Source organism: Salmo salar, chromosome 11, assembly GCF_965601325.2.
Source record: "Salmo salar chromosome 11, fSalSal1, whole genome shotgun sequence".
NCBI lineage: Eukaryota > Metazoa > Chordata > Actinopteri > Salmoniformes > Salmonidae > Salmo > Salmo salar.
In genome coordinates, this window is record NC_138301.1 from 2,220,651 (window position 1) to 2,363,483 (window position 142,833).

The 142,833-nt window shown below is 43.1% G+C and overlaps 3 protein-coding genes, 1 long non-coding RNA gene and 1 other non-coding gene across 11 annotated transcripts; 4 read left to right on the forward strand and 1 right to left on the reverse strand.

The window, feature by feature from the left end:
• Nucleotides 1-1,778: 1,778 nt before the first annotated feature.
• LOC106561879 (lactoylglutathione lyase) lies at nt 1,779-44,664 on the forward strand. Its single transcript, XM_014126156.3, has 6 exons — nt 1,779-2,239; nt 22,161-22,243; nt 22,755-22,895; nt 29,824-29,891; nt 30,310-30,399; nt 44,222-44,664. Exons 1-6 carry the CDS (start codon nt 2,171-2,173, stop codon nt 44,311-44,313), a joined length of 543 nt encoding a protein of 180 aa, XP_013981631.1. The 5' UTR covers nt 1,779-2,170; the 3' UTR covers nt 44,314-44,664.
• Nucleotides 44,665-53,997: 9,333 nt separating this feature from the next.
• LOC106562029 (uncharacterized) lies at nt 53,998-59,622 on the forward strand. Of its 2 annotated transcripts, XR_001318955.3 has the most exons (4): nt 53,998-57,894; nt 58,131-58,250; nt 58,608-58,706; nt 58,915-59,622. It is a non-coding gene; the product is annotated as an uncharacterized LOC106562029 (long non-coding RNA). The 2 variants fall into 2 exon arrangements; XR_001318953.3 differs by having other exon boundaries at nt 58,608-59,622.
• A 5,982-nt stretch (nt 59,623-65,604) lies between these two features.
• trnaa-ugc (transfer RNA alanine (anticodon UGC)) lies at nt 65,605-65,680 on the forward strand. Its single transcript has one exon. It is a non-coding gene; the product is annotated as a tRNA-Ala (tRNA).
• A 1,159-nt stretch (nt 65,681-66,839) lies between these two features.
• On the forward strand, nt 66,840-85,882 carry LOC106561880 (BTB/POZ domain-containing protein 9). Of its 5 annotated transcripts, none has more exons than XM_014126157.3 (11): nt 66,840-67,030; nt 72,415-72,627; nt 76,250-76,613; nt 76,903-77,173; nt 81,402-81,621; nt 81,951-82,070; nt 82,330-82,439; nt 83,128-83,317; nt 83,475-83,582; nt 84,644-84,749; nt 85,561-85,882. In XM_014126157.3, exons 2-11 carry the CDS (start codon nt 72,443-72,445, stop codon nt 85,732-85,734), a joined length of 1,848 nt encoding a protein of 615 aa, XP_013981632.1. In that variant the 5' UTR covers nt 66,840-67,030; nt 72,415-72,442; the 3' UTR covers nt 85,735-85,882. The 5 variants fall into 5 exon arrangements, with proteins under 5 accessions (XP_013981632.1, XP_013981634.1, XP_082813752.1 ...); XM_014126159.3 differs by lacking the exon at nt 66,840-67,030 and adding an exon at nt 67,560-67,819; XM_082957626.1 differs by lacking the exon at nt 66,840-67,030 and adding an exon at nt 68,683-68,752.
• On the reverse strand, nt 84,558-96,844 carry LOC145858965 (uncharacterized). Of its 2 annotated transcripts, none has more exons than XM_082957630.1 (2): nt 96,065-96,844; nt 84,558-92,989 (listed from the first exon to the last, which is right to left on the reverse strand). In XM_082957630.1, the coding sequence occupies exon 2, from the start codon at nt 92,942-92,944 to the stop codon at nt 92,195-92,197; it is 750 nt and encodes a 249-aa protein (XP_082813756.1). In that variant the 5' UTR covers nt 92,945-92,989; nt 96,065-96,844; the 3' UTR covers nt 84,558-92,194. The 2 variants fall into 2 exon arrangements, with proteins under 2 accessions (XP_082813756.1, XP_082813755.1); XM_082957629.1 differs by having other exon boundaries at nt 84,558-95,081.
• Nucleotides 96,845-142,833: the final 45,989 nt, after the last annotated feature.

Here is a 142,833-nt window from a genome sequence, read left to right on the forward strand (position 1 = left end):
AATATGTACTTCTTCAACTGAATTGTTTGTAAACAATGTAATTTTTTGTAATTGGTATGCTGACTGCAGGAATGTCCACCAGAGCTGTTGCCGGAGAATTTAATGTCCCATTATCGTGCCATTCTTCCGCTGCTATCACCTCATGTTTCAGCATGATAATTCACAGCCCCATGTTGCAAGGATCTGTACACAATTTCTGGAAGCTGAAAATGTCCCTGTTCTTCCATGGCCTGCATACTCACCAGACATGTCACCCATTGAGCACGTGTTGGATGCTCTGGATTGATGTGTACAACAGCGTGTTCCAGTTCCCGCCAATTTCCAGCAACTTCGCACAGCCATTGAAGGAGTGGGACAACATTCCACAGGCCACAATCAACAGCCTGATCAACTCTATGGGAAGGAGATGTTGCACTGCATGAGGCAAATGGTGGTCACACCAGATACTGACTGGTTTTATGATCCCCGCCCTTACCCTTGTTTTTAACGGTATCTGTGACCAACAGATATATCTGTATTCCCAGTCGTGAAATCCATAGATATGGGCCTAATTTATTTATTTTGACTGATTTCCTTATGAACTGTAACTCAGTAAAATCTTTGAAATTGTTGCATGTTGTGTTTATATTTTTGTTCAATGTATGTAAATGCATTATTTATACATTCTGTCTGTATATTCTGTGTATTGTCTGTCTTTTACGTTTATTGTGTACATTCTGTTAATTGTGTATATTCTATTTATTGTTGCAGCAACATTTGACCATGTCAAATTCCTGGTACATGCAAATGTACTTGGTGAATAAAGGTGTTTATGATTCTAAATATTATTTCCATTATACCCATTTTCACCAGATTTGACCTTTGATCATTGAAAATGCCCTTAAAAATCTAAATTTAACTGACAGCAGATCTATTATGGATGACAGCCTGTAACAAAAATAAATTCAAGCACTCCTTTCAGGCTGGTCTACTATTATACTGGGTTATATTCGCTGCTCTGGCACCCCAATGCTCTGGCACCCCAATGGTGGAACAAGCTCCCTCACGACGCCAGGACAGCGGAGTCAATCACCACCTTCCGGAGACACCTGAAACCCCACCTCTTCAAGGAATACCTGGGATAGGATAAAGTAATCCTTCTAACCCCCCCTTAAAAGATTTAGATGCACTATTGTAAAGTGGTTGTTCCACTGGATATTATAAGGTGAATGCACCAATTTGTAAGTCGCTCTGGATAAGAGCGTCTGCTAAATGTCTTAAATGTAAATGTAAAATGTAACTATTTTAGCTTGTGCATGCACTAAACTAGTAGGCTAAATGGTATTTAGTTGTACTATGCCTTCATCTTGTGGCAACATTAATAAACTAACTTCCAGCTGTCTTCATTATTCCATATATCACGGAAAAGTTACTGCATATTAATGAAAGGTTTTAATTATTTTATGAGCCGTGTTAATAAAGCAAAGTACAAATTAAACAAACATTTGCATATGTATTGAACTTCGGCGCTTTAAATTTCTGTACAGTTTTACATAATACGACGTGGCCAAAGATATGTATAACTAACCCAAGATAGTTCATCTGTGTAGTTTACAGTGGGAGCAAATTAAGCAGAGTGGGCAGAACAAGCAAGGACGTGGGCAAAGCCATGCACGAGCTAGAGATCCTATTGGCGAGTTGTAGCATATATTTGCATATTTCCGTTAGTGAACGCCTCTTCTGAAGTGCGCGTGTGCACAAACTCAATTCGACCTCGCACTCTTTCTAAACAACACCATTTTTTAAAACTTTGGCAAAGCGTCAAGTCTATAAAACTTAGTCCACTGTGTTCGTAATATATTATAGTTATGGGAACATAAAAATGTATTGAGATCAGATGTTTCATAGATGAGAGAATTTGCAGAATGTCGGCCCAGTCTCACTGAGTTCCATCCTCTCCCACTACCCGCGACTGGACTTTCTCTCACTACTCCCATATATGGTGGTGAGAACACGTTCTAAACGGTTGCTTAGCTGTTGAGCCCTGACTGACGTAGCTGGACGCTCCCAGTCGAGCAGTTTTTGGAGGTGGCTCTTTATTTCCTCACTTCAGTGGCCGTGCCTTGCTGCTCACCGCACACACTAACAACCTAGCACTCCTCGGTCTTCTAGAGGTAGATATCCAAGCAAAATGACCGACCAAGGGTTATCAGACGAGGCCGCGGCAGCAGCTTGCAAAGATGGAAACCCACTTACGAAGGTGAGTAGCTATATCTAGTAGCCCACACTTGAATTCTGCCCAAATGCAACTCGCAATACTAAAGTTAGGCACATAGGCCGGTTATGCAGTTTCATAGTTTTACAACTGGGCTCACGCGCAGGTGAACGTCTTCTGCCAGATGCAACGTTTTCGAAAGTGAAATTACTCTTGCTGTTTGCGTGTTATTTATAGACTTAGTGCATTCTACTGATACACCGTCCGCAGTGCTACTGACTATGAAACTCTATACTTCGAAGTGACATTTGGACTTTGGAAGGGTACATCCGACCATGTATGTTTGTTGTGCCTCTGCCAGCACTGCTAGTGTATGCAACTGCAAAACAGGAACTCAGAGTAGATTTTTTTTTTGCATACTCTCCTATAGAAATTGACACACACACTTATAGATAGGCTTTACATTTACTTACTTTACTATATTTCTGTTATGTAATGATGCTGTTTTAGTATTTTTGTTTATTTGCCAGCCAGACCTAGGTCTGTGATAAGCAAGTCCGTGTTGAGCGCTTGTGTAGGCCAGAGCGTCCCTGTATTACTGATACTTGACTATATATGATGCTATTACAAAATCGTATCTACAGTGTTTGTAGTTGCAACAGTTTTTTTTTAAATAACTTAAATGCTTCGTTCTCATGCACATTTCCGGCCATTAAGGAACGACGTGCTACCTTTTTGTAGCATTTCTAAGTAATATAACACCAGATCGGTTGCTCAGCAACAACACAGCTGCTTGCACCACGCTGCCACCCATAAGAATTGTATGCGAACAAGCCTAGGCTATTGTGTATATAGCTAACTGTGGTCAATCAATAAATGCAAACAGGTATTTTGATTAGCTAGCTAACGTTAGCGTGCTTGGACAAAGTACAGCAGCTAGCCTCTGACTGTAACTAGCTAAAACCAGTCAGCTGAAAGCTAACCTAACTAACGAACAGGCAAGTAGTTAGCTAGCTAGCCAATAAATGTGTCTTTTTTTAAAAATTATCTAGCAAAGGTAACGTTATACCAGTCGGATGAGAGCTGACATTCCCTGTGGCTCAGTTGGTAGAGCATGGTGTTTGCAACGCCAGGGTTGTGGGTTCGATTCCCACGGGGGCCAGTAGGGAGAAAAAAGAAGAAAAAAAATGTATGGATAAGAGCGTCTGCTAAATGACTAAAAATGTAAATTGGCTAGATGTCGGCCCAGGCAGCATCCCTAGACGTGTCCTCAGAGCATGCGCAGACCAGCTGTTTCCTGACATATTCAATCTCTCCCTATCCCAGTCTGCTGTCCCCATTTGCTTCAATATGTCCACCAAAGGTAACTGAATTAAATGACTATCGCCCCATAGGACTCATTTGTCATCATGATGTGCCTTTGAGGCTCCACCTTACCTGACACCCTAGACCCACTGCAATTTGCATACCCCCCCAATAGATGATGCCTGCACACTGCCCTATCCCATCTGGACAAGAGGAATACCAATGTAAGAATGCTTTTCATTCACTATAACTCATCAACCCCGTCCTGTGCAACTAGGTCCTGGACTTCCTGACGGGCCGCTCCCACACCTCCACTTCGCTGATCCTCAACGCAGGGGCCCCACACGGGTGCGTGCTCAGCTCCCTCCTGTACTCCCTTTTCACCCATGACTGCGTGGCCACACATGCCTCCAACTCAATCAAGTTTGCAGACGACACAACAGTAGGCCTGATTACCAACAATTACGAGACAGTATACAGGGAGGAGGTGAGTGGTACCAGGAAAATAATCTCATTCAACGTCAACAACGAAGGACCAGATTGTGGACTTCAGGAAACAGCGGAGGGAGCACGCCCCTATCCACATTGACGGGGCCGCAGTGGAGAAGGTGAAAGCTTCAAGTTCCTTGGCGTACACATCATTGACGATCTGAAATGGCCCACACAGACAGTGTGGCAAAGAAGGCGCAATGGCGCCTCTTCAAACTCAGGAGACTGAAGAAATTGGGCTTGGCCCCTAAAACCCTCACAAACTTTTACAGATGCACAATTGAGAGCATCCTGTTGGGCTGTATCACCGCCTGGTAACCTACCTGCCCTCCAGGACACATACAGCACCTGATGTCACAGTGAGGTCAAACATATCAAGGACAACGACCACCTGAGCCACGGCCTGTTCACCCCGCTATCGTTCAGAAGTCAAGGTCGGTACAGGTGCATGAAAGCTGGGACAGAAGCTGTTTTTCGGTCTCTAACTCAAGGCCATCACTAGCCAGCTTCCACACGGTTACTCAACCCTGCATCTTAGAGGCTGCTGCTGCAAAGACTTGGAATCACTGGCCACTTTAAATACACTGCTCAAAAAAATAAAGGGAACACTAAAATAACACATCCTAGATAAAAGTATTTAATAAGATTTTCTTTACATAGTTGAATGTGCTGACAACAAAATCACACAAAAATAATCAGTGGAAATCCAATTTATCAACCCATGGAGGTCTGGATTTGGAGTCACAGTCAAAATTAAAGTGGAAAACCACACTACAGGCTGATCCAACTTTGATGTAATGTCCTTAAAACAAGTCAAAATGAGGCTCAGTAGTGTGTGTGGCCTCCACGTGCCTGTATGACCTCCCTACAACGCCTGGGCATGCTCCTGATGAGGTGGCGGATGGTCTCCTGAGGGATCTCCTCCCAGACCTGGACTAAAGCATCCGCCAACTCCTGGACAGTCTGTGGTGCAACGTGGCGTTGGTGGATGGAGCGAGACATGATGTCCCAGATGTGCTCAATTGGATTCAGGTCTGGGGAACGGGCGGGCCAGTCCATAGCATCAATGCCTTCCTCTTGCAGGAACTGCTGACACACTCCAGCCACATGAGGTCTAGCATTGTCTTGCATTAGGAGGAACCCAGGGCCAACCGCACCAGCATATGGTCTCATAAGGGGTCTGAGGATCTCATCTCGGTACCTAATGGCAGTCAGGCTACCTCTGGCGAGCACATGGAGGGCTGTGCGGCCCCCCCAAAGAAATGCCACCCCACACCATGACTGACCCACCGCCAAACCGGTCATGCTTGAGGATGTTGCAGGCAGCAGAACGTTCTCCACGGCGTCTCCAGACTCTGTCACGTCTGTCACATGTGCTCAGTGTGAACCTGCTTTCATCTGTGAAGAGCACAGGGCGCCAGTGTTGAATTTGCCAATCTTGGTGTTCTCTGGCAAATGCCAAACGTCCTGCACGGTGTTGGGCTGTAAGCACAACCCCCACCTGTGGACGTCGGGCCCTCATACCACCCTCATGGAGTCTGTTTCTGACCGTTTGAGCAGACATATGCACATTTGTGGCCTGCTGGAGGTCATTTTGCAGGGTTCTGGCAGTGCTCCTCCTTGCACAAAGGCGGAGGTAGCGGTCCTGCTGCTGGGTTGTTGCCCTCCTACGGCCTCCTCCACGTCTCCTGATGTACTGGCCTGTCTCCTGGTAGCGCCTCCATGCTCTGGACACTACGCTGACAGACACAGCAAACCTTCTTGCCACAGCTCGCATTGATGTGCCATCCTGGATGAGCTGCACTACCTGAGCCACTTGTGTGGGTTGTAGACTCCGTCTCATGCTACCACTAGAGTGAAAGCACCGCCAGCATTCAAAAGTGACCAAAACATCAGCCAGGAAGCATAGGAACTGAGAAGTGGTCTATGGTCACCACCTGCAGAACTACTCCTTTATCAGGGGTGTCTTGCTAATTGCCTATAATTTACATCTGTTGTCTATTCCATTTGCACAACAGCATGTGAAATTTATTGTCAATCAGTGTTGCTTCCTAAGTGGACAGTTTGATTTCACAGAAGTGTGATTGACTTGGAGTTACACTGTTGTTTAAGTGTTCCCTTCATTTTTTTGAGCAGTATATGTTTACATACTGCTTTTCTAATCTCATATGCATTCTATTCTATTGTATTTGAGCAATGTTGGAGTGGCATTTACTAAATCTAATATTTATATTTTTCTTCCAGTCTTTTACAATGATTTTTGTGTACTGTTGTAAATTGTTAGATACTACTGAACTGTTAAAGCTAGGAACAAGCATTTTGCTACACCTGCATTTCGCTACACCCGCTATATATATATATATATATATATATATATATATATATATATATATATACAGTTAAAGTCGGAAGTTTACATACACCTTAGCCAAATACATTTAAACTCAGTATTTCACAATTCACGACATTTAATCCAAGTAAAAATTCCCTGTCTTAGGTCAGTTAGGATCACCACTTTATTTTAAGAATGTGAAATGTCAGAATAGGAGTAGTGATTTATTTCAGTTTTTATTTCTTTCGTCACATACACTCAATTAGTATTTGGTAGCATTGCCTTTAAATTGTTTAACTTGGGTCAAATGTTTCAGGTAGCCTTTCACAAGCTTCCCACAATAAGTTGGGTGAATTTTGGCCCATTCCTCCTGACAGAGCTGGTGTAACTGAGTCAGGTTTGTAGGCCTACTTGCTCGCACACGCTTTTTCAGTTCTGCCCACACGTTTTCTGTACGATTGAGGTCAGGGCTTTGTGATGGCCACTCCAATACCTTGACTTTGTTGTCCTTAAACCAGTTTGCCACAACTTTGGAAGTATGCTTGGGGTCATTGTCCATTTGGAAGACCCATTTGCGACCAAGCTTTAACTTCCTGACTGATGTCCTGATGTTGCTTCAATATATCCACATAATTTTCCTGCCTCATGATGGCATCTTTTGTGAAGTGCACCAGTCCCTCCTGCAGCAAAGCACCCCCACAAAATGATGCTGCCACCTCAATGCTTCACAGTTGGGATGGTGTTCTTCAGCTTGCAAGCTTCCCCCTTTTCCCTCCAAACATAAAGATGGTCATTATGGCCAAACAGTTATATTTTTGTTTCATCAGACCAGAAGACATTTCTCCAAAAAGTATTGTCTTTGTCTCCATGTGCAGTTGCAAACAGTAGTCTGGCTTTTTTTATGGCGGTTTTGGAGCAGTGGGTTCTTCCTTGCTGAGCGGCCTTTCAGGTTATGTCGATATAGGACTCGTTTTACTGTGGATATAGATAATTTTGTACCCGTTTCCTCCAGCATCTTCACAAGGTCCTTTGTTGTTGTTCTGGGATTGATTTGCACTTTTCACACCACAGTACGTTCATCTCTAGGAGACAGAACGCGTCTCCTTCCTGAGCGGTATGATGGCTGCGTGGTCCCATGTTGTTTATATTGCATACTATTGTTTGTACAGATGAACGTGGTACCTTCAGGCATTTGGAAATTGCTCCCAAGGATGAACCAGACTTGTGGAGGTCTACAATTTGTATAATTTTTTTCTGAGATCTTGGCTGATTTCTTTTGATTTTCCCATGATGCCAAGCAAAGAGGCACGGAGTTTGAAGGTAGGCCTTGAAATACATCCACAGGTACACCTCTAATTGACTCAAATTGTAGAATAATACTGAAGGCATCAACTATGAAATAGCACATATGGAATCATGGAGTAACTAAAAAAATAAATAATTTTTTTTAACAAATCAAAATATTTTGGATTCTTCCAAGTAGCCACCCTTTTCCTTGATGACAGCTTTGCACACTCTTGGCACTCTCACCCAGCTTCACTTGGAATGCTTTTCCAACAGTATTGAAGGAGTTCCCACATATGCTGAGCACTTGTTGGCTGCTTTTCCTTTACTCTGCGGTCTGACTCATCCCAAACCATCTCAATTGGGTTGAGGTCGGGTGATTGTGGAGGCCAGGTCATCTGATACAGCACTCCATCACTCTCCTTCTTGGTCAAATGGCCCTTACATAGCCTGGAGGTGTGTTGGGTCATTGTCTTGTTGAAAAACAAATGATAGTCCCACTAAGCCCAAACCAGATGGTATGGCATATTGTTGCAGAATGCTGTGGTAGCCCTGCTGGTTAAGTGTGCCTTGAATTCTAAATAAATCAGACACTGTCACCAGCAAAGTGTGCCAACACCATAACACCTCCTCGCATTGGGAAAAACAAATGCCTTGATCATCCGTTCACCCACACCACGTCTCACAAAGACATGGCGGTTGGAGCCACAAATCTCACATTTGGACTCATCAGACCAAGGGGCAGATATCCACTGGTATAATGTCCATTGCTCAGGTTTCTTGGCCCAAGCACGTCTTTCCTTATTGTTGTCCTTTTGTGGCGGTTTCTTTGCAGCAATTTGACCATGAAGGCCTGATTCACGCAGTCTCCTCTGAACAGTTAATGTTAAGATGTGTCCGTTACTTGAGCTCCGTGACGCATTTATTTGTGTTGCAATCTGAGGTGCAGTTAACTCTAATGAACTTACCCTCTGCAGCAGATTTACCTCTGGGTCTTCCATTCCTGTGGCTGTCCTCATGACAGCCAGTTTCATCATAGCGTTTTTGCGACTGCGTGTTTTCCGTGTTGACTGACCTTCATGTCTTTAATGATGGACTGTTTCTCTTTGCTTATTTGAGCTGTTCTTGCCATAATATGGACTTAGCCTTATTTGGTTAAAGACTGTCTTCTGTGTACCACCCCTACCTTGTCACAACACAACAAATTGGCTCAAACACATTAAGAAGGATAGAAATTCCACAAATGTACTTTTAACAAGGCACACCTGTTCATTGAAATGCATTCCAGGTGACTATTTCATGAAGCTGGTTGAGAGAATGCCAAGAGTGCAAAGCTGTCATCAAGGCAAAGGGTGGCTACTTTGAAGAATCTCCAACATAAAATATTTAGATTTGTTTAACACTTTTTTTTTTTTTTTTGTGTAATTTTTTTTTTTTGGTTACTAATTTGGTTGTCTTCACTATTATTCTACAATGTAGAAAATAGTAAAAATATAGAAAAATCCTTGAATGAGTAGGTGTTATATAACTTTTGAACATGTGTGTGTATATGTATAATTTCCATTTTAACTTATTAATGATTTCTACCCATTTGATTTTGAAAATAAAATAAATCCCTTCGGAGCCTAGTTTAACCTCTTACATCTAGACGTTCCGCTAGCGGAACACCGCTCCAATATCCAATGATAGGGCGTGGCGCGAAATACATAGTCCTCAAATCCGAAAACTTCAATTTTTCAAACCTATGACTATTTTACACCATTTTAAAGACAAGACTCTCCTTTATCTAACCACACTGTCGAATTTCAAAAAGGCTTTACAACGAAAGCAAAACATTAGATTATGTCAGGAGAGTACCCAGCCAGAAATAATCAGACACCCATTTTTCAAGCTAGCATATAATGTCACAAAATCCAAAACCACAGCTAAATGCAGCACTAACCTTTGATCTTCATCAGATGACACTCCTAGGACATTATGTTATACAATACATGCATGTTTTGTTCAATCAAGGTCATATTTATATCAAAAACCAGCTTTTTACATTAGCATGTGACGTTCAGAACTAGCATACCCACCGTAAACTTCCGGTGAATTTACTAAATTACTCACGATAAACGTTCACAAACACAATTATTTTAAGAATTATAGATACAGAACTCCTTTATGCAATCACGGTGTCCGATTTTAAAATAGCTTTTCGATGAAAGCACATTTTTGCAATATTCTGAGTAGATAGCCCGGCCATCACAGGCTAGCTATTTGACACCCACCAAGTTTGGCACTCACCAAACTCAGATTTACTATAAGAAAAATTGGATTACCTTCGCTGTTCTTCGTCAGAATGCACTCCCAGGACTTCTACTTCAATAACCAAATGTTGGTTTGGTTCCAAATAATCCATAGTTATATCCAAATAGCGGCGTTTTGTTCGTGCGTTCAAAACACTATCCGAAGGGTAACGCGCCGGCGTGTTTCGTGACAAATTCTAAATATTCCATTACCGTACTTCGAAGCATGTCAAATGCTGTTTAAAATCAATTTTTATGCGAATTTTTTTTTTTTTCTCTCTCGTAAAATAGCGATAATATTCCGACCGGGAGTCGTTGTTTTCGTTCAAAGACTGAAAATGTAAAATGGACTCTTCACGTGCACGCCCGTCTCATTGTTCTCAGATCGACTACTATCCAAATGCGCTACTGTTTTTCAGCCAGAGACTGCAGAGTAATCATTCAATGTTCTGGTGCCTTCTGAGAGCCTATGGGAGCCTTAGAAAGTGTCACGTTACAGCAGAGATCCTCTGTTTTTGATAAAGAGGCTATAGAAGGCCAAGAAATGGTCAGAGGGCACTTCCTGTTTAGAATCTTCTCAGGTTTTTGCCTGCCATATGAGTTCTGTTATACTCACAGACACCATTGAAACAGTTTTAGAAACTTTGGAGTGTTTTCTATCCAAAGCTAATAATTATATGCATATTCTAGTTTCTGGGCAGGAGTAATAACCAGATTAAATCGGGTACGTTTTTTTTATCCGGCCGTGAAAATACTGCCCCTAACCATAACAAGTTAACTGTCGTTCTCTATCAGAACCCAAAATACAAGCTTGGTTAACTCCGATGTTAGTAAAGAAAAATTGAAAAAAAAACACAATTCTCAAAACATGGTTAAAAGGATAATTTTCATACCATGGATGGTCAGTCCGTGCATTTTTAACTCTGTCTATACATTTTAGTGGTTACGTTTCTCCAGCCCTATCCCAGCTTTTTACCCAAACAGGGCCGGGAGAGCACTTTTTATTGTTTCAACTGCTGATTGGCTCTTTAAGAGGGTCTTACTTTGGCAGATACCCATCTTAAGTTAAGGTAACTTCATTTTTTTTTATATGTTTTTTTGTTTATGGGTATATGGACCATTGTTCATTGTTATGCTGTAAATGGCTATTTTATGGTTGCGAGTGAAAATTAAGTAACACATTTTATATCTTGCAATTCTGAGTAATTATTACTTCAGTAAGGATTACTATACATGTATTCGTTTTCTTGGCTTTAGAAACTTGTTGATGATATGATCAGTATATATTTTTTTTATGGTACTGCTAAATATTTCCAATAGATGGCAGTATAAGACCACAAATGAAATTTATGAATGTTACTAATCCCTGGAAGCACCCCCTAACCCCACCCTTCACCCTCATAGAAACTCCGCACTTGCTTTTTTTTCTGTCCCTTTTCACGCTGCTAATGCAAGTGGAAGGACTGAAACATAATTTTAACAGGTTACTATAATGATTGTTTATTATTACTATATCATTAATTCAGTAACCTATGGTCGAGGAAAAACACATTTTCCTATTGCATTGAAAGTCAAATCAACCAGCATCGAGCCACTACAGCAAGTAGTCGTAACCTTGTTAATAATAAGTTACATGAGGTAAGACGACAATGTTAACGTGGGCAGGTCTAATTGCCAGCAATAGCAAAGCTGGCATTGTGGCGCAGAACAATGCGCTGGGAATAGAATGTTCGGAAGGCGAGTTGGTGCCATGGTGCTCAATAGAACTGTTAGGAGCTGGCAGGGTACGAAAAATGCCCCAAAATAAAGCCTGTTTTTTTCACGACTACATCAAAATTACAGAAAGCCTCTGGGAAATATGGTAATATTAGGAAACTGGGCTCCATGGCAGATGCCCCAAAGCCAACACCTCCTTTGGCCGCCTTCCAGTTCTCTGCTGCCAGTGACTGGAACGAATTGCAAAAATCGCTGGAGACTTACATTTCCCTCACTAACTTTAAACATCAGTTATCTGAGCAGCTAACCAATCGTTTGCAGCTGTACATAGTCCATCTGTGAAGAGCCCACCCAATCTACCTACCTCATCCCCATATTGTTTTATTTACTTTGCTGCTCTTTTGCACACCAGTATCACTACTTACACACCATCTGCTCATCTATCACTCCAGTGTTAATCTGCTAAATTGTAATTACTTTGCTACTATGGCCTATTTATTGCTATACCTCCTCATGCCATTTGCACACACTGTATATAGACTTTCTTATTTTTTATTGTGTTATTGACTGTACGCTTGTTTATTCCATGTAACTCTGTTGTCGTGTCTGTCGCACTGCTTTGCTTTATCTTGGCCAGGTCGCAGTTGTAAATGAGAACTTGTTCTCAACTAGCTTACCTAGTTAAATAAAGGTTAAAAAAAAAGTTAATCAGAAGAAATCTTGTTATTTTGCCAAATAAGTTTTTTCATATTAAGGCTGAAGCCGTGTGTAAACTGCTGATCTAGACACTTGCCTGTAATCGGAGCACAAACAAATAAGCTGTGATAGCTAGCTAGGTAATGTTAGCTAACGTGTATGCACTACAATATATTTCTTACACAAAACATAACCAAAGTTTGGTGGTTTTAAACTAGCTAACTGACATGTTGCTCACGTTCATTTGCATTGCACAGACCAAGCTACGGTAATAGGAGGTAGCCAGATTTCAGACAGGACAAACACTGCAGGTTACATTACATTTCCTCGACTAAGAACCAAGACCACACAAACCATAGCCGAGAACCAATTGTAAGATAGTTATGAACCCCATACAGTAAATGGTTGAACCCCAGATGCACATGTAAACAGAACCTCAGTTGTGCATGCTAGCATCAACTTACCAGACTTACAGCATCGCTGTTTCAGACATGTGTAGAATAAATTCCATCTCCAACGTAAACTCTCTCCTGCAGTCTTGTCATTATAATCCAAATTTGTGCTGACTGATCAACAGTGTCAAGTTACTTTTTAAAGTGTGTTCACAGAGAATTTTAAATCGCCATGCACAAGTAAAATGTAGTCGGCTGTCAATGGTGCACCAGGGTAAAACAACATCAGAATCATTGCTTGCAGGACATGCTTTTTGCCAGTCTGGTCTCATACTCTAGATGTGTAAAGTGTCTAGCAACCATGAGATTTGAATGTTCAAATCGCATCATGGACAACTTTAACATTTTAGCTAATTACAAACTTTGAAACTACTTTTATTGCAACTACATACTACTTGGCAAATACTTAGCATGTTAGCTGACCCTTCCCCCAACCCTTTAATGTAACTTCTAACCTAAACCCTAGCCTAGCTAACATTAGCGTTGGCCACAAATGGAAATTCTTATCGTGTGCATTGGAAATATGTAACATATGAGAAATGGATGATGGACATCCACAGTTAATATATCATACCAAATGTTGTATTTTGGTTTACAATGGATTTACGTACAGAATAATAAAAAATGATATTCAATCAGGTTGCAGCAGCGTGCAATCAAAAGAAAACAAAATTAGATGTTTTGACCATTCTTTCGTTAACCTCTTACATCTAGACGTTCCGCTAGCGGAACACCGCTCCAATATCCAACGATAGGGCGTGGTGCGAAATACAAACTCCTCAAATCCAAAAACTTCAATTTTTCAAACATATGACTATTTTACACCATTTTAAAGACAAGACTCTCCTTTATCTAACCACACTGTCGGATTTCAAAAAGGCTTTACAACGAAAGCAAAACATTAGATTATGTCAGGAGAGTACCCAGCCAGAAATAATCAGACACCCATTTTTTTCAAGCTAGCATATGTCACAAAAAACAAAACCACAGCTAAATGCAGCACTAACCTTTGATCCTCATCAGATGACACTCCTAGGACATTATGTTATACAATACATGCATGTTTTGTTCAATCAAGTTCATATTTATATCAAAAACCAGCTTTTTACATTAGCATGTGACGTTCAGAACTAGCATACCCCCCGCAAACTTCCAGGGAATTTGCTAACAATTTACTAAATTACTCACGATAAACGTTCACAAAAAGCATAATTATTGTAAGAATTATAGATGCAGAACTCCTTTATGCAATCGCGGTGTCCGATTTTTAACCTGTTGGGTCTAGGGGGCAGCATTTGCACGTCTGGATAAAAAAAATGTACCCGATTTAATCTGGTTACTAATCCTACCCAGTAACTAGAATATGCATATACTTATTATATATGGATAGAAAACACTCTAAAGTTTCCAAAACTGTTTGAATGGTGTCTGTGAGTATAACAGAACTCATTTGGCAGGCAAAACCCTGAGACATTTTCTGACAGGAAGTGGATACCTGATGTGTTGTATTGACTTTAAACCTATCCCATTGAAAAACACAGGGGTTTAGGAATATTTTGGCACTTCCTATTGCTTCCACTAGATGTCACCAGCCTTTACAAAGTGTTTTGAGTCTTCTGGAGGGAGATCTGACCGAACAAGAGCCATGGAACGGTGATGTCCCATTAGACACCTGGCGCGCTACTTCATGTTGGGTACCCTCGTTCCAATACGTTATAAAAGGCTATGCATTCGTCCACCTTGAATATTATTCATGTTCTGGTTAAAAAAGGCCCTAATGATTTATGCTATACAACGTTTGACATGTTTGAACGAACGGAAATATATTTTTTCCCCTCGTTCATGACGAGAAGTCCGGCTGGCTTACATCATGTGCTAACGAGACGGAGATTTTTGGACATAAATGATGAGCTTTTTTGAACAAAACTACATTCGTTATGGACCTGTGATACCTGGAAGTGACATCTGATGAAGAGAATCAAAGGTAATGGATTATTTACATAGTATTTTCGATTTTAGATCTCCCCAACATGACGTCTAGTCTGTATCGCAACGCGTATTTTTCTGGGCGCAGTGCTCAGATTATTGCAAAGTGTGATTTCCCAGTAAGGTTATTTTTAAATCTGGCAAGTTGATTGCGTTCAAAAGATGTAAATCTATAATTCTTTAAATGACAATATAATATTTTACCAATGTTTTCTAATTTTAATTATTTAATTTGTGACGCTGACTTGACTGCCGGTTATTGGAGGGAAACGATTTCCTCAACATCAATGCCATAGTAAAACGCTGTTTTTGTATATAAATATGAACTTGATAGAACTAAAAATGCATGCATTGTCTAACATAATGTCCTAGGAGTGTCATCTGATGGAGATTGTAAAAGGTTAGTGTATCATTTTAGCTGGTTTTATGGTTTTGGTGACCCTGTCTTTGACTTGACAAAACATTACACACAACTCTTGTAAATGTACTGTCCTAACATACTCTAAATTTATGCTTTCGCCGTAAAACCTTTTTGAAATCGTAAAACGTGGTTAGATTAAGGAGATGTTTATCTTTCAAATGGTGTAACATAGTTGTATTTTTGAAAAATTTGAATTTTGACATTTATTTGGATTCAAATTTGCCGCTCTTGAAATGCACCTGCTGTTGATGGAGTGCACCACAGGTGGCACGCTAGCGTCCCACCTAGCCCCAAGAGGTTAAAATAGCTTTTCGGTGATAGCACATTTTGCAATATTCTGAGTAGATAGCCCGGCCATCACAGGCTAGCTATTTTGACACCCACCAAGTTTGGTACTCACCATACTCAGATTTACTATAAGAAAAATTGGATTACCTTTGCTGTTACCTTTGCTGTTCTTCGTCAGAATGCACTCCCATGAGTTCTACTATAATCCATAGTTAGATCCAAATAGCGGCGTTTTGTTCGTGCGTTCAAGACACTATCCGAAGGGTGACGCGCCGGCGCGTTTCGTGACAAAAAAATTCAAAATATTCCATTACCGTACTTCAAAGCATGTCAAACGCTGTTTAAAATCAATTTTTATGCGTTTTTTTTTCTCGTAAAATAGCGATAATATTCTGACCGAGAGTCGTTGTTTTCGTTCAAAGACTGAAAATGTAAAATGGCCTCTTCACGTACACGCGCGCACCCGTCTCATTGTTCTCTGATCGACCACTATCCAAATGCGCTACTGTTTTTCAGCCAGAGACTGCAGAGTCATCATTCAATGTTCTGGTCCCTTCTGAGAGCCTATGGGAGCCTTAGAAAGTGTCACGTTACAGCAGAGATCCTCTGTTTTGGATAGAGATGACAAAGAAGGCCAAGAAATGGTCAGACAGGGTACTTCCTGTACAGAATCTTCTCAGGTTTTGGCCTGCCATTTGAGTTCTGTTATACACAGACACCATTCAAACAGTTTTAGAAACTTTGGAGTGTTTTCTATCCAAAGCTACTAATTATATGCATATTCTAGTTTCTGGGCAGGAGTAATAACCAGATTAAATCGGCTACATTTTTTTTTATCCGGCTGTGAAAATACTGCCCCCTATCCATAACAAGTTAATAGTTTAGACGGCCCCCTCCCGACACGTTTATTAAAATGTATTAGGTGGCTCTTAAGAGTCTTTGGGTTTGAAGTGGCAGAGTGTGAGGGTGTGTCTTACTAGAGACCAGCTCTCAAGGCCTTGATACATTGGACATTTTTTAGGCAATGTTACTGGCAACGGAGTGGGATATGAGACACTTGAGCAATTAGCACATGGACATGAATAATAGATTTCATATTAATCATTAACTACATTTTCCCATTTATTTACTCATCTCCTATAGCTTCTTGTTGCCTGTTGACTGCCACATCTGTACTGGAATTTCTTAGCAAATAGACAAGCAACAGAGGTGTTGCCGCTGCTCTTGGCATCCACTCAATCTAATGCCGGTCAAGTCAATGGCAATGCAGACAAAAGGATAACTAGATTTAGAAAATGTTTTACTTCACAATTCTAAACTAGGAAGTATAAATGGTATTCATCAAGATGGCAAGCTTGTTAAACATACAAAAGAGAATCTAATACAAAACTAAATGTACAATCTACATGGCGACCAGAATACCAGATCTTATAGCCTTTACCATACCCTCATCCTATTCCTCCTCTGTTCCTCTGGTGATGTATAGGTTAACCCAGGCCCTGTGTGTCCCCTGGCGCTCTCATTTGCTGACTTCTGCAACCGTAAAAGCCTTGGGTTCATGCATGTTAACGTCAGAAGCCTCCTCCCTAAGTTTGCTTTATTCACTGCTTTAGCACCTCTGCTGTTTTCAACCAGGAGCTCAGCGATCACTGCCTCATTGCCTGCGTCCGTTATGGGTCCGTGGTCAAACGACCACCCCTCATCACTGTCAAATGGTCCCGAAAACACTTCTGCGCGCAGGCCTTCCTATTCGACCTGGCCCGGGTATCCTGGAAGGATATTGACCTCATCCCGTCAGTAGAGGATGCCTGGTTGTTCTTTAAAAGTGCTTTCCTCACTTAAATAAGCATGGCCCTTTCAAAAAATGTAGAACTAAGAACAGATATAGCCCTTGGTTCACTCCAGACTTGACTGCCCTTGACCAGCACAAAAACACCCTGTGGCGTACTGCACTAGCATCGATTAGTCCCCGCGATATGCAACTTTTTAGGGAAGTCAGGAACCAATACGCACAGTCAGTTAGGAAATCAAGGACTGGCTTTTTCAAACAAATTTGCATCCTGCAGCACTAATTCCAAAAAGTTTTGGGACACTGTAGAGAATAAGAGTACCTCCTCCCAGCTGCCCACTGCACTGAGACTAAGAAACACTGTCACCACTGATAAATCCACAATAATTGAGAATTTGAATTAGTATTTCTCTATGGCTGGCCATGCTTTCCACCTGGCTGCCCCCCCCCCCCCCCCCCCCAGCTTCTCCTTCACCCAAATCCAGATAGCTGATGTTCTGAAAGAGCTGCACGATCTGGATCCCTACAAATCACCCACCATTGTTGTAACCCCTATTACTAGTCTGTTCAACCTCTCTTACGTATCGTCTGAGATTCCTAAAGATTGAAAAGCGTCCGTGATCATCCCCCTCTTCAAAGGGGAGACACTCTCTAGACCTAAACTGTTACAGACCTATAAAGCCAAGTGAACAAACAGATCACTAACCATTTTGAATCCCACCGTACCTTCTCCGCTATGCAATCTGGTTTCCGAGCCGGTCACAGGTGCACCGCAGTCACGCTCAAGGTCCTAAACGGTATCATAACCGCCATCGATAATAGGCAGTACTGTACAGCCGTCTTCATCGACCTGGCCAAGGCTTTCGACTCTGTCAATCACCGTATTCTTAGCGGCAGACTCAACAGCCATGGTTTCTCTGACTGCCTCGCCTGGTTCACCAACTACTTCTCTGATAGAGTTCAGTGTGTCAAATCAGAGGGCATGTTGTCCGGACCTCTGGCAGTCTCTATGGAGGTGCCACAGGGTTCTCGGGACGCCTCTTTTCTCTGTATATAACAATGATGTTGCTCTTGCTCTGGGTGATTATTTGATCCACCTCTACGCAGACGACACCATTCTGTATACATCTGGCCCTTTGGACACTGTTAACAAACCTCCAAACAAGCTTCAATGCCATACAACACTCCTTCCGTGGCCTCCAACTGCTCTTAAATGCTAGTGAAAGAAATGCATGCTCTTCAACCGATGGCTACCCGCCCTCCCGACTAGCATCACTACTCTGGACGGTTGTGACTTAGAATATGTGGACAACTATAAATACCTAGGTGTCTGGTTAGACTGTAAACTCTCCTTCCAGACTCACATTAAGCATCTCCAATCCAAAATTAAATCTAGAATCGGCTTCCTATTTCACAACAAAGCCTCCTTCACTCATGCTGCCAAATTTACTCTGGTTAAACTGACTATCCTACTGACCCTTGACTTCAATGTCATTTACAAATTAGCCTCCCACACACTACTCAGCAAATTGGGTGCAGTCTATTACAGTGCCATCTGTTTTGTCGCCAAAGCCCCATATACATCCCACCACTGCGACCTGTATGCTGTCGTTGGCTGGTCCTCGCTACATATTCGTCGCCAAACCCACTGGCAACAGGTCATCTAAGTCTTTGCTAGGTATAGCTCCGCCTTCTCTCAGCTCACTGGTCATCATAGCAAATGCCACCCGTAGCACATGCTCCAGCAGGTACAGTTGACGTCGAAGTTTACATACACCTTAGCCAAATACATTTAAACTCAGTTTTTCACAATTCCTGACATTTAATCCTAGTAACAATTCCCTGTTTTAGGTCAGTTAGGATCACCACCATTGATTTCCACTTTTCACACCATAGTACGTTCATCTCTAGGAGACAGAACGCGTATCCTTCCTGAGCGGTATGACGGCTACGTGGTCCCATGGTGTTTATAGTTGCGTACTATTGTTTGTACAGATGAACGTGGTACCTTCAGGCATTTGGAAATTGCTCCCAAGGGTGAACCAGACTTGTGGAGGTCTGCACATTTTTATTTCTGAGGTCTTGGCTGATTTCTTTTGATTTTCCCGTGATGTCAAGCAAAGAGGCACTGAGTGTGAAGGTAGGCCTTGAAATACATCCACAGGTACACCTCCAATTGACTCAAATGATGTCAATTAGCCTATCAGAAGCTTCTAAAGCCATGACATCATTTTCTGGAATTTTCCAAGCTGTTTAAAGCCACAGTCAACTTAGTGAATTGTGATACAGTGAAATAATCTGTCTGTAAACAATTGTTGGAAAAATTACTTGTCATGCACAAAGTAGATGTCCTAACCGACTTGCCAAAACTACAGTTTGTTAACAAGAAATTTGTGGAGTGGTTGAAAAACAAGTTTTAATGACTCCAACCTAAGTGTATGTAAACTTCTGACTTCAACTGTATATTTCACTGGTCATCCCCAAAGCCAACCCCTCCTTTGGCCGCCTTTCCTTCCAGTTCTCTGCTGCCAATGACTGGAACAAATTGCAAAAATCACTGAAGTTGGAGACTTAAATCTCCCTCACTAACTTTAAGCTGCTCTGACAGCTGATGCTTACCGATCGCTACAGCTGTACGCAGCCCATCTGTAAATAGCCCATCCAACTACCTACCTCATTCCTGTTATTTTTGTCTTTTTTTTCTGCTGTTTTGCACACCAGTATTTCTACTTGCACATCCTCATCTGCACATATCACTCCAGTGTAAATTGCTAAGTTGTAATTACTTCGCCACTATTGGCCTGTTTATTGCCTTTCCTCCTTACTTCATTTGCACACTGTATACAGATTTTTCTATTGTGTTATTGACTGTATGTTTGTTTATCCCATGTGTAACTCTGGTGTTTTTGTCGCACTGCTTTGCTTTATCTTGGCCAGGCCGCAGTTGTAAATGAGAACTTGTTCTCAACTGGCCTACCTGGTTAAATAAAGGCAATTTTGTATATATTTTTTATAAATAACTGGTGAGTTGACTAACGCGCAACACCTGTTGAATATGGGAAGTGTTAGTGAAGGGTATCAAAAAAACGGAATTAAATTGTTGCAAGCAGCACAGTTGGTCACTAATGCTCTGGATAACATGAAAACAGCCTAACTAGTAGCTAGGCAACTTTAGCCCGTTTGGGCTCATGATTGCCTTCGTGAGGTCAGAACACTCGCATCAACCCGACTCCTCGGCCAGAGCGTCCAGTGTGCACTCTGAACACTCAGAGCAAAACGCTTTGAATTTACGAACAGAAAATCTGACTAAGCTCTAAATTTCCTAACAGCACAGAGCGCACTCTGACACACTGGAGGCAATTTTAGGAACGCACCCTTAAAGGCGCTACATGGTCATTTCCATGTCTACATTGGCCATGCAGCATTTGCGTTGTTTTGGCCTCTGCAGAAGTCAGGGCTATCTGGCTATGCCTCCGGAGGCTTCGCAATTGTATCACACCATCCATACGGCGTCTCCGACCAGATTTTCAGATCAAGAATAAATTCTCTTTATGCCAATTCAAATGCTCGAGGTACACATGGTACTTTTGTACACTATCAATACTTAAAATGTATGTTATGTTCCAAATCTGAGTTCTCCCACCTGTTTTCATATTTATGCTGCCATTTATAAATGAGGCCATGTGCTCTTTTACTTGAGTTGGACAGCTGTTTACTACATTATTTAGGACAGTACTACATTATTTAGGACATTTTTGTAGCTGAAGTTCTTTATTCAAGGATTTAGAGCACTTGTCCAATTTCAGATTTGTAAATAAGTCTAATTGTTCAAAAGTGTTGTACACATTTAATTACTATTTTACAGGTGTTTCTCAGCAGTTTTGTTGCAGTGTTTTGTACCAGGAGTTAACAACATTGCTCTTGATGATCCACAGCGGTATGCAGGCTTTTCTGTTCAAGCCCAGTGCTACCGCACCTGATTCTACCACTCAGCTGTTCGTCAAGACTTCAGCTCTTCAACGAGACCATCATTTTGGTGTGGTTAGAACTGGGCTTGAACAAAAAAGCCTGTATAAACCTGTAGCTTGTCAAAAGCAATTGTGGCCATCCTTGAGTTATATTTCCAAAGTTGACTATCTGATGAATGTACGTGTGGTTGTACATTAAAAAAAAAAATGTTTTTGTTCTAACTCAGTTTTATTTACAGGTAATGTAGTACTAGTCCTTTCTTCAGTAAACTATAAGGTACACGTTCATGTTTTTCGCTTCCCAGTGGAAAATCAGCTGTTAGTATTGATTTAATATTATCTACATTATTTGACACATTTGTCATTATTGTTTAAGTCTACTTTTATTGCTATATTATGTTGCATAATCACCGAGGTTTTCCAGCATACAGCTTTGGCCTACTACAGTAGCTGTGTTGGTATTGCACTTATGTATGTAGGCAGGTTGCTTAGGATTCAAACCTTCTCAAACAGCCCAATTCATAATCTTCAGAGTGATAAAGGCCTTTACAGTGTCCTGCTGTTAAAAGGATGGGGGTTGCCTGAGCTGCAGACAGCTGTATTGGCCCTCTAATATAAAAGTATTTAAAGGCCCAGTGTACAAAACAAAAACATTATTTATTTAGGACAGTATGACAAATCCTGCAAAGCACGACTGTTTCGGAATGTACAACGTTTGACTCCCATTACTGTACTGAAACATAATGATTCATCTTAGATCATTGTTGTTAGGAGGATGTTTGCTCCAAAACACGTCAGCAAGCATGAATGATTATTGAAGGAAATCAAGTTGCCACCCTGAATTTACAGGTGTACCTGTTTTTCTTTCAATGCTCACTACTTTTTGAGGTGAAACATGAGTCCTACAATTAAGAATAATTCCTAGAATTGGGAATTCTTGGTGTTCCAGGATTTCATGATGCAGCAGACCATGCTGAGGGTGAAGGATCCAGTGAAATCCTTGGACTTCTATACCCGGATCATGGGAATGACGTGAGTGCCAACCGTAGCCCCACCAATGTTGTCTGGTCATTGGATCACAAGAAATACAGTACCTCTACTCTTTCAAATAAAGCTTTAACTAGATTAATTTTATGCAAAAGTTTTAACCAGTAAATTGACGAGCAGTAATAGAAATAGAACGAGCTGGAGGCACTTATTTACTAACTTGACAGTTACTTAAATGCTACGATAAGCTAGCTTTGGTACCTGACTGGTCCTGCACTTCTTGGAATGAAGATGACAAGTTGGCTAAAGTATTAAACAAATGGCATAACCCTGAAACCAGCCTGAACTCTGTGCTCAACACGTGGCACATGTATTGAGCGCAGCTGTCAGGCTGGTTCATGAGACTACTGACTGGCAATAAGCAAATGGTAAAACACTACAATCCTCCTGACGCGTCAATAGAGCAGATACTTTGTCATTTTCCAATATGTAGTGCTGTTTCTCCTCAAATGCAGTCATACAACACGGGTAACTTTTTTATGTCCCTTCCCTCAAGGTTACTCCAAAAGTTTGACTTCCCCTCCATGCACTTCTCCCTTTACTTCCTGGGTTACGAGGACAAGAAGGAGATCCCTGGCGACGTGAAAGAAAGAACGGCCTGGACCTTCTCCAGACGAGCCACCATTGAGCTCACCCAGTAAGGCCGCTTTGGATTTTGGGCGATAGGCAATAGCGCTCCTCACTCTTCACAAGAGACCTGGGCATGATCAGAAGGTCTATGATAGGCTACTCTTACTCCAGTCCTAGAGATATCCTTGAAATGGTTGTTAATGCTGGCATGGTGTGAATTATCAGAGGAGCCAGGGGGGCTCAACTCCCCTGAAGGAGACGTTGGCTCCCCTAAATGCAACAAAAGTAAAACTGGGGGATCTCCTAAATAATTCCAATTTAACCATTCTCCTATTTGTTGAAAATGCAGTGGTAAATATGAAAATGAACCGAACACCCCCACCTCTCTGTCATGGTTTAAACCATTTTATTTATGTGGCGGGGATGTCCATTCAGTAGTGCAGATTATTTATTTTTTTTGCCTCGGCTGAGATTTTCATTTTCACCATTTGTTTGACATGCGTCCTTGATAAAAATAGCCTTTATTCCAATGCATTAGATGTACAGTGCATTCGGAAAGTATTCAGACCCCTTGACTTTTTCCACATTTTGTTACGTTACAGCCTTATATTAAAATGAAGTACATTTTTCCCTCGCTCTACACATAATACCCCATAATGACAAAGCAAAAACTGGTAAATCTGAAATATCACATTTACAGATGTATTCAGACCCTTTACTCAGTACTTTGTTGAAGCACCTTTTGGCAGCAATTACAACCTCGAGTCTTTTTGGGTATGACGCTGTCGAGCTTGGCACACCTGAATTTGGGGAGTTTGTCCCATTCTTCTCTGCAGATCCCCTCAAGCTCTGTCAGGTTGGATGGGGAGCGTCGCTCCACAGAAGTTTGATTGGGTTCAAGTCTGGGCTCTGGCTTGGCCACTTAAGAACATTTAGACTTTCCCCGAAGCCACTCCTGCGTTGTCTTGACTGTGTGCTTTGGGTCATTGTGTTGTTGGAAGGTTAACCTTTGCCCCAGTCTGAGGTTATGAGCAGGTTTTCATCAAGGATCTCTCTGTACTTTGCTTCGTTCATTTTTCCCTCGATCCTGACTAGACCCAGTCCCTGCCGCTGAAAAACAACCCCACAACATGTTGCCACCACCATGCTTTACCGTAGGGTTGTTGCCAGGTTTCCTAGATGTGACGCTTGGCATTCAGGCCAAATAGTTCAATCTTGTTTTCGTCAGACCAGAGAATCTTGTTTCTCATGGTCTGAGAGCCCTTTAGGTGCCTTTTGGCAAACTCCAAGCGGGCTGTCATGTGCCTTTTTTTAATTGGCTTCCGTCTGGCCACTCTACCATAAAGGCTTGAGATGCAGAGATGGGAGAACTTTCCAGAAGGACAACCATCTCCACAGAGGAACTCTAGAGCTCGGTCAGTGACCATCTGGTTCTTGGTCACCTCCCTGACCAAGGCCCTTCTCCCCTGATTGCTCAGTTTGGCTGGGCGGCCAGCTCTAGGAAGAGTCTTGGTGGTTCGAAACATCTTCCATTTAAGAATGATGAAGGCCACTGTGTTCTTGGAGACCTTCAGAAATGTTTTGGTACCCTTCCCCAGATCTGTGCCTCGACACAATCCTGTCTTGGAGCTCAACAGACAATTCCTTCAACCTCATGGCTTGGTTTTTGCTCTGACGTGCACTGTCAACTGTGGGACCTTTGTATAGACAGGTGTGTGCCTTTCCAAATCATATCCAATCAATTGAATTTACCACATGTAGAGTCCAATCAAGTTGTAATAACATCTCAAGGGTGATCAATGGAAACTGGATGCACCTGAGCTCAATTTTGAGTCTTAGTAAAGGATCTGAATACTTATGTAAACAAGGTATCTGTTTTTTGTTCTTAATACATTTGCAAACATTTCTAAAAAGCTGTTCGCTTTGTCATTATGGGGTATTGTGTGTAGATTGAGGAAAAAATGTATTTCATCCGTTTTAGATAAGGTTGTAACGTAACAATGTGGCAAAGGGGAAGGGGTCTGAATACTTTCCGAATGCACTGTATCTGTTGATTTATCATTGTTAAATCAGCTGTTTATCAGGTGCGTGCAGGTGTTTTACTTGAATACCTGATGATCGACAATATTACTAGACAACTAGCTACAGCTAGACAACTATGCATCCAATCCATCCAAGTATATATTGATGACATTAGGCCCATAGTTAACTCTTTCGGTCAGAAGCATTACATTTTGTAATGGCATTGGCATACATTTACATTTAAGTCATTTAGCAGACGCTCTTATCCAGAGCGACTTACAAATTGGTGCATTCACCTTATGATATCCAGTGGAACAACCACTTTACAATGGTGCATCTAAATCTTTTAAGGGGGGGGGGTTAGAAGGATTACTTTATCCTATCCCAGGTATTCCTTAAAGAGGTGGGGATTCAGGTGTCTACGGAAGGTGGTGATTGACTCCGCTGTCCTGGCGTCGTGAGGGAGCTTGTTCCACCATTGGGGTGCCAGAGCAGCGAACAGTTTTGACTGGGCTGAGCGGGAACTGTGCTTCCGCAGAGGTAGGGGGGCCAGCAGGCAAGAGGTGGATGATCGCAGTGCCCTTGTTTGGGTGTAGCGCCTGATCAGAGCCTGGAGGTGCCGTTCCCCTCACAGTTCCGTAGGCAAGCACCATGGTCCTGTAGCAGAAGCGAGCTTCAACTGGAAGCCAGTGGAGTGTGCGGAGGAGCGGGGTGACATGAGAGAACTTGGGAAGGTTGAACACCAGACGGGCTGCGGTGTTCTGGATGAGTTGTAGGGGTTTAATGGCACAGGCAGGGAGCCCCGCCAACAGGGAGTTGCAAGAATCCAGACGGGAGATAACAAGTGCCTGGATTAGGACCTGCGCCGCTTCCTGTGTAAGGCAGGGTCGTACTCTGCGAATGTTGTATAGCATGAACCTACAGGATCGGGTCACCGCCTTGATGTTAGCGAAGAACGACAGGGTGTTGTCCAGGGTCACGCCGAGGCTCTTAGCACTCTGGGAGGAGGACACAATGGAGTTGTCCACCGTGATAGCGAGATCATGGAACGGGCAGTCCTTCCCCGGGAGGAAGAGCAGCTCCGTCTTGCCGAGGTTCAGCTTGAGGTGGTGATCTGTCATCCACACTGATATGTCTGCCAGACATGCAGAGATGCGATTAGCCACCTGGTTATCAGAAGGGGGTTAAAGGAGAAGATTGTGTGTCGTCTGCATAGCAATGATGGGAGAGACCATGTGAGGATATGACAGAGCCAAGTGACTTGGTGTATAGCGAGAATAGGAGAGGGCCTAGAACAGAGCCCTGGGGGACACCAGTGGTGAGAGCACGTGGTGCGGAGACAGATTCTCGCCACGCCACCTGGTAGGAGCGACCTGTCAGGTAGGACGCAATCCAAGCGTGAGCCGCGCCGGAGATGCCCAACTCGGAGAGGGTGGAGAGGAGGATCTGATTGTTCACAGTATCAAAGGCAGCAGATAGGTCTAGAAGGATGAGAGGAGAGAGAGTTAGCTTTAGCAGTGCGGAGAGCCTCCGTGACAGAGAAGAGCAGTCTCAGTTGAATGACCAGTCTTGAAACCTGACTGATTTGGATCGAGAAGGTCATTCTGAGAGAGATAGCAGGAGAGCTGGCCAAGGACGGCACGTTCAAGAGTTTTGGAGAGAAAAGAAAGAAGGGATACTGGTCTGTAGTTGTTGACATCGGAGGGATCGATTTGTAGGTTTTTTGAGAAGGGGTGCAACTCTCACTCTCTTGAAGACGGAAGGGACGTAGCCAGCGGTCAAGGATGAGTTGATGAGCGAGGTGAGGTAAGGGAGAAGGTCTCCGGAAATGGTCTGGAGAAGAGAGGAGGGGATAGGGTCAAGCGGGCAGGTTGTTGGGCGGCCGGCCGTCACAAGACGCGAGATTTCATCTGGAGAGAGAGGGGAGAAAGAGGTCAAAGCACAGGGTAGGGCAGTGTGAGCAGGACCAGCGGTGTCGTTTGACTTAGCAAACGAGGATCGGATGTCGTCAACCTTTTTTTTCAAAATGGTTGACGAAGTCATCCGCAGAGAGGGAGGAGGGGGGGAGGGGGAGGAGGATTCAGGAGGGAGGAGAAGGTGGCAAAGAGCTTCCTAGGGTTAGAGGCAGATGCTTGGAATTTAGAGTGGTAGAAAGTGGCTTTAGCAGCAGAGACAGAAGAGGAAAATGTAGAGAGGGAGTGAAAGGATGCCAGGTCCGCAGGGAGGCGAGTTTTCCTCCATTTCTGCTCGGCTGCCCGGAGCCCTGTTCTGTGAACTCGCGTGAGTCGTCGAGCCACGGAGCAGGAGTGGAGGACCGAGCCGGCCTGGAGGATAGGGGACAGAGAAAATCAAAGGATGCAGAAAGGGAGGAGAGGAGGGTTGAGGAGGCAGAATCAGGAGATAGGTTGGAGAAGGTTTGAGCAGAGGGAAGAGATGATAGGATGGAAGAGGAGAGAGTAGCGGGAGAGAGAGAGCGAAGGTTGGGACGGCGCAATACCATCCGAGTAGGGGCAGAGTGAGAAGTGTTGGATGAGAGCGAGAGGGAAAAGGATACAAGGTAGTGGTCGGAGACTTGGAGGGGAGTTGCAATGAGATTAGTGGAAGAACAGCATCTAGTAAAGATGAGGTCAAGCGTATTGCCTGCCTTGTGAGTAGGGGGGAAGGTGAGAGGGTGAGGTCAAAAGAGGAGAGGAGCGGAAAGGAGGCAGAGAGGAATGAGTCAAAGGTAGACGTGGGGAGGTTAAAGTCACCCAGAACTGTGAGAGGTGAGCCATCCTCAGGAAAGGAACTTATCAAGGCGTCAAGCTCATTGATGAACTCTCCAAGGGAACCTGGAGGGCGATAAATGATAAGGATGTTAAGCTTGAAAGGGCTGGTAACTGTGACGGCATGGAATTCAAATGAGGAGATAGACAGATGGGTCAGGGGAAAGAGATAATGTCCACTTGGGAGAGATGAGGATTCCTGTGCCACCACCCCGCTGGCCAAATGCTCTCGGGGTATGCGAGAACACGTGGGCAGACGAGGAGAGAGCAGTAGGAGTAGCAGTGTTATCTGTGGTAATCCATGTTTCCGTCAGCGCCAGGAAGTCTAGGGACTGGAGGGTAGCATAGGCTGAGATGAACTCAGCCTTGTTGGCCGCAGACCGGCAGTTCCAGAGGCTGCCGGAGACCTGGAACGCCACATGGGTCGTGCGCGCTGGGACCACCAGGTTAGAGTGGCAGCGGCCACGCGGTGTGAAGCGTTTGTATGGCCTGTGCAGAGGGGAGAGAACAGGGATAGACAGACACATAGTTGACAAGCTACAGAAGAGGCTACACTAATGCAAGGAGATTGGAATGACAAGTGGACTACACGTCTCGAATGTTCAGAAAGTTAAGCTTATGTTGCAAAAATCTTATTGACAAATGACGAAAATGATACAGTACTGCTGGTTGGTGAAGTAGGCTAGCTAGCAGTGGCTGCGTTGTTGACTTTGTTTGAACGTGTAGCTGGCTTGGTAACCTCGATAGTTTCAGTACTACACCTTATCATGATACAAAAGCAACTATGTAGCTAGCTAACATAGCACTAATCAAGACGTTCCTTTGTAATGTATTTAGTTTCTTCAATGCTGCTCGTCGGTGATAGTTGGCTAGGTTTGGAAAAATGGCGTCGCGGGTGACAAATAGCTGGCTAGCTAACCTCGATAATTACTCTAAACTACACAATTATCAAGCTATGACAAAGATAACTGTTGTAGCTAGCTAGTGCACTAGTCAAATCGTTCCGTTGTAATGTATTAGTTTCTACAGCGCTGCTAGTCGGTAACGGTTGGCTAGCTAGCAGTGGGTTTGACGATGACTAGGTGTGTTGACTAAGTCTGGAGTCTGGACAACGGCGTCGCGGCGCGGCTGGCTAGCTAACCTCGATAATTACTCTAAACTACACAATTATCTTAGATGCAAAGACAACTATGTACTAGCTAACACTACACTAATCAAGTCGTTCCGTTGTAATGTTGTAATGTAATAGTTTCTACAGTGCTGCTAGTCGGTAGAAGTTGGCTAGTTGGCTAGCTAGCAGTGTTGACTACGTTAGGAGGACGAAAATAGCTGGCTAGCTAACCTCGATAATTACTCTAAACTACACAATTATCTTTGATACAAAGACGGCTATGTAGCTAGCTAAGAAAAATTGCTCAGATCAAACCAATGTAATGAAATGTAATATTACCTGTGGAGCGAAGCGAAGCGCGACTACTCGCTCCAAACCGGAAGTCAGAGCATACATTATTTGGGATTTGTGTGCCCATGAGAATTGTTTTTACGGTGAAATGTAATTAAATGTAAAAAATGTTTTTAATCAATTCTTGTATTATATTGAATGTGGGCTACCTATTCTGCGTGTGTTCGTGTTTAAAATTGCCTTGGCTGAGAGGGTAGGCTACCGGCAGTGGTGTAGGCCTAGTGGGGATTTTTGTTTTGTTGACTTAAAACGCAATTGAATGCATGGTGAGCGTTACTTTTTTGACTGCGACAGGCAAATCAGTCAACACTACATCACTGGCGTCTGGTAGGCCTATTTGAAGTTCACAGTAATACACATTGTAGCCTAGCCCAATAAGTTGACCTTGTGTTTAGGGTGACCATCCTGTTTTCCCCAGAACTGTTTCAGCCTCATTTCAGGTGTCCCAACTTCAGGCTACATTTGTTTTCAATTTGTCATCAAGACATACAGATGTCTATTACCATTCATCAAATGGCATGAGTAAACATGCAGTTTGGATGCTGGAATTGTTTTGAAATGGACGTACATGCTTACTTTTTAAAGTGATTTCTTTGACAATCAGATAAATGTTATGTGTTTTGTTCATGCCACATTAAAAGATCATTTATTTTTTTACAATTTCTAAATATCGGATTAAATGTGTTATTTTACAACTTTATCAAATTATAGGAATGTATTGCATTGTTTTTTTCTGTGCCTCCTAGTAACTGGGGCTCTGAGAGTGACGCTAGCCAGTCTTACCACAATGGCAACTCGGACCCTCGTGGCTTTGGTGAGTCTGTACTCTACACTGAAGCTCAGTAATCATCCCATAGTACCTTGCCGTACCACTGTACATAAAGTCTGCTGGAATAATCCATTATTTTTTTCAGTTATAATGCATTGTAAGACTTCTCATTGACATGTTTGACCCACTTTTGTCTTATTGTATATCTGTAAGAAGTACACTTTAAAAGGCCCATGCATGCTTATAACAAGTTATAAAGCATAATATCTGCAGGCTTCGTTGTTACCCACCCTGCCATTTATATGTTTTGGATTGTTAGTCATCCTAATGGATTAAGTTTTTGTTCAAGACTTGGAGAACAGCTGGGGGTATATATATATCTAAGTCGTTGAGTTGATTAACTGCATAAGTGGCGTAAACTAGTTAGTCAGCAATGTGTTATGTTCATTTTCACGCATCATAGGGCACATTGGAATTGCAGTGCCTGATGTCTATGCTGCCTGCAAACTGTTTGAAGAGCAAGCAGTCACCTTTGTCAAGAAGCCTGATGATGGTAAGAGTAGCCCCACAGTACTACTCATACTTGGCTTTTTTTTAAAGCAAGATTTGGGTGTGTGTGAAACATTTGCTTGGTTTCGTAAAATTTGAGACAAGATTGAGAAAGTGGGTTACGGTAGGTGTTTGGACACCTACCGTAATTTCCGGACTATTGAGCGCACCTGAATACAAGCCGCACCCACTGAATTTTTAAAATATTATTTTGAACATAAATAAGCCGCACAAGTCTATAAGCCGCAGGTGCTGTTTCCAACTTCTTATCATCGACTCATTAAGACCAAGCTCCCGTGCAGCAGCTCTATTTCCTTTTCCAACAGCCAGATCAATCGCCTTCAACTTGAAAGCTGCATCATATGCATTTCTCCGTGTCTTTTCCATGATGAGGGTGACAAAATGACTACCGTAATCAGAATGATGGGAAGCTTGAGCATGCTCGATTTAATCTAAACGGTAAACAAAAAAGTTGTTTGACCTTAACCCGTTCGGCAATTTCATTGGTCTAATGAAAGCTTCATGCCGCCAAAAAACTGAGCACGTCACAGAAGCGGGAAAAATCCATATTAGCAGCGTTATTGTTTAAGCCGCGAGGTTCAAAGCGTGGGAAAAAAGTTGCGGCTTATAGTCCGGAAATTACGGTACTCATTAAAGGGTTTTTATTTTTGTAGAATAATGTTGAAGACATCAAAACTAGGGGTCTGACGGGGTCTGTCTTCCCCGTCAGGCTCCCAGAGGTGTTCCCAAGCCATTTTTTTCACTTTGCTCCCGATCTCCTTCCTCCATAGCCACCTGATGGGGGTGTGTGTGTGTGTGTGTGTGTGTGTGTGTGTGTGTGTGTGTGTGTGTGTGTGTGTGTGTGTGTGTGTGTGTGTGTGTGTGTGTGTGTGTATATATGTGCGGTGGCCTTAATCAACTTTACTTCAAGATGAGGTAAAGTTGATTAATTCAGCACTGTATATGCGTTTCAACATCAATGCCCTCAGAGGATGATATCCCAACAATTTGTATAAAAAAAATTTATTTCACCTTTATTTAACCAGGTAGGGTAGTTGAGAACAAGTTCTCATTTACAACTGCGACCTGGCCAAGATGAAGCAAAGCAGTGTGACAGACAACAGAGCTTATTGTGTTATTGGCTTGTTTATTCCATGTGTAACAAGTTAATGACACAGTAGAAAAAAAAGTCTATATACAGTGTGTGCAAAAGGAATGAGAAGGTAGGCAATAAATAGGCCATAGTAGCGAATAATTACAATTTAGCAGATTAACAATGGAGTGATAAATGAGCAGATGATGATGTGCAAAAGAGCAGAAAAGTAAATAAAGTGTGGGGATGAGGTAGGTAGATTGGGGGGCTATTTACAGATGGACTATGTACAGCTGCAGTGATCGGTTAGCTGCTCAGATAGCTGATGTTTAAAGTTAGAGGACAATGTAAGTCTCCAGCTTCAGCGACTTTTGCAATTCGTTCCAGTCACTGGAAGCAGAGAACTGGAAGGCGGCCAAAGGGGGTGTTGGCTTTGGGGATGATCAGTGAGATATACCTGCTGGAACGTGTGCTATGGGTGGGTGTTGTTATCGTGACCAGTGAACTGAGATAAGGCGGCGCTTTACCACGCATAGACTTATATATGACCTGGAGCCAGTGGGTCTGGCGACGAATATGTAGCAAGGGCCAGCCGACTAGAGCATACAGGTCGCAGTGGTGGGTGGTATAAGGGGCTTTGGTAATAAAACGGATGGCACTGTGATAGACCGCATCCAGTTTGCTGAGTAGAGTATTGGAAGCTAATTTGTAGATGACGTCGCTGAAGTCAAGGATCGGCAGGGTAGTCAGTTTTACTAAGCTAAGTTTGGCGGCGTGAGTGAAGGAGGCTTTGTTGCGAAATAGGATGCCGATTCTAGATTTTGGGTTGGAGATGCTGAAGGAGAGTTTAGTCTAGCCAGACACCTAGGTATTTATAGTTGTCCACATATTCTAGGTCATAACCGTCCAGGGTGGGGATGCTAGGCGGGCGGGTGCAGGCAGCGAACGGTTGAAAAGCATGCATTTGGTTTTACTAGCGTTTAAGAGCAGTTGGAGGCCACGGAAGGAGTGTTGTATGGCATTGAAGCTCGTTTGGCGGTTAGTTAGCACAGTGTCCAAGGAAGGGCCAGAAGTATACAGAATGGTATCGTCTGCGTAGAGGTGGATCAGGGAATCTCCCGCAGCAAGAGCGACATCATTGATCTATACAGAGAAAAGAGTCGGCCCGAGAATTGAGCCCTGTGGTACCCCCACAGACTGCCAGAGGTCCGGACAACATGCCTTCTGATTTGACACACTGAACTGTCTGCAAAGTAGTTGGTGAATAAGGCGAGGCAGTCATTAGAGAAACGAAGGCTATTGAGTCTGCCGATAAGAATACGGTGATTGACAGAGTTGAAAGCCTTGGCCAGGTCAAGGAAGACGGCTGCACAGTACTGTCTTTTATCGATGGCGGTTATGATATCGTTTAGTACATTGAGCGTGGCTGAGGTGCACCCATGACCGGCTCGGAAACCGGATTGCACAGCGGAGAAGGTACGGTGGGATTCGAAATGGTCAGTGATCTGTTTATTAACTTGGCTTTCGAAGACTTGAGAGGCAGGGCAGGCTAGATATAGGTCTATAGCAGTTTGGGTCTAGAGTGTCACCCCCTCTGTAGAGGGGGATGACCGTGGCAGCTTTCCAATCTTTAGGGTTCTCGGACGATACGAAAAAGAGATTGAACAGACTGGTAATAGGGGTTGCAACAATGGCGGCGAATAATTTTAGGAAGAGAGGGTTCAGATTGTCTAGCCCAGTTGATTTGTACGGGTCCAGGTTTTGCAGCGCTTTCAGAACATCTGCTATCTGGATTTGGGTGAAGGAGAAGCTGGGTAGGCTCGGGCGAGTAGCTGCGGGGGGGGAGCTGTTGGCCGGGGTTGGAGTAGCCAGGCATGACCAGCCGTAGAGAAATGGTTATTGAAATATAAGATTATCATGGATTTATTGGTGGTGACTGTGTTGCCTAGCCTCAGTGCAGTGGGCAGCTGGGAGGAGGTGCTCTTGTTCTCCATGGACTTTAGTGTCCCAAAACTTTTTGGAGTTAGAGCTACAGGATGCAAATTTCTGCTTGAAAAGGCTAGCCTTTGCTTTCCTGACTGACTGCGTGTATTGGTTCCTGACTTCCCTGAACAGTTGCATATCGCGGGGACTATTTGGTGCTATTGCAGTCCACCATAGGATGTTTTTGTGCTGGTCAAGTGCAGTCAGGTCTGGAGTGAATCAAGGGCTATACAGTGGGGGGAAAAAAGTATTTGATCCCCTGCTGATTTTGTACGTTTGCCCACTGACAAAGAAATGATCAGTCTATAATTTTAATGGTTGGTTTATTTGAACAGTGAGAGACAGAATAACAACAAAAAAATCCAGAAAAACGCATGTCAAAAATGTTATAAAAGGTTTTGCATTTCAATGAGGGAAATAAGTATTTGCCCCCCTCTCAATCAGAAAGATTTTTGTCAGTGGGCGAACGTACAAAATCAGCAGGGGATCAAATACTTTTCCCCCCCCCCACTGTATCTGTTCTTAGTTCTGCATTTTTGAAAGGGGCATGCCTATTTAAGACGGTGAGGAAAGCACTTTTAAAGAACAACCAGGCATCCTCTACTGATGGGATGAGGTCAATATCCTTCCAGGGTACCTGAGCCAGGTCAATTAGAAAGGCCTGCTCGTGGAAGTGTTTGAGGGAGTGTTTGACAGTGATGAGGGGTGGTTGTGCATCCATAAAGGATGCAGGCAATGAGGCAGTGATCGCTGAGATCCTGGTTGATAACAGCAGATGTGTATTTGGAGGGCAAGTTGGTCAGGATAATGTCTGAGGGTGCCCATGTTTAGGGTTGTACCTGGTGGGTTCCTTGATGATTTGTGTGAGATTGAGGGCATCTACTTTAGATTGTAGGACGGCCGGGGTGTTAAGCATATCCCAGTTTAGGTCACCTAACAGAACGAACTCTGAAGCTAGATGGGGAGCGATCAATTCTCATATGGTGTCCAGGGCACAGCTGGGAGCGGAGGGGGGTTGGTAACAGGCGGCAACAGTGAGAGACTTATTTCTGGAGAGATTAATTTTTAAAATTACAAGTTTGAACTGTTAGGGTATAAACCTGGAAAGTATGACAGAACTTTGCAAGCTATCTCTGCAGTAGATTGCAACTCCTCCCCCTTTGGCAGTTCTATCTTGATGGAAAAAGTTGTAGTTGTGTATGGAAATCTCAGAATTTTTGGTGGCCTTCCTAAGCCAGGATTCAGATATGGTAAGGACATCAGGGTTGGCGGAGTGTGCCAAAGCAGTGAGTAAAACAAACTTAGGGAGGAGGCTTCTGACGTTAACATGCATGAAACCAAGGCTCTCTTGATCACAGAAGTCAACAAATGAGGGTGCCTGAGGACCTGCAGGGCCTGGGTTTACCTCCGCATCACCCCAGGAACAGAGGAGAAGTAGGGTGAGGGTATGGCTAAAGGCTATAAGAACTGGTCGTCTAGAGTGTTGGGGACAAAGAATAAAAGGAGCAGATTTCTGTGCATGGTAGAATAGATTCAGGGCATAATGTGCAGACGGGTATGGTGGGGTGCGGGTACAGCGGCGGTAAACCCAGGCACTGAGTGATAAGAGGTTGCATCTCTGGACATGCTGGTTATAATGGGTGAGGTCACAGCATGTGTGGGAGGTGGGACAAAGGAGGTATCAGCTGTACCAACTGTGGCTCAGTTGGTAGAGCATGGTGTTTGCAATGCCAGGGTTGTGGGTTCGATTCCCACGGTGGGCCAGTATAAAAAATGCATGAAATTAAATGTATGCATTCACTACTTTAAGTCGCTCTGGATAAGAGCGTCTGCTAAATGACTAAAATGTAATGTAAATGTATGATGAGTTGAACTAGGGGCTCCATTGTGAACTAAAACAATGATAACTAACCTAAACAACAGCATACAAGGCATATTGACATTTGAGAGAGACATAAAGCAATCACAGGTGTTGATTGGGAGAGCTAGCTAAGACAACAGCGAGTAAGACAACAGCTAATCAGCTAAAACGACAACAGGTAAAATGGCAATGAATGGGCAGAGAGGGTCGGTTAACTACACACAGAGCCTGAGTTTGCGGCTGGGGCCGACAGATAAACAGAATGGAGTACCGTGATTAATGGACAGTCCAGCAGGCATCAGCTATGTAGCCAAGTGATCATAGGGTCCAGGGGACAGCAATAGATGGAACAGGGAAGCCGCGGAGTAGTCGCTAGCACGCGGGAGACGCGCCGTTTAAAGTTAGCAGCCCGGGGCTAATAGAAGCGTCTGCGCCGACGTCCGACGGAGACCGGTTGAAGCACAGTGGATGGAGTATTCATCAGCAGACCAGTCGTGGTGGTGCGGCGGGGCGCCGTGTCGACAAAGGATCCAAGCCAGGTGGCGAAAGAGGTGTTGTAGTCATTTAGTTTGCTAGCTGGGAGATGCGCCTGGCTCACGGCTAACTGGTGCTAGCTTCAGGGCAGGGGGGTTAGCCACTATAACATCTCGGTAGCAGCGGTGATCCGGTGCCACGGTCCAGAGCTTACGGCAAGGATCAGGTGGAGTAGTGGGTTCTAGCCGTGTTTGGGTGGAGTCCGGGTGAACAACTGAGTAGGCCGGGAGGTGAGCCTCAGGGATAGCTTCGGTACTGGGTCACTCGGTGGCAGCTAGCTAGCTGTGAAGATCAGGAATAATGGTTCAGGGTTTACGGCAGGAATCCGGCGTTGCAGTGGAGAAACAGTCTGATACTGGTAGGCTGGCGAATTATCCAGGGGGGGAAAAAAAAAAAGGGCTGGTATCTGTACAGAAGGTAAAGGCTGCTAGCAGTGGCTAACAATGACTAAATAGCTTGTAGCTGATTAGCTTCTGATGACCAGGTGGTTCTGGCTATAAGGTCTAAAAATAATAGCGGTTCCATATCACATTGGGTGAGGCAGGTTACCGGAAGGTATAATTTAATTAAAATGGAAAAGAGATTGAAAATACATTTGAAATGTATACAAAACGATAAAATACAAAAGTACACGAGAGGATGAACAAAACACGTCTGCACTGCTACGCCATTTTGGATTTAGTGCTACAATGCTAATAATGTAACCCCTGCTACTACTAACGCTGCATATTTCAAAATACTCCTAATTTGCGCTGTAGTCCAGTTCATGCTGGACTATTATTTGTGGTTCACTGATAGGTCTAGGACTCGCCCTTTCAGACACTCCCTGCCTGTCTCCCAACTCATACCCGGTTCCCTAGCCACCAACATCTCCATTGACCTCTTGTGCTCTGCTACAGTCGGTACCTGTGGATAATACTTTCCTGTGCTCAGGTTAGGTACACATCGCTCATCCCAAGGTCGATCTACACCCCACCCCTTTGAACACCCTCGTTATAGTGTGAATGTTGGGTCCCAACAGTTGATAAGCAGCCACCTTTGCCGTCACTCGGTCCCAATCTTCTGGGAGATGTGTCGTGTTATCTGGCTGTTATGAATGGGGGAGATATTAGTGGCGTTGGAAGAGTGTCCAACCTTACAAAACTCTGAGTCACATGTTTCTTAATCACACTCTGCAGGAGATGTGATGCTATTATTACAGCAAACTTCCCCTTCGGTGATGTGGCCTCCTGTATACAGGGATCTGACTATTCTTTTAAGCTTTGTACCTTCTTTGACGAACCCCCCATTGAAAGTTGACAATAGTGTCTGAAATGACAACACTATCTCTGCTACTCTCACCATGATCTGGGTATGTGTGACATTCAGTTTGACTTAATAGCAGTTTCTATTGTGCACAGTTAGCTGTCCTTCCTCTCCTACAAGCTATCCCCTGTAACAATATACATATGGAAGTGGTTTAGTTCCCCAGAGACTCTTACCCACTTCCTTCATTTATTAGCCACACATATCTCCGCCCCAGTCACATTCCATTTCGCTTTCCCACTTCCCTATAATGTTAACCTGTTATGGATAGGGGGCAGTATTTTCACGGCCGGATAAAAAACGTACCCGATTTAATCTGATTATTACTCCTGCCCAGAAACTAGAATATGCATATAATTATTAACTTTGGATAGAAAACACCCTAAAGTTTCTAAAACTGTTTGAATGGTGTCTGTGAGTATAACAGAACTCATTTGGCAGGCCAAAACCTGAGAAGATTCCAAACAGGAAGCGCCCTCTCTGACCATTTCTTGGCCTTCTTGATCATCTCTAACCAAAACAGGGGATCTCTGCTGTAACGTGACACTTCCTACGGCTCCCATGGGCTCTCAGAAGGCGGCAAAAAGCTGAATGGTGGCTTTGCAGGCCCTGGCTGAAAAACATTAGCGCATTTTGATAGTGAATTAGCGCATTTCGATCAGAGACTGGAGGCGCGTGCACGAGGCGTCCCCATGTTTTTATTCTTTCGTCTTTGAACGTAAACAACGACTCCCGGTCGGAATATTATCGGTTTTTGTACGAGAAAAATAGCATAAAAATTGATTTTAAACAGCGGTTGACATGCTTCGAAGTACGGTAATGGAATATTTACACTTTTTTTGTCACGAAACGCGTCGGGCGCGTAACCCTTCGTCACCCTTGGATAGTGTCTTGAACGCACGAACAAAACGCCGCTATTTGGATATAACTATGGATTATTTTGAACCAAACCAACATTTGTTATTGAAGTAGCAGTCCTGGGAGTGCATTCTGACAAAGAACAAAGGTAATCAAACTTTTCTAATAGTAAATCGGAGTTTGGTGAGGGTCAAACTTGGTGGGTGTCAAAATAGCTAGCCTGTGATGGCGAGCTATCTACTCAGAATATTGCAAAATGTGTTTCACCGAAAAGCTATTTTAACCTGTTAGGGCTAGGGGGCAGTATTGACACGGCTGGATAAAAAACGTACCCGATTTAATCTGGTTACTACTCCTGCCCAGTAACTAGAATATGCATATATTTATTGGCTTTGGATAGAAAACACCCTAAAGTTTCTAAAACTGTTTGAATGGTGTCTGAGTATAACAGAACTCATATGGCGGGCCAAAACCTGAGAAGATTCCATGCAGGAAGTGGCCTGTCTGACAATATCTTGCCCTTCTTGATTATCTCTATCCATTACAGAGGATCTCTGCTGTTATGTGACACTTCCTACAGCTCCCATGGGCTCTCAGAAGGCAGCAAAAAGCTGAATCGTGGCTTTGCAGGCTCTGGTTGAAAAAAAGTAGCGCGTTTGGGTAGTGGCTGGTTACAGTACTGTGAGACTCAGGCGCGTGCCCGCGTCGACCCCATGCCTTGTTTTCTTTCGTCTGTTTACCTAAACGCAGATTCCCGGTCGGAATATTATCGCTTTTTTACGAGAAAAATGGCATAAAAATTGATTTTAAACAGCGGTTGACATGCTTCGAAGTACGGTAATGGAATATTTAGATTTTTTTTTGTCACGAATTGCGCCATGCTCGTGACCCTTATTTACACTTCGGATAGTGTCTTGAACGCACGAACAAAATGCCACTATTTGGATATAACAATGGATTATTTTGGACCAAACCAACATTTTGTTATTGAAGTAGCAGTCCTGGGAGTGCGTTCTGACGAAGAACATCAAAGGTAATCAAACTTTTGTAATAGTAAATCGGAGTTTGGTCAGGGCTAAACTTGGTGGGTGTCTAAATATCCCAGCCATCACGGCTAGCCATCTACTCAGAATATTGCAAAATGTGCTTTCACCGAAAAGCTATTTTAAAATCGGACACCTCGATTGCACAAAGGAGTTCTGTATCTATAATTCTTAAAATAATTTGTTTTTTGTGAACGTTTATCGTGAGTAATTTAGTAAATTCACCGGAGGTTTGCGGGGGGTATGCTAGTTCTGAATGTCACATGCTAATGTAAAAAGCTGGTTTTTGATATAAATATGAACTTGATTGAACAAAACATGCATGTATTGTATAACATATTGTCCTAGGTGTGTCATCTGATGAAGATCATCAAAGGTTAGTGCTGTATTTAGCTGTCTTCTGGGTTTTTGTGACATTATATGCTAGCTTGAAAAATGGGTGTCTGATTATTTCTGGCTGGGTACTCTGCTGATATAATCTAATGTTTTGCTTTCGTTGTAAAGCCTTTTTGAAATCGGACAGTGTGGTTAGATTAACGAGAGTCTTGTCTTTAAAATGGTGTAAAATAGTCATATGTTTGAGAAATTGAAGTAATAGCATTTCTAAGGTATTTGAAAATCGCGCCACGGGATTACACTGGCTGTTGCGTAGGTGGGACGATTTCGTCCCGCCTAGCCCAGAGGTTAACATATTTTCCTTTTTATATGCAGACTGAACAAAATACATTTGCATATTTACCAATGGGCAGGGCCCCAGCGAACTGGTTATTTCCCCTTGAACACATGACTGTCATCGTGATTAAAAAACAAACACTGCCTGTTAAATCAAAAATAAACTAATTAGAATAAAGAATCACATTAGAATTACAGCTCTTGATAACTCCATAAGGAAATAATTGTATCTCAAAAGGTAATGGTAAAATAGACTTTAGACAGATGTCCATTCATATTAAACTTATCTCACCATTTGTAATGAGGTTGATCAGGCCTCACCAGAAAGTCAGGACAACGGTCATTCAACACCATTAAGTGTTTTCTTTCCCTGTACTTCATAAACCTTTTAACAACATTTCAAACATTTTCAATCATTCTGCATACCCAGTTCACAACCAATTTTTAAGAAGACCCCATACAATAATATAAACACGATATTAACACCACTAACACATATTCATAACCTATGAGGGGGGTGTGTGTGTGCATGGTAAACCCTAGGGCTAAAGCACACAAATGGCCAGGCCTTACTTATCTGGGAGCTCCCTTTTATAGCCTAATCCGGATACCTTTATACTTATAAAACTGCAGAATTTCACTAACTGCTCTCCCAAGACCACAGTCTCGGGAAACATTCCAAAAAGATAATGACACCCCCTCTCCTGGAAGAGAAAATGTACATTTCGTTAGCATTCACTATGCTGCATCTTAATCAGCAACCCAAAAGTGAATTAATCCAAACATGATAATGATAAGTCCACTCTCCACCCTCCAATCATCGCTGTCAGAGCAGCTCACCGATCACTGTACCTGTACACAGCCAATCTGTAAATAGCACACCCAACTACCTCATCCCCGTGATGTTATTTATCTTCTTTCTCTTTTGCATGCCAGTATCTCTACTTGCAGTGTTTTCTAAATTGTAATTATTTCACATCTATGGCCTATTTGTTGCCTTACCTCCCTAATCTTCTACATTTGCACACACTGTACATAGATTTTTCTATTGTGTTATTGACTGTATGTTTGTTTAACTCTTGTTTTTGTCGGACTGCTTTGCTTTATCTTGGCCAGGTCGCAGTTGTAAATGAGAACTTGTTCTTCACTGGCCTACCTGGTTAAATAAAGGTGAAATAAATAAAAACATCATTAATCATTTGTTTTAATCCACCCCTTCTATGTATAATTTATTTAGCATGTACTACCCTTAGACACGGCAACATTCATCTCGCCACCGAGTCTAACGATTTACTCCCATATATATGACTAGTCTCTCTTCCCAATCATTTTTTTTTTGTGTATCTACAGGACCACAATGCCCTTTATGAACAAACATTTTAAATGGTAATTTTAGGTTTGGTAACCCCAATGCTGTCACTTGACAGAATTGCTTCTTTAAACTCCACTAAGAATTACTCACACTAACTCCACTCTAATTTCTCGTGACCCCTCCCTCCTCCCTCCATTCGTCAATTCTATAAATCTATTTCAGATTAAGACATAAAATGTCGGTTTCAAAAAAAAAAACTTTGTGACATTGGCTGGTGTAAAAAGGGATTTAAATATATTTGATTTCATAATATACAAAATAAAACATCTCAAGATGTAACCCCCCCCACCCTGTCTTTTTAGGATCTATTCCCCTGGCATTTTGCATAGATTCTCTAACCCCAAAATCAGCTCCACTTCCTCCCATGTAAAATTATCTGGCTATTGTTACTGGTCCTATGATCAGAGACATGGGTAGTAGCTGGATCGCTTTCGATTCTTCCCTGGTTACCTTGCTGAATGTAACACTTTTCCCTGTCGTAAATTTTGCATATTTCTCATTGTAAGGAATCAGCTATATTTGATCCCAGGCAACTATTAGAAAGTTGTGTGAGACGTGGCCTCCTATGTCTCCCTTCACATAGAAACTGTCATCTCTATGAACCACGATTGAACGAAGGCCATACACCCCTATGTTTGAGTTTCCTGCCCCACTGCTTTCAAGAGTGTTTGCTGCTGGTTCTTTTGTCACAAATGCAAATTCCCTCCGAATGCAGCCGGTGCAGTCGTCTCATTACCATTCTACGCTCGTTCTTCCAATGGCCCCACATCTAAAGTGGGGATCTGTCACCCTACTCTACTTTTCCCTCCCTGTTTCTTTGTCTTATCTTGGCCATTGAAACACTGTTAGTGACTTTCACTAGCTGTGTTAACCCCTCGCATGACTGCGACGTGAGCGGAGTTAGATTCCACTCTCAAAGCATCCTGCTCCATTTCATCCACTACCCCCGCAACTGCAGTTTTGTCAAACCTGCCATCAAAGTAGACGTACAAATTCTGTCAATGTACTCACGTACCCAGTCTTTTTGCAGCTGAGTACATCTACTAATTTTTTTAATTTTTATTTTATTTTTTGCTAGAATGCTGACATCAAAACGCTGGTGTCTTGAATGTTCGAATATCTTCTTGCTTTATTTATTTTTTTTACCATGAATGTGGCTCTCGTGAACACGCTGTGCTCCAGTCTAATCTATTAGGGGGCTAAACCCTCCTAGGTATGCAGTACCTAAATCTCAACTGGGTTGAGGTCAGGTGATTTGTGGAGGCCAAGTCATCTGATGCAGCATTCCATCACTCTCCTTCTTGGTCAAGTATCCCTTGCACAACCTGGAGGTGTGTTTTGGGTTATTGTCCTGTTGAAAAACTAATGATAGTCCCACTAAGCGCAAACCAGATGGGATGGCGTATTGCTGTAGAATGCTGTGGTAGCCATGCTGGTTAAGTGTGCCTTGAATTCTAAATAAATGACTGACAGTGTCACCAGCAAAGCACCATTACACCACCTCCTTCATGCTTCACGGTGGGAACCACACATGTGGAGGTCATCCGTTCACCTACTCTGCATCTCACAAAGACGAGACCAAAAATCTAATTTGGGAAAAAATAATAATATTGACTCATCAGACAAAAAGGACAGATTTCCACCGGTCTAATGTCCATTGGTCGTGTTTCTTGGCCCAAGCAAGTCTTCTTATTGGTGTCCTTTTTGTAGTGGTTTCTTTGCAGAAATTTGACCATGAAGGCCTGATTCACACAGTCTCCTCTGAACAGTTGAGATGTGTTTGTTACTTGAACTCGGAAGCGTTTGTTTGGGCTGCAATTTCTGAGGCTGGTAACACTAATGAACTTAGCCTCTGCAGCAGATGTAACTCTGGGTCTTCCTTTCCTGTGGAGGTCCTCATGAGAGCCAGTTTCATCGTAGCACTTGATGGTTTTTGCAACTGCACTTGAAGAAACATGAAAAGTTCTTGACCTTTTCCAGATTGACTGACTTTCATGTCTTAAAGTAATGAACTGTCGTTTCGCTTTAATTATTTGAGCTGTTCTTGTCACAACTGATTGGCTGAAAAGCATTAAGAAGGATTCAAATTCCACAAATGTACTTTTAACAAGGCACATCTGTTAATTGAAATGCATTCCAGGTGACCACTTCATGAAGCTGGTTGAGAGGATGCCAAGAGTACAAAGCTGTCATCAGGGCAAAGGGTGGCAACTTTGAAGAATTTTAAATATAACATATTTTGATTTAACACTTTTGGTTACTACTTGATTCCATGTGTTATTTCCTAGTTTTGATGCCTTCACTATTATTCTACAATGTAGAAAAGTGTCAACTTTTGACTGGTACTATATATTTATGCCAGATGCATAAACAGACTCTTGAGGATTGTTGTGCTAGCTAAGCTGCTGGCATTCCTCAATGGTGTTAGTGTTCATAGCTTAGCGTGTTGCCAAACGGGTGAGGGAATCGTCATATTTGTCTAGAGTTCTCTGTAGTCAGGTAGTTAAAACATCAGATTGGGTTACATGTAAACATGAGAACTGTCTTGGCAACATGACATACTTTTATGTGAAATCAATGGAGGCAGTTTTGGTCAATAACATTACCACTTCATGGCCACATTCAGAGGCCACGTGATTCCTTATTCAACATGTCAGAGGCATGTTCTATATGACATATCAAAGTTCACAACGTTGGGCCCTACTGAATGTGGCCCAGGTCGTACTGTTGGTGAGTATGATTAACACCTTTTCAATGTGTATTGCTTCAGTCACAGGGAGATCATCATCCTGGTGTTTTTATGGTTATTTATGTATGAAACTGGGAAGAGAATTTCCCTTTACTGTTTGGAGCTTACAGAAAAGTTATTGTAAATTCAATAAAGTAAATTGGTAATGCAATTATTCTATAAATAACTTTTCTTAGATGCAACAGTTCATTTAGGATATTTCTTTCTCTGGAAATATTTTAATTCAGCTCATGTGCTCTTTGGATGTTAAAATTCTATTCTTGCTCCAATGTGTATCCTGACAATTTTATCAGGAGCATTTCTATCTCATGGTGTTGTCTTCTACTCCTCTCTATCGCCCTCTGCTCTTCTCTCAGGTAAAATGAAGGGGCTGGCGTTTGTACAGGACCCTGATGGCTACTGGATCGAGATTCTCAGCCCCAACAACATGGTCTCCATCACCTCTTAAAGAGGCAAGAAGGATCCCTCCCCCCAACGGGATACAGTGCCGTGGCGTTATTTGGAATGTAGATTTTGCCAACAATTTAGGAAAACCCACCCAGTTCCATGAAGGATACTTATGGGAGTAGCAGTGATGGGACAGAAGGACAAGGCTCACTTTTCTACTGTCATGAGAGCTCGTGGCAATGAAATGCAGCCGGCATTGGGAAAAAGGCCAATCGTAAATAATTAGGGTTGTATTTCTCATTGAGTTTAATGGCTAAGTGCAGGTTTGGCGGACATTTTGTTTTGAGTATACAGCGATGCCTAACTTAACCTTCTAATGTGCAGTAAAGCTAAACGCCACTGTTCAAAGCTACAGTTACTGTTGTCGTTTTTTCTTTACTTAAACTCTGTTTTACATGAAGGTAGTGAGCAGTATAACATTAGTGGTAGTCTTGGCAGATTGGAATTCTACTGTGGACCACAATGCTGTCTATGAAGATGTCATATTGTGGAATCAACCTTTTACTGCAGACTTATACAATCAAAAACCTGTCTTTCAGTTTTACTAGTCCTGGTCCCGGTTTCCCAAAAGCATCTTAATTAAGGCTAAGTTTATTGTTAGGATCCCACAGTTCTATTCTAACGATGAGCTTTGCCTTAAGATGCTTTTGGGAAACCGGGACCAGGGACTGTATCCACAAAGCGTCTCAGAGATGGAAAATTTGGTCTTAAGTGCTGAGAAAAGACATTTAACTCCTACTCTTATGCTAAAAGCTATGCATGAAGCCTCTAGTCATAGGGGTCCTACCTAGTCGACATATGTAGGACACCTCAGGAGTTTAGTTGAAAGAATGTTTTGATATTTCTGTATGAGTAATCTGGACCAACATGCTTTTGAAAATGATTTCACATGAGCCATATGATATGCCTAAATACTTGAAATTATTTTTTATTGTCACCTACACCAGAGAAGTGCAGTGAAATGTGCTAATTTACAGGGTCAGCCATAGTAGTACAGAGACCCTGGCGCAAATTAGGGTTATGTGCCTTGCTCAAGGATACTGACATATTTTTCACTTTGACATTTTGGGTATTAGAACCAGTGACCGTTCAGTTGCTGGCACAACACTATAACTGCTAGGCTAACTGCTGCCCTATAACTGCAGGTTAATACATTTTTGTTGAGTATTTAATTAACCTTAAGATGTAGGTTGTCAAATATCCATTTGTAGCGCAATAACATGTTTTAAATAAGTGCCTAAATTGGGAAATTAACATAGGCCTAGATGCGTTTAACTTTGATTCTGTAAGATGAAAAATGATATGCAACATTATCGGCAAGTGAAATGATGCCAACGGTACCAAAGCGTGTGTTGATTTAACTAACAGGCGCAACTTTAGTTTTAGAAGTGGGGGGGGGGGGGGGGCGGCATAATTTATTTTTTCAGGGGTAGATCAGCTTTTATATTGCAGATTGTGGTTTACAGCAATGTAATTGTCTGCATTTCCAATCCCCCATATTTTTTGTAAATATATATTTTCATTTTATTAACCCTACCATTCCTCCACTAATTGAAGTAAACTAATGGACACTTAGGCTTCCAGCTTATACATACTATATACATTTCACAGACACAGTATATTTGACAATAGTTATCTTGTTTTGTTTTTAGTCCCATCCTTCAGCTACACTCAAGCCCTCCCATATCTGAACACCATTGCCATCTATTTTTTTCAACTGTGCTGTGATGTTTCACAAGTTCTACAGTGAGGGGGGAAAAAAGTATTTGATCCCCTGCTGATTTTGTACATTTGCCCACTGACAAAGAAATAATCAGTCTATAATTTTAATGGTAGATTTATTTGAACAGTGAGAGACAGAATAACAACAAAAAAATCCAGAAAAACACATGTCAAAAATGTTATCAATTGATTTGCATTTTAATGAGGGAAATAAGTATTTGACCCCCCTCTCAATCAAAGATTTCTGGCTCCCAGGTGTCTTTTGTACAGGTAACGAGCTGAGATTAGGAGCACACTCCTAAAGGGAGTGCTCCTAACCGCAGCTTGTTACCTGTAAATAAGACACCTGTCCACAGAAGCAATCAATCAGATTCCAAACTGTCCACCATGGCCAAGACCAAAGAGATCTCCAAGGATGTCAGGGACAAGATTGTAGACCTACAGAAAGCTGGAATGGGTTACAAGACCATCACCAAGCAGCTTGGTGAGAAGGTGACAAGTTGGTGCGATTATTCGCAAATGGAAGAAACACAAAAGAACTGTCAATCTCCCTCGGCCTGGGGCTCCATGCAAGATCTCACCTCGTGGAGTTGCAATGATCATGAGAACAGTGAGGAATCAGCCCAGAACTACACGGGAGGATCTTGTCAATGATCTCAAGGCAACTGGGCCCATAGTCACCAAGAAAACAATTGGTAACACACTACGCCGTGAAGGACTGAAATCCTGCAGCGCCCGCAAGGTCCCCCTGCTCAAGAAAGCACATATACATGCCCGTCTGAAGTTTGCCAATGAACATCTGAATGATTCAGAGGACAACTGGGTGAAAGTGTTGTGGTCAGATGAGACCAAAATGGAGCTCTTTGGCATCAACTCAACTCGCCGTGTTTGGAGGAGGAATGCTGCCTATGACCCCAAGAACACCATCCCCACTGTCAAACATGGAGGTGGAAACATTATGCTTTGGGGGTGTTTTTCTGCTAAGGGGACAGGACAACTTCACCGCATCAAAGGGACGATGGACCGGGCATGAACCGTCAAACCTTGGGTGAGAACCTCCTTCCCTCAGCCAGGGCATTGAAAATGGGTCGTGGATGGGTATTCCAGCATGACAATGACCCAAAACACACGGCCAAGGCAACAAAGGAGTGGCTCAAGAAGAAGCACATTAAGGTCCTGGAGTGGCCTAGCCAGTCTCCAGACCTTAATCCCATAGAAAATCTGTGGAGGGAGCTGAAGGTTTGAGTTGCCTAACGTCAGCCTCGAGACCTTAATGACTTGGAGAAGAGTGGGACAAAATCCCTCCTGAGATGTGTGCAAACCTGGTGGCCAACTACAAGAAACGTCTGACCTCTGTGATTGCCAACAAGGGTTTTGCCACCAAGTACTAAGTCATGTTTTGCAGAGGGGTCAAATACTTATTTCCCTCATTAAAATGCAAATCATTTTATAACATTTTTGACATGTGTTTTTCTGGATTTTTTTTGTTATTCTGTCTAACTGTTCAAATAAACCTACCATTACAATTATAGACTGATCATTTCTTTGTCAGTGGGCAAACGTACAAAATCAGCAGTAAATCACTGTAAATCTTTTTATTCTCATAGATTATACATATTGTAAATTACGTCCCCGCCTGCTTCTGGATTGACTGCAACTCTACCACCTGTACTGACACACGTGATTGTGTAAGAGAGAAAGAGCGAGAACCTGCAACTCTGACAAGTCCAAAATCAATGTCTACCTCACAACATAGATGTTATTTAACGTGGCAAGTCAGTTAAGAACAAATTGTTATTTACAATGACGGCCAACCAAAAGGCAAAAGGCCTCCTGCTGGGACGAGAGCCTGGGATTAAAATAAATAAATACAATATAAATATAGGACCAAACACACATCACAAGAAGAGACACAACACTACATAAAGAGACCTAAGATGATAACATAGGAAGGCAGCAACACATGACAACAGCATGGTACAAACATTATTGGGCACAGTCAACAGCACAAAGGTCAAGAAGGTAGAGAAAACCATACATCACACAAAGCAGCCACAACTGTCAGAGTGTCCATGACTGAGTCTGAATGAAGAGATTGAGATAAACTGTCCAGTTTGAGTGTTCGTTGCAGCTCGTTCCAGTTGCTAGCTGCAGCGACCTGAAAAGAGGAGCGACCCAGGCATGTGTGTGCCTTGGGGCCCTTTAACAGAATGTGACTGGCAGAACGGTTGTTGTATGTGGAGGGTGAGGGCTGCAGTAGATATCTCAGATAGGGGGGAGTGAGGCCTAAGAGGGTTTTATAAATAAGCATCAACCAGTGGGTCTTGCGACGAGTACACAGAGATGACCAGTTTACAGAGGAGTATAGAGTGCAGTGATGTGTCCTATAAGGAGCATTGGTGGCAAATCTGATGGCCGAATGGTAAAGAAAATCTAGCCGCTCGAGAGCACCCTTACCTGCCGATCTATAAATTATGTCTCCGTAATCTAGCATGGGTAGGATGGTGTTCTGAATCAGGGTTAGTTTGGCAGCTGGGGTGAAAGAGGAGCGATTACGATAGAGGAAACCAAGTTTAGATTTAACTTTTGACTGCAGCTTTGATATGTGCTGAGAAAAGGACAGTGCACTGTCTAGCCATACTCCCAAGTACTTGTATGAGGTGGCTACCTCAAGCTCTAAACCCTCAGAGGTAGAAATGACACCTGTGGGAAGAGGGGCATTCTTTTTACCAAACCACATTACCTTTTTTATTGCTCTGTTTATCTGGTACCGGGTGCATCTAAATAGTTTAGTTTCTCGATTCACACTATGTATATTTGCCTGTGCTGTTATGTATGACTGTCTACACCCCATCCATCTTTAAGGCGTTAGATGCCCATTAGGGTCAGCTGAGTCACTGGGGCTGACTGACCTTTGAGCGAGGCCCACACACAGAGGTCGGCCAGGGTCAGGCTGTGGCCCACCAGTAATGTGCGCAGAGCCAAGGCCTTGTCCAGCTCCTCCCGGGCCGTAGCTAGGCCCGACTGGCCACACGCGCCGCGTACTGAACTCCAGCCAGTGGTCCACCTGGAGAGAGACGGGAGGGTATTGAAAAAGAGAGGTTGAGCAATAGTAAGGAGGGGAGGGGACCGAATGGCACACAATCTGAAATGCCTTAGATATAGCTGCATTGCAACTGATAAGACTCAAGTAATAATAAGTTGATCCATTAAATAGCAGTGAATGGCTGAATTAATTAATTTAGTGAGGGCCTCCCGAGTGGTGCAGCGGTCTAAGGCACTGCATCGCAGTGCTAGCTGCGTTACTACAGACCCTTGTTCGATATCGGGCTGTGTCTCAGCCGGCCACGACTGGGAGACCCATGGGGCGGCGCACAATTGGCCCAGCGTTGTCTGGGTTAGGGGAGGGTTTGGCCGGCAGGGATGTCCTTGTCCCATCGCGCTCTAGTAATTCCTGTAGCGGGCCTGGCGCATGCACGCTGACATGGTCGCCAGGTGTACGGTGTTTCCTCATACACATTGGTGCGGCTGGCTTCTGGGTTAAGTGTGCATTGTGTCAAGAAGCAGTGGCTGGGTTGTGTTTCGGAGGACCTTCGCCTCTCCTGAGTCTGTACGGAACTTCCAAATGGATATGATGAAAATTAAGGAGAATCTTTTTTTTCTTCTTTTTTTTTATAAACATTTATTTAGTGGGGCCTCCAAGCTCTGAGTGGAGTAGCCATGACACAGCGAGAGCTAAAGCTAATAATGCTGGGTAAATTATATTGATCGAATGACTATGACTTTGTAAATCACCCAGCAGTGCTATTTGTAGAGGGGGACATAACTTGGCAGGGGCTCTGGGGGTCCTCCCGTTTTTTGAGGCAACTTAAGCACATTTCCTGCATTTCTACACAATCTAATATGACCCATCGCCCTTCAAGCCGTCTATTTAGAACAACAAAAAGCAAGCAAAAATGCCCACAGTCATCAAGCCAGGTAAGAGGTTATTAAATGTTTGATAAGACTGAACTAGATCCATGATAATTCAATAATCAATATGGTATTGCACCTTTACCCAACAGCCTAACAAATAAACAACTCTTACAAATAAAGTACAAAGACAACTCTTGATTCTTAAGACATCCACATTTCAGCCAGACCGCCCAGCCAACCCAAGCCGCCTACATGCCTGATCCCCACCAGTTTAGTCAATAACTCAACTTTCTCCAACACAACTTCCCATCTTTTTCTCAAATTAAAGTTTTGGAAAACAAAAGTTGAGTTAAAACACACACATACACCGATACTATAACAGTACACCCTCCGTATAATTAATATCATAGGCCTAATAGTACTGTAGAGCTATTTTTGCTTGCACAGAATATATAGCTGGGTCACCCAGTCCTGCTCCTAGGGGTCCACGGCCCTGTAACTCACCCAACACACCACACTCAGCTTTAGGATCTTAGTGAAACATTCCTTACTGGTTTCATGTGTGATAGGCGAAGGCCGGAGTGACAACAGTACAAGAGACCCACAGGGCCAAGACTGAGCAGCACAGCAGCTAGGGATTGCCTAAATCTCTCCTGACGTGGACATGTTTTCAATACAGACAATTTATTTTGTACAGTATTCCAAAGAAGGCATCCAGACCTTATGAAAGTTGCACAGTATACCCTTAATCTTAAAACAAATCTAGTGATACTGAACATAACGACATTTCTTCCATACATTGTTGGACGAAAACCAACCTTCCAATTAATGGCAATGCATTTATTAGCCACTATAAATGCTAGGTTACACAGTTTCTTCTGATAAGTCTCCTGTATCAACATTTCTAAGCAAACAAAAACAGGGAGAATCTGTAGACAGAGTATGTTCTCAGAATTCAGCCAGCCTTCACAAGACCACAACATATGCAAATGTGTCCCCTTTTGTGCTTTACACCTCCAGCAGAATAATACAATTTCTGAGTGCATGATATTCAGTTTCACTGGCATATAGCACATTCTATTGATGGTCTTAAACTGCAGTAATTTATGTCTGAGATTATATGAACGTGACTGGGCATTCTAACATATTTGTATCTATTCATCATCAATACTGTCTTTCTCACATTTTTGTATCACATGTTTTGTGTCATCGGGAAAAGCCTCTATCAACCCTTGATACAGTTTGGAAATCAACTTGAGGTTTGTCCAACTGCCTTAAAAAAGCATCTGTCTTGTCCAGTGTTTGCTGGACAGAGAGAATAAAGTGTTGTGTCCGCAAAAATTCACCTCACCTCTGTCACAGTCTGGTTTTCCCTGGCTGCCTGACTCTGCTGAGACCCCTGTCACCATCTGATCCTCCTAAAATGAGGCATCACAAAGAATTACCATGGTGTACATTTATACATTGTATAATACAACAATAGAATCAATGGTTCAATAACTGAAATTACCATTATTCCCAGATCCCAGACTGTACAGTGGCTTGTGAAAGTATTCACCCCCTTGGCATTTTTGCTATTTTGTTGCCTTACAACCTGGAATTAAAATAGATTTTTTGGAGGTTTGTATCATTTGATTTACACATGCCTACCACTTTGAAGATGCAAAATATGTATTGTGACACAAACAAGAAATAAGACAAAAAAACAGAACTTGAGCGTGCATAACTATTCACCAACCCCAAAGTCAATACTTTGTAGAGCCACCTTTTGCAGCAATTACAGCTGCAAGTATCTTGGGGTATGTCTCTATAAGCTTGGCACATCTAGCCACTGGGATTTTTGCCCATTCTTCAAGGCAAAACTGCTCCAGCTCCTTCAAGTTGGATGCGTTCCGCTGGTGTACTGCAATCTTTAAGTCTTATCACAGATTCTCAATTGGATTGAGGTCTGGGCTTTGACTAGGCCATTCCAAGACATTTAAATGTTTCCCCTTAAACCACTCAAGTGTTGCTTTAGCAGTATGCTTAGGGTCATTGTCCCGCTGGAAGGTGAACCTCCGTCCCAGTCTCAAATCTCTGGAAGACTGAAACAGGTTTCCCTCAATAATTTCCCTGTATTTAGCACCATCCATCATTCCTTCAATTCTGACCAGTTTCCCCGTCCCTGCCGATGGAAAAACATCCCCATAGCATGATGCTGCCACCACCATGCTTCACTGTGTGGATGATCTCGGGGTGATGAGAGGTGTTGGGTTTGCGCCAGACATAGCGTTTTCCTTGATGGCCAAAAAGCTACATTTTAGTCTCATCTGACCAGAGTACCTTCTTCCATATGTTTGGGGAGTCTCCCACATTCCTTTTGGCAAACACCAAACGTCTTTGCTTATTTTTTTCTTTAAGCAATGGCTTTTTCTGTCCAGTCTTCTGTAAAATCCAGCTCTGTGGAGTGTACGGCTTAAAGTGGTCCTATGGACAGATACTCCAATCTCCGCTGTGGAGCTTTGCAGCTCCTTCAGGGTTATCTTTGGTCTCTTTGTTGCCCCTCTGATTAATGCCCTCCTTGCCTGGTCCATGAATGTTGGCGGCCGGCCCTCTCTTGGCAGGTTTGTTGTGGTGCCATATTCTTTCAATTTTTTTATAATAAATTTAATGGTGGGATGTTCAAAGTTTCTGATATTTTTTATAACCCAACCCTGATCTGTACTTCTCCACAACTTTGTCCCTGACCTGTTTGGAGCGCTCCTTGGTCTTCACGGTGCCGCTTGCTAGGTGGTGCCCTTTGCTTAGTGGTGTTGCAGACTCTGGGGTCTTTCAGAACAGGTGTATATATGCTGAGATCATGTGACAGATCATGTGACACTTAGATTGCGCACAGGTTTATTTTATTTAACTAATTATGTGACTTCTGAAGGTAATTGGTTGCACAGATCTTATTTAGGGGCTTCATAGCAAAGGCGGTGAATACATATGCACACACAACTTCTCAATTTTTAGTTTTATAGAATTGTTTTAAACAAGTAATTTTTTAAATTTCGCTTCACTAATTTGGACTATTTTGTGTATGTCCATTACATGAAATCCAAATAAATAAATTACAGGTTGTAATGCAACAAAAAATGAAAAACGCCAAGGGGGATGAATACACTGTATGTGCATCCTTTCAGTTACACCCTTCTCATTAACCTGTGGTGAGTTATTCACAATTTTCATTGAACAAATAAAGTTTTATATGTAAGATGGCTAAATAAACAGCAACATAATTAATTATTATATTATTATTTGTGCCCTGGTCCTATAAGAGCTATTTGTCACTTCCCACGAGCCGGGTTGTGACAAACTCACACTCATTCTTATGTTTAATAAATGTATCATGTAGTGTGTGTGTGGCAGGCTTGCAATGATGGCAAAAAAACATTTGAGAGTGCGCTGACCCTGGTGCTAGAGAAGGTACACAGCTGGAGGTTGAATGTCTGAAGGGGTACAGGACTATAGAAAGTTTGGGAACCACTGTGCTAGTGTATAAGCCTGGGCCTTCTTATCAAAGCTCCAGCAATAAACTGAGGAATGACAAATTTCAAAAAAACAACACGTTACAGTATGTGTCAGTGAGATGATTTTAATAACTAGATGAATAGCGTAGCTGTACTTCAGCACCTCAACATTTTGCCCACCATTTGTAGTTGAAATGACAAATAGACATTTGCTTACATGAAATATTGCAGTATTTAGAAACCTCAACATGATTAATTTTACCTGTTTTACAAATAGTTTTTTTTTCTGTACTACTTGTTAATTGTTGTTTGTGACTGTTTTGTTCCTGCTATTAACAGGCCAACCTCCCTGTTAAAACTATTAAAGAGATTAAAATGTACTTTTATTGGTAGTCTAGTAAATGTTGGTAAACTTTAATTGGTAGTCTGCAACCACAGACCTCAATGTTAACTTTTCTTGCACTGAACATTCCACATTCAATCCATTTAAAATAGTAGTGCAACCACACTTTTTACATGTCTTTAAAATTGGAATGTATTGGAGCCAAAACTGGAAGCCATCTTTTACTGACAAACAGAATGCCATTTCTGCCTGGGTTAATCTCTATTCAAAATAAAAACGGATGTGCTGATCCACCGTGGGCTCTGCCGCCTCAGCCATACTGTCAATCTATCATCAAATTGTTTCGTGATCTCGACAAAACAAAGGAATTTTTAAATGTTAGCTTGTAGCCTGTTAGCTAGTAGCCTGCTTCAAATTTGCATGAGCTGAATATCGTTAGCTTTCATAGTCGCTTACTTGGCTAGGTAAACACCATTATCTCACTATCTAGCTAGGTCGTTAATATTAACTACAATTGGGCTTGTGTAGTTAACTACATTGGTCATTGCATCTACATTGCTTGATTTTGCTGCAATAGTTTTTTTTCGGGGGGCTAGGGTCAGTCTGTTATATCTGGAGTATTTCTCCTGTCTTATCTGGTGTCCTGTGTGAATTTATGTATGCTCTCTCTAATTCTCTCTTTCTTTCTCTCGGAGGACCTGAGCCCTAGGACCATGCCTCAGGACTACCTGGCCTGATGACTCCTTGCTGTCCCCAGTCCACCTGGCCGTGCTGCTTCTCCAGTTTCAACTATTCTGCCTGCGGCTATGGAGCCCTGACCTGTTCACCGGACGTGCTACCTGTCCCAGACCTGCTGTTTTCAACTCTCTAGAGACAGCAGGAGCGGTAGAGATACTCTCAATGATCGGCTATGAAAAGCTAACTGACATTTACTCTTGAGGTGCTGACCTGTTGCACCCTCTACAACCACTGTGATTATTATTATTTGACCCTGCTGGTCATCTGTGAACATTTGAACATCTTGGCCATGTTCTGTTATAATCTCCACCCGGCACAGCCAGAAGAGGACTGGCCACCCCTCATAGCCTGGTTCCTCTCTAGGTTTCTTCCTAGGTTCTGGCCTGTATAGGGAGTTTTTCCTAGCCACTGTGCTTCTACACCTGCATTGCTTGCTGTTAGAGGTTTTAGGCTGAGTTTCTGTACAGCACTTTGTGACATCGGCTGATGTAAGAAGGGCTTTATAAATACATTTGATTGATTGACAGCAAAGTTGTTTGACACAGAGCAGATGAAAACTTGGTCACAAATTATGTGGTGGGGGGCTTTTGTGTCTTCAAATGGGTATAAAATAGGATATAACCTTTTAGTGTCAATTAAGGATCTACATTTGAAGAATGCGCTCTTGTTACATTATTTTGTGTAGGGACACTATGTACTTCTACTAGTAACCATTTCACTGTCCGTTTATTTTGTCACTAGGGATGTTGGTCTTTCTTTGAAATGTTTATTGAAACGGCTATGCAACTAATAAAAAAAGGATTGCTTCCTTTTCTAGCCTACTATTAAATACATATTTTTCCACAGGTTTCCTTTTCATGACAGGCCAAGGCTGTAACAGTGGGTAGAAAATGTCGGGCGGATGGATTGGGAACCCACCCGACACTCAACTCTGTGCCCATCACTTTGAAGATGAGTGTTTTCGCCGTGATGACATGAGAACAGTCAGCCTCACCCGGACTGCTGTGCCCACCATTTTCTCCTTTCCAGTTCATCTACAAAAGCGGTCACAAGGCCCCAGGGAAAAACAAAGGAGTAAGGTAAGCACAGAGGTAAGTGACAATGTTTATCATGCTGCACATGATCACACTTACTGTGCTGAGGTTGAAGATCTTGATGAGGTAGTTGATAATGTTGATGTAGACATTGATCACAGCGATGTCACTGTGATGCTGGATATGCATGATGATACTCATTTTGTGTCAGATGTAGGCCTACATTACAATGATATAGCTGTGATGGTGGATGTATGTGAGGAAAGTGTGGCGTCAGACTATCGATCATAGTTATGCCGTTCAGGACACCTGTTCCTGAACACAACGACACTGTGGAGGATGGAATCACCCAGAACACTCACGCGTAACTTGAGGTCAGTAGGAGACAAACTGGAAACATGTCGAAAGAAGTTTAAATTGGAGAAGGAAAAAAACTAAATATCCACTTTGTTTCCGCCAATGACGGCATCCTGCATTCGTTGTATTGATCTCTTTACTGTATCTTTGTTACAGGGATTGACGTCCCATCAACGGGACAGTTGTAAATCATGCTGCGCCTTGTCACCAACGCAGATTTTAGAGAAACAACAAATGTCGGTACATATAAGTGTCTTATATCGGTTGAAAGCTTAAATTCGTGTTAATAATGTAAATGTAAATATAACTGCACTGTCCAATTTACAGTAGCTTTTACTGCCAAAAATGCCATGCTATTGTTTGTGGAGAGCTCCTAACAACAAAACACTTTTTTCACCGCGATAGGTTTGATAAATTCACCTCTGAAGGTGAAATGTGTACTTACATTCTGAAATCTTGCTCTGATTTATCATCCGAAGGGTCCCAGAGATAACATGAAGTGTTGTTTTGTTAGATAAAATAATTTTTCATATCCTAAAAAGTTCCATATAGAATGCACGATCGATTTTGTATTTCCACTTGTTCAATTTGTAAAGAACGGAATCTGTGAAAATCTCACCCTAAACGTTGTTTCAACCAGTCAAATCGCATTCGTATGTATTCCTCAGAGATCCTAGAACGTAACCAGACTTCACTATATCATTAGAGATGTAGTATATCCTATAGGACACCATATTTGGTCAGAGAGCAATACCTTCATGGCATGCCAACGACGCGGGCTGTCTTCACTTGAACGACTGTATCTTTGTCAAATAAGCACCAATCGGGGTCAAACAAAGCTAGCTAGATAGCCAATGAGCTGGGCTTCAAGTTATCCATCTGAAACTTTGCACATGCACTGCCATCTTGTGGACACCATCGGAATTACAACCAGAGTGATGAACAGGGACCTTTCTGCTGCATTTCAAAGATGTATTGTGTTGTATTTTCTTCTACCAGATCTATTGTGTTATATTCTCCTACATTCAATTCACATTTCCACAAATGTCAAAGTGTTTCCTTTCAAATGGTACAAAGAATATGCATATCTTTGCTTCAGGGCCTGAACTAACATTGTCTTTGTCTACTAACAACCCACTCGTACCTTGACGTGGTGAGTGGGCTTCAAACCAAGACAGGCGATTCATTTATAATTTCATTAAAATGTTTAGATAACCACCTGTGTGTGTGTCCTTTCCCTCTCCCTTCTGCAGGACTACCTTCTGTATGGATCCAGGTGTGACTGTCACAGCTGCAACATAACTATTCAACATTACCGAGTGAGTAGTTATCGGACATTGAGTGTGACTTCAACTATGAATATTGCTCCAGTGTTAATGTTATGGTGTGGCACTGGGTGTGCTGTGTTTTGGTAGCTTTGGTAATATTCAGGCAACCTGACTCGGACACAGTGTGGCAGCTCTACCCACCTGGTGGCCTGTAATTGGCTGTTATCTTATCTGCAATAAGAATGGAGGCAACAGAGACAATGGGAGGATGTCGCCCAGGAGGAAGTCCTGCAAAGAGCTAATATTTTTTCCATACTTCCTTATTGGCGCGTGAGTGTCATTTACGGTTTATGTTCACATGCCACTTACCTGAGGTCCTCCTGTGTGTTCGTTTTCTGACCCCTGAAGCAACGCTGCCACCACTACTGCACCTTCAGCACAGACAAAACTTCATACTCCGCTAGCGTCTCACGTAAACGTAAAGGATGGACATTTCAAATTCCTTCATTAGAGTGTGACCGCTTACGTTGTTAATCACATGCCATTTATCCTACTTTCACTTGTGTGTTCCAGGCTGCCTGTTGCCGGAGCTCCAGAGACTTTGCTTAGCTGACTACAGTGGAGCTGCAGGCCGCTGATGTCACCAGGCTAAGTTCCCACACTTTGTCTTAGCAGAGAGGATCCGAGATGGACAAACTTAGCAGAAAATCAATGGTACATTAGTACAGCATATTGGTTAAGTGCAAAGATTCTCTTTTCTATATTTTACTCTCTACATTTGGTTATGTGTTGTCTGACTAGTACACCCTACTGTCTTTCAGTTGGCTTTAGTTCTGCATTGACTGAATACATCTTTATCATCGAGTTTAGTTTTGCACTACATACATACAGTACATTTTAAATGTTCTGTATTCTAGTGTCCCTGTGTGTCTGCTCCCACTGTCACTGAGGTTGCTGAGCTGTTGGTGAGAAACAGGGCATCGGTCAACGTAGCTGACCTGTGGAATTTCACCCCCCTCTTTGAGGCTGCAGCCAAGGGAAAATAGCGAAGAGATCTGCTGATGCTCAAGGTTAGTCTTCCTTCCTTTGCCTTTCCTATTGGCTCTTCAAAAATAATTGTTTGATTGACTGAAGGCTACTTGGATGCTTTTTTAAAAAAGAATTGTCATTACCATGCAATATATATAACGATAGCCTTTTACGTGAAATGCATGACAATCTATGCATTGTTTAGTTCAGAAAACCATCCCGTCAATCACATAAAATATCACCCATTCTGTGATGAGACATAGTGGAAAGCCTACATATGTATTAGTGTGAATGTCATCAGTCTTTAGGCATGTCATGAGGATGTTAAATCATGTCCTCTGTCTCTCTTGCTTTTTTTCTTCTGTCCTCTTCTCTCCTGTCACTTCTCTCCTCTACAGCACATGCACATTGCGGCCCTCCTGATCAAGTACAATGTCCGTATGAACGCCACAGACAAGTAGTGAGCCTCCAACCTGCTCCACATGGCAGCTCAGAATGTAAACATAGTGAATGTATGCATGTGTTATCTCTCTAGTTGAACAAAGTCTTCGTCTTGCAATGACGTAGTCTGGTCACAATAATTCCAATCCAATATATTTTTACACACATGGCTAGAGAAACCCCTTATCACCCAGTAACTCTCCCTCTGATCATGTTCTCCTCCTTCCTCATGCTGATGATAATGTATATGTGCCCTGTTGATAGACACTATTCCCCCGAGATGCAGAGAAGAGGGATCACCAGCTCAGCTCATCAAACTGTCCAATCTCTGGAGGGGACAACAGACATTTCTCAAATCTGTGCTTGCCACCCAGCCAAATGAACTAATGCATAAATCCTTTAGCTTAACATTTTGTGTGTATTTCATACAATCCTGCAGGTTCTTTGCAACTCACAGCAAATGTGTAATCATATCCTGTAATCGTGTCCCTCAGGGCTACAATGTTGATCGTCAAACTCCATTCTCTAATACGCAGAAGTGAACTGATGTACAGTGGACCAGCAGCAGTCAGTTTGTAACCTGACACCACTGGAGGTCTTGATGGTATTTGAGAACAAGAAAGAAAACAAGTAGGCAGTCAGTAAAAGCATAAAGCTTTTGGGAACTATTTACAGATAACATATATAAAAGAATACATATAAGTAGGACCAGATCAGCCTATAGTTTACAGCAACATGATCGGGCCCATATCCCTGGCCAACGCCAGGGAGCTCCCTCATCCTTATACTATTCCTCCTCCTGTATGTCCTACTCGCCCATTAGGAGTGCCCACTGAAGCTCCCTTGTCTTCTCCTGCATCACCCCAGGGTGCCGGTGGAGTGGTGGCAGGCCATCCAAAAGAGACACTCGAAGTGAGTTTACATACACTTACAGTGAGGGAAAAAAGTTTTTGATCCCCTGCTGATTTTGTATGTTTGCCCACTGACAAAGAAATTATCAGTCTATAATTTTAATGGTAGGTTTATTTGAACAGTGAGAGACAGAATAACAACAAAAAAATCCAGAAAAACGCATGTCAAATATTTTTTATAAATTGATTTGCATTTTAATGAGGGAAATAAGTATTTGACCCCCTCTCAATCAGAAAGATTTCTGGCTCCCAGGTGTCTTTTATACAGGTAACGAGCTGAGATTAGGAGCACACTCCTAAAGGGAGTGCTCCTAATCTCAGTTTGTTACCTGTATAAAAGACACTTGTCCACAGAAGCAATCAATTAGATTCCAAACTGTCCACCATGGCCAAGACCAAAGAGCTCTCCAAGGATGTCAGGGACAAGATTGTAGACCTACAGAAAGCTGGAATGGGCTACAAGACCATCGCCAAGCAGCTTGGTGAGAAGGTGACAAGTTGGTGCGATTATTCGCAAATGGAAGAAACACAAAAGAACTGTCAATCTCCCTCGGCCTGGGGCTCCATGCAAGATCTCACCTCGTGGAGTTGCAATGATCATGAGAACAGTGAGGAATCAGCCCAGAACTACACGGGAGGATCTTGTCAATGATCTCAAGGCAACTGGGCCCATAGTCACCAAGAAAACAATTGGTAACACACTACGCCGTGAAGGACTGAAATCCTGCAGCGCCCGCAAGGTCCCCCTGCTCAAGAAAGCACATATACATGCCCGTCTGAAGTTTGCCAATGAACATCTGAATGATTCAGAGGACAACTGGGTGAAAGTGTTGTGGTCAGATGAGACCAAAATGGAGCTCTTTGGCATCAACTCAACTCGCCGTGTTTGGAGGAGGAATGCTGCCTATGACCCCAAGAACACCATCCCCACTGTCAAACATGGAGGTGGGAACATTATGCTTTGGGGGTGTTTTTCTACTAAGGGGACAGGACAACTTCACCGCATCAAAGGGACGATGGACCGGGCATGTACCGTCAAACCTTGGGTGAGAACCTCCTTCCCTCAGCCAGGGCATTGAAAATGGGTCGTGGATGGGTATTCCAGCATGACAATGACCCAAAACACACGGCCAAGGCAACAAAGGAGTGGCTCAAGAAGAAGCACATTAAGGTCCTGGAGTGGCCTAGCCAGTCTCCAGACCTTAATCCCATAGAAAATCTGTGGAGGGAGCTGAAGGTTTGAGTTGCCAAACGTCAGCCTCGAAACCTTAATGACTTGGAGAAGATCTGCAAAGAGGAGTGGGACAAAATCCCTCCTGAGATGTGTGCAAACCTGGTGGCTAACTACAAGAAACGCCTGACCTCTGTGATTACCAACAAGGGTTTTGCCACCAAGTACTAAGTCATGTTTTGCAGAGGGGTCAAATACTTATTTCCCTCATTAAAATGCAAATCATTTTATAACATTTTTGACATGCGTTTTTCAGGATTTTGTTGTTGTTATTCTGTCTCTCACTGTTCAAATAAAGCTACTATTAAAATTATAGACTGATCATTTCTTTGTAAGTGGGCAAACGTGCAAAATCAGCAGGGGGATCAAATACTTTTTCCCCCCAATGTATATGTAGATGATACAGTCTTATACTCAGCTGGCCCCTCCCCAGATTGTGTGTTAAATGCTCTCCAACATAGCTTTCTTAGTGTCCACCAAGCTTTCTCTACCCTTAACATTGTTCTGAACACCTCCAAAACAAAGGTCATGTGGTTTGGTAAGAAGAATGCCCCTCTTCCCACAGGTGTTATTACTACCTCTGAGGGTTTTGAGCTTGAGGTGGTCAATGCATACAAGTATTTGGGAGTATGGCTAGAAGGTGCACTGTCCTTCTCTCAGCACATATCAAAGCTGCAGGCTAAAGTTAAATCTAGACTTGGTTTCCTCTATCGTAATTGCTCCTCTTTCACCCCAGCTGCCAAACTAACACTGATTCAGAAGACCATCCTACCCATGCTAGATTACGGAGACATAATTTATAGATCGGCAGGTAAGGGTGCTCTCGAGCGGCTAGATTTTCTTTACCATTCGGCCATCAGATTTGCCACCAATGCTCCTTATAGGACACATCACTGCACTCTATACTCCTCTGTAAACTGGTCATCTCTGTATACCCATCGCAAGACCCACTGGTTGATGCTTATTAAAAAAAACCTCTTAGGCCTCACTCCCCCCTATCTGAGATATCTACTGCAGCCCTCATTCTCCTCATACAACACCCGTTCTGCCAGTCACATTCTGTTAAAGGTCCCCAAAGCACACACATCCCTGGGTTGCTCCTCTTTTCAGTTTGCTGCAGCTAGTGACTGGAACGAGCTGCAACAAACACTCAAACTGGACAGTTTTATCTCAAGCTCTTCATTCAAAAACTCAATCATGAGCACTCTTACTGACAGTTGTGGCTGCTTTGTGTGATGTATTGTCTCTACCTTCTTGACATTTGTGCTGTTGACTGTGCCCAATAATGTTTGCACCATGTTTTTGTGCTCCTACCATTTTGTGTTGCTACCATGTTGTGTTGCTACCATGCTATGTTTTCATGTGTTGCTGCCTTGTTATGTTGTCTTAGGTCTCTCTTTATGTAGTGTTGTCTCTCTTGTTGTGATCTGTGTTTTGTCCTATATTTATATTGTATTTATAAAAATATATATATATCCCAGACCCCCGTACCCGCAGGAGGCGTTTTGCCTTTTGGTAGGCCGTCATTGTAAATAAGAATTTGTTCTTAACTGACTTACCCAGTTAAATAAATAAAGAATTTTACATTTGGACTCATCAGACCAAAGGACAGATTTCTACCGGTAAGTCTCCTCTGAACAGTTGATGTGATATGTGTTACTTAAGATCTGTGAAGTATTTATTTAAACTGCAATTTCTGAGGCTGGTAACTAATGAACTTATCCTCTGCAGCAGAGGTAACTCTGGGTCTTTCTTTGGCGGTCCTCATGAGAGCCAGTTTCATCATAGCGCTTGATGGTTTTTGCGACTGCACTTGAAGAAACTTTCAAAGTTCTTGACATTTTCCGGATTGACTGACCTTCATGTCTTAAAGTAATGATGGACTGTCGTTATCTTTGCTTATTTGAGCTGTTCTTGCCATAATATGGACTTGGTCTTTAACCAAATAGGGCCATCTTCTGTATCCCACCCCTCCTTTGTCACAACACAACTGATTGTCTCAAACATATTAAGAATTAAAGACATTTTTAAAACTATTTTGTTTACCCTTTATCTCCCCAATTTTGTGGTATCCAATTGGTAGTTAGTCTTGTCTCATCGTTGCAACTCCCGTATGGACTCGGGAGTGGCAAATGTTGAGAGCCGTGCGTCCTCTGAAACACAACCCAGCCAAGCCACACTGCTTCTTGACACAATGCCGCTTAACCCGGAAGCTAGTCATACCAATGTGTTGGAGGAAACCACGTACACCTGGTGACAGTGTCAGCGTGCATGCGCCCGGCCTGCCACAGGAGTCGCTAGAGCGCGATGGGACAAGGACATCCCTGCCGGCCAAACCCTCCCCTAACCCAGACGATGCTGGGCCAATTGTGCGCCGCCCCATGGGTCTCCTGGTCACGGCCAGCTGCGACAGAGCCTGGACTCGAACCAGGATCTCTAGTGGCACAGCTAGCACAAATTAACTTTTTAACAAGGCACACCTGTTAATTGAAATGCATTTCAGGTGACTGCGACTGAGAGCCAGACCTAATCATCCAACATCAGTGCACGATGTCACTAATGCTTTTGTGGCTGAATGCTGCAGGGACTTGCTTCCAATGTTCCAACATCTAGTAGAAAGTCTTCCCAGAAGAGTGGAGGCTGTAATAGCAGCAAAGGGGGACCAACTCCATATTAATGCCCATGATTTTGGAATGATGTTCGATGAGCTGGTGTCCACATACTTTTAGTCATGTAGTGTATATGCTTCAGTAAGATTGGCTTTTTAGCGTGCTTAGCGATGGTTATCAACTGTACCACAGAGATGGAAAGTTAGTGACAGAAAATAAAGGTTGTGGCGGGTGTACGAGATTTGACGTCAGAAGAGTTAGAGGGTGTTTTGAGTGGTGGAGTCCCGTCCTCCCAGGCCATTGGCCTGAGGTAGGACCAGATAGGTTTAAATAGTGGAATAGGGTGGTGGGTTTTCAATGAATGTAGGGTTAGATGACAGGGCATTTTCTATTTATATTTTCCCTTTCCCTTTATTCCATGCAAAGTATAAGGGATTTATACCCCAGTCTAATTGGTGGCGGTAATGCAACATTTATTGGATTCCAACCGCCATTAAACCTCATCATTATATCCAAATCTCTGGTTGATTTTACTGCTGGTTTAGACTTTTGTCTGGGCAGTGTCTTAACATCATCCTACAGCCTCTGAACTGGGATTTTTCTTCTTCTTAAAAATAGGTTTTAACAGGATTCCTAGAACCTTTTCTAAGATTCTTTGTGGATATGGGCCCTGGAATCTATCTCGTAAAGAAACTACAATTTCTGAAGACTTTCAACACTTGTGTTTGAAGTGTAGTAGGATTTCATAGAATCTGCAGAGCATTTGCAGCAACCAGCATACCATCCTGCATTCCACTGCTGCATTACTGCTGACGCTAAGCAGGGTTGGTTTTGGTTGGTACCTGGATGGGAGACCAGATGCTTCTTGAAGTTGTGTTGGTGTGTGAGTAGGAGGCACTCTTTCCTCTGATCCCAGGGCAGTTATTGGGGACATTATCCTTTGTGGGGTTCTGCATTTTGGATGGGACATTAAAAGGGTGTCCTGACTATCTGTGGTCACTTATCGTAAGAGTAGAGGTGTTAACCAAATCAAATGTATTTATATAGCCCTTCTTAAATTAGCTGATATCTCAAAGTGCTGTACAGAAACCCAGCCTAAAACCCCAAACAGCAAGCAATACAGGTGTAGAAGCACGGTGGCTAGGAAAAACTCCCTTGAAAGGCCAAATCCTAGAGAGGAACCAGGCTATGAGGGGTGGACAGTCCTCTTCTGGCTGTGCCAGGTGGAGATTATTACAGAACATGGCCAAGATGTTCAAATGTTCATAAATGACCAGCATGGTCAAATAATAATAATCACAGTAGTTGTCGAGGGTGCAACAAGTCAGCACCTCAAGAGTAAATGTCAGTTGGCTTTTCATAGCCGATCATTGAGAGTATCTCTACCGCTCCTGCTGTCTCTAGAGAGTTGAAAACAGCAGGTCTGGGACAGGTAGCATGTCCGGTGAACAGGTCAGGGTTCCATAGCCGCAGGCAGAACAGTTAACTGGAGCAGCAGCACGGCCAGGTGGACTCGGGGACAGCAAGGAGTCATCATGCCAGGTAGTTCTGAGGCATGGTCCTAGGGCTCAGGTCCTCCGAGAGAAAGAAAGAGAGAATTAGAGAGAGCATACTTAAATTCACACAGGACACCGGATAAGACAGGAGAAATACTCCAGATATAACCTGTGGAACTGGGTCCTGGACTTCCTGACGGGCCGCCCCCAGGTGGTGAGGGTAGGTAACAACATCTCCACCCCGCTGATCCTCAACACTGGGTCCCCACAAGGGTGCGTTCTCAGCCCTCTTCTGTACTCCCTGTTCACCCACGACTGCGTGGCCATGCACGCATCCAACTCAATCATCAAGTTTGCAGACGACACTACAGTGGTAGGCTTGATTACCAACAACGACGAGACGGCCTACAGGGAGGAGGTGAGGGCCCTCGGAGTGTGATGTCAGGAAAATAACCACCCGATGTCACAGGAAGGCCAAAAAGATCATCAAGGACAGCAACCACTCGAGCCACTGCCTGTTCACCCCGCTAACATCCAGAAGGCGAGGTCTGTACAGGTGCATCAAAGCTGGAACCGAGAGACTGAAAAACAGCTTCTATCTCAAGGCCATCAGACTGTTAAACAACCATTACTAACATTGAGTGGCTGCTGCCAAAATACTGACTCAACTCAAGCCACTTTAATAATGGGAAAATTGATGTAATCACGGTCCCGTGTGGCTCAGTTGGTAGAGCATGGTGTTTGCAACGCCAGGGTTGTGGGTTCGATTCCCACGGGGGACCAGTACGGAGAAAAAAATGTATGAAATGTATGCATTCACTACTGTAAGTCGCTCTGGATAAGAGTGTCTGCTAAATGACTAAAATGTAAAAATGTAAATCACTTGCCTATTTATATTAGATAATGTTTACATAACCTACATTATTCATATCATATGTATATACTGTACGCCATACCATCTACTGCATCTTGATGTAATTAGATGTATCACTAGCCACTTTAAACAATGCCACTTTATATAATGTTCTCATACCCTACATTGCTCATCTCATATGTATATACTGTACGCTATACCATCTACTGCATCTTGCCATCCTGATGTAATGTATCACTAGCCACCTTAAACAATGCTACTTTATATGTTTTCATACCCTACAACACTCATCTCATATGTATATACTGTACTCCATACCATCTACTACATCTTGCCTATGCCATTCGGCCATCACTCATTTATATATTTTTATTCATTCCTTTACACTTGTGTGTACAAGGTAGTTGTTGTGGAATTGGTAGATTACTTATTAGATATTACTGCATGGTTAGAACTAGAAGCACAAGCATTTCACTACACTTGCATTAACACCTGCTAACCATGTGTATGTGACAAATAAATTTGATTTGAACTAACCCTAGCCCCCCGACACATAAACTACTGCAGCATAAATACTGGAGGCTGAGACAGGAGGGGTCAGGAGACACTGTGGCCCCATCCGATGATACCCCCGGACAGGGCCAAACAGGCAGGATATAACCCCACCCACTTTGCCAAAGCACAGCCCCACACCACTAGAGGGATAGCTTAACCCCAGTGTCTTGGTTAAAATTCCCAATCTGACCATCATGGCCACTTAATCATTCCCAGTTTCCAATTGGCTCATTCATCCCCCCTCCTTTCCCCTGTAACGATTCTCCAGGTCGTTGCTGTAAATTCATGTGTTCTCAGTCAATTTACCTGGTAAAATAAGGGTAAAAGAAAAACAATTAGCTAATCTACAAAATATTATTTACAATATTTTAGCTGATTCAACTTCAAAATGCTTTATAGTCAAATATAAAAATGCATTAATTTTAGTGCTAGAAAGATTTTTTACGAGCACACATTTTGCTGTTAGGTAGGATATGTATGTGTCCTCGCCACAGAGGCGCTCATAAATGACTGATTACGTATCTGCCGCATTTCATTACTTAACAACATCCGGTTAGCATCCATAGCTACTTGTTTGCAACTGAAATCCCTGTGCTTAATTTTGCATCTATGTTATTTGACGTTTTCCACTGACAGTGTTCAGGTTTGTTAAAAGAAGGTGCTGTCACTTGAAAGGGGCAGACAAGATAACGACTTTAGCTCAGGTAAGGGAATCGATTTTGTTTGCTTGTTACGTTAGCAGAGCAAGCTAGCTAACCAGAACTAGCTGGCTAACGCTGGTAACTTTACATCGCTAAGCCTCCCGTGGCGTATGGCTATTTAATAGGGTCAGTGATTGAGTTACACGCAAATGTCAGTGAGATAAATAAACTGGCTAATTAACGTTAGATGGAAGCGACCTCAGTTGTACTAACTATGGGGTGACTAACGTCAAGATGGCGACAAGTGCAGTCGCAACAACCGTGTGCGCCTAATTTAAACTTTATCCCTCAAACTTTTTGGGGGAAGCCATGAAAAAACGTTAAAACTAAGACTATAAAGCAATTCCTCCATTAGTCGAAAGAACCTTCTAACATGTCGCAAGACGAAAATGTAAAGAAGGCTAAGTTAGCCACAAGGATGCTGTCAAGAATAGAAACGTTAGCTAGCCTAGTTACTGAACATGATTACTCCCCTTGGCAGACATCCCCTTGGCCCTGACTCATCTGAGGACGAAATGTTTACTGATGCGGAAGGAGTTTTAAGTGACTCGGATATCGCAGTGAACAGACTCAAATAAACCTCTGCCCACAAGATGAAGCGAAATGATATCGCCCTTTATGATCTGCATGCGAACATCATCCAAGGAATTACGCGGTTAAAATAGACGAGAGGGCTGACAACCTGGAGAAGATGGTAAAGGAGAACGTATTATGCGTCTGTGAATGTTGCATTTAGCGAGATTCAAGTTGTCAAGAAACGGGGTTCCAGAAGAGACCAACGAAAATGTAAAGGTGATATCAGCCTGAATGTGGCACCAGAGCTTTGAAAGAAGTACATGGATAATGCTGTAGATTTTGACCATCGCCTTGGGAGTCAAAAATAAAACGGAAGGTCCCACTCGGTGGTAATCGTGTTTTGCATTCCGTTTAGCGAGTTTTTTTCTAAACCGTTTAATCACTTAATCCCAGATAAGTTATTTATTTCTCTTATTTTATTTGACTTTTAATGAATTTGAATCTGGTTACTATTTTGTATTTTGTAAAGACGGTGATGCGGATCTTATTTTTGTACAAGAGACGCATTCATGTTCGGAAGACGATACTTTTTGGAAATGTCAATGACATGGTTAGCGAACGGCTCTCTTCATTCAGCGGGGGTTGCCATTCTAGCCCACAATTTTAAAGGCGAAGTTTTAATTTCTAAAGCAGATACCAAATGACAGTGGTTATTGATATTCCTGATAGACAATGTGTAATACACTGAGTGTACAAAACATAAAGAACACCTTCCCTTTTGCCCTCAGAACAGCCTCTATTCGATAGGCCATGGACTCTACAAAGTGTCAAAAGCATTCCATAGGGATGCTGACCCATGTTGACACCACAGTTGTCACGTTGGCTGGATGTCCTTTTGGTGGTGGACCATTCTTGATACACACGGGAAACTGTTGAGAATGACACAAACCTGTGCGCCTGGCACCTACTACCATACCCCTTTCAAAAGCACTTAAATATTTTTCACCCTCTGAATGGCACACATACACAATCCGTCTCAATTGTCTTGAGTCTTAAAAATCCTTTAATCTGTCTCCTAATCTTTTAATACATAAAATGTACTTAATGGGTACATTTTTTTTTAAAACTTCTCTAGGGTAGGGGGCAGTATTTTGACGTCCGGATGAAAGGCGTGCCCAAATTAAACTGCCTGCTACTCAGGCTCAGAAGGTAGGATATGCATATTATTAGTAGATCTGGATAGAAAACACCCTAAAGTTTCTAAAACTGTTTGAATGATGTCTGTGAGTATAACAGAACTCATATGGCAGGCAAAAACCTGAGACAAATCCAACCAGGAAGTGTGGAAATCTGAGGTTTGTAGTTTTTAAAGTGATTGCCTATACAGAATACAGTGACTTAGGGCTCATTTTGCACTTCCTACGGCTTCCACTAGATGTCAAGTCTTTAGAACGTTGTTTCATGCTTCTACTGTGAATATGGAGCAAACAAGAGGGCCTGGAAGTTGATGAGTGAGAAAATGACATGATCTCAGAGGCGCGCGCTCACACGAGCGTTAGCTGTGTTCCTTTCCTGAAGACATTGGAATTGTCCAGTTGGAATATTACTGAAGATTTATGTTAAAAACGTCCTAAAGATTGATGCTATACATCGTTTGACATATTTCTACGAACGTAAATATAACTTTTGAACTTTTCGTCGTGACATTTCGTGCACGCTTCCTGCATTTGGAGTAGTGGACTGAACGCGTGAACCAAAAAGGAGGTATTTGGACATAAATGATGGACTTTATCGAACAAAACAAACATTTATAGTGGACCTGGGATTCCTGGGAGGGCATTCTGATGAAGATCATCAAAGGTAAGTGAATATTTATATCATTTCTGAGTTTTGTTGACTCCACAAAATGGCGGGTTTGGTTTCGTGTCTGAACACTGAACTCAGATTATTGCAAAGTGTGCTTTCGCGGTAAAGTTTTTTTGAAATCTGACACAGCGGTTGCATTAACCTCTTACATCTAGACGTTCCGCTAGCGGAACACCTGCTCCAATATCCAATGATAGGCGAATTACAAACTCCTCTAAAATCTGAAAACTTCAATTTTTCAAACATATGACTATTTTACAGCATTTTAAAGACAAGACTCTCGTTAATCTAACCACACTGTCCGATTTCAAAAAGGCTTTACAGCGAAAGCAAAACATTAGATTATGTCAGCAGAGTACCCAGCCAGAAATAATCAGACTACCCATTTTTCAAGCTAGCATATGTCACAAAAAACAAAACCACAGCTAAATGCAGCACTAACCTTTGATCTTCATCAGATGACAACCCTAGGACATTATGTTATACAATGCATGCATGTTTTGTTCAATCAAGTTCATATTTATATCAAAAACAAGCTTTTTTACATTAGCATGTGACGTTCAGAACCGCCGGTGAATTTACTAAATTACTCACGATAAACGTTCACAAAAAACATAATTATTTTAAGAATTATAGATACAGAACTCCTCTATGCACTCGATATGTCCGATTTTAAAATAGCTTTTCGGTGAAAGCACATTTTGCAATATTCTCAGTAGATAGCCCAGCCATCACGGCTAGCCATTTAGACACCCAAACGCGCTACTTTTTTTCAACCAGAGCCTGCAAAGCCACGATTCAGCTTTTTGCCGCCTTCTGAGAGCCCATGGGAGCCGTAGGAAGTGTCACGTAACAGCAGAGATCCTCTGTAATGGATAGAGATAATCAAGAAGGGCAAGAAATTGTCAGACAGGGCACTTCCTGCATGGAATCTTCTCAGGTTTTGGCCTGCCAAATGAGTTCTGTTATACTCACAGACACCATTCAAACAGTTTTAGAAACTTTGGAGTGTTTTCTATCCAAAGCTAATAATTATATGCATATTCTAGTTTCTGGGCAGGAGTAATAATCAGATTAAATTGGGTACATTTTTTTATCCGGCTGTGAAAATACTGCCCCCTAGCCATAACAGGTTAAGGAGAAGTGTATCTATAATTCTTTGAATTACAGTTTAATATTTTATCAACGTTTATGATTAGTATTTCTGTAAATTGATGTGCTCGTTCAACGGAAGTTTTGGAGGCAAAACATTTCTGAACATTACACGCCAATGTAAAATGGGGTTCTTGGATATAAATATGAACTTTATCGAGCAAAACATACATGTATTGTGTAACATGAAGTCCTATGAGTGCCATCTGATGAAGATCATCAAAGGTTAGTGATTAATTTTAGCTGTATTTCTGGTTTTTGTGACGCCTCTCCTTGCTTGGAAAATGGCTGTGGTTTTTCTTGTATAGGTGCTGTCTTAACATAGTCTAATGTTATGCTTTCGCCGTAAAGCCTTTTTGAAATCGGACAATGTGGTTGGATTAACGAGAAGTGTTACTTTAAAATGGGATATAATAGTTGTATGTTTGAGAAATTTGAATTGAGATTTTTGTTTTGAATTTGCCGCCCTGCTATTTCACTGGCTGTTGAATAGTGTGTCCCGCGGGTGGGACTCTAGCGTTCCACATACCCCAGAGAGGTAAAAAATATTTTTGGCATTGGTTTTACTATATTATTTAACATCCCTAATAGGTATAAATCGCAAATTATCAAAGTATCTAGTGTTTGTCAATGTAACTTGTCTATAGTGTAAAATGCTTTTTTTGTGTGTCTCTGGTTTTATGCATGTGCTTTTGTTGTGTGGTGTTTTGCACAATGTTCGTGTGACGCAATACAAAAAAAAACAGCTAGCTAGCACAAGTTATCTAGTACAGTGTCAGGTAGCTAATGTAATGTTGATGTCAACAATTTGATATCTAGTTAACTAACAGTTGGTATGGTCAAAGTGATTTAGAACTAACCCAAGATAGACCATAGCCTGTTTCCAATGGTAGCAAATTAATCATAGTGGGCAGAGCCAAGCATGAGCTAGTGGGATCCTATTGGCGTGTTCTAGCATTTATTTGCATATTTCTGTTAGGGAACGCCTACTCTGAAGTGCACGTGTGCAGTAACTCAATTAGCCTTGCACTCCTTCTAAACTCAATTTTTTTTTTTTTTTTTTTTTTACTTTGGTAATGGGTAAAGTTTTCAAAACGCAGTCCACTCTGTTACAGATTTTGGTTTTGGGAAACAGAAAACTGTATGGAGATTAAATGTTTCATCGATGAGAAAATTGGCAAAATATTGGCCGACATCTATCTAAATCCATCTTCTCCCACTTGCTGCCCACTGTGCTTCTTTGCATCACCATATTTGGTAGTGAGTGGAAACTCCAACCGGATGCTTCACAGTTATAGATCCAGTGAAATGTCTGTCTCATTGTTCTATCTGTGGTATGGCTGTGATAAGTTTACTGTACGTTCTCCATCAGATAGCTATGTCATCATTGCCATCTCACACCCCTTGTATCATTGCCAAATCATCAGTACTTGGACTGCACGAGTAGCATGATCTGCTGTACGTTTGACAAGTGAATTTTGTTAATGTCAGCTACTTCCTCAATAACAAGGTTACTTTCTTGTCTTGAGACTGACTTTCTGGAGCCCTTGACACACTTTAATTAGTAAAGGTGGTCTTATAGGCCTAGATTAACCTAACCTAATTGTTACTTTTCAGGAAATGGCCGTACTGTGCATGAAATCCAAATTGCAGTTGTGGTTCTGAATAATCAGTGACTCATTCAAGAATTCTGATCGCTTTGTAGCCTGTAGGCCTATCTCGGATACCAATGCCAAGAATGTGTTCAATAACATTCTCTAACCCAGTTAGTCACGTGACTTGGCTTTGATTTAAACTGAAATTCATTGAAAAACAAGCATTGAATGTAAAATTACTCCTCTCTCTCGCTCCAGATGTGACGGCGCCGTCTTGCTGTGTGCCATGAGTAACAGCCACCCCCTGCGGTCACTGACCTCGGTGTCAGAGATAGACCATCTGCACCTGCTGTCGGAGCACCTGGGCGCTCTGGTGTCTGGCGAGGAGTACAGTGATGTCACATTTGTTGTCGAGGGGAAGCGCTTCCCTGCCCACCGGGTCATCTTGGCGTCACGGTGCCAATATTTCAGGTAACTAGTAACTAGGGCTGGGACAGTTATTGGTCAGCCAAATTACTGCGGTTACCGTAATCCTTTTTTTTTTTTTTTTTTAAGACTCACATTTTATCCTCTCATCTGTTCATGACTGCATGTGCTGCTGCAGGAGAGGGGCGATGCCTAGGCATCCAAAGACTTGTTTGCAACAACATCTTGCATGTTTCAGCTAGGAGCAACAACGTTTCATGTCCATGTTAGTGTAGAGTCCATGTTACAGCAGAAACTGACTCAACCACACAAATCACGGCTGTCTGCTTTGTCAGCTGTTATGAGGCTTATTTTGTTTTTATGACGGTCTTCATCCATAATTGTTGGTAACACAGTTATACGGTAATTGTGCCAACCCTACTAGTGACTACAGGTTACTTTAGTCACTGTCTCTGAAGTCTAAACCATGAGTAGGCAAGGCTGGGTTGTGTTCATTTAGGGCATGGAGATTAGCGCGTTCTAGCCAATTGGTCAAGGTAATCCCTCCCTGTTTGTTTGGTGCCTAAGGAACATGACACTGGTCCTTGTATAACCTCTTACATCTAGAGGTTCCGCTAGCGGAACACCTGCTCCAATATCCAATGATAGACGTGGCGCGAATTACAAATTCCTCAAAAATACAAAAACTTCAATTTTTCAAACATATGACTATTTCACACCATTTTAAAGACAAGACTCTCCTTTATCTAACCACACTGTCCGATTTCAAAAAGGCTTTACAGCGAAAGCAAAACATTAGATTATGTCAGCAGAGTACCAAGCCAGAAATAATCAGACACCCATTTTTCAAGCTAGCATATAATGTCACAAAAACCCAGAAGACAGCTAAATGCAGCACTAACCTTTGATGATCTTCATCAGATGACACACCTAGGACATTATGTTATACAATACATGCATGTTTTGTTCAATCAAGTTCATATTTATATCAAAAAACAGCTTTTTACATTAGCATGTGACGTTCAGAACTAGCATACCCCCCGCAAACTTCCGGAGGAATTTGCTAAGAATTTACTAAATTACTCATGATAAACGTTCACAAAAAGCATAACAATTATTTTAAGAATTATAGATACTGAACTCCTCTATGCACTCGATGTGTCCGATTTTAAAATAGCTTTTTGGTGAAAGCACATTTTGCAATATTCTAAGTACATAGCCCAGCCATCACGGGCTAGCTATTTAGACACCCGGCAAGTTTAGCACTCACCAATATCAGATTTACTATTATAAAAGTTTCATTACCATTGTTGTCTTCGTCAGAATGCACTCCCAGGACTGCCACTTCAATAGCAAATGTTGGGTTGGTCCAAAATAATCCATCGTTATATCCGAATAGCGACGTTTTGTTCGTGCGTCCCAGACACTATCCGAATGGTAAAGAAGGGTCGCGCGCATGGTGCAATTCGTGACAAAAAAATTCTAAATATTCCATTACCGTACTTCGAAGCATGTCAACCGCTGTTTAAAATAAATTTTTATGCCATTTTTCTCGTAGAAAAGCGATAATATTCTGACCGGGAATCTCCTTTTCGGCAAACAGAGGAAAAAATCACAAAGACGGGGGCGGCCAGGTCACGCGCCTAAGCCCACAGTCCCTTGATCGGCCACTTGAGAAAGGCGATAATGTGTTTCAGCCTGGGGCTGGGATGATGACATTCTGTTTTTTCCCGGGCTCTGAGCACCCATGGAAGACGTAGGAAGTGTCACGTTAGAGCAGAGATCCTTTGTAAAAGATAGAGATGGCAAAGAAGTTCCAGAAATGGTCAGACAGGCCACTTCCTGTAAAGGAATCTCTCAGGTTTTGACCTGCCATTTGAGTTCTGTTATACTCACAGACACCATTCAAACAGTTTTAGAAACTTTAGGGTGTTTTCTATCCATATATAATAAGTATATGCATATTCTAGTTACTGGGTAGGAGTAGTAACCAGATTAAATCGGGTACGTTTTTTATCCAGCCGTGAAAATACTGCCCCCTAGCCATAAGAGGTTAACCTGTTAGGGCTAGGGGGCAGTATTGACACGGCCGGATAAAAAACGTACCCGATTTAATCTGGTTACTACTCCTGCCCAGTAACTAGAATATGCATATAATTATTGGCTTTGGATAGAAAACACCCTAAAGTTTATAAAACTGTTTGAATGGTGTCTGTGAGTATAACAGAACTCATATGGCAGGCCAAAACCTGAGAAGATTCCATGCAGGAAGTGGCCTGTCTGACAAGTTGTGTTTCATCTTGGCTCTTTTTATTGAACACTGAGGATCTTTGCTATAACGTGACACTTCCTATGGCTCCCATATGCTCTCAGAGCCCGGGAAAAAGCTGAACGATATCGAGGCAGCCTCTGGCTGAAACACATTATCGCGTTTGGCAAGTTGTCGATCAGAGTACTATGGGCTTAGGCGCGTGCCCGAGTCGACCCCATGCTTTATTTTCTTTCGTCTGTTTACCTAAACGCAGATTCCCGGTCGGAATATTATCGCTTTTTTATGAGAAAAATGGCATACATTCATTTTAAACAGCGGTTGACATGCTTCGAAATACGGTAATGGAATATTTAGAATTTTTTTTGTCACGAATTGCGCCATGCTCGTCACCCTTATTTACCCTTTCGGATAGTGTCTTGAACGCACGAACAAAACGCCGCTATTTGGATATAACGATGGATTATTTGGGACCAAACCAACATTTGTTATTGAAGTAGAAGTCCTGGGAGTGCATTCTGACGAAGACAGCAAAGGTAATAACATTTTTCTTATAGTAAATCTGACTTTGGTGAGTGCTGAACTTGCTGGGTGTCTAAATAGCTAGCCCTGTGATGCCGGGCTATCTACTGAGAATATTGAAAAATGTGCTTTCACCGAAAAGCTATTTTAAAATCGGACATATCGAGTGCATAGAGGAGTTCTGTATCTATAATTCTTAAAATAATTGTTATGCTTTTTGTGAACGTTTATCGTGAGTAATTTAGTAAATTCACCGGCAGTGTTCGGTGGGAATGCTAGTCGCATGCTAGTCACATGCTAATGTAAAAAGCTGTTTTTTGATATAAATATGAACTTGATTGAACAAAACATGCATGTATTGTATAACATAATGTCCTAGGGTTGTCATCTGATGAAGATCATCAAAGGTTAGTGCTACATTTATCTGTGGTTTGGGTTTATGTGACATTATATGCTAGCTTGAAAAATGGGTGTCTGATTATTTCTGTCTGGGTACTCTGCTGACATAATCTAATGTTTTTCTTTCGTTGTAAAGCCTTTTTGAAATCGGACAGTGTGGTTAGATTAACGAGAGTCTTGTCTTTAAAATGGTGTAAAATAGTCATATATTTGAGAAATTGAAGTAATAGCATTTCTAAGGTATTTGAATAACGCGCCACAGGATTCCGCTGGCTGTTACGTAGGTGGGACGATTTGGTGCCACCTACCCTAGAGAGGTTAACCAATGTATCCATTCGAGATTGACCCAACAAGCCTATTTGAATCAGGTGCTGCAGTGCTTGGTTGAAATCCTCCCATAGCTCTTCAGGTTGAAGGTGCACCCAGCTCCCTACCCCTTTACACAAACCTGACAAGCGTCCCTCCATCCCTCCACAGAGCCATGCTCTTTAATGGCATGAAGGAGTCCCAGCCCCAGGCAGAGGTGCCCCTGGAGGACACGCAGGCTGAGGCATTCTCCATGCTCCTGCAGTACCTGTACACGGGCCGGGTGAGCCTGAGTACGGCCCGCGAGGACGTTTTACTGGACTTCCTGGGCCTGGCGCACCGCTACGGCCTCCAGCCACTAGAGGACAGCACCTGTGATTTTCTGCGCACGGTGCTGCACACGCAGAATGTATGCTTGGTGTACGATGTGGCCAGCCTCTACTGCCTGGGGGGCCTGGCGCAGGCGTGCTGCGCCTACATGGACCGGCAGGCGCCCGAGGTGCTGGCATCAGATTGCTTCCTCACTCTCTCTAAGGTGAGACAGTGGCAAATGTGGAAGGGAAGGGTGATGTGGAAATACCTAGTAATAAAGTGCTGTATATGGACAGATGGATAAAAGGTAAAACTGTATGAAAGAAGTTGAAAAGGCATGATGAGATGGATGGCTGGACAAACTAACAGTTGAAAGAAGTTATGATGACGGGATGGATGAAAGTATGATGCATGGATGGATAAAAGATGACGCTATGTTACGGTGGCTGGATGAAAGCATGTTTTGATGGATTTAGATGAAAAGGGTCCATGTCCTTTCTCCCTCTCTGCAGACTGCTCTTCTGGCTGTGGTGCAGCGAGACTCGTTTGCCGCCACCGAGCGGGACATCTTCCAGGCGCTGTGCCGCTGGTGCCGGCACAACTGTAACAACGAGGTGGCAGCGCAGGAAGTGATGTCGGCAGTGCGCCTGCCCCTCATGAGCCTGATGGAGATGCTAAATGTGGTGCGGCCCTCTGGCCTCCTCAGTCCTGACAACTTGCTCGACGCCATTAAGACGCGCTCGGAGAGCCGCGACATGGACCTTAACTACCGAGGCATGCTCAGTGAGTAACTGGTCAACTATCCAGCCATAATTACACTATTAAACGTGGACATCAATCTTTGCCAAAACTGTGGTGGTGTGTAAACTTGTTGAAATTACACTGAACAAAAATATAAACGTAACATGTAACAATTTCAAAGATTTTACTGAGTGACAGTTCATATAAGGAAATCAGTCAATTTTAAATAAATTCATTAGGCCCTAATCTATGGATTTCACATGAATGGGAATACAGATATAGTGAGGGGAAAAAAGTATTTGATCCCCTGCTGATTTTGTATGTTTGCCCACTGACAAAGAAATGATCAGTCTATAATTTTAATGGTAGGTTTATTTGAACAGAGAGACAGAATAACAAAAAAAAAAATCCAGAGAAACACATGTCAATGTTATAAAATGATTTGCATTTTAATGAGGGAAATAACTATTTGACCCCTCTGCAAAACATAACTTAGTGGCAAAACCCTTGTTGGCAATCACAGAGGTCAGGCGTTTCTTGTAATTGGCCACCAGGTTTGCACACATCTCAGGAGGGATTTTGTCCCACTCCTCTTTGCAGATCTTCTCCAAGTCATTAACTTCTATGGGCTAGCGTCCCACCCTAGTTAACAGCCAGTGGAATCGCGTGGCGCGAAATACAACTACCTCAAATGCTTTAACTTCAATATCTCAAACATATGACTATTTTACACCGTTTTAAAGACAAGACTCTCGTTAATCTAACCACATTGACCGATTTAGAGAAGGCTTTACAGCGAAAGCAAAGCATTAGATTATGTCAGGAGAGTACCCTGCCAAAAATAATCACACAGCCATTTTCAAAGCAAGCATATATGTCACAAAAACCAAAACCACAGCTAAATGCAGCACTAACCTTTGATCTTCATCAGATGACACACCTAGGACATTATGTTATACAATAATGCATGTTTTGTTCAATCAAGTTCATATTTATATCAAAACCCAGCTTTTTACATTAGCATGTGATGTTCAGAACTAGCATACCCACCGCAAACTTCCAGTGAATTTACTAAATTACTCATGATAAACGTTCACAAAATACATAATTATTTTAAGAATTATAGATACAGAACTCCTTTATGCAATCGTGGTGTCAGATTTAAAAAAGCTTTTCGGCGAAAGCACATTTTGCAATATTCTGAGTACATGGCTCGGCCACCAAGTTTGGGACTCACTAAACTCAGAATTATTATTACAAAAATTGGATTACCTTTGCTGTTCTTCGTCAGAATGCACTCCCAGGACTTCTACTTCAACAACAAATGTTGTTTTGGTTCGAAATAATCCATAGTTATATTGAAATAGCTCCGTTTTGTTCGTGCATTCAGGTCACCATCCGAAGGGTGACGCGCGAGCGCATTTCGTGACAAAAAAATTCTAAATATTCCATTACTGTACTTAGAAGCATGTCAAACGCTGTTTAAAATCAATTTTTATGCTATTTTTCTCGTAAAATAGCGATAATATTCCAACCGGGTGACGTTGTATTCATTCAAAGGCTGAAAGAAAAAAAATGGAGTAGTCTCGTGACTGCGCATCTCAGTCTCACTGTCCCCAGGCTGACCATTCACAAACTCTGCTGCTGTTCTTTGCCCAGAGACAGCAGACGCCCCATTCCACTTTCTGGCGGCTTTAGAGAGCCAATGGAAGCCTTAGAAAATGTCACGTTACAGCACAGATGCTGTATTTTCGATAGATATGCAACAGAAAGACAACAAATTGTCAGACAGGGCACTTCCTGTATGGAATCTTCTCAGGTTTTGGCCTGCCATATGAGTTATGTTATACTCAGACACCATTCAAACAGTTTTAGAAACTTTAGAGTGTTTTCTATCCAAATCTACTAATTATATGCATATTCTCGTTTCTGTGCAAGAGTAGTAACCAGTTTAAATCGGGTACGTTTTTTATCCGGCCGTGCAAATACTGCCCCCTAGCCCCAACAGGTTAAGGTTTCGAGGCTGACGTTTGGCAACTCGAACCTTCAGCTCCCTCCACAGATTTTCTATGGGATTAAGGTCTGGAGACTGGCTAGGCCACTCCAGGACCTTAATGTGCTTTTTCTTGAGCCACTCCTTTGTTGCCTTGGCCGTGTGTTTTGGGTCATTGTCATGCTGGAATACCCATCCACGACCCATTTTCAATGTCCTGGCTGAGGGAAGGAGGTTCTCACCCAAGGTTTGACGGTACACGGCCCCGTCCATCGTCCCTTTGATGCTGTGAATTTGTCCTGTCCCCTTAGCAGAAAAACACCCCTAAAGCATAATGTTTCCACCTCCATGTTTGACGGTGGAGATGGTGTTCTTGGGGTCATAGGCAGCATTCCTCCTCCTCCAAACATGGCGAGTTGAGTTGATGCCAAAGAGCTCCATTTTGGTCTCATCTGACCACAACACTTTCCCCCAGTTGTCCTCTGAATCATTCAGATGTTCAGACGGGCATGTATATGGGCTTTCTTGAGCAGGGGGACCTTGCAGGCACTGCAGGATTTCAGTCCTTCACGGCGTAGTGTATTACCAATTGTTTTCTTGGTGACTATGGTCCCAGCTGCCTTGAGATCATTGACAAGATCCTCCCGTGTAGGTCTTGGCTGATTCCTCAACGTTCTCATGATCATTGCAACTCCACGAGGTGAGATCTTGCATGGAGCCCCAGGCCGAGGGATATTGACATTTCTTTTGTGTTTCTTCCATTTGCGAATAATTGCACAAACTGTTGTCACCTTCTCACCAAGCTGCTTGGCGATGGTCTTGTAGCCCATTCCAGCCTCCCTTTAAGAGTGTGCTTCTAATCTCAGCTCGTTACCTGTATAAAAGACACCTGCGAGCCAGAAATCTTTCTGATTGAGAGGGGGTCAAATACTTATTTCCCTCATTATAATGCAAATCAATTTATACCATTTTTGACATACGTTTTTCTGGATTTTTTGTTGTTGTTATTCTGTCTCTCACTGTTCAAATAAACCAACCATTAAAATAGACTGATCATTTTTTTTGACAGTGGGCAAACGTACAAAATCAGCAGGGGATCAAATACTTTTTTCCCTCACTGAATGCATCTGTTGGTCACAGATGCCTTAAAAAAAAAGGTAGGGGCGTAGATCAGAAAACCAGTTATCTGGTGTGACCACCATTTACCTCATGCAGCGCGATGCATCTCTTTCGCGTAGAGTTGCTCAGGCTGTTTGGTGGTTGTGGAATGTTGTCCCACTCCCAATGCAATTGTGTTCGTTGTCTGTGGCTTATGCCTGCCAATGCCATAACACCACTGTCACCATGGGGCACTTTGTTCACAATGTTGACATCAGCAAACCACTCGCCCACACATCATAATACACTCATCTGCCCGGTACAGTAGAGTGGCCATCGACGGTGAGCATTTGCCCACTGAAGTTGCCGAGCTGCAGTCAGGTCAAGACCCTGGTTAAGACTACGAGCACGCAGATGAGCTTCCCTGAGACGGTTTAAGACAGTTTGTGCAGAAATTCTTCGGTTGTGCAAACACATTGTTTCATCAGCTGTCCGGGTGGCTGGTCTCACATGATCCCGCAGGTGAAGAAGCCGAATGTGGTCCTGGTCTGGTGTGGTTACACGTGGTCTGAGGTTGTGAGGCCGGTTGGCCGTACGGCCAAATTCTCTAAAATGAAGTTGGTGGTGGCTTATGGAAGGGAAAGAAACAAAATTATTTGGCAATGGCTCTGGTGGATATTCCTGCAGTCACCATGCCAATTGCGTACTCTGAACTTGAGACATCTGTGGCGTTGTGTTGGATGATAAAACTGCACATTTTTAGTGTCCTTTTATTGTCCCCCAGCACAAGGTTTACCTGTGTAATGATCATGCTGTTTAATCAGCTTCTTGATATGCCACACCAGTAAGGTGGATGGTTTATCTTGGCAAAGGAGAAATGCTCACTAACAGGGACGTAAACAATTTTGTGGGGGGAAAAACATTTGCAAAAAGCTTTCTGTGTGTATAGGAAATTTATGGGATATTTTATTTCAGCTTATGAAACATGGGACCATGTTCAGTATAGATAGAGTGATTAGTAAATGTGAAGAGCATTAACTGGGTAGCAATTAGTGATGGTAACTGATGGTATCTTCTGTGAGGATTGGGTTATGCTTCCTCTTTCTAATGCTTTTGAATACACCACTAGCTGATACCAAAAGTGACCTAAACTGTGCCCCTTGACACCCCCCCCACCAGTCCCAGAGGAGAACATTGCCACCATGAAGCACGGTGCCCAGGTGGTGAAGGGCGAGCTGAAGTCAGCGCTGCTGGACGGAGACACGCAGAACTATGACCTGGACCACGGCTTCTCACGGCACCCCATTGAGGAGGACGGGCGTGCAGGCATCCAAGTCAAGCTGGGCCAACCCTACATTGTCAACCACGTACGCCTGCTGCTGTGGGACCGCGACAGCAGGTAACACCATTGACAAATTGTTGGTGGTGAAGGTTTTTCTTATTTTTTTCTTGTAATTGCACATCTCCATGATATTAATGCGTTTCCTTAGACAAACACTTCTACAGCCAATTTGAGATCTGATCTCTGCATTGCCACTGCAAAAGAGACAACCCCGTAACACATTTCAAACCTGGGTGAAATTCTTCATTCCTGTTAGGCAGTCTGAAAGTTCACTTTTCTGCTTGCATTTTCCATATATTAATGCATCTGTTGGATTGTGTCAAGAAATTAGTATGGCCCTAAGCATGGATTTGTAATACTGTACATCACTCTTTCTCTCTATCTAGGTCGTACTCTTACTATGTGGAGGTGTCTATGGATGAGCTGGACTGGGTGCGTGTAGTGGACCACTCCAAGTTACTCTGTCGTTCCTGGCAGAGTCTATTCTTCACAGCGCGTGTCTGCAGGTAAACTAACACAGAGCCGCAAAGCAAAAACTTGCTTCCCCCTCTGATATAAATGAGAATTTTGAAAATCATTGTAAATAAGAATTGGTATTGAAGGTTAAATTAATGAAGTTGACGTTTTTCAATGGGGGTAAAATGACAACTGTGGATATATTTGGTTAAATATGATGGTCTAGCATAATAATGCACCTATAGACTTGTGTGATATGGTATCTTTACATACATGCATACATGTCTCATGAGCTGTTTTGTCTCACAGGTATGTACGCATTGTGGGGACACACAACACCGTGAACAAGGTGTTCCACCTGGTGGCCTTTGAGTGCATGTTCACACAGCGACGATACATTCTGGAGAAAGGACTCCTGGGTAAGGATGTTTTTCTGTCAGTTCTTGGGGATATTTTCATAGCTTTTCTATTAGGGATTTGATTGAAAAATGTCCCCAGATCGGTTTTGTGACAAAACTGTGACAACTGCACATTTTAGTGACCTTTTATTGTCCCAGCACACGGTGCACCTGTGTTGACCATGCTGTTTAATCAGCTTCTTGACATGCCACACCAGTCAGGTGGATGGATAATCTTGGCAAAGGAGAAATGCTCACGAACAGGGATGTGAACATATTTGTGTGAGCTGAGCTTGTGTGTATGAAAGATTTCTTGTGATCTTTTATTTCAGCTCATGAAACCATGGGAACAACGCTTTACATGTTGCATTTATATTTTTGTTCTGTATATGTTGAGCCTATTCCTGGACTAAAAAGCATGTTTCTAGTCAGCACATGTATTCAAAAGGTCTCTGTTAGAGTGCTGATCAAGGATCTGGTCCTCCTTGTCCATGTCTTATTCCTTATGATCTAAAATGGATCAAATATCACCACTCCTACTCTGTTACTTTGGGAATTTGCTTCCAGTACTTGACTTGGTCCCAGTTTCCCAGACCCCAGATATTTTTTTTGTTTGTTGTAAGAAACCTCTTGGGCCTTAATAGCCCGAGATGATTAAGCTACTAGCGAAATCCCTCACTCACCTCTCCCTCAACACCCCCTACTCAAGTCCCTGACCGTAACGTGGCAACCATCGCATGCGGGGCCAGTGTGATCGAGGGTGTGAGCCGGAGCCGCAACGCCCTGCTCAACGGGGACACCTCCAATTACGACTGGGACTCGGGCTACACCTGCCACCAGCTGGGCTCAGGGGCCATCGTCATCCAACTGGCCCAGCCCTACATGTTGGGCTCACTCAGGTAAGGGGGCTGTGCCTGAAATGGCACCCTATATAGTGCACTAATACAGTGCACTACTTTAGCCAGAGTTGATGCCATTGTCATCCAGCTCAGGTACGGGGAGTGACTGAGACCCTGCCCTCGGCATCAGTCCAATGGTTTGTGTGTTTCTGGACAGACTGCTGCTCTGGGATTGTGATAACCGCAGTTACAGTTACTACATCGAGCTGTCCACCAACCAGCAGCAGTGGACCAAGGTGGTGGACCGTACCAAAGTGGCTTGCAGGTGAGAATGTGAATCCCCCTGTTTCAATGTATTCTTCTCTTGTCTCTCCTCTGCTGGTCTCTGTTATTTGCTTACAGTTTTTTTTTTGTGGACAACTGTAAATTCTAAGTTTCCACTGTAGGGAAACATGGACAAGGAAAAATAATGGAGCCTTTTTTTTTTAATAGGGTTGTGAAAATACCTGTTTTTGTGACAAAAATGAACTCGAGCAGACAACTATTTGGTCCTTTAAAACCCAGCTTTATGTCAAATGGTATGTGCTATAGCTTAGACAGTAAACACATGTGACTCAACATAATGTTAGTTTCCAACATTAGGTCTGCTTTCTTGAAGAAATTTTAAATCTGCTTCATGTTTAAAAAGTTATGACCTCTGTTTGGTTTCCTTGCCACACTTTTTCTGAGTATCACGATACTTGTCACAAGCCTACTTCTTGGTTGTCAAGGTTTTGGCTGCTCTACAACTACTTAAATGTTGCAAGAGTAGCATTTTATCTAACCATTTTAGATTGGCCGTAAAAAAAAAAGACAGCCACTTAAGCTTATGACCATGTTGGTCAGATCAGGGTGGCAGGTAGCTTAGTGGTTAGAGCGTTGGACTAGTAACCGAAAGGTTGCAAGATCGAATCGCTGTGCTGACAAGGTACAAATCTGTTCTGCCCCTGAACAAGGCAGTTAACCCACTGTTCCTAGGTTGTCATTGAAAATAAGAATTTGTTCTTAACTGACTTGCCTAGTTAAATAAAGGTAAAGTAAAAACTCTAGAATTTAACAAGAAAAGACAACGAGTCACTCACTTATATATATATATAAGCTTTTTGTTTACATTGATTGAACAATGGATTTGTTCAAAATCCAACTACTCTGTCATTATATTGGACACTTTGTCAAATATAATATGATGGACTGCTTCCCACATAGCATCCTATTTCCAACAGGTCCTGTAAGGAATAGAGAGCAATTCGGGACATAACCATAGAAATATCAACATTTTATTTATTAATTGGACCATCCTCCGTGGAGGACAAAAGAATATCAACATTGTTTGTCTTGGTGTTGAAGGTCTTGGCAGACGCTGGTGTTTGACAAGCACCCCGCCTCCTTTGTGCGCATCGTGGGGACCCACAACACATCCAACGAGGTGGGGAGAGATGAGCAGGCTCGGGAAGTGAGCTGAACCTCGATGAGTCACACACCCCTAATGGCGTCCCAAAGCTCTCTCTTTCCTTATTTTCTGTCTTCCATCCCTTTCTTTTTCCCTCTTCCATTCCTCCCCCTCTTTCTCGCTCACCCTTTCTCCCTTCTACATACTACCTAATTTTTCATCGATATCGAAGTAACACACCTGCCTTTCTTTCTCAGGTCATTTGAATATGATGTCTGACCACAACCATGTAGAAAAGCATTTAACAATCTAACATGTGTAAGGAGTTGATGTTATTCTTCAATAACACAGATCCCAAAGCAAATCAGGGGGACAAAAATAGGTTTATTCAAAGAGAACAAATCTTAGTTATGCTGGAAAGTAGGCAATTCTTCCCTGTCCTCAGTGATTCTCCTCCACAGAACAAAGTGACAGGATATAATTTATAACCCAACCCTAGTCTGTGGTTGACCAATTACAATTCATTGCAATAAAACTGGGCTAATGGCCAATACCAAGTATCTTGTTTCAGTCTCAATGTATAGACAATAAGAACTTGCCACATGTAGCTATGAGTCCCGGACTGAAATTCCTCCCATGTCTCTGACCCATTACTCTTCAGTTCTCATTACAGAAAAACAACTATTTCCATTGATCATTAATTCCCTCTTGACCTTAAGTCCTCTGCATTGTGCATTTATCTTTGAATATTCTTAGACATGCATAGCTGTAAAAGTAACCAAATATAAACATACTTTCTAAAACAATGAAAATCACAGCACTTACGTTGTGTTTATTATTTTAATCTGTATTATAACCCCTCTCTGTCCCTCAGGTGTTCCACTGCGTCCACTTCGAGTGCCCCGCCCAGCTTGACACAGAGGTCAAAGAGGGCAGCCCGAACTCTATGTCCCAGCAGCCTCCGCTACAGCCCCAATCACCCTCCCAGCTCCAACTCCCCACCCGGCCTTCCTCTGCCTCCTCGTCCTCACACTCCCACCCCCTCTAAGGGGTTTGCCAACCCCAACCTCCCCCCTTAGACTCCAGGGGAAAACCACAGAGACTACCCGAGGCATCTCAATCCACACAAGCTTTTGTGATGTTGCTCTACATAATATGCTGCTCAAATGAAATAAATATATTTATATGAAATTAAACCCTTGTTGAATATGATGTTTAAGTTGATGTCGCGCATGACAAAGGAAAGTTCAACATTTCTCTTTACTTTTAATGAAGCAGCTGATTCTTCATTTTAATTACCAATTTAACCATCCCATCCATATTGACTCCATTTACAGTGCTTTCTCCATGTGTTTGGAGACGAAAGCTACAATTGTTCTTTTAGCTCTCTACTCCAGTGTTTTAGATTTGATGACAAGACAGAATTCAATAACAAGCATGAATTAATAAAGCATTTATGCAATCAAATGTACATTTCATGGAATCAGATTCACAAACTTGGCTAGACTTTAAATCAAATGAACCCTAAATGGTAGGTATGGTGTTGAGATTTGGGCCAATCTGGAATGGACCCCTAGATGCTATAACATGCACTTGTGGACATCCTACTAAATTACTTTTGATTCTGTATGCTTGTGGAGATGTGATAAAAGTTGACCGGTGCACCACAGTATCAGCCATAAAACCTAGTGGTCAAACAATGAAATTGTTCCAATAGTTTTTCCACCATTCATTTTTCCTGTAGGGGATTTTAGAAACACTTAAAATAAGTGTTTCGTGTAGGCTTACCCATGTGTGCTGTTTTGATAACCTTGTAAATCTCTAGGAAATTGTGACATCAATTTATTCCCCCCCCCCCCCCCCAAAAAAAATGAAATGCTTATTAGCAGCTAATGTGTTCATATTTTCTGAGATCTGAATACCAAGTATGTCTACTTCACCATCCGCCCATTTTATTGATAAACTACAAGGTAGTGTAAACATTTTCTTTTAACGATCCAATACTTAATATCATACACTTATAATAATTAGGGTTTAGTCCTTGAGATGCTAGTAAAGAGATCAAGATCTTCAATGAGACTGCAGGGATCCAGATTGCGGATTTAAGAAAAACCTGAGTCATCTGCATACATTGACATTTTTTTTTTTTATCCGCTGGATTAATAACCCTTTGTTCTTGTTAGATCTAATTTTAATAGCTAGCATTTTGATGGCCATATTAAATTGATATGGAGGCAACGGACAGCCTTGTTTTACTCTTAAAGCTCAATACTTTCTGAGAAGTAACCATTATTTACTATTTTACACCTGGGATTGCTGTACTTAACTTTAACCCATTGTATAAGAGATTCACTGAAATTAAAGTACTCCAGGCCTTTATATATACATTCTAGACATACTTTATCAAATGCCTTTTCAAAATCTTCTATAAAGACCAGGTCTGGTATCTTTGATGTTCCATAATGTTCAATTGTTTCAATTGTCATATTATCTCCAATATATTGTCTATGTAAAAAGCCTGTCTGATCAGAATGAAAAATATCTGGTAAAACCTTTTTTATTCTATGCGCTATGCATTTCACCAGGATTTTCGCATCACAACATTGAAGTGTAAGAGGCATCCAGTTTAAATGGACTGGATCTGTATACTTGTTTAAAAAGTAATGAAATTAGATCACCTTGTTGAGTACCTGAAAGGCGACCATTTTTATAGGAGTAATTAAAACATGCTAATAAAGGATCTTTGAGTACATAAAAAAAAGGTCTGATATACCTCTACTGGTATAACATCAAGCCCTGGTGTTTTTCCAGACTGAAAAGATTTAATTGCCTCAAAGTTCCTCCTTTTTAAATTGTCCATCACACAGGTCTAAGGTGGGCATTGGGAATATTATGGTCAACCCTCAGAGTATCGAATGAGACGAATGTATTATCAACAAATAGGTCACAGAAAAACACCAGACTGTTCCTATGCCAGAACTGGAATGCCGTGTCAATCTGTGACGCTGGGAAGAGATTATTAGATGTTAACGGAGAGAAGCCACTTGCTTGTTTAAGGCTAAAGTGATTTCGGAATTGGGACCAGATTTTAAGGGAGTTATTAACAAAGGGGTTCAACCATGGGTGCCAAGGTTCATGGGCATTGTGGAGCACAGGAGAGAGACCGGAGAAGTTGGAAGGCTGGACTGTAACTCCATGATGGCCAAATTAGACCATCCTTGTTTTCAAATGTAGAAACCCAATAAACACATTTAGATATATTTGCTGACCAGTAGTAGTGTAAAAAATTGGTAAGGCCCAGCCCGCCTGCGGGCTTAGGCCTCCCTAGATATACACTACCGTTCAAAAGTTTGGGGTCATTTAGAAATGTCCTTCTTTTTGAAAGAAAAGCTACTTTTTTTGTCTATTAAAATAACATCAAATTGATCAGAAATACAGTGTAGACATTGTTAATATTGTAAATGACTATTGTAGCTGGAAACGGCTGATTTTTTTATGGAATATCTACATAGGCGTACAGAGGCTCATTATCAGCAACCATCACTCCTGTGTTCCAATGGCATGAAGGGAGTAGAACGCAGCATTGTACGAGATCTTCAGTTTCTTGGCAATTTCTCGCATTGAATAGCCACAGGGTTAGATCGTCTGCATATAAGGACACCTTGTGAGTTATGTTGCCCCTTAATATTCCCTTAATCCTCTCCTACGCCCACAGGGCGATAGCAAGAGGCTCAATAGCCATATCAAAGAGGAAAGGGGATAAACAGCAACCCTGCCTGGCCCCCCTGTGGAGAAGGAAGTAGCTGGAGGTAACATTGTTGGTGTATACAGAAGCCACTGGGGACATATATACACATATATACATACACACATACTTTAAAAACATTTAATTAAATAAATAAATAAATAGGAAAACAAACCCAGTAAAATTCAACATTTCTATAAATGTAACCCTCTGTTAAACATCCTAACAAGCCAGAACACTGAAAATTGACTGGCAAATGCTTGGTATTTAATACCCGTCCTGCAATGTTCGCTCGGCTATACAATCTGCAAACCCGTGCCATCCACCACCAAGCACCAGGGCGGACCAACCAGTCAAATAGTAAAGAATAATATACTCCTTTGGGAGTATAAACTTGTATGTATTGAACATGCTCACAGTATGCTAGTAGGGTATCCTATTAAGGCATGGAAAGAGAGCTCGGTGGCTGGCCTTACAGTGGGGGGAAAAAAGTATTTGATCCCCTGCTGATTTTGTACGTTTGCCCAATTACAAAAAAATGATCAGTCTATAATTTTAATGGTAGGTTTATATGAAGAGTGAGAGACAGAATAACAACCACAGAGGTCAGACGTTTCTTGTATTTGGCCACCAGGTTTGCGCACATCTCAGGAGGGATTTTGTCCCACTCCTCTTTGCAGATCTTCTCCAAGTCATTAAGGTTTCGAGGCTGACGTTTGGCAACTCGAACCTTCAGCTCCCTCCACAGATTTTCTATGGGATTAAGGTCTGGAGACTGGCTAGGCCACTCCAGGACCTTAATGTGCTTCTTCTTGAGCTACTCCTTTGTTGCCTTGGCCGTGTGTTTTGGGTCATTGTCATGCTGGAATACCCATCCACGACACATTTCCAATGCCCTGGCTGAGGGAAGGAGGTTCTCACCCAAGATTTGACGGTACATGGCCCCGTCAAATGATGCGGTGAAGTTGTCCTGTCCCCTTAGCAGAAAAACATCCCCAAAGCATAATGTTTCCACCTCCATGTTTGACGGTGGAGATGGTGTTCTTGGGGTAATAGGCAGCATTCCTCCTCCTCCAAACATGGCGAGTTGAGTTGATGCCAAAGAGCTCCATTTTGGTCTCATCTAACAATAACACTTTCCCCCAGTTGTCCTCTGAATCATTCAGATGTTCATTGGCAAACTTCAGACGGGCATGTATATGTGCTTTCTTGAGCAGGGGGACCTTGCGGGCGCTGCAGGATTTCAGTTCTTCACGGCGTAGTGTGTTACCAATTGTTTTCTTGGTGACTATGGTCCCAGCTGCCTTGAGATCATTGACAAGATCCTCCCGTGTAGTTCCGGGCTGATTCCTCACCGTTCTCATGATCATTGCAACCCCACGAGGTGAGATCTTGCATGGAGCCCCAGGCCGAGGGATATTGACAGTTCTTTTGTGTTTCTTCCATTTGTGAATAATCGCACCAAACTGTTGTCACCTTCTCACCAAGCTGCTTGGCGATGGTCTTGTAGCCCATTCCAGCCTTGTGTAGGTCTACAATCTTGTCCCTGACATCCTTGGAGAGCTCTTTGGTCTTGGCCATGGTGGAAAGTTTGGAATCTGATTGATTGATTGCTTCTGTGGACATGTGTCTTTTTTACAGGTAACAAGCTGCAGTTAGGAGCACTCCCTTTAAGAGTGTGCTCCTGATCTGGGACAAGACTGTAACTAATAATTGGATATCACGAAATTGTGTAGAAAAAGGGGTAAAAAAAAAGCACCATGATGATTAAGTGTCCATATAGCTGTACCATAATATTTGCACTGTTAAGCATAGTGTAGCTGCAACTGTGTAAACCTAATATTCCTCCCACTAAATCCTCTCCCCATATCTAGGTCTGTTGTCACTAAGACCATCAGACCATCTACCTGACTCATGATGCGCCTTTGCATCCTAAGGCAAACCCTTGACTGCCAATTGGCGTAGGCCAGAGGGAAATATGAGCAGTCCCATGATAACATAATTCAATACTGCCACCCTTCACTCAAACATTCAAAGCCCCATAGGTCTATTGCATATCAATTAGGGTGCTTTTTAATAAGAGAACTAACCAAATAACATGGAAAACAGTCTGAAAAAAATTATTAATTACAATGATAGATTATATTAATAGAAATAATAACAGCACAATATTATAGATTCATGCTCATATTTAGAAGGTCCTAGCAAGGCTATAAGCATGTCAATTCATTGGATCCAATTGTTCGAAAAAGAAAAAATGGAGAAAAAGACCTACAAATATTGCACAACCAGTTCTTTACGTCCATTACACGCAAGACATATTTCATGTAGTCCTCATTATATCCTGTTTTATTCTGACAAAAAGGAAGGAAAAGGGAACACAGATTCTAACAGACGCTAATGACTGCCAGTAAAAATCTGTCTTTGGCATCACACTACCCATAAAGGAATACCTAAGTTTAACTTCCAATCGACCCTGACACATCCATGGCACGATAGCAAAGAAGACATGCAGTACTGACAATCCAGAGCGAGTAAACCTGTAAAACCAACCCTCTCTCCACCCATACACATTTTGTTTTTATTCCAGGGTTGTTGCTTTATCACCTCGGCTGTTTTACACCCATGCCTATATCATTAGGATCAAGAATATAAAAGGTAGCATAAATAGCTCATATAGAAATATATAATATACTTCTCGCTTAGAGAAGTGCTTCCATAAGCCAGTTACTGTTGGTTCTACCCTTAACTTTAATCAGTTTAAAACCTGTTGGGGATCTTATCCCGGTATAGGGATTCATTGTCAAGAGACCATGGCGGGAAATTCAAAACTGCAAGAATCTAATAATTTCAATTTCTCAAACAATCAACTATTTCTCACAATTTGAAAGATAAACATCTCCTAAATCCAACCACATTGTCCGATTTCAAATAGGCTTTACCGCGAAAGCATAAAGTTAGGTTATGTTAGGAGAGTACATTGAAAATAGCTGTGTGTAATGTTTTGTCAATTCAAAGACAGGCGTCACCAAAAGCGGATAACCAGCTAGAATTATGCACTAACCTTTGACAATCTTCCTCAGATGACACTCCTAAGACATTATGTTATACAATTCATGCATTTTTTGTTCCATCAAGTTCATATTTATATCCAAAAACAGCATTTTACAGTAGCGGTGAAATTCAGATTTTTCTTTTCTCTCAAATGCTTCCGGTGAACAACGTTACAAATTACAAAATTACTATTCGAAAACATTGGTAAATTATAATATTGTCATTCAAATATTCATAGTTTAACATTTCGTAAATGCTACTGCATTGCCAGATTTCAAAATAACTTTACTGGGAAATCACAATTTGCAATAAACCGGGTGCTGTGCTAAGAACAATAGGCTAGGCTATACAGGTTAGCACCATCTTGTAACCATGTAATATCAAAATAACTATTGTCAATAATCCCTTACCTTTGATTATCTTCATCCATTGGCACTTCCAGGAATCCCATGTCCACAACAAATGTGGTTTCTTTCAACAAAGTTCATAATTGATGTCCAAATAACTCCAAGTTGTTAGCGCTTCGGTAGGCTACTAAAAAGTAGCGCGGGGGGGGGGGGTGTCACGGCGAAAAGTACAACAAATAATCTATTTACGTTCAATCTTTAGAGCCATTATATTCACCTTGTGATATCCAGTGGAACAACCACTTTACAATTGTACATCTATATCTTTTTTTTTGGGGGGGGGTTAGAAGGATTACTATATCCTATCCCAGGTATTCCTTAAAGAGGTGGGGTTTCAGGTGTCTACGGAAGGTGGTGATTGACTCCGCTGTCCTGGCGTCGTGAGGGAGCTTGTTCCACCATTGGGGTGCCAGAGCAGCGAACAGGTTTGACTGGGCTGAGCGCGAACTGTGCTTCCGCAGAGGTAGGGGGGCCAGCAGGCCAGAGGTGGATGAACGCAGTGCCCTTGTTTGGGTGTAGGGCCTGATCAGAGCCTGAAGGTACGGAGGTGCCGTTCCCCTCACAGTTCCGTAGGCAAGCACCATGGTCTTGTAGCAGAAGCGAGCTTCAACTGGAAGCCAGTGGAGTGTGCGGAGGAGCGGGGTGACATGAGAGAACTTGGGAAGGTTGAACACCAGACGGGCTACGGCGTTCTGGATGAGTTGTAGGGGTTTAATGGCACAGGCAGGGAGCCCCGCCAACAGGGAGTTGCAGTAATCCAGACGGGAGATAACAAGTGCCTGGATTAGGACCTGCGCCGTTTCCTGTGTAAGGCAGGGTCGTACTCTGCGAATGTTGTATAGCATGAACCTACAGGATCGGGTCACCGCCTTGATGTTAGCGAAGAACGACAGGGTGTTGTCCAGGGTCACGCCGAGGCTCTTAGCACTCTGGGAGGAGGACACAATGGAGTTGTCCACCGTGATAGCGAGATCATGGAAAGGGCAGTCCTTCCCTGGGAGGAAGAGCAGCTCTGTCTTGCCGAGGTTCAGCTTGAGGTGGTGATCTGTCATCCACACTGATATGTCTGCCAGACATGCAGAGATGCGATTCACCACCTGGTTATCAGAAGGGGGAAAGGAGAAGATTAATTGTGTGTCATCTGCGTAGCAATGATAGGAGAGACCATGTGAGGATATGACAGAGCCAAGTGACTTGGTGTATAGCGAGAATAGGAGAGGGCCTAGAACTGAGCCCTGGGGGACACCAGTGGTGAGAGCACGTGGTGCGGAGACGGATTCTCGCCACGCCACCTGGTAGGAGCGACCTGTCAGGTAGGACGCAATCCAAGAGTGAGCCGCGCCGGAGATACCCAACTCGGAGAGGGTGGAGAGGAGGATCTGATGGTTCACAGTATTAAAGGCAGCAGATAGGTCTAGAAGGATGAGAGCAGAGGAGAGAGAGTTAGCTTTAGCAGTGCGGAGAGCCTCCGTGACACAGAGAAGAGCAGTCTCAGTTGAATGACCAGCCTTGAAACCTGACTGATTTGGATCGAGAAGGTCATTCTGAGAGAGATAGCAGGAGAGCTGGCCAAGGACGGCACGTTCAAGAGTTTTGGAGAGAAAAGAAAGAAGGGATACTGGTCTGTAGTTGTTGACATCGGAGGGATCGAGTGTAGGTTTTTTGAGAAGGGGTGCAACTCTCACTCTCTTGAAGACGGAAGGGACGTAGCCAGCGGTCAAGGATGAGTTGATGAGCGAGGTGAGGTAAGGGAGAAGGTTTCCAGAAATGGTCTGGAGAAGAGAGGAGGGGATAGGGTCAAGCGGGCAGGTTGTTGGGCGGCCGGCCGTCACAAGACGCAAGATTTCATCTGGAGAGAGAGGGGAGAAAGAGGTCAAAGCATAGGGTAGGGCAATGTGAGCAGGACCAGCGGTGTCGTTTGACTTAACAAACGAGGATCGGATGTCGTCGACCTTCTTTTCAAAATGGTTGACGAAGTCATCCGCAGAGAGGGAGGGGAGGGAGGATTCAGGAGGGAGGAGAAGGTGGCAAAGAGCTTCCTAGGGTTAGAGGCAGATGCTTGGAAGTTAGAGTGGTAGAAAGTGGCTTTAGCAGCAGAAACAGAGGAGGAAAATGTAGAGAGGAGGGAGTGAAAAGATGCCAGGTCCGCAGGGAGGCTAGTTTTCCTCCATTTCTGCTCGGCTGCCCGGAGCCCTGTTCTGTGAACTCGCAATGAGTCATCAAGCCACGGAGCAGGAGGGGAGGACCGAGCCGGTCGGGAGGATAGGAGACATAGAGAGTCAAAGAATGCAGAAAGGGAGGAGAGGAGGATTGAGGAGGCAGAATCAGGAGATTGGTTGGAGAAGGATTGAGCAGAGGGAAGAGATGATAGGATGGAAGAGGAGAGAGTAGCAGGAGAGAGAGCGAAGGTTGCGATGGCGCAATACCATCTGAGTAGGGGCAGAGTGAGTAGTATTGGAGGAGAGCGAGAGGGAAAAGGATACAAGGTAGTGATCGGAGACTTGGAGGGGAGTTGCAGTGAGATTAGTAGAAGAACAGCATCTAGTGAAGATGAGGTCAAGCGTATTGCCTGCCTTGTGAGTAGGGGGGGACGGTGAGAGGGTGAGGTCAAAAGAGGAGAGGAGTGGAAAGAAGGAGGCAGAGAGGAATGAGTCAAAGGTAGACGTGGGGAGGTTAAAGTCACCCAGAACTGTGAGAGGTGAGCCATCCTCAGGAAAGGAACTTATCAAGGCGTCAAGCTCATTGATGAACTCTCCAAGGGAACCTGGAGGGCGATAAATGGTAAGGATGTTAAGCTTGAATGGGCTAGTGATTGTGACAGCATGGAATTCAAATGAGGAGATAGACAGATGGGTCAGGGGAGAAAGAGAGAATGTCCACTTGGGAGAGATGAGGATTCCAGTGCCACCACCCCGCTGACCACATGCTCTCGGGGTGTGCGAGAACACGTGGTCAGACGAGGAGAGAGCTGTAGGAGTAGCAGTGTTTTCTGTGGTAATCCATGTTTCCGTCAGCGCCAAGAAGTCGAGGGACTGGAGGGTAGTATAGGCTGAGATGAACTCTGCCTTGTTGGCCGCAGACCGGCAGTTCCAGAGGCTGCCGGAGACCTGGAACTCCACGTGGGTCGTGCGCGCTGGGACCACCAGGTTAGAGTGGCAGCGGCCACGTGATGTGAAGTGTTTGTATGGCCTGTGCAGAGAGGAGAGAACAGTTATAGACCGACACATAGTTGATAGGCTACAGGAGAGGCTACGCTAATGCAAAGGAGATTGGCATGAAAAATTAACTAAACAACTGGGGAAGCGAGAGAGCAGGGCCTCCCTCACTAACAATTCACTGAAACACTAAAACGCTAAAATATAACTTTTCTAGCTACCACTAGAAATTAAAATTGATGTAAACTACAGTGGTTCAATGTTTCCAGGAATAGGCTCAAACTTAGTTTATTCCGCTAGATAACTTGGTACAGTATTCTTCCGTGAAAACCCACCTAGTGCACCGTGTCCTATGACGCCGTAGCTAACTAGCTAACTAGCATGCTAGCATCCTATAAACACACGGTTAGCACCAATACTTGGTAACAACAAGCTACCTATGGATCATTCGTGTCCGTGTCTAGTTCATAACGCAGAAGTAATTAAACGTTGGCTAGCTAACACAAAGTCAGTCCTGCTAGCTACACAAGTGGCCTACACATCTCAAATGTTCAGAAAGTTAAGCTTACGTTGCAAAAATATTATTGACAAAAAATGATACAGCTAGCTGGTAGGGTTAGCTAGCTAGCAGTGGGCGCGTTGTTGACTATGTTAGAGAATGTAGCTGGCTAGCTAACCTCGATAGTTACTCTGTACTACGCCTTTATCTTGATACAAAGACAACTATGTAGCTAGCTGACATTACACTAGTCAAATTGTTCCGTTGTAATGTATATAGTTTCTGTACTGCTAATTGGTCAAGTTGGCTAGCTAGCAGTGGCTGTGGTGTTATGGTGTTGACGCTGTTTCGAAAACGGCGCGAACGAATGAATACAGCTGGCTAGCTAACCTTGTTAGTTCCTCAGAGCTACACCTTTATCCTTGATACAAAGACAGCAGATACAACTATGTAGCTAGCTAACAATACACTAATCAAATCATTCCAATGTAATGTAATGTAATGAAATGTAATATTACCCGCGGAGCGAGGTGCAGCACGACCACTCACTCCAGCATCCAGCATCCGGCCATTTCGTCGAAGAAGTTAATGAATTCATCACTGCTGAAGTGAAGGCCAAATTCACTTGAGGAATGCTGCCTTTTAGTTAGTTTTGCAACAGTATCGAAAATAAATGTTGGTGTCTGTCTGACAATGTTTCACGTAAACACGAAGCCAACCCAGTTGTTGGACAATCAGCAGCAGCCGCACTCCTCGTGTCCTTCACCTTTTTCAGATTGCAACCATACCGGTCCCGAATCGTTCTCCATTTTTCTTTTCGGTATTGGTGTTAAAAAATTTTGATATCTCCCACCAGCTAATATCTTTTGCATTCCTGTCTGAATACAACCGCATTGAAAGATTGTAGAGGTTATTGTATCATCTCACTTCCTTGCACAGATGCTCCTTAAAACTGGATAGACATAATTGTGCGTAGCAAAGGTTAAAATAAAAGCGCAAAAAAGGACGCTTGCAAGTAGAATAGCAATATCAGCAAAGTAGCAACATGTCCATCTCTTCTGTGTTTATACCAGAAGGGATACCAGAAGGGATGTGAGGTAGACACAGGGCGGGACTTTTGTAGAAAAAGTTTTTGCAAGGAATGATACGGCGTGTCTCAATTTCCAGGTAACAAAAAACTGCGTCGAATGCAGGAGCATATTATAAGGAGCCACCCATTTTAAGATGAAAAACGACATTGCAGCACTGCGGTATGCACCGTAAATCTTGTCTCCGTAGTGTATGGGTTTCAGAGGAGGCTGGCGGGAGGAGCTATAGGAGGACGGGCTCATTGTATTGGCTGGAATGGATTCAATGGAATAGTATCAAACACAACTTTACTTTTAAAACCCTGGATGAGAGACCAAATGGATAGCTGTAGATAGAGCAACTTTCCAGATGGAGATGTGGCCCAGCCTATAGTTTTATAGTGGATATAACGTTGAAGATCTGATGTTTTAAAGATACAATTTCAACATATTTTTTACAAGATTTGTCTATGTTGAAAATTGGTTATAATAATAACATAATCCTGTGGTTGAAATTTCACCCTCAACACAACAGTTTATGTTCATTACTTTTTTATGTAATTTGTCACAATTTGTTGACAAATTACATAAAGCACTTAAATGAGCAGGCCTTCATACACTACCTGGCATCTGTACACTGGCCCAGAATTGACCTTATCGCCTAGCTTGGTCCAATTTTCTCACAGTCCTTAATAAACATGCTCCACTCAAGAAAGTTAGAACCAAAAATCCCTACAGCCCCTGGTTTAGCACTGAACTGTCTGAGCTAAAACACCTGCTCTGGCGCAAAGCAAAGGCCTCCATGATTGTCAACTCTTTAGGGAAACAAGAAACAAGTGCGCTCAATCAGGAAAGCAAAAGCAGGATATTAGAAACAACAATTCGCTGCCTGTGGTTCTGACTCTAAGAAGTTTTGGAACACTATGAAAACCTTGGAAAATGTAAACTCATCATCTTAGCTACCTACTGCACTTAACTGTGAGAACACTATGACCTCTGACAAAGTCAGAATGGTTGAGAGCTTCAACAAGCACTTTGTCAGGGCTGGCAATGCCTTTCATTCTACTATGCCCACTCCCACTGCCAGCCATGCTGCCACTCTCCCCAGTAGAGGTCTCCCTCAGAAAACCTTCCGCTTATCTTTTTTAAAATATTTTAAAGGTTACCTTTATTTAACCACGAAAAGCCCATTGAGAGCCAGAGTCTCTTTTTCAATGGAGACCTGGCCAAGAAGGCAGCAACAATCAATAAATTACAGAATTAAAACATACCACAATACAACATGATCCAGCCTAAAAAAAAGCATTTACACTCCTCTGTAACAGTCTCCCATCAATATTTTAAATTCATTCAGTGGCACTAACATATATAGATGAAGCATGAATTGTAGATTATTCCATGCGTCTGGTGCACAAGAAGAGAAGGCAGTCTTGCCTAATACTGTGAATGTCCTGGGGACTTTAAGTAGCAACCACCTAGCAGACCGGGTATGGTAACTGCTGGTGGTGAAGGAGACCAGACTACAGAGGTAAAGAGTGAGTTTACCCAAAAGGGCTTTGTAGATGAACACATACAAATGTATCTTTCTGTGCATATAAAGTAAGGTCCAACCTACCATTTGGTACAATGTGCAATGGTGGCTGAGTGACTTGGCATTTGTAATAAAGCGCAAGGATGCATGATAAACAGAGCCCAGTCTCTGTAAGACGGAGGAGGTTGCATGCATATACAACAAGTCACCATAATCAATTACTGAGAGAAAAGTGGCCTGAACAAGCTTCTTTCTAGCCATAAGCGGCAAGCAAGCCTTATTACGAAAATAAAAACCCAATTTCAATTTAAGCTTTGTCACAAGATTATCCACATGAACTTCAAAGGACAACTTGTCATCCAACCAAATACCAGGGTATTTGTAGGATGACACTTTTTCAATGGATAAGACTTTTTCAATGACAATGCTAAAGTTCTCTGGCAGAGTTCTAGCTCTTGTAAAGGTCATGAATTTAGTTTTTTGAATATTCAAGACCAGTTTGAGACCATAAAGGGAGGCCTGCAGTGACTGAAAAGCAGTCTGGATCTCTTCAACAACCTGAACCAGAGAAGGAGCACATGAATATATAACTGTATCATCTACATATAGATGTAACTTTGCTAGTTGCATCCCATTTCCCAAATCATTAATAAAAATTGAGAACACAGGAGCTAAAATGTAACCCTGGGGCACACTTCTATTAATCTCAAGAAAGTTAGACTTGTGATTGTCAGTATATACACGTTGTGTTCTGTCAGAAAGATAATTCCTAAACCAATTTACTGCCCCTTCACTGAGACCAATGTTTCTGAGTCTAGCTAGCAACAATTCATGGTCAACTGAATCAAAGGTCTTTGATAAATCCACAAACAGAGCAGCACAATGTTGTTTTTTATCAAGTGCATTAATGATGTCGTTTGCCACTGTCATAGCTGCAGTTGTGGTGCTGTGCCCCGATCTAAAGCCAGACTGAACCCCGCTCACTATGTTCTTTTCAATTAAGAAGTTTAACTGTGAGTTCAGTAGGGATTCATAGACTTTGGCCAGGATAGGGAGTTTAGAGATATGACGATAGTTATTTGCATCTGAAGGATCTCCACCCTTTAGCAGTGGGAGGACATACGCTGATTTCCAAATGCTGGGTATGGAATTGGTCAAGAGACTCAAGTTGAAAATGTGTGCCACAGGTTCAGTAATAATACCAGCTGCTATCTTTAAGAGGTAGGGGTCCAGGTTGTCTGGACCTGCAGACTGTTTAGTGTCTATTGCCTTTAGTGCTTTATAGACCTCAGTATAAGAAACAGGCTCAAAGTTAAAATGGTTCACATGAGGGCCTATATCATAGTTGACTGTAATATAGCTTACATTAGAGGCCTGGGCCCCACCATTATAAAAATCTGAACCAGCAGATATGAAGCGCTTGTTTAAAACCCCTACAGTATCACCTTTATCCTTCACTTCATTAGAATCCATCATTAAATGGTCAGGAAGGCCAGAGGATACATTAAAACCTGCCACTGATTTGATTAGCTTCCAGAACTTGGTAGGGTTGTTTAGGTTCTCTATGACTGCATTTAAATAGTAATCTGATTTGGACTTCCTGATCAAGCCTGTGCATTTGTTTCTTAGTGCTCTGGAGGCCCAGTCAATAGGAGCATTTGTATGTCAAGCTTGAGCCCAAGAGATATTTCTCTTTCGAATTAATTGTCACAGCAGTCGATGAAAAGGCACCAAGACGCAGCGTGGATAGTGCTCATTCTTAATACTTTAATGAAAACACTTCAATAGTAAAACAAGAAAATGACCAACAGTCCCGTCAGGTACAACGAGTAGAACGGAAAACAACTACTCACAACCCCAAAGGAAAAACAGGCTGCCTAAGTATGGCTTCCAATCAGAGACAACGAAAGACACCTGCCTCTGATTGGAAACCATACCCGGCCGAACATGAAAACCAACACATAGAAAATGATAACTAGAACAAACCCACATAGAAACAGAAAACCACTAATTCCTACAAAACAAACCCCCCTGCCACGCCCTGACCATACTACTATGGCAAATGACCTCTTTCACTGGTTAGGACGTGACAGTACCCCCCCCCCCCCCCCCCCCCCCCCCAAAGGTGCAGACCCCGACTGCACCCAAACAAAAACCCAACAAAAACAACCCCAAACACAAAGGGAGGGAAGGGAGGGTGACAAACGTCTATGGCGGCTCATGCGCTACACCCAGACCCCTCCTCTGCCTCCGATCCTCCAGCAATGCAGGTGGCTCCGGATCAGGGCGCCGGCCGCCGCTGGAGGATCTGGGCTGCAGGCCGCCGCTGGAGGATCTGGGCTGCAGGCCGCCGCTGGAGGATCTGGGCTGCAGGCCGCCGCTGGAGGATCTGGGCTGCAGGCCGCCGCTGGAGGATCCGGGCTGCAGGCCGCCGCTGAAGGCCCCGGGCTGCAGACCGTCGCTGTAGGCCCCGAGCTGAGAGGCGTCGCTGTAGGCCCTGGGCTGAGAGGCGTCGCTGGAGGCCCCGGGCTGAGAGGCGTCGCTGGAGGCCCCGGGCTGAGAGGCGTCGCTGGAGGCCCCGGGCTGAGAGGAGTCGCTGGAGGCCCCGGGCTGAGAGGCGTCGCTGGAGGCCCCGGGCTGAGAGGCGTTGCTGGAGGCCCCGGGCTGAGAGGCGTCGCTGGAGGCTCTGGAGGCTCCGGGCTGAGGAGCGTTGCTGGAGGCTCCGGACTGGGGAGCGTCGCTGGAGGCTCCGGACTGAAGAGCGTCTCTGTAGGTTCCGGACTGGGGACCTTCGCTGCAGGCTCTGTGACATGGATCATCACTACTGGTTCCGCGCCATGGATCATCACTGGAGGCTTTGTGCCATAGATCATCACTGGAGGCTCCGGGCCATGGGTTATCACTGGAGGCTTCGTGCCATGGATCATCCCTACAGGCTCCGGGCCATGGGTTATCACTGGAGGCTTCGTGCCATGGATCATCCCTACAGGCTCCGGGCCATGGATCATCACTGGAGGCTTCGTGCCATGGATTATCACTGAGTCTCACCAGACTGAGGAGACGCACTGAGGACCGCGTGCTCAAAGCAGGCACCGGCTGTACTGGGCTATGGAGGCGTACTGGAAGAGTGCGAGAAGCAGGCACAGGACATACTGGGCTATGGGGGCGCACTGGAGGGAGAGTGCGCGGAGCAGGCACAGGACGTCATAGCACTGAGACTGCACTTGTGAAGGTGGTAAATGACCTTTTAATGACGTCAGACCGAGGCTCTGCATCTGTCCTCGTGCTCCTAGATCTTAGTGGCGCTTTTGATACCATCGATCACCACATTCTTTTGGAGAGATTGGAAACCCAAATTGGTCTACATGGACAAGTTCTGGCCTGGTTTAGATCTTATCTGTCGGAAAGATATCAGTTTGTCTCTGTGAATGGTTTGTCCTCTGACAAATCAATTGTACATTTCGGTGTTCCTCAAGGTTCCGTTTTAGGACCACTATTGTTTTCACTATATATTTTACCTCTTGGGGATGTCATTCGAAAATATAATGTTAAATTTCACTGCTATGCGGACGACACACAGCTGTACATTTCAATGAAACATGGTGAAGCCCCAAAATTGCCCTCGCTAGAAGCCTGTGTTTCAGACATAAAGAAGTGGATGGCTGCAAACTTTCTACTTTTAAACTCGGACAAAACAGAGATGCTTGTTCTAGGTCCCAAGAAACAAAGAGATCTTCTGTTGAATCTGACAATTAATCTGGATGGTTGTACAGTCGTCTCAAATAAAACTGTGAAGGACCTCGGCGTTACTCTGGACCCTGATCTCTCTTTTGAAGAACATATCAAGACTGTTTCAAGGACAGCTTTTTTCCATCTACGTAACATTGCAAAAATCAGAAACTTTCTGTCCAAAAATGACGCAGAAAAATTAATCCATGCTTTTGTTACTTCTAGGCTGGACTACTGCAATGCTCTACTTTCCGGCTACCCGGATAAAGCACTAAACAAACTTCAGTTAGTGCTAAATACGGCTGCTAGAATCCTGACTAGAACCCAAAAATTTGATCATATTACTCCAGTGCTAGCCTCCCTACACTGGCTTCCTGTTAAGGCAAGGGCTGATTTCAAGGTTTTACTGCTAACCTATAAAGCATTACATGGGCTTGCTCCTACCTATCTTTCCGATTTGGTCCTGCCGTACATACCTACACGTACGCTACGGTCACAAGACGCAGGCCTCCTAATTGTCCCTAGAATTTCTAAGCAAACGGCTGGAGGTGGGGCTTTCTCCTATAGAGCTCCATTTTTATGGAATGGTCTGCCTACCAATGTGAGAGACGCAGACTCAGTCTCAACCTTTAAGTCTTTACTGAAGACTTATCTCTTCAGTAGGTCCTATGATTAAGTATAGTCTGGCCCAGGAGTGTGAAGGTGAACGGAAAGGCTGGAGCAACGAACCGCCCTTGCTGTCTCTGCCTTGCCGGTTCCCCTCTTTCCACTGGGATTCTCTGCCTCTAACCCTTTTACAGGGGCTGAGTCACTGGCTTACTGGTGTTCTTCCATGCCGTCCATGGGAGGGGTGCGTCACTTGAGTGGGTTGAGTCACTGACGTGGTCTTCCTGTCTGGGTTGGCGCCCCCCCTTGGGTTGTGCCATGGCGGAGATCGTTGTGGGCTATACTCGGCCTTGTCTTAGGACGGTAAGTTGGTGGTTGGAGACATCCCTCTAGTGGTGTGGGGGCTGTGCTTTGGCAAAGTGGGTGGGGGTTATATCCTGCCTGTTTGGCCCTGTCCGGGGGTATCATCGGATGGGGCCACAGTGTCTTCTGATCCCTCCTGTCTCAGCCTCCAGTATTTATGCTGCAGTAGTTTATGTGTCGGGGGGCTAGGGTCAGTCTGTTACATCTGGAGTATTTCTCTTGTCTTATCCGGTGTCCTGTGTGAATTTAAATATGCTCTCTCTAATTCTCTCTTTCTCTCTTTCTGTCTTTCTCTCGGAGGACCTGAGCCCTAGGACCATGCCTCAGGACTACCTGGTATGATGACTCCTTGCTGTCCCCAGTCCACCTGGCCGTGCTGCTGCTCCAGTTTCAACTGTTCTGCCTGCGGCTATGGAACCCTGACCTGTTCACCGGACGTGCTTGTTGCACCCTCGACAACTACTATGATTATTATTATTTGACCATGCTGGTCATTTATGAACATTTTAACATCTTGACCATGTTCTGTTATAATATCCACCCTGCACAGCCAGAAGAGGACTGGTCACCCCTCATAGCCTGGTTCCTCTCTAGGTTTCTTCCTAGGTTTTTGGCCTTTCTAGGGAGTTTTTCCTAGGGAGTTTTTCCTAGCCACCGTGCTTCTTTCACATGCTTTGCTTGCTGTTTGGGATTTTAGGCTGGTTTTCTGTACAGCACTTTGAGATATCAGCTGATGTACGAAGGGCTATATAAATAAATTTGATTTGATTTTGATTTGATTTGACGTACTGGGCTATGGTGGCGCACTGGAGGGAGAGTGCGCGGAGCAGGCACAGGACGTACTGGGCTATGGTGGCACACTCGAGGGAGAGTGCGCGGAGCAGGCACAGGACGTACTGGGCTATGGTGGTGCACTGGAGGGAGAGTGCGCGGAGCAGGCACAGGGTACACTGGGCATTGGAGGCACACTGGAGGTCTGGCGCTTAGGGCTGGCACAACCCGTCCTGGCTCGACGTTGGTTATAGCCCGGCAAGGGCGGAGCGCTGGTACAGGACGCACTGGGCCGTGCTGGTGAATGGGGGGTACCGTTCAGGTGCAGGATAACCTGGGCCGAAGACACGCACCGGAGACCAGACACGCTGAACCGGTGCACTTCTCCTTGGCTGCCGACCAACTCTAGCACGGCAACGGTGAGGAGCTTGCACCGAGCGCACCGGGCTGTGAGTGCGCATGGGCGACGCCGTGCGCACCACCGCATAACACGGTGCTTCTACCGTCACTCGCTCCCCATGGTGAGCACAGGGAGTTGGCTCAGGTCTTAACCTCGCCTTCGCCAATCTACCCGTGTGCCCCCCCAAAACTTTGTTTACCGCTGCCTCTCGGCCTCTTCTTGCCTGCCTAGCCGTTCCTCCCAGTATCGTCGTTCCTCCTTTGCTGCCTCAATCTCCCACTGCGGTCGGCGATACTCCCCAGGGCTTGTCCAGGGTCCTGCCCCATCTAAGATCTCCTCCCAGGTCCACTCCTCTGAACCATGCTGCCCATGCTGAACCATGGTCCTGCTCTTCCTCCTCGAGAATGCACGCTGCTTGGTCCGTTGGTGGTGGGTAGTTCTGTCACAGCGGTCGATAAAAGGGGACCAAGACGCAGCGTGGACAGTGCTCATTCTTAATACTTTAATGAAAACACTTCAATAGTAAAACAAGAAAACAACCAACAACAGTCCCGTCAGGTACAACGAACGGAAAACAACTACCCACAACCCCAAAGGAAAAACAGGCTGCCTAAGTATGGCTTCCAATCCAAGACAACGAAAGACACCTGCCTCTGATTGGAAAGCATACCTGGCCGAACATGAAAACCAACACATAGAAAATGATAACTAGAACAAACTCACATAGAAACAGAAAACCCCAAATACCTACAAAACAAACCCCCCTGCCACGCCCTGACCATACTACTATGGCAAATGACCTCTTTCACTGGTCAGGACTTGACATTAATTCTGCCAAGATATCTGAAAACCAGGGATTGTCACTTCCACTAATTCTAAATTTCTTCACAGGGGCATGCTTATCTCAAATCAACACAGATTTCAAATAAAAATTCTCCCAGGCAGTGTCAACATCGGGAATCAGGCTTACTCTGTCAATATTATGGTACAGATCATGTAAGAATGCTTGCTCATCAAACTGTCTAAAATGTATTTAAAAAATATAACAGGGTTTGGCTTTGGTCATTTTTGTATTTCTATCACAAGCAATTGCACAGTGATCACTGACATCATTACAGAATATCCCAGTATTTGTGAGGGGTATTCGTTAGAATAATGTCCAGACAGTACAGGAGAATGAGGTGCTATGATGATCTGGATCCCTTCTTTTTGAAGCTGTCGGCTTCCATCATCTCAGCCCCTATTACTTGCTTCTTCAACCTCTCCTTACAAACATCTCAACTGCCACAGGATTAGAAAGCTGCGGCCGTTATACCACTCTTCAAAGGGGGCAACAAGCTAAACCCCAACTGTTACAGGCCAATCTCCATCTTGTCTTTCCAAAGTTTTTGAAAGTCTGGTCAATGAACAGTTAATGGAGTCCCACAGTGTTCTTTCTGCGATGCAGTCTGGCTTCAGAGCTGGCCTTCTGTGTACCTCAGCAACACTGAAGGTTCTAAACGACATCATATCTGCTTTTGTCAACAAGCAGTATTTTGCAGCTGTTTTTAATTGATCTGGGTAAAGGCTTTGATTCTGTTAACCAATGCATCTGGCTCAATAGACTAAGCAACCTAGGGTTCTAAGAGGATTGTCTAGCCTGGTTTGAAAACTTTTTCTCAGTCCATTTACAACGTGTTATCCGAGGGCCTTCTGTCTTATCTCCTTGCTGTATCTATGGGAGTTACATTTTACTTCTTTTAAAAAAAAAACATTTTTAGTCATTTAGCAGACACTCTTATCCAGAGCGACTTACAGTAGTGAATGCATACATTTCATAAAAACATTTCTCCATACTGGTCCCCCGTGGGAATCGAACCCACAACCCTGGCATTGCAAACACCATGCTCTACCAACTGAGCCACAAGGGGGGATGTAGGTGAAGATTAGAGCAGTTCCACAAGGATTGATTCTTGGGCCGTAATCTCTTGGGCCCTAATCTCTGTCTATATTAACTATGTTGTGCTTGCTGCTGGTGACTCCCTTCATCCACCTTTATGCCGGTGACACTATCCTGTACACAGCTGGCGCCTCCCTAAACACCGTGCTGACCACCTTACAACATAGCTTTAACAACAACCAGCAAGCCTGCTCTAACCTTCACCTACACCTCAATACCCCCAAAACAAAATGTATGCTCTACAACCGGAACCTGCCTCAAACTGCCTGCCCCCTAACATCCTCGCCCTGAATGGATCAGAGTTACAGTATGTTGACACCTATAAATACCTTGGTATATGGCTGGACTGTTTACTCTCATTCCATACCGACATCACCCACCTTCAATCTAAAGTTAAATCCAAAATTGGCTTCCTGTACCGCAACAAAGCATCCTTCACCCACTCTGCCAAACACACCCTTGTAAAAATGACCATCCTGCCAATCCTGGACTACAGTGATATATTTTATAGGCTTGCCCCCAAAACCTCCCTCAATAGACTAGAAACAATTTACTGCTCTGCCATCCGCTATGTTACAATTGCCCCTTTAACACTCATCAATGTGACCTTTACACCCTGGTCACCTGGCCCTCATTACATACACGAAGCCAGACCCACTGGTACCAAATTATTTACAAGTTCCTTATAGTAAAGTCCCCCCTCTACCTCAGCTCATTCCTCAACATCTCCACTACCAATAACAACCTGTGCTCTGGTAGATAAACTCAGCAAAAAAAATAAACGTCCTCTCACTGTCAAATAAATTTATTTTCAGCAAACTTAACATGTGTAAATATTTGCATGAACATGGCAAGATTCAACAACTGAGACAAACTGAACAAGTTCCACAGACATGTGACTAACAGAAATTGAATAATGTGTCCCTGGACAAAGGGTGGGGGGTCAAAATCAAAGTAACAGTCAGTATCTGGTGTGGCCACCAGCTGCATTAAGTACTACAGTGCATCTCCTCCTCATGGACTGCATCAGATTTGCCAGTTCTTGCTGTGAGATGTTACCCCACTCTTCCACCAAGGCACCTGCAAGTTCCCGGACATTTCTGGGGAGCATGGCCCTAGCCCTCACCCTCCGATCCAACAGGTCCCAGACGTGGTCAATGCCATTGAGATCTGGGCTCTTCGCTGGCCATGGCAGAACACTGACATTCCTGTCTTGCAGGAAACCACGCACAGAATGAGCAGTATGGCTGGTGGCATTGTCATGCTGGAGGTCATGTCAAGATGAGCTTGCAGGAAGGGTACCACATGAGGGAGGAGGATGTCTTCCCTGTAACGCACAGCATTGAGATTGCTTGCAATGACAACATGCTCAGTCCGATGATGCTGTGACACACCGCCCTACACCATGACGGACCCTCCACCTCCAAATCGATCCCGCTCCAGAGTACAGGCCTCGATGTAACGCTCATTCCTTCGACAATAAACGCAAATCCAACCATCACCCCTGGTGAGACAAAACCGCGACTCGTCAGTGAAGAGTGGGGTTTGTGGCCATAGGCGACGTTGTTGCCTGTAATGTCTGGTGAGGACCTGCATACAACAGGCCTACAAGCCCTCAGTCCAGCCTCTCTCAGCCTATTGCGGACAGTCTGAGCACTGATGGAGGGATTGTGCGTTCCTGGTGTAACTCGGGCAGTTGTTGTTGCCATCCTGTACCTGTCCCGCAGGTGTGATGTTCGGATGTACCGATCCTGTGCAGGTGTTGTTACACGTGGTCTGCCACTGCGAGGACGATCAGCTGTCCGTCCTGTCTCCCTGTAGCGCTGTCTTAGGCGTCTCACAGTACGGAAATTGCAATTTATTGCCCTGGCCACATCTGCAGTCCTCGTGCCTCCTTGCAGCATGCCTAAGGCACATTCATGCAGATGAGCAGGGACCCTGGGCATCTTTCTTTTGGGGTTTTTCAGAGTCAGTAGAAAGGCCTCTTTAGGGTCTTAAGTTTTCATAACTGTGACCTTAATTGCCTACGGTCTGTAAGCTGTTAGTGTCTTAACGACCGTTCCACAGGTGCATGTTCATTAATTGTTTATGGTTCATTGAACAAGCATGGGCAACCGTGTTTAAACCCTTTATAATGAAGATCTATTAAGTTATTTGGATTTTTACGAACTATCTTTGAAAGACAGGGTCCTGAAAAGGGACATTTATATCAACATTTTCGTCTCTCAGAATAAAAACCTTAGTGTAACAACAGTTTTGGTAAGTAATATTCTACAGTCCAGTTACAGCTTCTTCTGACCTTTCATGCCCTGACCATAGAGAGCCCTTGTTTCTCTATGGTGTAGTACGTCAGGGCGTGACGAGGGGGTGTTCTAGTTTAAAATTTCTATGTTGGTGTTTTGGTTTGGTTCCCAATTAGAGACAGCTGGTAATCGTTGCCTCTAATTGAGGATCATATTTAAGTAGCTATTTTTCCCACCTGTGTTTGTGGGAAATTATTTTGTGTTTGTGCATGTGCACCACGTAGTCACGTTTTGTTGTTCGTTTATTGTTTTGTTTTGCTGAAGTCTCACTTGATAATAAAGATGTGGAACTCTACGTACGCTGCGCCTTAGTCCAGTTCTTACGACAACCGTGACATGACCAAGTAGAAACAAAAAAATAAGTCACTTTTCGGGTGTGTGTGCATGACAGAGGAATAGCAATTCTTACACTATTGTTCTAAATTCAATCACCTTCATCATCTTTCAGTTCATTGAAATTCAATTTTGAAGTTGTGCAAAATTATCAGTTTCTATTTGGTTTATATTGCCCATTCATTGACAGCATTCACTGTCAGTTAGAGACATGTTAACGCCTTGGGTGGTCTGGAGCAATGAAGCAGTGACGCAGGGTGCTGTACTAAACCACAAATTACCTCTAAATCCTGCGCCATAATCTCAAAACTTTTAGTTGAGCAACCACTGTAAGCAAGCCCGAATGAAATTAACAAACTTGCAAAGAGGGAAAGGAGTAACAGGACTATCCGTACCAAACTTTACATTGTATTTCCAGGCACTAGCATTTTGTCCCATCATAAATTGGTTTAGACATGATTTTTCCTTGGCTGAGTATAGAGAGAAATATGGTGTCCCCTATTGCCCTGCAAGAGGTAGTCTTAACTGATATATCACTTAAACAATTTAAACTACGCTTTGGTCCTATTATTGCTCATACCATTTTATAGTACACTAGAACACAGCAAACATGGACCACAACAGTGTAAACATAGTTGAGGGCAATAGAGCAAAATGTCCACTAGATGACAGCAAATGTACCTATCACGACCCTACAGGAAAGGCGATAAATCCATTTCTTCATTTAAACCAGGGTACTTAGTGGCCGGTAGTTTGTAAATAAAAAAACTTTCCCTTTGGTTTAGCTGTTTAAGATGGTCCCCCTTTCTAATTGAGCCCGGAACATGATTAATACCCATAGCTTGTAGGGAGGCATGGTCGCCATGGTGTAAGGACTTGTAGTGCCTTTCCATGGGGTAGTCTTCATTGCCTAGCCGTATGGCGTACTTGTGTTCCGCTAAGGGGTCTTGAAGGCGTCTCTTTGTCCATCCTATGTAGAACACCTTGCACTGTGGACATTCCCATCTGTAGATGACATGAGTGCTTTTACAGTTAATGAAATTCTTGACTTGATACACCATTTTAGAAGCTGTATCAACAAAATACTTTTTCTGTGCAATATTTCTGCAATGGTTGCACTGGTTACATTTAAAAGAGCCCTTGGGTTTGTGGTCCAGCCAAGTTTTTTGAGAGTCACCAGGAAGATAGCTGTGAACTAATTTGTCATTTAGGGTAGGACATCTCTTAAATCTTATGACTGGTGGCTCTGGGAAGACTTGGCATAGTAGCTTGTAGAAAAGGAGGAGGATGGGAAGCTCTGCTAAGGTACACAATAGTAGATTTTGGTAGACAGAAGGTGCTCTTTGGTAAAAGGGGTAAATTGGTCATCAAAAATAAAGGAAGACCATTAATTAAAATGCCTTTATTTGTATGGCATGTTCAATGGAAACAAAGTTTAAAAACTCTGATGCATTTCGGCTGCATGGCCTTCGTCAGGGAGTACAAAGATATGATAATACAATGTCCTCTTTTGAACAGCTTTTTCAAATCAACCCTGAGTTGAAGAGGGAGTGGTTACAGAATTCATTGGACAACACCTAGTAAGCAATACTATACACATTAAAAAGTGAAATACTGTAGATATGTTATCAAAAATGCAACTCAAGGCTAGAAAATAAAATCATAGCCTATAGATAATTAGCAGGCAGCGTGCATTGGTTTGATGTCAGTGCGGGATAACTGTCCTGTTGAGTAACAATCACGTTGTGGAACAGTTCTGCATTCTGACATCACGTGCATAAAAAAACTCATGCTGGGGCGAACGTTAGAGATATTTGGAACTCACACGTGAAAAGGTTAAATCACTCAGTGAAAAGTAAAAGTATTCTTGCGCGTTTATATCAACTTAGAGTAGATATCTCCTGTCTTCAGTAGAAACATCTCCGTAGTTTAGATCACTTTCAAGGAGGGGGGATTGGTCAGTCATATCATTCCAATTTTCATTCTAAAACTATAGTAGAAGCCATTTTAGTAAGAACATACCATTTGCAATGTCAAGTGTAGAGGCAGACTCAGCAGGCCGTTTCATTATTGTAGTAGGAAGACTGTATAGTACACCTACCTGTTATCTTAGCTAACATTTATGCACCAAATCGGGATAACAGTTCATTCTACACAAATTTATTTTCTCAATTGCCAAATATGGATACACATCACCTGAATTGTGTACTGTCGCCCAATCTGGATCGTAGCTCTCCTAGCGTATCATCTACATCAAAGACGGTACTCGCAATTCAGCTATTTCTTAAGACATAAGCAAATCTGATGCGTGGCGTTTCCTCAATCCCACAGCTAGGGAGTATTATTTTGTCTTGCCATTTCATAGACTAGCTTTTCCTAGACAATAGATTTCTGCCACTTATCACGGAGTGTGATTACCAAGCTATAGTAATTTCAGATCATTTTCCCGTTACTATGATACTACTTATACCAAATACACCGCCTAATTATCACCCTTGGCGGCTTAACTCTACTGCTATCAGATGAAACCTTGGTTGCTTTTATATCATCTCAAATTGAGCTGTTTCTTGAGCTTAATCAAACTCCTGGAATGTCTCCTACAACAATATGGGAATCAATGAAGGCTTATCTAAGGGGCCAAATTATTTAGTACAATGCAAGATTAAGGAAGTGCAATATTCAATACCTTGGGGAATTTACAAATAAAATCTTGGATTTGGATATGACATTCACATTCTTCATCCACAGGCCTACTAAAACAACGTTTGACACTTCAGACAAAGTTTGATCTTCTTTCAACTTGACAAGCTGAGAATCTTATTAGTAAATCTTGATTCCGAAATTATGAACATGGAGAGAAATCAGGGAAAATGTTAGCACACCAGCTGCGTCAGAGAACCTCAAACCATACCTGAGATAAATGTTGAGCTGGGTAATAAATGTATTGATCATTTAGAGGTGTAACAGTATAGCTTCCGTCCCTCTCCTCGCCCCAACCTGGGCTTGAACTGACACCCACGAAGCATCGTTACCCATCGCGCCACAAAAGCCACGGCCCTTGCAAAGCAAGGGGAAACCCTACTTCAAGTCTCAGAGCGAGTGACGTCACTGATTGAAATGCTATTAGCGCGCACCACCGCTAACTAACTAGCCATTTCACATCGGTTACACTCACCCCTCCTTTGGCCTCCTCCTTTTCCGCAGCAACCAATGATCCGGGTCAACAGCATCAATGTAAGAGTGTAGGTTCCGTCCCTCTCTTCGCCCCAACCCGGGCTCGAACCAGGGACCCTTGCACACATCAAGAACTGACACCCACGAAGCATCGTTACCCATCGCGCCACAAAAGCCACGGCCCTTGCAAAGCAAGGGGAAACCCTACTTCAAGTCTCAGAGCGAGTGACGTCACTGATTGAAATGCTATTAGCGCGCACCACCGCTAACTAACTAGCCATTTCACATCGGTTACAGAGGTCAATTCATGCTTTCATAACTTTTACTCACAATTATACACTTCAGAATCCACTGGTAATGCTACCTTACTCCACACCTTCTTTGAGAACTTACAGTGCATTCAGAAAGTATTCAGACCCCTTCACTTTTTCCACATTTTGTTACGTTACAGCCTTATTCTAAAATGGATTACATACATTTTTTCCCCTCATCAATACCCCATAATGACAAAGCGAAATCAGGTTTTTAGATTTTTTGGCAAATTTATAAACCCAAAAAACCTGATACCTTATTTACATAAGTATTCAGACCCTTTACTATGAGACTCGAAATTGAGCTCAGGTGCATCTGTTTCAATTGATCATCCTTGAGAAGGTTCTACAACTTTTATTTAGGGGGTGGATCAGCTTTAATATTGCAGATAGATTGTCGCTTCCATCAATGTCACGTTCGTCGTAATGGATGGACCAAGGCGCAGTGGGTACGTGAATGCTCATTTTTATTCACCAAAAATAAACAAGAAAACGAACAGACGAACAGTCTTGTAGGCTCTCACAGCAGTACAAAGAAACAATCTCCCACAAACCCCAAAACAAACATACTCTAAAAACGAAGAAATAATAACAACTATATAGAACATAGAAATAAACTAACATAGAACAATAACCAAAAACCCCGGAATACATAAATCTAACACCCCTCTACAACACAACCACCCCCTGCCACGTCCTGACCAAACTATAAGAACAAATAACCCCTTTACTGGTCAGGACGTGACAATCAATGTAATTGTCTGCATCATTTCCAATCCCCCATATATTTTTGGGGTAAATATATATATATATATATACACATACACACACACCTACATAAATATATACACATACATATATACATCTTTTTAGAATATACCTTCCTTTATTATTCCCTGCAAACCCTAACACCCCTCCCCCAATTGAAGTAAACTAATAAACAACAACACTTAGGCTTCTACTTCCAGCTTATATACTGCTCAAAAAAACAAAGGGAACACTTAAACAACACATCCTAGATCTGAATGAAAGAAATAATCTTATTAAATACTTTTTTCTTTACATAGTTGAATGTGCTGACAACAAAATCACACAAAAATAATCAATGGAAATCCAATTTATCAACCCATGGAGGTCTGGATTTGGAGTCACACTCAAAATTAAAGTGGAAAACCACACTACAGGCTGATCCAACGTTGATGTAATGTCCTTAAAACAAGTCAAAATGAGGCTCAGTAGTGTGTGTGGCCTCCACGTGCCTGTATGACCTCCCTACAACGCCTGGGCATGCTCCTGATGAGGTGGCGGATGGTCTCCTGAGGGATCTCCTCCCAGACCTGGACTAAAGCATCCGCCAACTCCTGGACAGTCTGTGGTGCAACGTGGCGTTGGTGGATGGAGCGAGACATGATGTCCCAGATGTGCTCAATTGGATTCAGGTCTGGGGAACGGGCGGGCCAGTCCATAGCATCAAGGCCTTCCTCTTGCAGGAACTGCTGACACACTCCAGCCACATGAGGTCTAGCATTGTCTTGCATTAGGAGGAACCCAGGGCCAACCGCACCAGCATATGGTCTCACAAGGGGTCTGAGGATCTCATCTCGGTACCTAATGGCAGTCAGGCTACCTCTGGCGAGCACATGGAGGGCTGTGCGGCCCCCCAAAGAAATGCCACCCCACACCATGACTGACCCACCGCCAAACCGGTCATGCTGGAGGATGTTGCAGGCAGCAGAACGTTCTCCACGGCATCTCCAGACTCTGTCACGTCTGTCACATGTGCTCAGTGTGAACCTGCTTTCATCTGTGAAGAGCACAGGGCGCCAGTGGCGAATTTGCCAATCTTGGTGTTCTCTGACAAGTGCCAAACGTCCTGCACTGTGTTGGGCTGTAAGCACAACCCCCACCTGTGGACGTCGGGCCCTCATACCACCCTCATGGAGTCTGTTTCTGACCGTTTGAGCAGACACATGCACATTTGTGGCCTGCTGGAGGTCATTTTGCAGGGCTCTGGCAGTGCTCCTCCTGCTCCTCCTTGCACAAAGGCGGAAGTAGCGGTCCAGCTGCTGGGTTGTTGCCCTCCTACGGCCTCCTCCACGTCTCCTGATGTACTGGCCTGTCTCCTGGTAGCGCCTCCATGCTCTGGACACTACGCTGACAGACACAGCAAACCTTCTTGCCACAGCTCGCATTGATGTGCCATCCTGGATGAGCTGCACTACCTGAGCCACTTGTGTGGGTTGTAGACTCCGCCTCATGCTACCACTAGAGTGAAAGCACCGCCAGCATTCAAAAGTGACCAAAACATCAGCCAGGAAGCATAGGAACTGAGAAGTGGTCTGTGGTCACCACCTGCAGAACCACTCCTTTATTGGGGGTGTCTTGCTAATTGCCTATAATTTCCACCTGTTGTCTATTCCATTTGCACAACAGCATGTGAAATTTATTGTCAATCAGTGTTGCTTCCTAAGTTGACAGTTTGATTTCACAGAAGTGTGATTGACTTGGAGTTACATTGTGTTGTTTAAGTGTTCCCTTTATTTTTTTGAGCAGTGTATATATATATATATGAGAAATCCTCGATCTCCACAAGTGCATAAAGGGTGTAGGGTTTGATCGGGGATGTGGCGACAGATTGGTAGCCTAGACACTTCGGGAGTCCTACCAATAGGGCAAGGTGGAGCTACTACCATAACTGACTATATTGGCATGTCAAACTATTGTTGATGTAGCCATTTTATTGAGGTGAAAAGGTGCAATAAAACTCAGGTTATCTGGAGTCATTGCATAGTGCCCTGCTGAAAAATACCCCAAAGTCGGGCATTTTGGGTACACAAGCCTGAAGGAGGAGTGGACACACCATGCGGTTATGGAGCACAAGATTGTGGCACAGAAACCTCCAAGCACACAAAGGTATAAAATCAAGATTACAACAGTAATGACAAAACCACCTCATTCTTGTCTCTGCAGATTCTCAAAACACAATACAAAGACATGTCTACAAAATTCCCCTGCAAAGGGCTACTATTGACAAGAATGCGATCTGTCAATTGGCTGGGGAGGTTTACAGACTGTACTTTGAGATAAGGAAGGTTTTTTTGGTTGTGCTTAGACAGTAAATGTATTGTTGTGTATGAGAGCGATTGAGGTGCCATTTCTCCTCAATGTCCCATACACAACTATTCATACTGTGTAAGAACCATACACAACAATTCATACTGTGTAAGAACTGCCTTCCTAAGACTTTTCACACCTTCTTTAGCCCCCAGCCGTTTCACTTTGTTGACAGATCTATGCTCTCAAAAGTAGCTCCCATTGTCTCTAAACAACACTCTAGCCGGTTCCATTCAGTTGATACCTTTACCAACAAAGGCGTGTTGCCCTACATCCCTTCCACAAAAAGTGTAAAATGCTAATGCTTCCAGGAGACGTGCAGTACCAGCAAATCTTTCGGCAGACTTATCCAGCTGGCCGTTCACAGCAGACAGGACAAGACCATTGCTATTAGCACAAAGAGTCTGCTTCCCCAGCCCACAATTGCCAGTGTACAGAAGCCGGATAAAGGACTATGGCTACGTTTACACAGGCATCCCAATTCTGAACTTTTTTTCACTAACTGATCTTTTGACTAACCAGATCAGTTCTGAAAAAGATCTGATGGGATTAAGACCAATTAGTGGAAAAAAGATCAGAATTGGGCTGCCTGTGTAAACACAGCCAGTGTCGCTCAGCATAAGACCATCTTGAACAGGGGTCTCCAACCCTGTTCCTGGAGAGCTACCCTCCAGAAGGTTTTTGCTCAAACCCCAGTTGTCACTAACCTGGTTCAGTTTATCAACCAGCTAATTATTAGAATCAGGTGTGCTGGATTAGGGTTGGAGTAAAAACCTCCAGGAACAGGGTTGGAGTGCCTTGATGTAGAACCACCATAAAATAAATATCTATATTTTCTATCAACCTTAGAAATGTATCAGCCCTTATGGATTCACAGAAGATATTTGTATTGTATTGTATTTGTATTTATTATGGATCCCCATTAGCTGCTACCTTGGCAGTGAAATGTGAAATGCCAGAATAATAGTAGAGAGAATGGTTTATTTCAGCTTTTATTTCTTTCATCACATTCCCAGTGGGTCAGAAGTTTACATGCACTCAATTAGTATTTGGTAGCATTGCCTTTAAATTGTTTAACTTGGGTCAAACGTTTTGGGTAGCCTTCCACAAGCTTCCCACAATTAGTTGGGTGAATTTTTGTGATGGCTGTCATAATGAGAAGGGGACCAAAGCACAGCGTGATAAGTACTCATGATTTTATTTGACTATGAAACACTCAAACAAAATAACAAAACGAAAACAAGCCAACTGTCAGGTAAGAGAAAACTAAACAGAAAACAACTACCCACAAAACCAGGTGGGAAAAAGGCTGCCTAAGTATGATTCCCAATCAGAGACAACGATAGACAGCTGCCTCTGATTGGAAACCATACTCGGCCAAAACAAATGACATATCACACCCTGACCTAACTAAACAGATAAAAACGACTCTCTCAGGTCAGGGCGTGACAATTTTGGCTCATTCCTCCTGACAGAGCTGGTGTAAATGAGTCAGGTTTGTAAGCCTCCTTGCTCACACACGCTTTTTCAGTTCTGCCCACAAATGTTCTATAGGATTGAGGTCAGGGCTTTATGATGGCCTCTCCAATACCTTGACTTGTTGTCCTTAAGCCATTTTGCAACAACTTTGGAAGTATGCTTGGGGTCATTGTCCATTTGGAACACCCATTTGCTACCAAGCTTTAACTTCCTGACTGATGTCTTGATGTTGCTTCAATATATCCACATAATTTTCCTCCCTCATGATGACATCTATTTTGTGAAGTGTACCAGTCCATCCTGCAGCAAAGCACCCCCACAACATGATGCTGCCAACCCCGTGCTTCGCAGTTGGGAAGGTGTTATTCGGCTTACAAGCCTCCCCCTTTTCCTCCAAACATAACGATGGTCATTATGGCCAAACAGTTCTATTTTGTTTCATCAGACCAGAGGACATTTCTCCAAAAAGTAAGATCTTTGTCCCCATGTGCAGTTGCAAACCGGAGTCTGGCTTTTTATGGCAGTTTTGGAGCAGTGTCTTCTTCCTTGCTGAGCGGCCTTTCAGGTTATGTCGATATACGACTCGTTTTACTGTGGATATAGATACTTTTGTACCTGTTACCTCCAGCATCTTCATAAGGTCCTTTCCTGTTGTTCTGGGATTGATTTTCACTTTTTGCACCAAAGTACGTTCATCTCTAGGAGACAGAACGCGTCTCCTTCCTGAGCGGTATGACGGCTGCATGGTCCCATGGTGTTTATACTTGCGTACTATTGTTTGTACAGATGAGCGTGGTACCTTCAGGCGTTTAGAAATTGTTCCCAAGGATGAACCAGACTTGTGGAGGTCTACAATTTATTTTCTGAGGTCTTGGCTGATTTCTTTTGATTTTCCCATGATGTCAAGCAAATAGGCACTGAGTTTGAAGGTAGACCTTGAAATACATCCACAGGTACACGTCCAATTGACTGAAATGATGTCAATTAGCTTATCAGAAGCTTCTAGAGACATACTTTTCTGGAATTTTCCAAGCTGTTTAAAGGCACAGTCGACTTAGTATATGTAAACTTCTGACCCACTGGAATATGTCAGTGATACAGTGAATTATAAGTGAAATGATCTGTCTGTAAACAATTGTTGGAAAAATGACTTGTGTCATGCACAAAGTAGATGTCCTAACCGACTTGCCAAAACTATAGTTTGTTAACAAGAAATTTGTGGAGTGGTTGAAAAATGAGTTTTAATGACTCCAACCTAAGTGTATGTAAACTTCTGACTTCAACTGTATGTTTTGACCATGACACTTTACAATCTAGGGTTACTCCAAGCAGTTTAGTCATCTCAACTTGGTCAGTTTCCACATTATTTATTACAAGATTTAGCTGAGGTTTAAGGTTTAGTGAATGTTTTGTCCCAAATACAACGCTTTTAGTTTTATAAATATTTAGGGTTAGCTTTTTCCTTGCCACCCACACTGAAACTAACTGCTGCTCTTTGTTAAGTGTTGCAGTCATTTCAGTCACTGTAGTAGCTGACGTGTATAGTGTTGAGTCATCCACATACATAGACACTCTGGCTTTACTCAAAGTCAGTGGCATGCCGTTAGTAAAAATTGAAAAAGTAAAGGGCCTAAACAGCTACCCTGGGGAATTCCTGATTCTACCTGGATTATGTTTGAGAGGCTTCCATTAAAGAACACCCTCTGTGTTCTGTTTGACAAGTAACTCTTTATCCACATTATAGACTATGATTGATAACGTCAAAAGCTGCTCTGAAGTCTAACAAGACAGCCCCCACAATCATTTTATCATCAATTTCTCTCAGCCAATCATCAATCATTTGTGTAAGTCCTGTGCTTGTTGAGTGTCCTTCCACTGTAAGCGTGCTAAGAGTCTGTTGTCAATTTGTTTACTGTGGAACAATATTGTATCTGGTCAAACACAATTTTTTCCAGAAGTTTACTAAGGGTTGGTAACAGGCTGATTGGTCAGCTATTTGAGCCAGTAAAGGGGGCTTTGCTATCATTAGGTAGCGGAATGACTTTAGCTTCCCTCCAGGCCTGAGGGCACACACATTCTAGTAGGCTCTAATTGAAGATGTGGCAATATCGTCTGCTATTATCCTCAGTAATTTTCCATCCCGATTGACAGACCCCAGTGGCATGTCATTGTTGATAGACAACAATAATCTTTTCACCTCTTCCACACTGACTTTACGGAATTCAAAAGTACAATTCTTGTCTTTCATAATTTGGTCCGATATACTTGGATGTGTAGTGTCAGCGTTTGTTGCTAGCATGTCATCCCTAAGTTTGCTTATCTTGCCAATTAAAAAGTCATTAAAGTAGTTGGCAATATCAGTGGGCTTTTGTGATGAATGAGCCATCTGATTTTTGTATTTATTTTCACAACAGTGCATTTTCTAAATTCAAACTGGCCCCTTGCAACACAGACATCATTTTATGAGACTCGTGTTTCCCCGAATAGAGGACGAAGACAGCATAGCTAAGGTTGGTCAAAAAAGTATCTGTACTACACCAAACAGTACCTCTCCTATAACTCCCAGTGTAACAGTCTGTAGCTTAGAGAACTGGTGATCAGCAGATGATGGGAGACGTGGTCATTATGAAATTGCCATTCCAAAGAAACAGACAGTAAGTTCAGGGAATACTTGTAAAGCTGTGGGATGAGAGTTTTGACCAAACTGCCATTTAGCTCCTCATGAGTCATCTGCTTGAAAACAGTACTCTGAGAGCGACACAGTTCTGCTACAACGACAGACGCAGACAAATAAATAATATTTTTGTATCCAGAATCCACTCCATGAAGATGCCCAGGTTGTCAAAATTATACTTAGTTTGTACAGTTTGAACAACTATTGAACCATGCCAGCATAACATCAACATTAAGGTAGACTAATTGTACATGTATACAGTGCATTCGGAAAAGTATTCGAGACCCCAGGACTTTTTCAATTTTTTTAAGCCATATTCAAAAATATATTAAATGTTTTTTTTTCTCTCATCAATCTACACACAATATTCCATAATGACAAAGTGAAAACAGGTTTTTGGATTTTTTTGCAAATTTATATATAAAAAAATGTATACCTTATTTACATAAGTATTCAGACCCTTTGCTATGACACTCGAAATTGAGCTCAGGTGCAGCCGGTTTCCATTGATCATCCTTGAGACGTTTCTACAACTTGATTGGAGTCCACCTGTGGTAAATTCAATTGATTGGGCATGATTTGGAAAGGCACACACCTGTCTGTATAAGGTTCCACAGTTGACAGTGCATGTTAGAGCAAACACCAAGCTATAAGGTGGAAGGAATGGTTCCGAGACAGGATTGTGGAAGGGTACCAAAAAATGTATGCAGCATTGAAGGTCCCCAAGAACACAGTGGCCTCCATCATTCTTAAATGGAAGAAGTTTGGAACCACCAAGACTCTTCCTAAAACTGGCCGCCCGGCCAAACTGCAAAATGGAGGGAGAATGGCCTTGGTCGGGGAGGTGAGCAAGAACCCGATGGTCACTCTGATAGAGCTCCAAAGTTCCTCTGTGGAGATGGGAGAACCTTCTAGCTGGACAACCATCTCTGCAGCACTCCACGAATTAGGCCTTTATGGTAGAGTGGCCAGACGGAAGCCACTCCTCTGTAAAGGCACATGACAGACTGCTTGGAGTTTGCCAAAATGCACCTAAAGGACTGTCAGACCATGAGAAACAAGATTCTCTGGTATGATGAAACCAAGCTTGAACTCTTTGGGCTGAATGTCAAGCGTCATGTCTGTAGGAAACCTGGCACCATCCGTATGGTGAAGCATGGTGGTGGCAGCATCATAATGTGGGGATGTTTTTCAGCGGCAGGGACTGGGTCTAGTCAGGATCGAGGGAAAGATGAACGGAGCAAAGTACAGAGAGATCCTTGATGAAAACCTGCTCCAGAGCACTCAGGACCTTAGACTGGGGCGAAGATTCACCTTCCAATGGGACAATTAAACTAAGCAACGAAAATGGCTGTGCAGCGACGCTCCCAATCCAACCTGACAGAGCTTGAGAGGATCTGTAGAGAAGAATGGAAGAAACTCCCCAAATACAGGTGTGCCAAGCTTGTAGTGTCATACCCAAGAAGGCTGTAATCGCTGCCAAAGGTGCTTCAACAGAGTACTGAGTAAAGGGTCTGAATACTTATGTAAATGTGATACTTCAGTTATAGAGATTTACAACAGTAAATTGTTGTATTATTGTTTCTCCTCAATGTTTGCTAGTAAACTTAGCTAGCTTTCTGGATATGCAATACTTGTTATTTACATCTGTTTGGAATCTTATCTTGCGTCATGCTTATAATTTTGTGATTGAAATGCATCCAAGTTCATAATCATAACCAATGTCAACCCTCGTCAATTAGGTTACATAGCTAGCTAGTAAAATTTACAGTTGCTGATCCGACACATTTGCTAACAAGTTACAATTGCCATCCTCAAATTCGTGTTGATGAGAGGAATCACTTGAAGCCATTGCGTCTGGTCAGTTCTTTCAGTTTTGCCCAAAGCATTGTTGTTAGTGTCTGCCTCCTTTAAAAAAAGCTTGCCTTGGGGTAGGGACGAGGTAGTAATCTTTCAGAGACTTATATATTTAGCAATGAATATGCTGATAGGAACATCTCTGAAATACATCCAATGGCTCTATCGAATGAGGACAACCATATCTACACCCACAAAAACGTATATTGTGCGATCTGTATAACATAGACCCTTCGCAAAATACCACAAAGCAGGATTATATGTATTTTTAGATCTCGCCCCACCTCACCCTTTTCTTATAGCGCGCTATCGACTGTGCCCCAAAAGCATGCTCAAGCGGCAGAGTCGATATCCGCGCTTATTAACCCAGGGTCGTTACACTACTCCCTCCTTTCAAAGAGCACGTCCTCGCGCTAGCTTGCGACTCTACGTCTTATAGGAACGCGCTCACTGGCCAAGCACACGCACTGTCGTGGATGCAAGGTCAGATCACTTCTGACACCAATGTAATGAAACAGGCAGGGAGCAGGTCTTGAACCCTCAACCTTCTAGCCCGAAGTCCAGCGTGCTATTGACTGTGCCCCAAAAGCATGCTCGAGTAGCAGAGTCGATATCTGCGCTCATAAACCCAGGGTCGTTCCACAACTAAGAAATCTGGGAAACCTAGAACTAAAATCTTCTGCCAGCTACTCGATTTAAGTTCTGGGTAGAGATGTGGCGAAAGCAGGTCAGTAAGTTCTCTCTGCAAGTTTCCCCTTACGAAATTCGAAAGATGCACACACCTGCAAAATCATGTTGGTCCAGATAGCCTAATCAGTGATGAAAAACATTTCACAAGAACAATGTTCCTCATTAGTCATCACATCCGTTTATGTTACCTGTGTCTGTCCAAGAGACATAATTTCTAAAGCTGCGGCTTATAGCTGGATCTACACAACTGATGCTGTAGGATGTAGACTCATCTAGACGACTTTCGCAGCCTGAAAATATCAGACAAACTTTGATTTTGGAGTATAATGTCCCTTTAATACTTATAGAGCTTCGTTGAGGCCATCTTCCCCTTCAGCTCATCATCATTTCTGTCACCTTGTAGGTCAGTATTATCATGCAATATCATCAAAGCAAGTCAACAACAAGACAACAAGAGATGGCACAAACAGATTCTCACCTGACTGTGCACAAGCTAAAGCCCCTTTCATTTTCTCAAGTCCCCAATCAACTTTAGATCTCCACAGAATCAAAAATAACACAAAACTTTAGGTCGTCTCCCACCAGTTTTAATCTCCACGGTTTCACAAGCTTTGATTTATAAGTGGATGGAACCAACGAGCACGGCATTAAAGTCCTATCTCCAGGGGAAATAATAAGGTGGCGCGTCAATCAAGCGTGGCGGCCTGGTGAGTGACAACATAATGCCACTTTCATTAAAGATGGAGGAGAACACAAAAACAGCTACCATCACAGAGCCGCAATTACCGCCAGTCTCCGACAGCTAGCATAATCAGGGGACCTATCGTTGGGGGGGACTCGGGGGAGGAAAGGGAGCCATAAGCATTGAGAGACAGCTAGAGAGAGGCTGTGTTTGAAAACGTTTCTAAGTTGTTACCCCAGGTAGTGGTCTGATACAGAGAGACGGCAAGAGAGAACTGGTAAATGCGATGGTCCACACTTTGCTCTCAGTAGCACTTTCATTGTCATGCATCTGATGGAAGTACAGACCTACACTTTTCCAGATGCAATCTCCTGATGGACCAATGATGAACAACCATTTACACCAGTTTGAAGAAATGTAGTTGCCTCCATACACTCACACACACACACACACACACACACACACACACACACACACACACACACACACACACACACACACACACACACACACACACACACACACACACACACACACACACACACACACACACACACACACAGCTGTAGAGCGTTAGCAGTGTTCTCCTCCTTGGTCTCAATCGCCATGTGGAGTGTGAGGAGATGAGCTTGGTAGGTCATTGACAAGTATATTGGTTGACACAGAGATATAAACTTGGGTGTTAAGAAATGTATTGTTTAGTAGGGAAGAGTCACTATTGAGAGGATCTTGATGCACTTTTGGTCATTGACAAGTATATTGGTTGACACTGAGACGCGTTGTGTCCATTTGAATCGGGGATGCTACTGGATAGAGTCTGATACATGGGTACTTTCATTTCATACAATAGTTGTGAGCATTAGGTTAGGTTGCATTAGGTTGTACAACAGGCCCAGATGGCTATTTCATTGGCCACACCTCCTGTAGAGCTACTGCATCTGCAGGGGTTTGTTCCAGCCCTGCTTTAACACACCTGATTCAGATAATCAAGGTACAGACGAGCAGCTGATTAGTAGAATAATCTACGTTAGAACAGGGTTGAAGCAAAAGCTGGCAGCCAGTAGCTCTCTGAGAAGTGTGGTGCCACACCTGTTCTATCTCTACAGCAAACCCATGCCTCACTTTTCTCTTTCTATACTTCAATAAAGAAAATAAATGCCATGTATTTCCCGCATCTTCAACTGGTGATTACTGCATGATGATTCACAGATAACACTAGTCAAGTGGTATTAAACATCTACCCAGGGATGTAAGCCCAGTTTGTCAGTCATTAGTCCATTTCTTATTTCGCATACACAACCATGGTGTTCAGTTGTTTATAGCCTACATACTGTATATACATACACTATATATACAAAACTATGTGGACACCCCTTCAAATTAGTGGATTTGGCTATTTCAGCCACAACCGTTGCTGATAGGTGTATAAAATCAAGCACCCAGTCATGCAATTTCCATAGACAAATATTGGCTGTACTGTAGAATGGCCTTACTGAAGAGCTCAGTGACATTCAATGTGGCACCTTCATAGGATGCCACCTTTCCAACAAGTCAGTTTGTCAAATTTCTGCCCTACTAGAGCTGCCCCGGTCAATTGTAAGTGTTTTTATTGTGAAGTGAAAACGTCTAGGTGCAACAACAGCTCAGCTGCGGAGTGGGCCACACAAGCTCACAGAATGGGACCGCCGAGTGCTGAAGAGCATAAAAATCGTCTGTCCTTGGTTGCAACACTCACTACCGAGTTCCAAACTGCCTCTGGTTCATGAAATGGCTTTCCATAGTCGAGCAGCCACACACAAGCCTAAGATCACCATGCACAATGCCAAGCATCATTTAAGCGCGCAACCATTGGATTCTGGAGCAGTTGAAACAGGTTCTCTGGAGTGATGACTCACGCTTCACCATCTGGCAGTCTGACAGACTAATATGGGTTTTTGCGGATGCCAGGAGAATGATAACTGCCCGAATGCATTTGTGCCAACTGTAAAGTTTGGTGGAGGAGGAATAATGGTCTGGGGCTGTTTTTCAAGGTTCGGGCTAGGCCCCTTAGTTCCAGTGAAGGGAAATCTTAACACTACAGCATACAATGACAGTCTAGACAATTCTGTGCTTCCAACTTTGTGCCAACAGTTTGGGGAAGGCACTTTCTTGTTTCAGCAGGACAATGCCCCTGTGCAGAAAGCAAGGTCCATACAGAAATGGGTTGTTGAGAAGAACTTGACTGGCCTGCACAGAGCCCTGACCTCAACCCCATCGAACACCTTTGGGATGAATTGGAACGCCAACTGTGAGCCAGGGGTAATTGCCCAACATCAGTGCCCGACCTCACTAATGCTCTTGTGGCTGAATGGAAGTATGTCCCCGCATCAATGTTCCAACATCTAGCTGAAAGCATTGCCAGAAGAGTGGAGGCTGTTATATAGTAGCAAAGGGGGGACCAACTCTATATTAATCCCCTTGACTTTGGAATGAGATGTTAGACAAGCAGGTGTCCACATACTTTTGGTCATGTATTGTATATCAGTTACTTATACAATAACAATGTTGTCCTAATTGGCTATGTTCCTTTAGTATTAAAAATATTTCTGAATGATCTTTCCTCCATTACTTACATTATATTTCTTTACCTCCTGAAATCTCATTAGAGTAGAAGGGGAGGGACCTTGGATCTTCTCCTCCAATATGTTTTGAGAAGGAGGCGAGGAAGAAAAAGTGACTAGATTATTCAAAGAAAGACAGCTAAGAAAGAGCCCTAAACAGCTCTTAAATCCAACTCCTATCCAGCCTGAGGAAGAGGAGGGAGGGCTGAGGAAGGAGGGTTGGGGAAGAGGAGTGAGGTAATATAGTTGCTTCCTTCCTGTTAATGACTCATTCCCATCAAGTTTCACACGTTGATTGTACATTAACATGCAAATTGACATGCATAATGCCAGAGTGTTCAGAAACACAAACCACTTGACAGGTGATTTAATAGAAAGATTCATGACACTCCTATCATTGTGATGTTGACCAACTAAGAGGTGAAATTGAGTTCACACAAAAATGACCTATAGACCTGACAACAAATCAAATTTACAGATCCCCCAAAAATTATGATTTAAAAACTCAATTGAAATAGCTTTTTAGTCATGCAGGACTATACTTAAAGGGGAAATCAGCTAAAGGATGGGGCTGGAGAAATATAACCACTCTCAAATTAGTAGGCAGAGCTATGGGTGCTTGGACTGACCATCCGTGAAATCAAAATTATAGTTTTAACCATGTTTTAAAGATATACAGTTTACAAACAATGGAGTAAAACAAATGTATAGTTCTGATGGGGAATAACAGTTGAACTAAGCTCATGAGGGATTTGTAAGTTCTATTATTTTAGAATTAATGGCTATACAGTATATCATTCATTCATTTAAATCCAAAAATGGATGTTCCAGTCCCGGATTACCCCTTTAATCTGTGTCTGGGAAAACTTCTATGACTTTAAATTATATAATTGAGCTGATTCTCCAATCCTCCATGAATGCTGAGCTAAATATCACTTTGTCAGTTCCTATGGTAACACCACAGAGAATGAAAGAGAAAGCATCCCTATATCATTTCCATTATGGCAACTTTGAGCACACAGGCAGCACCAGAGAGGAAGAGGCGAAGCGAGAGGATTTACTCTGCCCAAAATCTGACTGTGTGAGATAAGCCTATTTTTGTATGAAGGTCTATGAGAGAGTGTTGAATTGTGTGAGGCTTATACTATCAAAATACATTTTGTAATGTTTAGGCTGTTACTAATGTACTGGTATTTAAGTGGATGCACGTGGCATTCCAGCAACGACTAAGTTGTGCCTGTTGTTCTCATTGGCTAGAATGGTCACCCTGATCTTGCCTGCTTTCAATCATTGAGGGCATGTATTTCCATTGTTAGAACAGTCACTCGGCTATCTTGTCAATATAATAGACCATGTTTGGCAGCGCCATTGAGGCAATCTCCATTTTGATGTAGTACATTTTCTTCTTCTAACACTTCTTTGTATTTGGCAAACAAACTGAAAGGGTGCATACCAAGGTTGGCAGTTTACTGCCACCTGCAGTTTTGGAATAATCCCTCCTGGTGACCCAGATGGAGTCATGTGATCCTTTTTTTTTTTTTTTTGTCATTTAGCAGACACTCTTATCCAGAGCAACTTACAGTAGTGAATGCATACATTTCATTTCATGCATTTAAATTTTGAAAGCAAAGATGGTGGATAAATGAAGATGTTAACTATTGGAAAAATGGTCAAGGTTCCTGTCTGTGTAAATGGGCATTCCCTCTCTTGCATGAGCTTGCTTTCAAGGCATGACAGATTAAGACTAACTGGGACTGATGGGCTAACTCAGAGCTTCTGCTCTTTTCTGTCCATATAGTTCTCTTGGGAGGAAGAGGCAACGCAGGCAAGGATCGAGGATGGGAGGGTGTGGTTAGATCAAGGCATTTTCCTGCTTAAATGTGGTTTTAAATGTGGTTTGTGCTCTAGGGTCAAGTAGTTTCCCTGTATGCATTCATGTAATGTGATTTCCTGACATGATTTTATTTAAAACAAACTTTACTAGGTTAAAAGATAAGAGATAATTAAGAAAATATTTAAGATATAAAAAAGGGGGGGGAGGCTGGGGGTGGGTATAGAACAGTGTTCCCCAACTGGAAGCCCGTGGGACAAATTCTGCCTGTGGGTGGTTTTATAACATTTTGTATTTTTATTGTTGGACATGAAAGACTGTAAAAACACCAGGAGATCATCTCTAATGGATTTTAAATTGAGAAAACTGTTCCCAAGTATTCCCACGCATAATAGAAAGACACGTGATTGTATACAAATGTAAGCAAGGTTTGAAATTATTATGTTTTAGTCAAATATTATATCTGTTTGAGATTCTTGCGGTCAATTTGCATTCAAATGATTTGTAATTATGTTATGGCTCCCTGACCATCCGCTCAAGAAAAGAATCAGGCTGCAGCTGAATCTAAATAGTTGATCCCTGGTATAGAAGATACAAACCCGGATTCGGGTAGGGGTAAGGGGTAGGGTTTGTTATATTAAATATCATATAGTTTGGTGCTAAAAAGCATGTTTAAGTTGTAAGTACATTTAAAGCAAGTTAATTAAAAATAGGCTAGTACCTATCTCAAATAGAAGTTAAGTTGGATAAATAGCAAAAACTAAATCAAATAAAAAAGAGGAAAAGATGGTCATGTGTGGTTGGAGTCAGTTATGTTTGGCTTGGTGGGGTTATTTTAGGGATATAGGGTTGTGTTGGCTCAGTGTTGGTTCCAGTCCGGCTTTGACAAAATAAGATGGCGTGGAAGAACATGGCTGACGTTTTACATTCTCCCAACCAATTGTGCTATTTTGTTAGTTTTTTTGCGTTTTGTGTAACTTATTTTTTAACTTATTGTGTACATAATGTTGCTGCTACCGTCTCTTATGACCGAAAATAACTTCTGGACATGAGAACAGCGATTACTCACCGCGGACTGGAAGAAACTTTTTCCTTCAACGAGTCGACGAGAAGGATATCCTGCTTTCACTGGAACAGGCCCAGATCCACGACTTTTGCGTGAAGAAAAGACGCAGGAAAAGGTGCCGCAGATCAGACAACATCCTAAGAATCCATAGGCTAGCGAGTAAACTCCCACTGCAATCCGTTCTTCTTGCTAATGTGCAATCATTGAAAAATAGAATTGATGACCTACAATTAAGATTATCCTACCAACGGGACATCAAAAACTGTAACATCTTATGTTTCACCGAGACGTGGCTGAACAACGATATGGACAATATAGAGCTAGCGGGATTTTCTATGCACCTGCAGAACAGAGACGCTACCTCTGGTAAGACGAGGGGTGGGGTTTGTGTCTATTTGTCAAAAACAGCTGGTGTCTAATATTAAAGAAATCTTGAGGTATTGCTCGCCTGAGGTAGAGTACTTTATGACAAGCTGTAGACCACACTATCTACCAAGAGAGTTCTCATCTACATTATTCATAGCCGTCTATTTACCAACACAGAACGAAGCTGGCACTAAGACCGCTCTCAACCAACTCTATAAGGCCGTAAGCAAAGAAGAAAATGCTCACCTAGAAGTGGCGCTCCTAGTGGCCAGTGACTTTAATGCAAGCAAACTTAAATCAGTTTTACCAAATTTTTACCAGCATGTCACGTGCAACCAAAGAAAAAACAATCCTAGACCACCTTTACTCCACACACAGAGATGCATACAATGCTCTCACCCGCCCCCCATTTGGCAAATCTGACCATAATTCTATCCTCCTGATTCCTGCTTAAAAGCAAAAACTAACCAGTACCAGTGACTCGCTCAATACTGAAGTGGTCAGATGACCGTGGATGCTACACTTACAGGACTGTTTTGCTAGCACAGACTGGAATATGTTCCGGGATTCATCCAATGGCATTGAGGAGTACACAACCTCAGTCATCAGGTTCATCAATAAGTGCATCGACGACATCGTCCCCACAGTGACTGTACGTACATATCCCAACCAGAAGCCATGGATTAAAGGCAACATCCACATCGAGCTAAAGGCTAGAGCTGCCACTTTCAAGGAGCGGGAGACTAATCCGGACACTTATAAAAAATCCCGCTATGCCCTCAGACGAACCATCAAACAAGCAAAGCGTCAATACAGGATTAAGATTGAATCCTACTACACCTGCTCTGATGCTCGCCAGATGTGGCAGGGCTTGAAAACTATTACGGATTACAAAGGGAAACCAAGACGCGAGCTGCCCAGTGACGCGAGCCTACCAGACAAATGAAATGCCTTTTATGCTCGCTTTGAGGCAAGCAACACTGAAGCATGCACGAGAGCACCAGTTGTTCTGGATGACTGTGATAACGCTCTCGTTAGCCGATGTGAACAAAACCTTTAAACAGGTCAACATTCACAAAGCCGCTGGGCCAGACGGATTACCAGGACGTGTACTCAAAGCATGCACAGACCAACTGTCAAGTGTCTTCAGTGACATTTTCAACCTCTCCCTGACCGAGTCTGTAATGCCTACATGTTTCAAGCAGACCACCATAGTCCCTGTGCCCAAGGAAGTGAATGTTGAAAATAACCTGTCTAAATGATTACCGCCCCGTGGCACTCATGTCAGTAGCCATGAAGTGCTTTGAAAGGCTGGTCAGGCTCACATCAACAGCATCCTCCCGGACACCCTAGACCCACTCCAATTCGCATACTGTCCCAACAGATCCACAGATGATGCAATCTGAAATTGCACTCCACACTGCCCTTTCTCACCTGGACAAAAGGAACACCTATGTGAGAATGCTGTTCATTGACTACAGGTCAGCGTTCAACACCATAGTGCCCATGAAGCTCATCACTAAGCTAAGGACTCTGGGACTAAACACCTCCCTCTGCAACTGGATCCTGGACTTCCTGACAGGCCGCCCCCAGGTGGTAAGAGTAGGCAACAACACGTCTGCCATGCTGATCCTTAACACTGGGGCCCCTCAGGGGTGTGTACTTAGTCCCCTCCTGTATTCCTTGTTCACCCACAACTGCGTTGCCAAACACGACTCCAACATCATGATTAAGTTTGCTGACGACACAACAGTGGTAGGCCTGATCACCGACAGCGTTGAGATGGCCTATAGAGAAGAGGTCAGAGAACTGGCAGTGTGGTGCAGGACAACAACCTCTCCCTCAATGTGAGCAAGACAAAGGAGCTGATCATGGACTACAGGAAAAGGCGGGCTGAACAGGCCCCCATTAACATCAATGGGGCTGTAGTGCAGTGGGTCGAGAGTTTCAAGTTCCTTGGTGTCCACATCACCAACAAACTATCATGGTCCAAACAAGACAGTCGTGAAGAGGGCACAACAAAATCTTTTCCCCCTCAGGAGACTGAAAAGATTTGGCATGGGTCCCCAGATCCTCAGAAGGTTTTACAGCTGCACCATCGAGAGCATCCTGACATGTTGCATCAACGCCTGGTATGGCAACTGCTCGGCATCTGACCATAAGGCGCTACAGAGGGTAGTGCGAACAGACCAGTACATCACTGGGGCAAAGCTTCCTGCCACGTGTTTGACCAGTTTTCTATTTTGGATATGCACTGTGTGAGTTTATGCTCAACAGGGAGCGATGATCCGATCTCTGAACCTCCTCTAAACAGATTTAGTGTTGCCATATGCCAGTGAATTGTGTGATGATGATGATGTGATATGTTTGTACCCAGTAACTTCACTGAAAAAGTGAGGTAAATTGTATTGACTTTGACGCCAAAAATGTTTTGGGTTTGGTAGCAACACACATCATACGCGGAAGCCTCCCAGGCGATAGTTCAGTTAGACCTTCTTTAGGGATTGAGATTCCACATAACTATGATTGCATTTGGATCTCATGAAATAGGTCAGAAATACAGTCTTGCAGCAAAGAAACATCTATGCACTTTATAAAGGCACAGATCTGATTAAAATCATATTTTGATTAATAAAGCCATGATATGATTTGTATAATGGTCAAAACCAGCCAAATATGATCATGTATAGTATTTGAATGGTTATGATTTTAATTGAAGAGCTTTCAAATAAACTGCTAATGCAAGTAATTACTGGGTTTCGTCTCATGCAAGTAATCACTTTTTCCACATTTTGTTATGTTTACAGCCTTGTTCTAAAATTCATTTAAATTAAAATGTCCCTCATCAATATACACACAATACCCCATAATGACAAAGTGAAAACAGGTTTTTAGAAATATTTGTAAATGTATTAAAAATAAAAAAACAGAAATACTTCATTTATATAAGAATTCAGACCTTTTGCTATGAGACTATGAGCTCAGGTGAATCCTGTTTCCATTTGATCATACTTGAGATGTTTCTACAACTTGATTGGAGTCCACCTGTGGTAAATAAATTGATTGGACATGATTTGGAAAGGCACACACCTGTCTGTATAAGATCCCCCAGTCGACAGTGCATGTCAGAGCAAAAACCGAATTGTCCGTAGAGCTCTGAGACAGAGCTGGCCACCTGGCCAAACTGAGCAATTGGGGGAGAAGGGCCTTGGTCAGGCAGGTGACCAAGAACCCAATGGTCATTCTGACAGAGCTCCAGAGTTCCTCAGTGGAGATGGGAGAACCTTCCAGAAGGACAACCCTCTCTGCTGCACTCCACCAATCAGGTCTTTAGGTTGAGTGGCCAGACGGAAGCCACTCCGCAGTAAAAGCCACATGACAGCCTGCTTGGAGTTTGCCAGAAGGCACTTAAAAGGACTCTTAGACCATGAAAAACAAGATTCTCTGGTGTGATGAAACCAAGATTTAACACTTTGGTCTGAATGCCAAGCGTCACATCTGGAGGAAACCAGGCACCGCTCCTCACCTGGCCAATACTAACAAAACGGTGAAGCATGGTGGTGTCAGTATCATGCTGTGGGGATGTTTTTCAGCAGCAGGGACTGGGATCGAGGGAAAGATGAAAAGAGCAAAGTATAGAGAGATCATTGATGAAAACCTGCTCCAGAGCTCTCAGGACCTCAGACTGAGCCGAAGGGTCACCTTCCAACAGGCCAACAACCCTAAGCACACAGCCAAAACAACGCAGGAGTGGCTTCGGGACAAGTCTATGAATGTCCTTGAGTGGCCCAGCTAAAGTCCGGATTTGAACCCGATCGAAAGACCTGAAAATAGCTGTGCAGCAACACTCCCCATCCAACCTGACAGAGCTTGAGGATCTGCAGAGAAGAATGTGAGAAACTCCCCAAATACAGATGTGCCAAGCTTGTAGTGTCATACCAAAGAAGAATCAAGGCTGTAGTCGCTGCCAAAAGGTGGTAAAACAAAGTACTGAGTAAAGGGTCTGAATACTTATGTAAATATGATATTTCTATAGCAAAAAAAATTAAAAACCATTTTTGCTTTGTCATTATGGGGTATTGTGTGTAGATTGATGAGGGGAAAAAACAATCTAATCAATTTTAGAATAAGGCTGTAATATAACAAAATGTGGAAAAAGTCAAGGGGTCTGAATACTTTCCCGAATGCACTGTATATCCAATATTGGAGACTCAATAAAAGTTTAACATACTGTTTCAAATATGTACTGTGAGGGGAAATTGTATTGTCTGAAGGGATAGGCTTGAATTGTACACAGTAGCTCCTTTCATGCGGCAGGTAGCCTAGTGGTTCGAGCATTGGGCCAGCAACCGAAAGGTTGCTAGATCAAATCCCCGAGCTGACAAGGTAAAAATCTTTCTTTCTCCTCCTGAACAAGGCAGTTAACCCACTGTTCCTAGGCCATCATTGTAAATAAGAATTTGTTCTTAACTGACTTGCCTAGTTAAATAAAAATAAATAGTGCAAGTGACTGCTACCTCCTCAGACAGTACATCCAGAACATTGCTCTGTGAACTGACAGGAGGATCTCAGTTTCTAAGTCCCAGTTTTGAGAGAAGAAGCCTCGTCAGTCACATGCAGGAACCAATGTGTATATGCTTATATGACTTGTTTGTGTAGCAGTATATTAGGACTGAAAGTGAACGCCCTTTTCAGAGTTTTGATCAAGCTTGAAATGAGTTTGTGATCCTCTCTGGCCATTAACTTACATTGAGTTTAAGCCCTTAGTGGTGAAATACACCATACAGTCAAAAGTTTGGACACGCATACTCATTCAAGGGTTTTTATTTATTTTTACTATTTTCTACATTGTAGATTTATAGCGAAGACATCAAAACTATGAAATAACACATGGAATCATGTCTTAACCAAAACAGTGTAAACAAATCAAAATATATTTGATATTTGATATTCTTCAAAGTAGCCACCCTTTGCCTTGATGACAGCTTTGCACACTCTTGGCATTCTCTCAACCAGCTTCATGAGGTAGTCACCTGGAATGTATTTCAATTAACAGGTGTGCTTTGTTAAAAGTTAATTTGTGGAATTTATTTCCTTCTTAATGTGTTTATGACAAGGTAGGGGTGGTATACAGAAGATAGCCCTATTTGGTAAAATACCAAGTCCATATTATGGCAAGAACAGCTCAAATAAGCAAAGAGAAACAACAGTCCATCATTACTTTAAGACATGAAGCTCAATCAATCGGAACATTTCAAGAACTTTGAACGTTTTTTCAACTGCAGTCGCAAAAACCATGAAGTGCTATGTTGAAACTGGTTCTCATGAGGACCACCACAGGAAAGGAAGAACCAGAGTTACCTCTGCTGCAGAGGATAAGTTCATTAGAGTTAACTGCACCTCAGATTGCAGCCCAAGTAAATGCTTCACAGAGTTCAAGTAACAGACACATCTCAACATCAACTGTTCAGAGGAGACTGCGTGAATCAGGCCTTCATGGTCGAATTGCTGCAAAGAAACCACCACTAAAGGACACCAATAATAAGAAGAGACTTGCTTGGGCCAAGGAACACAAGCAATGGAAATCTGTCCTTTGTTCTGATGAGTCCAAATTGAATATGATTTGTTCCAACCGCCTTGTATTTGTGAGACACGGAGTTGGTGAACAGATGATATCCACGTGTGGTTCCCGCCGTGAAGCATGGAGGAGGAGGTGTGATGGTGTGGGTGAGTTTTGCGGGTGACACTGTCAGTGATTTTATTTAGAATTCAAGACACACTTAACCAGCAGGGCTACCACAGCATTCTGCAGCAATACGCCATTCCATTTGGTTTGCGCTTAGTCCCACTATCATTTGTTTTTCAACAGGACAATGACCCAACACACCTCCAGGCTGTGTAATTGGGCTATTTGACCAAGAAGGAGAGTGATGGAGTGCTGCATCATATGACCTGGCCTTCACAATCACCCGACCTCAACCCAATTGAGATTATTTGGGATGAGTTGGACCGCAAAGTGAAGGAAAAGCAGCCAACAGTGCTCAGCATATGTGGAAACTCCTTCAAAACTGTTGGAAAAGCATTCCAGGTGAAGGTCCTTAAGGCAAATCTAAATTGCATAATTTAAAATATCCCCTAAAAATAGAGATATCTGATGTTTTGCATTGCATACATCTCAATCCATCCCATCCGCCAGTGTCACACTTCTGCATCTGCGGTGAAAGTTAGCAGAGCTAGAGCAGTGTTTGACAGATCATGAGACATCCCGAAAATCTGTAGTCTGTAGTGTCCGAACGGTTTGACCCACAAACTATTATGAGATTCTCACGAACATGATTGTGTTCTCCGTTTTGCTCTACGTCCCCCCACAAGTGTCAGGGGACTCGTCTGAGCATCCAAAACATGCTCAATGGGTGACAAGTCTGGTGAGTATGCAGGCTTCCAAGAATTTTGTACAGATTTTTGCGACATCGGGCCGTGCATTATCATGCTGAAACATGATGTGATGGTGGCGGATGAATGGCACAACAACGGGCCTCAGGATCCCGTCACGGTATCTCTGTGCATTCAAATTGCCATCGATAAAATGCAATTGTGTTCATTGTCCGTAGCTTACTGTATGCCTGCCCATACCATAACCCCACCGCCATCATGGGGCACTCTATTCAGAACGTTGTCATCAACAAACTGCTCGCCCACAAGACGCCATATACACGTAGTCTGCAGTTATTTCCAAATTCTCTAAAACAACATTGGAGGAGGCTTACGGTAGAGAAATTAACATTCAATTATCTGGCAATAGCTCTGTAGCATTGTGTTGTGTGACAAAACTGCATATTTTAGAGTGGCCTTTTATTGTTCCCAGCACAAGGTGCACCTGTGTAATGATCATGCTGTGTAATCAGCTTCTTGATATGCCACACCTCAGGTGGATGGATTGTCTTGGCAAAGGATAAATGCTCACTAACAGGGATGTAAACAAATTTGTGCACAAAATTTGAGAGAAATACATTTTTTGTGCGTATGGCACATTACTAGGCTCTTTTGTTTCAGCTCATGAAACATGGGACCAACACTTTACACGTTGCATTTATATGTTTGCTCAGCAAAACAAATTATATACAGTTTCTTACCTTGATATAGATGTCCAAATCTGAATGATGGAGCTACCTTTAGTTGGTCATCATAACCTGTCAGATTGAGTGGGGGAGAGGAGCCCCCACCCGTGGCAGCAGCGTCAAATTTACCATTTGCGTTTTGAGTTTTGAGAGAAAGGCTAATTCCGGCCCCTTAACCCCTAAACCAGTCATAAATGCAGATGTTGTAACCTATCAAAAGAAAAATTGGTGATTGTAGCGCAGAGATATTGACATGACAACTATCAGAAACATGTTTTCCAATTTTTGAAGGATGGGCTGGAAAGGGTTAATTGAGTCTTTAATATGAGATGAATGCCATTATTGTGTACCCTCTTTTGATAGGTTACAATGTCTGTATTAATAATATACACTGCTCAAAAAAATAAAAGGAACACTTAAACAACACAATGTAACTCCAAGTCAATCACACTTCTGTGAAATCAAACTGTCCACTTAGGAAGCAACACTTATTGACAATAAATTTCACATGCTGTTGTGCAAATGGAATAGACAACAGGTGGAAATTATAGGCAATTAGCAAGACTAGTCTAGTGGTAGCATGAGACGGAGTCTACAACCCACACAAGTGGCTCAGGTAGTGCAGCTCATCCAGGATGGCACATCAATGCGAGCTGTGGCAAGAAGGTTTGCTGTGTCTGTCAGCGTAGTGTCCAGAGCATGGAGGCGCTACCAGGAGGCAGGCCAGTACATCAGGAGACGTGGAGGAGGCCGTAGGAAGGCAACAACTCAGCAGCTGGACCGCTACCTCCGCCTTTGTGCAAGGAGGAGCAGGAGGAGCACTGCCAGAGCCCTGCAAAATGACCTCCAGCAGGCCACAAATGTGCATGTGTCTGCTCAAACGGTCAGAAACAGACTCCATGAGGGTGGTATGAGGGCCCGACGTCCACAGGTGGGGGTTGTGCTTACAGCCCAACACCGTGCAGGATGTTTGGCACTTGCCAGAGAACACCAAGATTGGCAAATTCGCCCTGTGCTCTTCACAGATGAAAGCAGGTTCACACTGAGCACATGTGACAGACGTGACAGAGTCTGGAGACGCCGTGGAGAACGTTCTGCTGCCTGCAACATCCTCCAGCATGACCGGTTTGGCGGTGGGTCAGTCATGGTGTGGGGTGGCATTTCTTTGGGGGGCCGCACAGCCCTCCATGTGCTCGCCAGAGGTAGCCTGACTGCCATTAGGTACCGAGATGAGATCCTCAGACCCCTTGTGAGACCATATGCTGGTGCGGTTGGCCCTGGGTTCCTCCTAATGCAAGACAATGCTAGACCTCATGTGGCAGGAGTGTGTCAGCAGTTCCTGCAAGAGGAAGGCATTGATGCATAGACTGGCCCGCCCATTCCCCAGACCTGAATCCAATTGAGCACATCTGGGACATCATGTCTCGCTCCATCCACCAACGCCACGTTGCACCACAGACTGTCCAGGTGTTGGCGGATGCTTTAGTCCAGGTCTGGGAGGAGATCCCTCAGGAGACCATCCGCCACCTCATCAGGAGCATGCCCAGGCGTTGTAGGGAGGTCATACAGGCACGTGGAGGCCACACACACTACTGAGCCTCATTTTGACTTATTTTAAGGACATTACATCAAAGTTGGATCAGCCTGTAGTGTGGTTTTTCACTTTAATTTTGAGTGTGACTCCAAATCCAGACCTCCATGGGTGGATAAATTGGATTTCCATTGATTATTTTTGTGTGATTTTGTTGTCAGCACATTCAACTATGTAAAGAAAAAAGTATTTAATACGATTATTTCATTCATTCAGATCTAGGATGTGTTATTTTAGTGTTCCCTTTATTTTTGGAGCAGTGTATATGATTGGTTTAGGTTTGCATTTTCAAAATGGTACAGTTAAAATGCTTCTAGTGCATAACAACAATAGTGGAGTGGTTGGAACCCTGACCTGTTCACCGGATGTGCTACCTTGTCCTGGACCTGCTGTTTCGAGACTCTATAACCACTGTGATTAATTTTTGACCCTGCTGGTCATCTATGAATGTTTGAACATCTTGAAGAACGATCTGGCCTTAATGCCTATGTCCTTTTAGAATCCCCACCCGGCACAGCCAGAAGAGGACTGGCCACCCCTCTCTGAGCCTGGTTCCTCTCTAGATGTATTCCTAGGTTCCTGCCTTTCTAGGGAGTTTTTCATAGCCACTGTGCCTCTACATCTGCATTGCTTGTTCTTTGGGGTTTTAGGCTGGGTATCTGTTTAAGAACTGCTAATGTAGAAAGGGCTTTATAAAATAAATGGGATTGATTGAGTAGTTACACTACATAAATACATTGAGTTTGCTGACTACATATTTGAAACAGTCTTTAAATTGAATCTCCAATACATAGGAAGGTGTGCTTATGTACCAGTTTAGCTTCCGTCCCTCTCCTCGCCCCAACCTGGGCTTGAAACCTGGACCCTCTGCACACATCAGCAACTGACACCCCACGAAGCATTGTTACCCATCGCGCCACAAAAGCCACAGCCCTTGCAGAGCAAGGGGAACAACTACTTAAGGTCTCAGAGCGAGTGACGTCACCCGATTGAAATGCTATTAGCACGCACCACCGCTAACTAACTAGCCTTTTCACATCAGTTACACTTAATGTTTTGTACACTCAATGTATATTATGGAATATGAGATGAAACCCAGTAATTACTTGCCAATCTATTTTAATTAGCTCTTCAATTAAAATCATAACCATTCAAATCTTAAACATTATCATATTTGACAATAGGTTATGATCATTATAAAAATCAAATTATGGATTATTAATCAGAATATGCTTTTAAATCAGAGCGGTGCCTTTATAAAGTGCTTAGATGTTTTTTTGCTTCAAGACTGTATTTCTGACATGCACTCTATATACAAAAGTATGTGCTATTTCAGCCACATCAGTTGGTGACAGGTCTATAATATCGAGCACACATTTACATTTACGTCATTTAGCAGACGCTCTTATCCAGAGCGACTTACAAACGGCCATGCAATCTCCATAGCCAAACATTGGCAGTAGAATGGCCCTACTGAAGAGCTCAGTGACTTTCCACGTGGCAACGTCATAGGATGCCACCTTTCCAACGAGTCAGTTTGTCAAATGTTTGCCCTGCTAGAGCTTCCCCGGTCAACTGTAAGTGCTGTTATTGTGAAGTGGAAATGTCTAGGAGCAACAACGGCTCAGCCGCGAAGTGGTAGGCCACACAAGCTCACAGAACGTGACCACTGAGTGATGAAGCACGCAGCGTGTAAAAATTGTCTGTCCTCGGTTTCAACACTCACTACCAAGTTCCAAACTGCCTCTGGAACCACAAGAACAATAACTGTTTGTCGGGAGCTTCATGAAATGGGTTTCCATGGCCGAGCAGCCGCACACAATTTCCGCCTAATTTCATACGTCCAAGCATCGGCTGGAGTGGTGTAAAGCCTGCCGCCTTTGGACTCTGGAGTAGTGGAATCCCGCTTCACCATCTGGCTGTCCGATGGACAAATCTGGGTTTGGCGGATGCCAGGAGAACACTACCTGCCCCAATGCATAGTGTCAACTGTAAGGTTTGGTGGATAAGGAATAATGGTCTGGGGCTGTTTTTCATGGTTCGGGCTAAGCCCCTTAGTTCCAGTGAAGGGAAATCTTAACGCTACAGCATACAATGACATTCTAGACGTCAGTTTAGGGAAGGCCCTTTCCTGTTTCAGTATGAAAATGCCCCCGTGCACAAAGCAAGGTCCATACAGAAATAGTTTGTCGAGATTGGTGTGGAAGAACTTTACTGGCCTACACAGAGCACTGACCTCAACCCCATCGAACATTTTTGGGATTAATTGAAATGCCGACTGCTAGCCAGGCCTAAATACGTAATGCTCTTGTGGCTGAAAGGAAGAAAATCCCCACAGCAGTGTTCCAACATCTAGTGGAAAGCCTTCCCAGAAGAGTATAGGCTGTTATAGCTGCAAAGGGGGGACCAACTCCATATTAATGCCCATGATTTTGGAATGAGATGTTCTACGAGCAGGTGTCCACATACTTTTGGTCATGTAGTGTATTTCATGATATCCAAATGCGATCATAGTTATGTGGAATCTCAATCACTGAAGAGGGTCTAACCGAACTACAGCCTGGGAGGCATATGTGCTTCCGTTTATGATGCATGTTGCTTACCGAACTGAAACAAAAAAGAAAGTGAATAAAGTCAATACAATTTGTGTCACCTTTTAAATGAAGTTACTGGGTATGAAATATCACATCATCATCACACAATTCACTGGCGACGCTAAATCTGTTTAAAAGACGTTCAGACATTGGAGCATCTCTCCCTGTCAAGCATATTCCATGTGATACCATAATGTGCAGTACATGAGCGCATGCAATTTCTATAGCATGTATGGCTTGACCGTGGATTTTCATTTGCAGGATAGGTTGACCGCAGTAGCACCTGGGTGGTCTCTGTTGTCACTGTAATGTTTATGATCTTGTTTACAATGCATTTTCTCTAGTTCTCACAGTTTGCTATCTTGTAGATGTACTTTGGTTTTGCAGGTGCTTGTTGTAGTTGAAGTAAAAAGGAGGCAAGGATGGGAAGGTGGTCACTTCTGACGTCATGGCTGACGGAGAAGCTGAGGAGTTTGGCATCCAGATCCGGGAGCAGAGGACAAGGTCGAGGATGTCTGCAGTGGAGATGGAGGAGTGGATGTGTGTGGGTTTGTCGTTGTTGATGATTGATGAGGTTTGTACTGTCAAGGATGGCCCGTAGTGCTCTTCGTGAGTGTTTTGTGGTGTTGCAGTTAAAATCGGTGTGTTTGGCATTAGAATCTCCCATAATGATAGTGTGAAAGTTGTTTTGTGATATAACAGTGACCAGCTTTTCTGAGGGGGTTATTGTAGGTGGATAGTAGCTACCAGGAGTGAGGTATGTGCATTTAAAATGACTATTGCTGCTATATACGCATTGTTGTCTAGATCTTCTCCCGTGTGAGACCAATGGCACTGGTACACTTATTGTCCCCTCCCTGCTCTCCCCAGCCTCGACCAGACAAAATTAGCCAGTGAGATGTCTTCGCTTCTGGGGCACAGCCTCCGCGGGGAAGGGGCAATAAGTAGACCTGAGTGGCCCTGCCATGACAAATTAAGGAGTGGGGTGTCTTGCATTCTCTACCAGTCCTCAATGGTGCTGGTAGAGAAAGTCTTCAATGGTGCTGCCCATGCTAATACAGGCGTTTGGCCACTAGAGGCCTGTATCATTCTCTATGGGTAAGACACATCTGGCCATTTTAGGAGCTCAGTGAAGCCAGGCAAAGATCAGAAATGATCGAACACAGTGGGTTTGTTTCTGGGTCACTCCAGGATATTCTCCTTTGAATAAGATTCATCTGTGTCGGGGAAACCGGCCCAGTTTGTTTAAAGTCTAAGATTCATTATTAAAACAGTAAGCCTACAATCACACATTTTCAACCAATTTTTACACCACCTGTACTACCACCAACCTTGCTCTACATTTGATCCATGGCAGCCTAAATCTTAGAAGGCACTGGTCGTACTTGGTCTTGAGGATTCTCCATACCGCCAGGCTCTCTCGCAAAAACAATGATATGATGATGTGATTGTTAACGTAGCTAGAACGAGCTGTGGCTCAAAGCAGCCTTAGAAAAGTTTTCAGTCAGACATTCACACTTGCCATACAGAGTTGATATTTCTAGCCAACATTTTGAATTGAATAACATTGCTTGATTTGACACTTGATTTGACACTTTGACTTTGGTTAAAAGCAAGTAGAAATGCATGCTAGTAGTTATTGCTCCTGCTCGAGAGTCTCCACATTCTGGGTGATGCGAAACAACGTCATCATCTCACTGGCTTCTTCTCTGGCGAGCTCTCATTGGCTATTGCTGATCACAATTCCCAAAACTTGTTGCACATCTCACACTACAAGAGCATTGCAGATTTTGTGCTGATAAAAATATTGTGGTCTGGGACTGCTCAAAGATGGGATTAGTAGCACTCAGATTGCATCTCTGACCCGTTTACATTAAACGAGCATCAGTGACAGCCGTGCGCCCCGAGTTGGCAGCGACATGAGGATTTAGGCTCCGATCTCAAAAACTTGTCTGGGACAGCGAAATTGGGGCTAAAATCGTGTTGTGTGACATCCTTTTACAATGGCACAAACAGATTCTCGCCTGACAGTGGACATGCTAAATCCCCTTTCATTTTCTCAAGTCCCCAACAATCTTCAGATCTCCAGAAAATCCCAAAAGAATGCAAGACTTCAATATGTCCCCCCCAGTTTTAATCTCCACGAGAGCCTGACTTCATTGAACACTAGCCAGGTAAAACTTTATTCAAACTAGACTAGAGAACGATTGTGATGTAGTTCAGTCCTTTCAGATGACTGGGCGAGACCTGAGCAATTCTCCACAAGAGGGTGCACCAGGATAAGCAGTGGTGGCTGATGTGAACGGCTCTCTGTTCCATTTTAAGTGAGCACTTGGTAGTAGAGCTCACAGCCTGAATGAAGCCTTGTCCAGAATCGCAAAACAACCCCTAACCCTTTTTCCCTAGGCAGTACAGGCCCTTCTTGGTCCGAAAGAATGGATAATGGTAGTCTCTCCACCTAGCCCTCTGATTTTTATTTTATTAAACTAGGCAAATCAGTTTAAAAAAAAATCTTACTTACAATGACAGCCTAGGAACAGTGGGTTCTGTCTTGTGCAGGGACAGAATGACAGATTTTTATCTTGTCAGCTCAGGGATTTGATCCAGCAACCTTGCAGTTACCTGCCTCCCCAGACTAGTGGAATTGCTTACTTATGTCCAATCCCAGATCTAAACAAATGCAGAGGGGTTATTTCTTGTTTATACATTAGCTGAATATAACCATAGGATGTCATAAGGCCGGTGATACTGGTGCAAACATCTGGCATCTGATAGTTTTTCTGTTTAGGAGTGTTTTATTAAAGAATGTGAAACAATGTTGTTTCTGGTTGCTCCTTTTCATTATATCATGCATATCTGTTCTTTATTTGGCCTAAAATAAATCAGTTAATATGGGCAGAATATTATCTTACTGCATTTTCATCAGATATGAAAATAAAACATTTAATGAGGAAAAAATGTATCTGGTAAATGGCAGACATTTGGTACGTTTCAACTAAAAAAGACTGTCACATGACTATAAAAATGGAAACATTGTGATTTTAGAGACACAAAGTAACAATAGCCTACGTTTAAAGGACGCTTATCATCATCATCAT

Excerpts from the sequence above, each read along its gene's own strand:
- LOC106561880 (XM_082957626.1), top strand. The coding sequence starts at position 68,706 with ATGAAAGGCGTGCCCAAATTAAACTGCCTGCTACTCAGGCTCAGAAG. Across the intron at positions 68,753-72,414 it reads CTGCTACTCAGGCTCAGAAG|ATGTGACGGCGCCGTCTTGC; the intron begins GTAGGATATGCA and ends CTCTCGCTCCAG. Across the intron at positions 76,614-76,902 it reads GCTTCCTCACTCTCTCTAAG|ACTGCTCTTCTGGCTGTGGT; the intron begins GTGAGACAGTGG and ends CCCTCTCTGCAG.
- LOC106561879 (XM_014126156.3), top strand. The coding sequence starts at position 2,171 with ATGACCGACCAAGGGTTATCAGACGAGGCCGCGGCAGCAGCTTGCAAA. Across the intron at positions 22,244-22,754 it reads ACCCGGATCATGGGAATGAC|GTTACTCCAAAAGTTTGACT; the intron begins GTGAGTGCCAAC and ends CCTTCCCTCAAG. Across the intron at positions 30,400-44,221 it reads TGTCAAGAAGCCTGATGATG|GTAAAATGAAGGGGCTGGCG; the intron begins GTAAGAGTAGCC and ends CTCTTCTCTCAG.
- LOC145858965 (XM_082957629.1), bottom strand. The coding sequence starts at position 96,144 with ATGAATTCATTAACTTCTTCGACGAAATGGCCGGATGCTGGATGCTGG. Across the intron at positions 95,082-96,064 it reads TGCTGCACCTCGCTCCGCGG|GCCATACAAACACTTCACAT; the intron begins GTAATATTACAT and ends CTCTCTGCACAG.